This window comes from Mustela nigripes, chromosome 15 (genome assembly GCF_022355385.1).
Source record: "Mustela nigripes isolate SB6536 chromosome 15, MUSNIG.SB6536, whole genome shotgun sequence".
NCBI lineage: Eukaryota > Metazoa > Chordata > Mammalia > Carnivora > Mustelidae > Mustela > Mustela nigripes.
The window spans coordinates 20,566,130-20,691,025 of record NC_081571.1 but is presented as its reverse complement, the minus strand read 5'-3'; the positions used below and the strand labels follow the sequence as shown (position 1 = coordinate 20,691,025).

General features: G+C 36.6%; 2 protein-coding genes across 3 annotated transcripts in view; one reads left to right on the top strand and one right to left on the bottom strand.

The window, feature by feature from the left end:
* Positions 1–3,204: 3,204 nt before the first annotated feature.
* On the bottom strand, positions 3,205–83,591 carry COG6 (component of oligomeric golgi complex 6). 2 transcript variants are annotated; one of them, XM_059377442.1, is made up of 19 exons: positions 83,368–83,591; positions 80,444–80,587; positions 76,060–76,131; positions 72,094–72,152; positions 66,463–66,574; positions 65,476–65,558; positions 65,041–65,111; positions 61,441–61,534; positions 56,155–56,283; positions 55,985–56,076; positions 54,410–54,474; positions 49,985–50,076; positions 44,821–44,938; positions 26,961–27,092; positions 26,489–26,656; positions 23,669–23,776; positions 22,520–22,573; positions 21,157–21,236; positions 3,205–9,045 (listed from the first exon to the last, which is right to left on the bottom strand). In XM_059377442.1, exons 1-19 carry the CDS (start codon positions 83,518–83,520, stop codon positions 8,898–8,900), a joined length of 1,974 nt encoding a protein of 657 aa, XP_059233425.1. In that variant the 5' UTR covers positions 83,521–83,591; the 3' UTR covers positions 3,205–8,897. The 2 variants fall into 2 exon arrangements, with proteins under 2 accessions (XP_059233425.1, XP_059233426.1); XM_059377443.1 differs by having other exon boundaries at positions 80,444–80,537; positions 83,368–83,458.
* A 37,675-nt stretch (positions 83,592–121,266) lies between these two features.
* LHFPL6 (LHFPL tetraspan subfamily member 6) overlaps positions 121,267–124,896 on the top strand; it is a 235,958-nt gene continuing 232,328 nt past the window's right edge. The window contains exons 1-2 of the mRNA XM_059377806.1: positions 121,267–121,358; positions 122,876–123,441. Of these exons, the coding sequence (XP_059233789.1) occupies positions 123,057–123,441 (385 nt within the window). The 5' untranslated portion in view covers positions 121,267–121,358; positions 122,876–123,056. The remainder of the gene's footprint in view (positions 121,359–122,875; positions 123,442–124,896) is intronic.

The following is a 124,896-nucleotide window of genomic DNA, read 5'->3' as shown; positions in this document are numbered from 1 at the left end:
CTCTGAAAAACAATCTGAGGGGATTGTTTTTCAGAGTCCATAGTCTCTCATGGTTCACCTCCCCTTCCAATTTACTCCAACTCCCTTCTCCTCTCTAACACCCCTTGTCCTCCATGGTATTTGTTATGCTCCACAAATAGGTGAAACCATATGATAATTGACTCTCTCTGCTTGACTTATTTCAGTCAGCATAATCTCTTCCAGTCCCGTCCACATTGCTACAAAAGTTGGGTATTCACCCTTTCTGATGGAGGCATAATACTCCATAGTGTATATGGACCACATCTTCCTTATCCATTCGTCTGTTGAAGGGCATCTTGGTTCTTTCCATAGTTTGGCGACTGTGGCCATTGCTGCTATAAACATTGGGGTACAGATGGCCCTTCTTTTCACGACATCTGTATCCTTGGGGTAAATACCCAGGAGTGCAATTGCAGGGTCATAAGGAAGCTCTATTTTTAATTTCTTGAGGAATCGTGTGGAGATTCCTCAAGAAATTAAAAATAGAGCAAACGTAATTCTTAATGGTGAGATACTGGGAATGTCACCTTTAAAATCTGAATTATGAAACATGTGTATTATCATTGCTGCTGGCAGTCCTAGGTTATCATGTTAAGACAACAAAAGAAATGGAGGGCATATAGATTGCAAAGAAAGAAACAACACTGTCATCTAGTCTCAAGTAATATAAATGTCTATATAGAAAACTCAAAGCATAGAAATTACATTAGATACATTAAATGAGTTAAGTGCTTAGATCTAATATAATCAACATATAAAAATCAATTGTTTTTACATTCAGCAACAGATTTTAAAATGTAATTAAAAAACAGATACTATTTATACTCTGAACAAGAACTGTGTTAGGAATGAATAAAGCAAAGTTTTCTTAGATTCATATGAAAAAATATAAACTTTTTTTTTGAAGGACACTAAAACTACTCTCATTACATAGTGAAAATTTAACATGTTCATGATTTGGATTATTTAACATCATAAAGATATTAATTGTACCTAAATTGATATATAGATACAAAGTAATCCCAAACATATTCTTTTTTTTTTAAGATTTTATTTATTTATTTGACAGAGAGAGATCACAAGTAGGCAGAGAGGCAGGCAGAGAGAGGAGGAAGCAGGTTCCCTGCTGAGCAGAGAGCCCGATGCGGGACTCGATCCCAGGACCCTGAGATCATGACCTGAGCTGAAGGCAGAGGCTTAAACCACTGAGCCACCCAGGCGCCCCCATCCGAACCATATTCTTGACTGCTGCTTGAGAAATAGCTGATTTTAAAAGCGAAGTGGAAGAGAAAAATCCAAGAATGCCTGAGGCATTCTAGATGAAAAAGACAAAATGGACCATCCTACCACATGCTAAGATTATAAAGTTATAATATTAAAATATATGTTATTGGTGCAGGAATAAGGAAACCTATGATAAGAATGCAAACAAGATCCAGAAATGTGCCCACATATATAAAAATTCATGACAGAGAAAACTCTAGCCTCATCCCACTCTTACCACACACAAAGTAGGAAGCAATACGAATTCTGCATCAGCCCCTGATAACCTGTGGTTACCAAGAGCAACACCATGGCTAACGGTTTACCATGTGCAAGCGGAATCACAGGTTAACCACAGGAGTATATCTGCACATTTCTGGGTTTCTGCAAACTCTATTATAATTTATTATTGTATGATTCATTACATTAACCTGTTAATACTCAGTGGCTAAGTGATTTCCTCTTTGTAGGTAGGATTCAGAATAAAGGCAGGGTAACTTGACATGCTGTTTTTGTTTTCGTTGTTTTTAATGGCAGCAACGGCAACCTTCTGACTTCTGAATGCTTGCTTTGCTACATCTTTGTGAAAAGGAGCTAATACCGTTTTCAAGCAAGAAAAATTCCTGGTCTTCTATTAAGTGCATATTGCAAGGCTGTGGAATACTAACCAAATCTTTGATTTCCTTTTTAAGATTTGGCTTCTCAGGCAAATGCATTTTCAACCTCAGTGCTCTGCTCATTACCATTTTATACTCCATCTGAGGCCTGGATAGCAAACAGCAGTCAGCTCTTGTCTGAATTCTCCAAAGTAGGCTCATATATTTGATACCCCTTAGGAGGGCTCGTGGCATCTCAACACACGAGGCCTAACTTTTGCTGCTGGCTTGCGCAAGAAAAACAATTCTTGTTTCTTGTCATTTTGCTTTTAGTAGGCAAAAAATAATGCTCGCTCCAGTGAAATTTCAGATCTTGACATTGATGGAAATAAAGAGAATACTCAAGTAAATTAATATCCTGGTGGCAAAGCTATTAGCTTTGAAACTCCTAGATTGTCTGGGACTTTAACTGTTTAAAATATACAATGAGGGCGCCTGGGTGGCTCAGTGGGTTGGGGCCTTTGCCTTTGGCTTAGGTCATGGTCTCGGGGTCCTGGGATCAAGCCCCACATTGGCCTCTCTGCTCGGCGGGGAGCCTGCTTCCTCCTCTCTCTTTCTCTCTCTGCCTGCCTGTGATCTGTCTGTCAAATAAATAAATAAAATCTTTAAAAAAATAAAATAAAATATACAATGAAAAAACACTGTCAAATAATGATATATCTATCCTCTTGAAGCAAAGAAATATTTTATATGATATTTTTGGTCCTACCAACAATTTTCGCTTATTTTCATAAGCTTAGTACCATTTATTTTTACTTATTAAATTGTAAGTGCTAGGAAGGTTTTTAACATTAATGTTAGCTGGATTTGATAGATAAGCATGCTATTGTTAAATTATTTTTATATTCATTTCTTAGCCAACTTATAGTCATTTCTTATGTGGATGTGAAAATACATAATTACATCATCCATCTCCAAAAGCACATTCTAAAGGGAAATAAATACATATTTTCAAGATAAGTATGCTTAAGTACGATTATAGCCCTAAAGTAACCATATGTAGACCTAGTTGTTTATATTATAATCTAAACAATATATTTAACTAAATAGGAAAAATAAGCTGACCTCCAAGAACTCAACATTATTATGTGACTCTGCATAAAAATGTGTATAATATAAAAGGTGAAAACTTGTTGCCTAATACAAGGTCACAAAGATTTATACCTATGTTTCCTTCTAAGAGTTTTACAGTTTTTAACTTTTACATTGAGAACTTTGACCCATTCTGAGTTAATTTTTGTATATGTCACGAATATGCTCCAACTTCAATTTTTTTTAAGATTTTATTTTTAAGTAATCTCTGCACCCTCAACACCCAAAAAGCAAATAATCAAGTCCAAAAATGGGCAGTAGACATAAACAGACACTTCTCCAAAGAAGACATAGAAATGGCTAACACACATGAAAAAATGTTCATCATCATTAGCCATCAGAGAAATTCAAATCAAAACCACAGGGAGATACCACCTTACATCAGTTAGAATGGCAAAAATTAACAAGGCAAGAAACAAAAATGTTGGAGAAGTCGTGGAGAAGGGAATCCTCTTACACTGTTGGTGGGACTGCAAGTTCATACAGCTACTTTGGAAAACTGTGGAGAGACCTCAAAAATTTAAAATAGAGCTACCCCACGACTCAGCAATTGCAATACTGGGATATCTACCCCAAAGATACAGATGTACTGAAAAGAAGGGGCACGTGCACCCCAGTGTTCATAGCAGCATATCCACAACAGTCAAACTGTGGAAAGATCTGAGATGCCCTTCAGCAGATGAATGTATAAAGATGTGGTCCATATATACTACGGAATATTAATCAGCCATCAGAAAGGAGGAATACCCAACTTTTGCAACAACATGGACAGAACTGGAGGAGATTATGCTGAGTGAAATAAGTCAAGCAGAGAAAGTCAATTATCATATGGTTTCACTTATTTGTGGAACATAAGGAATAGCATGGAGGACATTAGGAGAAGGAAGGGAAAAATGAAGGAGGGGGGAATTGCGAGGGGGAGATGAACCATGAGACTATGGACTCCGAGAAACAAATTAAGGGTTTCAGAGGGGAGGAGAGGTGGGGTGATGGGTCAGCCTGGTATGGGTATTAAGGAGGGCACGTTATTACATGGAACACTGGGTGTTATACACAAAAATGAATCATGGAACACTACATCAAAAACTAACAAACTGTATAGTGACAACATAATAAAAAAAATATTACTGTAGATCAAATAAAACAAAGTAATCTCGGCAACCAACGTGGGGCTCCTGAGATCCACAGCCCTGAGATCAAGAGTTGCACACTCAACTGACTGAGCCAGCCAGGCGCCCCCAACTTCAATCTTATTCCTTGTGGATTTCAAGTTGTTGTGGTGTCTTTTGCTAAAAAGATTATTCTCTCCCCATTGACAGGACTTGGCAGCTTTGTAAAAAACTCACTTGACAATGGATGTATGAGTTGTCCAAGTCCTCTATTTCCTCACTATGAACATGAAATGTCTTTCCATCTACTAGGACCACCTTTAATTTCTTTCAACCATGTTTTGCAGTTTGCAGTGGATAAGTATATCACTTGCTTGGTTAAATCTATTCCTAAGTATTTTATTCTTTGTGATGCCACTGTAAATGGGGCTGTTTTCTTACTTTTTCAAATTGTTCATTACTAGTGTACAGCAATACTACAGATTTTTGCATACTGGTCTATATACTGCAATGTCGCTTCACTTGCTTATTGGTTCTAATACAGATATGACCATATAGATAGGTAGATAAACATAAATATATGATAGATATACATGCTCATACTATCTTCAAAAGGACATAGTTCTACTTCATCCTTTTCCATCTTTCTTTTATTTGTCTTATCTGATTTCTCTGGGTATAATTTCTAGTACAATGTGGAATAGACGTGGCAAGAGTATACAACCTTATCTCATTCATGATTTTAGGGGGAAAAGCTTTCAGACAATGTTAGATGTGGATTTTTCTAAGAGTCCTTTGTCGGTTCAGGGAAGTTCCCTTCTATTCCTAATCTGTTGAGTGTTTTTGTTTTATCAAAAGCTTTCCCTGCATCGAGGTAATCATGTTTATTATTTATTAATATGGTATAGTACATTGATTGATTTTCAGACATTAAACTGTTCTTGCATTCCTAGGACAAACTTACTGAGTCCTAGCATATAATCCTTTAATATGTTGTTGGATATTCTTAGTATTTTGTTGAGGATTTTGCATTCATAATCATAAGGGATACTGGACTATGATTTTCTGATGTTGCCTTTTCTGGCTTTATCATACCAATGAACATGTTATTTTTCACTTTTTGACATGTGTATTCAAGCACATCTCTACATGGATTACAGAATGGCTAGCACATCCATTCACTGAAATGCTATTTTTCTATTCTATATTATCTATATTCTGCCATAATCTTTATTTCCTTCTTCTTGCTTTCAGTTTAGTTTGCTTTATTTTTAGTTTTTTAAAGGCGGAAGTTTAGGTTAGTTTATTGCTTAATGTAGGCTATTTTCTTCTGAGCACTGTTTTTGTTGCATACCCTAAGTATTGGTATGCTGTTTTATACCAAACTTTCATTCATCTCAAAGTTTTCTCTAATTTCCTTTGTTATTTCTTTTTTAACCCACTGGTTATTTAAGAGTATATATATTGTTTATTTCCATATTTATTTTCCCTCCGTCATTGGTTTCTAATTTTGTGCCATTGTAGTTGGAAAAGTTACTTTGTATGATTTCAGTCTTTTTTAAATTAACCGAGACTTGAATTGTGGCCTAACATTCGGTCTGTCTTGGAGAATGCAGCACACTGACTTGAAAGGAACGTGTACTCTGCTGATGGGTGGTGTTCTGGAGATGTCTGTTAGGTCCAGCTGGTTTACAGTGTTGCCCAAGTCCCCTATTTCCTTGGTATTCTTTATTTCTGTGTCGATTCCAGTGATTGTCTAGTATCCTTTCATTTCAGCCACAACTACCTTCATTTTATTTTTTAAAAAGATTTTTATTTATTTATTTGTTGGGGGGAATAGTGTATGAGCAGGGGGAGGAGCAGAGGTAGAGGGAGAAGTAGGCTCCCCATGGAGCAGGGAGCCCAATGCGAGGCTCGATCCTGAAGGCAGATGCTTACCAACTGAGCCACCCAGGTGCCCCTCAGCCACAAGGACTACCTTTAACATTCCTTTAAGGCAGGTATGATAGTTTTCATGTATTCTGAACTGTCTCAATTTTGTCTATATTTTTCACAGGCAGTTTTGCTGGCTATAGAATTCTAAGTTAATGGTTTTGTTCTTCTAGCACTTTGAATATATCATCTAATGCTTTCTGGCCTCTCTGGTTTCTGATGAGAATCATGATTGTAAATCACATGTACACGATCAGTTATCTTCCCTGCTACTTTCAAGTTCCCCTCTTAGACTTTGGCTTTTGATAATTTGATTGTGATGTGTCTTGGTATGTATCTCTGCGTGGGCTTGGTTAACTTCCTAAATGTGTATATATTAAACTTTCCAACAAACTTGTAAAGTTTCCTACAAATAGTTCTTCAAATACTCTTTAGGCCCCCTTTTCCCTCTCTTTCCCTTCTGAAATGCCCACCGAGTGAATATTGCTAATAATATCCCACAGGTCTCTTAGGCCCTATTCATCTTCATCCTTTGTTTCTTTTTCTTTTCTTCCTCCATCCTTTTTTTCTCTCTGTTCCTCTGACTGGATAATCTCCACTGGCCTAACTTCAAATTTGCAGATTCTTTTTATCAACTGTTCAAATCTGTTCAATTCCTACAGTGAATTTTTAAAATTCAGTTACAATTTTCAACTCCAGAGAAGATACTTATAATTTTTATAAAATTATGACTTTAAATGATAATTTCTATGTTTGTAACTTCATAAAAAATCATTTTTGCAATTTCTATAGGAAAGATGGAGAAGATGTGTGCAGTATTTGAAGGTGGGGAAGTAAGGGAGATTAATCTAACAGCTTCTATTTTCTCTATAAATTATGAGGGTCATTAACTAAGAGTGAGGGCAGAAAAGTCTTCATGAAAAGTGGAAAGGTCAGTTTAACAAAGAGACAAAGTAAACTACAAAGCAGTACTGAGTGCCATTTGAAGACTGCGATCATGAATCTAAAAAGTCATTCAGTCCACTTATGTGATTTTTCTCAGGTAATATTCACCCGTTCAAGTTCAGGTGCAAAGAAAGAAAGAGAAGAATTTAATGAGAGGTTTTTGCGAGGCAAATACCTTTCTTTGAGAAAAGGCTCACATGTATTCTCTAGCTAAGGTTATATTTATGCCGCATCAAAACACAAACCAGGAAGTATCTATCAAATATAAGTGCTGTGTCCATGAATTAGCACTTAAACCTTTTATTTTGACGTAGTACTCAAGATAATATTCATAACACATTCTGCTCATCAGTCTTATACTGGTTATCTCAATTTGGTCCTAAACTGTACTTCCTTTTCTGTAGTACATTTTCTAAAATCACACTGATGAGATGTATCAAAATGTACTTCAATTATCACTGTTGTAGAAATAATTTTAATATTTTGAGAAAACTGTGTGTAAAAAGCCCAACACATTTTTTTCCTAGAAAACAAAGGGATTCATCAATAAGGTAGCAATCTTTTTTCATGGTAGAAATAAATTATATATAATTTAAGTTCTTGATTTATATCATACTTTATTTTCTATCTTTTATATACCACATATACTCATTGAAGGAAAAAGACTAAAAGCACAGATTTATACCAAAAGAAGTGATAAATAACTGCTCTTACTCCAAAAGAATCATATTAATATAAACAATTAAAATTTCAGATACATGAATAAGCCATGTTCTGTAAATAAGTGTTAAATATTATATGTCACATAAATATTAGTTTTACTAATTTGCAAAATATTTTCGCCTTGTCCATTTTTTCCCTATGCCTCAGTTTTCTCATAACTTAGGGACTCACCTCTTTTTATAGCTGTATCAGAAATTAAGATATTTTTGCTAATAAGAATCATCCTTGAAATCTTACCAACAGAGTAAAGTCAGATCAAACACATTGAGATCTATTTTTTTTAAAAACACAGTGATTCTGAATCTTACTCATAGGTAAAGTTCTAAAGTCAGAGCCCAAATCATTCTTGTGAGGGGCCACCAGGAGGATAGACACACTGTCAGTGAGCAGCTGCTACTCTGTATTTTTCCTCTGGTGTGAGAGTAGATCCTTATTCTTTGGTTTGAACATCAGATAAAATCTGTAGATGGCTGGATTTAGAGTTCAGACTATACAACAAATACCTATAATTAGACACTAGACTTACATGCAGCCCAGGGTGACTCCCTACCTAAAATCCTTTTGAAGTGCTGAACATCACCTTGAATTCAGGCCAGGTAAACACAGAGTGAAATCCACCTTGTTTAAATTACTTCTCTCTCTCTTTTCCCACTTTTTGCTAAGTGTATATTTCTGCTCCTTGGTTTAAATATGTCTCCTCACATGAATAACTAATAAGAAAGCCACTTAATCTTTAGGTAAGGAGATGTTCTGTCCCATCTTCATATTAATTCTTAAGTTTAGACAACTTTTTTTTTATGTATTATTCATTTGGAACTAATGTTGTAAAATAAAAATCCCTCATACCTTTCATACGACTTTCCCCCATACACATTTATATTCCAGAAAGTTACAGAGCTGGGGAGGTGGCTCACAGAGAACACACCATCTCTACAGAAGGAGCAGATACAGAGCAACCCTGACTCAGGTCAAGATTGTATTGCTTACTTCCATGGTACTGAGATCAAAGAAAAGAAATTATTGGGACCTACAATGTTATGATACAAAGAAAATCGTAACCATCCAATTTCGAAGAGGAGATTAACAGACTAAAGAACAAGAAAACCTTTAAAGTTTCAGGGATGCACCATTATGCTAACACATTCAAATAACATTATCAGGAGAGAAGCGTCTGCACTTGCTGTGGCGATCGGTGGAGGATGCTCTCTGGATCTTTGTATTCATTGACTGGATCCATGACGGCGGCATACACCTCACTGTAAGCTCTGCAGACTAATTCTGTAGACTGTTTTATGATCTGCTCTCTGTGGCGAAACAAACAATACGTGAACACATGATCCAAAAATAAAATACTAAGAATTACAAGAAGCTTCATATTTGAACAAATACATTTCATTTTCATAATTACCACGTATATACATAAAAAAATCATTGTACAACTACACAAGTTACTTACTTCGGTTTGGGGATCCAACATACTTTTTTATATTCATTATTTATTATTGCAGAAGGGAGGGACTCTGTTTTGTTCACAGCTGTATCTTTAGGGTTACTAGACAAGCAACAGAAACTGACCTGCCATCAATGTCCTGATTTTGCAAACGTGACTGGTAACACATTAACCTTAACGAAAGAGGCTTATCATCATTCATACTTATCAAATCTTCAAATCTCAGAATAACTTACAGTAAACTGTCCTTTCAGTTATAGCTCCTACACTAGTAACCACATTTTAGATTTCTCATCTGTTTATATTACCGGGTTAAAATAAAGTGACACTTGCCTCCAACAAGTCAGCATTTTCCACAAAAAGCATTTCTACATATGCACATAAGAGAATAAAAAGTTTTAAATGAACTAAAGCCAATTTTTAAAGATCTGGCTGGAAAAAAATAGCATGGGGTTCATAAAATCTGCATCAACTCTATGTTCTCATGACCTTTACTTCTTGCCATCCTCAACTACTTCTATTCATGTATCACTATGCCTAGTGACAAAAACACTATCTGTTCTATTTTTACAACTAAATTTAAATGCGTCTTTCAAGCTTTACTCCCAAACCTATTTTGTTGTTGTTTCTCATTTCTGTCAGTGGCATAACCATGCTGCATCACCTCAGTTCAGACCCTAACGAACTCTTGTAATGGAGTAGAGAAAAAAGCTCCCATCTGATCTTCTCTCTTCTAGTCTTTTCACATTCGATCTATTATAAGCACTGCTGTTAGGTTAATTCTTCTAAACCACACCTATTATCTTGTCTCTCCCTCACCCAGGGCCTTCCTTCAAGGAGTTTCTCTGGTTTCTGGGAAGTCGAAATCCCTCATCCTGTCCTTTAGAATCCTTTATAGCATCTTCCATATCACAACTCTGATCCTGAGGTCTGACACAATTTCTGTTCTCTCTCCCCTGCTTTTGTTCACCTAATTCCTCTGCTCTATTCCTTCATTTGCCCAGGATGCTTTTCTTTCTCTCTCACATTCAAATACTCTCTCATTCCCTGATCCTCAGAGCTAGAAATAATTATTCCATTTTGGAACGTGCAAGTGATATTTGGAAGACTATCTGTGTATCTGTGGTCTAAGAAAGAATAAAATTAATTGGACAGAATGAGAAGAAAAGTAAACTTATGATCTAGGGTCATCAGCACCCTGTTCTGACAGGGTCTCAAACTCTTGGTGAGGTGAATCGATTTGAAATTTCCCCCAAATTGCTAAAGCTTTCAGAATGAGGGTGGATAGAAGGAAGTTACACTGAGTAAATTCTCTGAAGAGACTGGAGTAATGCTACTGGCCATACCACCTTTTCACTGGAAGGGAGGATGGTAGAAACTGGTTTGGAAATCTGCTTAACCAGATGAGCCTTCGAGATATTTGTGATCTATTACTGATCAATCCTACAATTAACTGAGCATAAAAATAAATGCATCAGTATGACGCAAAATTATTTTCCATATAGGAAATAGATGAAAAATACTATAAACTAATATTCTAAAATTCTGTTAAGTACACATTTGATGCCCATTTTGCAACTAGTCAAATTATGAATTTTAGACACAGCGTTTTTTGTTCTTTACTCAAAGCAGTAAGACAGATTTGGGGGGAGGGTTATAAAGCATCCATTACTTACACCTATTATTCTAAGATCTATATTCAATCTAAATGTAGTGTGTTTTTATACTACATAAAGAATACAAAGAGACAAGGTTATTCTCTCCCACAAGAAGTTTAAAATCAGAATATGGTACAATAATGAATGTTAAATATAAGTTTAAAAAGTTCACAGTAACTGGTAAATGTAGAATGGAATCCTGAAAAATCTGAATAAATTTTAAATTTTATTCCCAAGAGTCAATGATCAAAAATTTTAATAACCCAGGGCACGTTTCTGTTTATAAGCTAAACTAGCTTGCAAATTTTTTTTTTTTAAGATTTTATTTATTTATTTGACAGACAGAGATCACAAGTAGGCAGAGAGGCAGGCAGAGAGAGAGAGAGTGGGGGAAGCAGGCTCTCTGCTGAGCAGAGAGCCCGATTCGGGGCTCGATCCCAAGACCCGGGATCATGACCTGAGCAGAAGGCAGAGGCTTAACCCACTGAGCCACCCAGGCGCCCCTAGCTTGCAAATGTTTACAACTCACAATGCAACAGAAAATTCATTATAAATCTACAATGGAGAAAATCAGAATAAAGCAATACTACTAAGACATAAATAAATACAACCAAGCCAATAAGACCAAATAGGAGTTTATAATTTATTTTCAATTTTGCTGTTCGATAGTACAGGGTTTCTCATTCTGTTCCTCAGTTTAGGAAGCTACCAAGATAGGGAAGGGATTAAAAAATGAACACAGTTGTGCAGAACAAGATAAGACATACCAAAGCTCATGGAGGAAAGAAGTCTCATGTAGTGGGGTGAATAAAGAAAGGCAAAACGACTGTTCCTCCTGGCCTGTCAGCTAGCTGCTAAAGCCAACCAGGACAGAAAGGCAATGGGAAGAGAGATTCTCCAAAGTGAATCAGAGTCAAATCCAAACTGTAAAGAGCAAGAACTGCGACTGATAATGATTTTCTACGTTTCTCTACAAATTTAAGAGTTCACTCTCACTACCTATCACTACCAAAGCCAGGTACAGGTCCACACACTCATATTCAGTAATTTTTTTCTAATGAACTATATGTAGTAGAGATCAAATGGAACAGTGAGTAACATCACTTTCAGAAGACCTTTACTCTAGTTGAAGCTCTGCCACTTAATTACTGTTGCCTTGAACAAGTTATTTAACCTTTCTAGGACTAACTTCACTACCATAAGGCAAAATATTGAGATTGATAATATATACAGGGTACTTCCAGCTCTTAAATTACTCCATTGGATTGAAAGTGTTTTAATGACCTGCTAATTAAAAAAAAACCCTCTATTTATACACATACATATGAATACATCACATATACACACATACACATATTTGTATACCTACATGTTATTTGGGGGAATTGGGTTCCTTATAATGATTTATAATGAGCATGCCAGTTATTTGTATATAAATATTTTTACATTTATATACAAATCTGAGATGTTAAAAGTTTTGCTCTTTTGCCATTTTACTATCTCCTCCTCTTTATTTATTGTGCTAATTACTATGCAATTAGTATGTAGCTTTTATCTTAAAAAATATGCGTGTATCTGTATATCTGCCTGCGTGCCTGGTGTCTCAGCCCAAATTATTCACTAGTATCATTTAAGAAATACAGAGTCTCGAATAATGATGAATCATTATAGTGACAAATAATGTTCAGAATGGAAGTTTCAGGTATTATCTAACTACATTTAAAATCACTAACAAATCATGTCAGTCATGTGCTTCTGAAAACCTGGAATGTGCTCATCCACGGATCAACTCGTGTGCAGACAGGGATGAAAGCAGTATTGTTTTCTAGTGGTCTATGCAGAGCATTGGAGCTAGCATGGGCATCCACCTCAGATCTACACTCTGTATTTTGATCAGCCACGGCCAAGTCCAGAGCTGCTGGATGGAGAGTACTTTTAAAATTATTATTTTTTTCCATTTGAATTCAATTAATTACCATACCATATATTATTAGTTTCAGAGATAGAGTTCAATGATTTACCAGTTGTATATAACACCCAGTGCTCGTTACATCACTCCATCCGACCCCCCGTCCCAGCAACCTTCAGTTTGTTTCCTAGAGTTAAGTCTCTTACGGTTTGTCTCCCTGATTTCCTCTTATCTTTTTTCCCTCCCTGCCCTTATGCTCCTCTATTTTGTTTCTTAAATTCCACATATGAGTGAAATCATATGAAAACTGTCTTTCTCTGATTGACTTATTTTGCTTAGCACAATACCCTCTAGTTCTATGTACAATGTTGCAAATGGTAATTTTTTTTCTTATGTACCACATCTTCTTTATCCATTCATCTATTGATGGACATCTGGGCTCTTTCCACAGTCTGGCTACTGTAGACATTGCTTAGAATTATTTCTGGAGGTTAAAGTCTAAAGATAGGTGTCCTGTTTTTCACATGACCAAAGAATATACAAAAAGGCCAGCTGAAAGGGAAAAAAATTTTGAAGTAAGCTATAGTATCTATAAAGTTAGACCATTAACTTTCTTGGTCTCTTTACTACCATGAAATCTCATAAGTAGTAATTTATTAGGTGGTGCTCTATTGGCCTCTGCACAGTTTAATAATAATCATCATAGTGCAAACAGAACTTTTAGAAAATAAAAACATGATTCATACAAAGAATGAAAGAATGTCAAAAATTTATAACTCTTTCATAGGAAACATAAGATGTAAAGATAGTTCACAGGACATTTTGAGGAACTGGTCATTTACAGGCATTTGGAAAGGAAGGTTAGAATAGAAACAGGTTAGACACAGAATGGGTTAATGTCCTATGGAGCAAAAAAAATACACAGGACATTAGGAAGCATGGGGCCTTTAATCAATAATAAGCAGAGCATCAAACTATGAAACATGCCCCCAAGTAATTACATAATTCTCGAGGGGTCTGTTAACAATGCTTCAGTGTGACACAGAAAGGACACACTGCTCTCCCAGACCAATTTACCCTATTTCCAAGTTTCAGAAAGTCTTTCTCACATTTAGAAAGGATTTTGCTATACCAGTGTATCATGTATCAAGAATAACGGTCATGTAGTTAATTAACTGCTGGAAAAAAGAAAAAAGAAATTGAAGGAGGAGAAGATGAGGATGTTATAAAATTGTACAGAAGGGCAATACTTTTCTTATTGATCAGAATACCATGCATTAAGAAATTCGATTTTTCCTGTTACAAACAATGTCCTAAAAATTTAGTATTATAAATCTCAAAAATACTAATAAAGACTAATATATAACTAAATGGAGATATCACCCATTTTAAAACATGTTCACGAAACATTTTAAATAATTATTTAAAGCATTTAGCTGTGATAAGAAATGAACTCCTTACTTACAGAATCAGTGAGCTTGTCATTAATCAGTACTTTAAGATTTTGGTTGCCATAACAACATGACACAACTTTCATCATTACCATAAACCCAGCATTTCTAAAAATAGCTTATTTCAACATTCAGGCTCTGTGATCACTAAAATTGAGCTTTATTACAGAACCATAACTAAGAGTGCAATCAAATGCACCACAGAAGAGAAGAAGTCATTAACAATTTAAGCCTGAAAATCTAAAAAGAAAAGATGGTAATATATTTATAAATAATAGATCGGTTAAAGAATTTTGATTTTTCTTTTAACATTAACACATCAAAAACATCACAATGGATCAAGTCAATTTTCCATCTCAGGTCAGTTTTCTGTCACACACTGTAAAGCTTATCTTAGGGGCACATGGTTGGCTCAGTTGGAAGAGCATGCAACTCCTGGTCTTGGGGTTGTGAGAGTCCAAGCCTCACAATGGGTGTAGAGATTACTTAAAAAAATAAAATCTTCAGGAGTGCCTGGGTGGCTCAGTGGGTTAAAGCCTCTGCCTTTGGCTCAGGTCATGATCTCAGGGTCCTGGGATCGAGCCCGGCATCAGGCTCTCTGCTGGACAGGGAGCCTGCTTCCCTTCCTCTCTCTCTGCCTGCATCTCTGCCTAATTGTGATCTCTGTCTGTCAAATATATAAATAAAATCTTAAAAAAAAAAAACTAACTAAAATAGAGGTTAGCTGCTTGGCCAGACTCAAAGTTACCATACAAAATTGAGTATGTTTCCTATATACCAGCAATATCTAATTAGAACAGGTAATGGAAAATAAAAGATCTTATCATAATTGTCACAATTATTTCCTAGGAATAAACATGATAATAGAGAAGATTATATGAGGAAATTACAAAACTGTATTGAAAATTCTATAACATCATATAATAAATGAGCATACCATGTTCACAGATGGAAATATTCACTAGTGGATTATATATTTTTAGTTTCTTTTTGCTCATTCTTAAATTAGCTTGGTGAGTGTTTCAAATGCAATCGAAAAGAATGTTACCTTCTATAGTTGTGTGTGGTATTCTATATCCTTCTATTAGGTTGAGCTGATTAGTGGCATTGTTCAGTTCTTCTACACCATACTCAGTTTTTGTCTACTTTTTCTACAACTACTAAGATAGCAGAGTTGAAATATCTACTTAACAATTGTCAGTGGATCTATTCTTCCTCAATTCTTTGAGCTTATACTGCTTGGTTTTTGAAGCTCTGCTATCAGTTGCACATACCTAAGGTGATTTTATCTTCTTCATAAACTGACTCTATTATTATTATAAAATGTACCTCATCTTTGGTATCTGTCCTGCAGTCTAATTTTTCTGATATTAATATAGTTATTTTAGCTTTATTCTGATTAGTATTTGCATGGTGTATCTGTTACTATCCTTTACTCTTAAAGTGTTTGTATCCTTACATATAAAGTGGATTTCTTACAGATAGCAGACAGTTGGGCCATGCTTCTTCATCTAATCTAGGAAGCTCTGCCTTTTATCTGGAGTGTGTAAGTCTTTTACATTTAATACAGTTATTTATAAGGCTGAATTTAAGTCTGTCATCCTGCTTTTTTTTTTTTTATGTTTGTCCTATCTGTTGTTTTTCCTTTTCTGCTTTGTTTTGATATGACTGTTTTTTAGCATTCTATCTTATTCATGGACATGTTAGATGATTTTTGTCCAAGAGCAGGCTGCAAGGTTCACAATGTACCTTCAAAAATATTATATAATAACCTTATAACATCATAAGTGTACATTTCTACTTTCCTCCCACTCCATCTTTTGTGCATTTGTTGTCATAAATTTTATTTCTATGTGTTAAAATCCAAAAATTCACTGTATTTTTGTTTTAAATGGTTAACTATCTTTTACATTTAGTATTTCCTGTACTCATTATTTTTCTGTGAGTTTTCTTCTGGTATTCTTTTCCTTCAGCCTGAAGGAATCACCTTTCTTACAGTGATAAATCCTCTCTGCTTTTTTTACCTCAAAATTTATTTATTGCTCTTTCAGGTTGAAAGATATTTTTGATGAATACACTATCAAAGGAGATATTTAAAGATGATATTCTATTGTCTTCTGATCTGTACTATCTATAACAAGAAGTCAGTAATATGCCTACCATTATTCCCTGCAAATAATATGTCTTTTTCTCTCTGGCCACTTTCAAGATTTTTTCTCTTTATTGCTGGTTTTCAGTAATTGGATTATGGTGTACCTAGGTATGGTCTTCACTGTTGGGTCATTTAACTTTTTGGGTCCGTGGGTTCATGTTTTCCATCACATTTGGAAAAAGCTGTTTTAGTTCTTCAGATTTTTTCTGACTCAATCTCACTATGACACTCCAGTTATACGTACTTGAGATTGCTTAATATTATCTCACAATTCACTAAGACTCTCCAACTTCTTCTAGTATTTAATTTTTTTCTATCTGTGCTTCAGTTTGGATGGTTTCTACCATACTCTTTCAGGCTGACCTTTCTCTCTAGGTGTCCAACTGACAGTTATGCCTACTCTGTTAATTTTTCATTTTAGATAGGATACTTTTTGGTATAGAATTCTCATTTTGTTAAACTCCTTATTTTTTCCTCTCAGTATAATAATGTTTTCCTTTAAGTCCCTGAACACACTGTAAACAGCTGTCTTGAAGACTTTACCTGCTAATTCTATAAACTGTCTTGTCAGTCTGTTCTTTACTGATAGAATTTTTTTTTTAGTTTTGGTTCATATTTTCCTACTACTTCACCTAAGTAATTTTTTATTGCATTATAAATGCTACACCGTTGATTGTATTTGTTGTCATCCTTAAGGGCGCTAAGTTTTGCTCTAGAAGGCACTTAATTTAGTTAAAGATCAGCATGACCTTTTAGAGTTTGTTTTTGAGCTTCTTTGAGTCTAAAGTAGTCTTTATTGTAGGACTAAAATAACCCTGCTTTTAAAACTTGGACTTTCTGAAGTCCGTAAAGTATTGTGCAAGCTCCAGTTATTTTTCAGCTCACAGGTTTCCAGTAGCTGTTCTTTCCCTAGCAGTCCTATTTTCCCCCCAAATGTACTTTATTTTTGTTGATACAGGTTCTGCTGATGGTTAATATGGGTGGCTTAAAAAGAGGCAGTTAAGAAAAGAGGAAAAAGAAAAATTATCCTGCCTACCTCTTTAAAAAAAATTTCCTTTAAAGGCATTATTTCTTAATCATTACATTATCTTCCTAGTATATATAATAGAGGAAGATTCCTGAACAAGGGTTCTCAAATCATATCCAATTTCTATTATGCTCACTTTAGGAAGCATCTATAATTTCCTTTATTTCTTAAACTCCTCATATACATAATTCTGAATCATCAAGAAAAGCCATTGAGAACAACTTATGTATTTTTAACTGTGGTTTCTGTAATCCAATCTCTGTATTTACACCACCGAAAGGTGAATATTGGAGTTTGGCCCTGAAAAAGGAACACACCCTTCTAATTCACCCCAAGGAAGAAAGTAAGGAAGAATTCCTTAAAACTAATTTCTTTCCCTTTTCTTCATTTTCTATACAACTTTGCTTCCTGGCTACTTAAATTTTTTCAATAGTTTATTTCAAGGCTGAGGCATTTAATCAAAATCTCTCTTGAAAAGCAGTCAAACTCTAAGACAAAGAGAAGGGAGACAAGAGTGATAGGTGTCCAAAAGGTACTGCAGCTATAGTAAAGTGCAGGAGAGCAGAATATTAATAAAATTTTAAAATAACTAAAAAGAGCATTTTACATTTGAAAGATCTACTTCAAAGAAACAATAAACATTTTAAATAAAATATGAATAGAAAAGAAATTGGTGACATAAAACCATGAAATAAATTTTGGTTAAAAGTGAATTAACATTTTGAAAAGGTTCAAAATTTAACTGAATAAAAGTTTTGTCCTATTGTCTCAAATGCTTCAGAAATAAGATCAAATAAATACTGTGCCTACACAGTAGCAGAAATAAGGATAAAAGTTAATTTTGAAAATAAGAAAAAGCCATCAATCAAAGAAAGGAGGAAAAGCAGTTAGAAAGTCTGCTTTCATGGTGAATCTAATTTCACTGTGTAAAATGTCCTATTTTCAAAGCAGCCCTGATTTTTAAAATAAGTAGCCAAATTGATACATTTTTTTCTTCTGAAAATGTATTCACAAGTTACACTTTAATTTTAGAATACTTTGCAAATAACATCTTAGAAATTTTCTGAATGAAAAAAGTGATAGTTATAGTAGTAACCAATTTCTCTTAGTTGTTCTATTATTACTTACATGCATTTCTCAATTCTTAAATGTAACTATATTAGAATTTGTAATGGGATGTTAGGTATATACTATAAAAACAAAATACTAATTAAAAATTTAGATTTTAAGACAATATTACAAAAACTATGTTCATTTATTTGGCTGTTAACAACAAAATTTATATTATTATTGTTAATCAATAAAACAATAAAATGGAAAACTGAGTAAATGGAAAACTGAAATCCTGAAAACTGAATAAAATGGAAAACTGAATAAATGGAAAACTGAAATCCTGCAGTAATAGAAGACAAAAATTTGATTTGAAATATCATTTAAACTTTAGAGAATCTGAGGAGTCCTCACAGATAAAGAATTCAGATACAGTCATAGAAAGTGCTTAATCCCACTGCTAGTTCTGTAACTTTAAACTATTATTTAAAGTTTATGAAAGGGGGGTAAAAATCTATTGAGAAGTATTCCTGAGTTTAAGGACATACGTTTTTAAAAAAAAATTTTTTTTTTAAAGATTTATTTATTTATTTGACAGAGAGAGAAATCACAAGTTAGGCAGAGAGGCAGGCAGAGAGAGAGGAGGAAGCAGGCTCCCTGCTGAGCAGAGAGCCCGATGTGGGACTCGATCCCAGGACTCTGAGATCATGACCTGAGCCGAAGGCAGCGGTTTAACCCACTGAGCCACCCAGGTGCCCCACGTTTTTAAAATTTTGATGAATGTTGTCAAATTACCCTCTAAAAGGATTGTACTAATTTATATTCTCATCAAGAGCATATGAAATAATCTCCATTTTCCCAGGCCCTTTCCATTAACACATAACAAACTTTTTATTGTCAGTAATCTAATAGGCAGAAATTCTCAATGCTGTTTATTTTGCATTTTTGATCACTAATATGTTCTCATATATTTACTCGCCATTTCCATTTCTTCTGTGAACTGTCCAAACATACAGTGCCTGTTTTTCTGTTTTGTCCTGATATGCAGGATTTTGTTCTATATTAAGGATAACGTATCAAGGATAACTTGTGTGTTACATAACTTGCAAATATTGTTCCACATTACTGTTTGTATTTTAACTCAGTTTATATTGTTGTTTTCTGTGGGAAAAAAAAAATCAAAAACTTCAAGTGTTTTATAGCCAAATATGTCCATTTTCTCCTTTTTGTCATCTGGCTACATGCCATCCTTTATAAAACACATTAAAAATTCCCCTCAACTGGCATATTATGAAAAGAATAACAGTATGTTTCATATTTATTGATGCCCCAAACAACTCAATACTCAAATACTAAGACTGAAACGTGTGGTTAAACCTAAAGGACCTATAGGTATTCATTTAAAAAAAAAAAAAATTCAAGAAACACACACAATTTGAGCCATGGCATAATAGAGTTCCTTTTATAATCTCTCCGGTCTTTAGAATTCCAGCTATGTAGGGGCACCTGTGTGGCTCAGTGGATTAAGCCTTCGGCTCAGGTCATGATCTCCGGGTCCTGGGATCTAGCTCCGCATCGGGCTCTCTGCTCAGCAAGCAGCCTGCTTCCCCCCTCTCTCTGCCTGCCTCTCTGCTTACTTGTGATCTCTCTCTCTCTCTGTCAAATAAATAAATAAAATCTTAAAAAAAAAAAAAAAGAATACCAGTTATGTAGATAGTATAAGATCTTTATACTATAAAGGATAATAAAATATGAAATAAAAAAAAATTAAAATCATTCACTCCTAACTACACCTAATATGGGAAAATTCCCTAACTTTATGCCTGAGAAAAAAATGGTCCATCCCATTTCCAGCCTATTCTATTTGAGACCAAATTTTTCTGTATGTTCAACCAAAAGCTGCCTCCTTGCTTTATTTACTGCTGTAGACCTACTCTCCAGAACAAGAGAAAACGAATGTACCACCCACCACTTTGTACCACTGCATCCTTGCAGATAACTGAAATATGTTCTTCAAGTTTGATTCTTTTCTTACTTTTTAATATAAATACCTGTTCACATGTCTAATTGATCCAACAGACTATAATCTCCATGCAGACAGGGCAAATGTCTTTTGAATCTTAGTCCTTGCCTGTTATATAGGAAGCATTTAATACACAACTGGGTGTCAATTTGTCAATATCTTCCTTATAATCAAGAAAGTCAGACAATATCAACTCTGTTTCTTCTAACCGTAACATTCTAAGATTTTAATGCACAGTTCTTTGTCTCGAACATATTCCTGATAAATACATGATACTGAACAATTAAAAATCTATCTCCAGATCCAAAATAATCTATAAAGTAGTTCATCTGCACTGCACAATTAATATATTATTCATCTTCCATAACATTTTAAATGTCATTTGGACATCTTTGTTAATACAAGGGAATTTTGTATTATGGCTATACACATCCCATTATATTCATATTCATTTTATAAACCATTCACTGAATAGAGACTTTGGAGCTGTATATATATAAGCAATAAGTATGAATAGGGTCAGGTCAGATCTCATAGGGGTGCTCAGACATAAAACAAGGTTGGTTACTATAGATCTTCAAAGGTAAATCTACTATTCAACGTAAATTTTTTCTAAAAAATGTGCTTGGTATTTTTAAAAATATATGAATCTTTACCAACTAGTTGAAACACACACACACACACAAAATACTTACTTCACTGTGGCACTTAGAAGAAAGTTCAGCTGTGGCATCAGCAAGCTGTCTGGGGCTGACAGGTAACGATCAAACTGAACCTACATGAAGTAGAGAAAGAGCAAAACATAAAGTGCATATATCTGCTAGTAGACATCTCAAACACAATCATCACTTCTAAGGGTTAAAACTTAGCAAACATACCATGGTACAAATAATGAGTTCTTTGTGATCAAAACGAGTTACTGCTTTAACATTCTAACTAAAATTCCCTAACAGTGTCAACTTCTTAATATAGTCAGTATCAGCAATATTTACTTTTAAAATTCTGAATCCAAGTCACTTGCCTTAATCTACTTCACTAAACTTTTGAATAACAGTATTAACAAGAAAAGTCATCAGAGTTCAAGTCTACCTTACTTTCTTAAATCCACTGTATTTGTTAATTGTTAATTTACCTAATCACTCAACTAATATTTATTGAGTACCTATTATTAGGAAGGTACTATATTAGGTAAAGTGTAAATAATGGTGAGCAAAAGAGGACAGTCCCTAGCTTCAAAGACCTTATGATCTACTGAGAAAGATCATGAACAGATAAAAATGGAAATAAATATAAAATTACAAATTGTGTTATGGATGCTATGAAGGAAAATACCAAAGCCCTATAAAAGTGTAAATCAGGAGGATGGATCTAGTTTCTGCATTTGGCAAAAGAATCTGAGGAAAGGATATCTGAAGTGAGATCTTAAGAGATGAACAGAGATTAAGTAAGAGTGTGTGTGTAGTGGGGGGTCAGAGAGATAGAATGGATGTGACAGCATGGATGAAGGCTTGAGGTGAGAAAGAGAATGGCTAACAGGGATCAGTTCATGCAGGTCTTCTACTATTCTTTAAAGGATTTTAATCCTTACTGGCAAAAGCATTAAGGAAACCACTGAAGTGGGGGGAAGAATCTGATTTAAGTTTTAAGAAGTTATGTCTGGCTACAGGAAGAAGGGAAGGTTATAATGGTAGATGCAAGGACACCAAATAGGTAGCTACTGATGCATCTTAGACTACAAGGACAATAACACGGTAGACAGAAGAGGAGATATTTGACAGAACAAGACGTAAAATTATCAGCATTTGGTTAGTGACAAGATGCAGGGGCTGACTCCCAGATCTGGATCTGTATAATTAAACTAACAGCATTACCATAATTCGTAATTGTCTACTTTTCACATTTATTTAGTTGTGTAAATAGCTATACTATAAATATACTATAGATATATGCAGTATATCAAGAGATAAAATTACCATCCAGGACAAAATTATCACACAGGAAAAAATTAATAATGTTTTATGAGGAAACCTACGTTGAAATGCTTTACTATTCACTTACCATTGCAGCCTTCAGTGCCACAGAATCTAGGTTGGGCAAATTAGCTAAAGAGCCCTAAAAAAAACCAAAACAAAACAGCAAAAATAAGATGTAAATAAAAGGCGCTATAGCGCTATAGTTCAATTATGAAATATAGTCTATTAATAGATACCCCAAATTTGGAAATTCATCCCCTTTCCAAAGAACTCAAGTGTCACCTCTTCAACCTCAACTAGAGCAGGGACTATGACTTGATCATTTCTGCATAATTAGCATGAAGGCACACCATCATATTTGTTGGAAGGAGTGACAAGCACAAGTTTATTAACAATGAGAACACCAGTATATTTCCGATTTACACACAAGCAAGGCAAAAATGCAAGGAAGCACTTAGAAAATGTCAGTAAATCATGGAGGCTTGAAGTTGCACTCTGACAGTTTTCAGTAGTATACAACAGCAGCAGAATTGATTTCTCTTTGATAGAAATTTACTTGCTGCTTTATCAGAATAAAAAATTTGGAACTGGTAATTTTTGAGAGCTTCATTTAGAAGTTCTTGGACTGTAAAATATTCTTCATGTTAATGCCATTTAAATGAGTTCTCTGCTTTTTAAAGAAAGATCCTTACTTAGTTTTCTCGGGTTCCCCCACTCCCTTCTCTACTTCCACTGGAGTCCTGTAACTTTACAAGATCTTATGCTGGCCTCAAAATATTTACCTTTCCAAAATAATAGACCAAGATTCGCCAAGTTAGAAAGGGGATGACTACATTTACACAGTAACCTATGCATTCAATTAACTGATAGTGATATAGGAAGTTAGAAAATTCACCAGTATGAATATCCTTTATACATTTTATTACTAAGCTTTTCCCCATATTTTTAACCAAAATTACCAAGGTAAAAATTAATATTTGGGGGCACTCTGCTACATCTCAGGTAGTCATCTAGGAATTGTACCTGTATTTTCTCACTTTATTTTCAGAATACTGTAATAGAAATACTATTATTATCCTAGTTCCACAGATGAAAGACACAGAGATAAGTCACTTTCCCAGTTTAAAACAAAGCAAACTATTAAGTGGCAGAGCTAAGATTCAAGCTACAGTTCAGCTCTAGAACCCATGCTCTAAATGGGCATTTCTCCAGTTAGGAACACCCATGTGCTTACCTGTTCAGGCTTATGTTGCTGTACGGTGTTATAGATAGAACTCAAGCCTGCTCTAGTTAAAACATAAGAAGCTTGCTCATTTATAAGTGTGTCCAAATGTGCTTCAATCTAAAATAAAACACAATAGAAAGAAAATACTTTAAAAGGGGAATAAGACTGATGAGAGTAGAAGTAGACCACTGTGGAGTCGGCTCTTCATCAGGGACCTGCTCCTTGCAGTGCCTATGAGGCCAGACCATGAGCCACATGGGCTGCTTCTGTGACAAAGCTTTTCCTTCCCCAAACAGGAAGTCCTCCTACAAAAGGGAGAGAAAGTCTCACTTTAAAAATAACTGAAGAGGACTCTAGGACTAGTCACTAGTCAAAAAATCTGAGTTGTTTGTCAGTTCTTTTAAAAGATCGCACTAAGCAAAACACAAACAAAAAACAATAAACAGTAAAAATAACAACAGTGTAAAATAAAATATTTAGAAAGACTTCTGGGAAGATGAAGGCCTGATGTTCCTGACCTCCACATTTCCCTTACCCTTCCAACTTCTTGGACCAACTCAACAAATCAAATGTGCCATCTGGAGAAGCAGGTTTGTTAGAATCAGGGGAGAATTGAGGACTGGCAGAAGGTTGGTCAAAGATTTAAGGTTAGGAACTGCTTAAGCTAGCAGATTTAAGTTGTATGTGCTCATCTGCTTCGTAATATCTTTGAGGAACCCATCTAATGCTAATGCTAATGGAGGCAGAATCCACACAAGTTAGACTATCCTGATGGACTGAAACAACCCTTAGTGGGAAGAAGTCTGCTGCTCCCTTACTTTTACCAGTACAGGCCCAAGAGTTTGGGGTCTTCCATCTTTTCTTGACCAGGGAGTTCCCTCTGTTTTACCAGTTTGTTTGTCCATGGCGCAGTTTAACACTAACGGTGCTATTAATATCTGGATGCTTGCCAATAGCTGAGCACCTCTCCCCTTAAAAAACTTACAACTAACTTAAGAGAGGTGAGTATATTCTAAGAGAAAACTCATCTGAATAATTAGAACAAATCTTTTCCGGAGGCAACTCTACTAAAAGACACAGAGTTCTTTAACTTTTTTTTTTATAAGTGAATGCCCAAGAAACTACAATTAGAGCCTTTAGTCATTAGACTTACTGGAAATCAAAGAAAAACAAGATGTGCAAATATAAACATTTGATGAAAAAGTTACTGCTAAGAACCAAATGAGTATCTGAAGAAGAACAGAAGAAAAGTAATACAGTAACATCAAAGAAAGATTAAATTAGAGTATAAAAAGAAATTCGAAGAGAGATTCTGGAGATAAAACCAACTAAGGGGCAAGAGCTTCAGAATATAAAAAGTAACAGATGGAAAAGTGATAATTAATTAGATAGTAAAAAACTTTATTGAGCAAAAGAAAGGGATGAATCTTCAGACTGAAATGGCTCTGCAAAATCCAAATGGAAATAACAGAAAAAGAGACATGCCAAAAAATATCCTGAGGAAATATCTCAACTCGAAGGAGAATCCTTACAAGCTTCCAGATGGACAGACTAAGTTACCACAAAGAAAGAATCAGACTAGTCTGAACTCCTTTCTTGAAACACTGGAAGAAGGCAAGTAAGAGTTGAAGGAAATTAATAGACAATTGATAGGAAAGCTCTGAAAATCAAGAATCCTTTACTCCACAAGGTGAACTTTCTTTGGAGGGCCTAAACACACCACATCTTCCCTATCTGCATCATTGTGCAATCCTCTCTACCACTGACTCTGGGGCTGAGCCATGCAACCATCGTTGGCCAACAGCCGATCAGCAAGCATGGAATAAACACAGGCTTCACACGTACTTACACACTGGGGCTTGTCCCCTTGGAATGCAAAACATGACCATGGAATAGTTAAGAAACACAGATAATTGGGGATAAAACAGATCCATGAATACCTGATATATCTGAACTTCTTACGACTGAGACAAATGGCAGAGTTTGGGGGTTGAGTTAGTGATAAATATAGTCAAAAGCAATGAAATTTTTTTTAAATAAAGAATTTTACTAATTCCACAAAAAAAGTAATATAAGAAAGAAAAATTAATCATACTTCATTATATTTCTTTCAAAAGGAATTAGAAATTAGAAAATATCAGAAGTTTATATGTACCAAAGCGTATTCCTTAGAAACCCCCAAAACTTTACAAATGAATTTTTACCATAGCCACTGCCAAATTACTTACATACTTGCAATAACACAGAACACTCAGAATTTTTTCTTAAAAACATTATATTTACCAAAACTCACTATTTTAAAATCAGAAGCCAAGTATCGGGTAAATTTTACAAAATGCTTTGTTTTAGCCATTTTACAAACTCTTAAGTGATACCATTTGGCTTATAGGACTAGAGTCACTGGTATAACAAACTGTAATGTTTTGCCTAACACTGGTTTACACATAGATAAAAATATATCTGTCCTCTGTAACACCTTCTGCACTAGCTAGAAAGCTTGAAAAATATAGCATATTATTCACAGTTCAGAAACTGAAATCTGCATACAGAATAACTGTTCCAATCAATAAGAAAAGCTTCATTCCATCATCACAAACTATGGTTTGAATAAAATATCATATTTATTATATATTCTAGCTTCCCCCAAACAAATCCAAAATACCAAGAGTGTGTGTTTGTTTATGTATGTGTGTGTATGTGGACTTCTATCAGACTAAACCAAAGGATTTATAAAAAGTAGGTCACTAAAACTGGATTAAGGCCAGTAACGAGATCATATACAGAAAAAAGGCCCCATCACAGTGAGCTGTCATCTTACGGTAAAATTACCTGAAACTGCAGCATTTCTAGACGTCTGTCAGTGAACTCAAACAGAGCTAGTGTTGTCTTCATCATATATAGTGAATTGACCATGAAAGTGGCCATGTCAGCTGTGCCTAAATTGCTGGCAGATACAGTACACATTTGGAGGAGAGGATCCAAGACACATGATAAAACCTATAAATGCAAACACAATGAAGTTTATTTTTTATTCCCCAGTCAGTGAAACTCAAATTGGAAGGGGGCCAACTTACAGAAGTACATTTTTAAAAAGATTAAAGGTTACAGTAATCATAATGTTTTTTACAACGAGCTTCACTGAATAAAATACTCTTCAAAAATAAAGAGACCTGGTTCAATATTTGAAGGAAGAATCAATGAGAACGACTGTTAAAATGTATGGGTTATAAAATGCCAGAATTTCAACAGAATGTGTAATAGACAAGCAATAAGTAATTATTAAAAATGACTTATAACATACTTGCACAAAGTCAGCTTGACGGGCATCTAATGGTACAACTGAAGAATCGTGAGAGGCCAAAACTTCACGCAACAATGTGAGTGTCTGATTTAATGCCAAACTTGGTCCAAGATCAGGTGGTGGGAGTTCAACCTAAAATAAAGGGTAGTTCATCCACTGCTTATATTTTTCCGCTGAAATTTAATGCATGAATAAATGCAACTCATAGTTAAATAATACATATAAAAGATGTAAAGCTTTGACATATTACAAAATCTTTAATTAGAAAACTTAGTGGTCTTTGAACTGTAGAATTATATTTTTATACAAACTTGAAATGGCCTACTGTTTTGTTTTTTTAGCCCAAGTCATAAGAAAAAGGCAATCCAGAAACCAGCACTCCCCCAACAGTAACATAACTGAGAATCATCACCCACCCTTGGCCCAAATCTCAGAGATTTTGGTTCAGTATGCACAGGTTTGTGGCCGAGGAATCTTCCTTTCAATAAGCACCATGGGGAATTTTTCAGGGCATTGGCCAATGGGCTACACACTTCACAAAAACACAGTACACACTGTATTCTATAGAGTGTAACACTGCCACCAAAATCTTAAGTACACAAGTTAAAGATTAGTTTTATATTTTAGATTACCATTTACTAGTTGTGTGGTCCTGGGTAAGGACACAGAGCGTCAGAGAGATTCTGTAAGGACTAAGTAGGATTGTTGCATCTAAAATACTGGTAGAGAACCAGGTACTTAGTGAAAGGTATGCCAAGTTCACTACCTCTACTTGCCAGCATCACGATATCCAAGAAGACCTCTCTCTGAATTTTTTGAAACACATTTTTCTGAGTACTTACAATACTAATATAGACAGATATTTTAAAAAGATTTTATTTATTTATTTGACAGAGAGAGAGAGAGAGGGATTATAAGTATGTAGAGAGGGAGAGGGGAGCAGAGTCCCAAACCTGTTCCACAAGAAATATGGGAAATCCTTCAGGCTAAAGCATGGGACACTAGACAGTAACTTAAACTCTTATGAAGAAATAAAGAACAGCAGTAAAGGTTCTGACATAGGTGAATACAAGACAATATTAATGTACTTTGCATTTATAATTATATTTTCCCTGATTTAAAAGAATAAATAAATAAATAAATGAAGCAATAATTATAATTCCATGTTACTGAGCACACAATGTTAAAAGATGTAATTTGTACAAATAACAGTGTAAAGGAAGAGGAAAACTGGGCTATGTAGGAGTAAAGCTTTAACATGCTATTGAAAGTAAGTTGGTATTAACCTGAGCTGCTACAACTTAAGATGTTAATTATAATTCCCAGGGCACCACTAAGAAACTAACTAACTACACTCACAAACTCTCACACACGTTTACTTAAATAAATAGTAATTATTTAAATTCCTAGAGGGAATTAAAGTAGCATACCAGAAAGTATTAACACAAAAAAAGGCAGTTACAGAGGAACAGAGGAACAAAAACAGTTAAGACATACAAGAATAGCAAAATGGCACTACCTTATCAGCAATTAAGTTAAATGTAAATTTATTAAACATGCCATCCAAAAAGCAGACTGGCAATGGATTTTTTTTTAAAAAGAATGATCCAACCATCTATATATTGTCTTCAAGAAACACTTTGATTTAAAGACACAAAAAGGTTGAAAATCAAAGGACGGGAAATGATAAACCTTGCATACAAAAACCAAGAGAGAGCTACAGTAGCTATACTAATTTCAGATAAAATAAAGTCTTCAAACAAAAACTGCTACTAGAAACAAAGAAGGGTATTATATGTTTATTATTAAGAAGACATGACAATTAGAAACCTATGCATATAACAGAGCCCTGAAATACATGAAGCCAAGGCTGAAGCCAAAATTGAAGAAAAAGTATCTCCCATGGAAAATATTTATTTCAAGTTTCACACCTCTTTCAGTTGTTTCCTTTTTTGTATTAAATTCAAATTCAAATTGAAAGACTCTAGAATATGAAGTCATCTTTATAAAAGTATTCTCTATGCATTCACCCAATTAAAAAAGATATCTAAAATGTTGTTAAATGGATGGCAATGAGGGGCATCTGGGTGGCTCAATTTGTTAAGCATCTGCCTTCAGCTCAGGTCATGATCCCACGGTGCTGGATAGAGCCCCACATCCGCCTGCCTGCTCAGTGGGGAGCCTGCTTCTCCCTCTACCAGTACCCCTCCATGTGCTCTCTCTCTGTCAAATAAATAAATAAAATCTTAAAAAATAAAAAAACTGATGGTAATGATGGTTACTTAATATTATTTCTAAATGAAGAAATTTTTAAAAACTTTCATCTTTGTGTTTTTCTGCACGGTCTGAATCCTTATAATGAGTTTATGCATATCAATTTTACAAAAATAACAAATCCATCTATCACCCAAACTGAATGAAACATGTCAACCCATTAACAACAATTAATTCAGGATAACAGGGATTGATGACTGTTATTTTGTTTTTTGTATTTCCAATGTTTTAAAATATTTAATAAAATAAGTGTGCTTATAATTTTAGAAATTAAATTAGAATATACAGGTATTTTATATACATGTATGCATATACATAAGTAATACAAAATGCACAGAAGCTAGTCATATTAAAAAATGACTTAGGGGAATCTTTAGATAAGTATAAATCAGTAAGATATGCCAGCACTCTAACAGCTTTAATACAGAAATAGGGGGCTCCTGGGTGGTTCAGTGGGTTAAAGCCTTCTTCTGCCTTCAGCTCAGGCAATGATCCCAGGGTCCTGGGATCGAGCCCCACATCGGGCTCTCTGCTCAGCGGGAAGGCTGCTTCCTCCTCTCTCTCTGCCTATCTCTCTGCCTGTTTGTGATCTATCTCTGTCAAATAAATAAAATAAAATCTTAAAAAAAAATACAGAAATAGGCAACTATATAAACCAGAGGAAATGTGTGTGTGTGTGTGTGTGTGTGTGTGTATCTCAGTTTCCCAAAACCTTCCACAAAAAATAATAATAATAATAATAATAATAATCAAGAATTTAACAAATCCTCCAGGGATGCTTCAATATAGCAATATATACTATATGATTAAGACTCTAATTTTTCATGTGCAATTTCTTCTTCTAGGTTATAAACTACAGTATAGTATCATTTGGAAATAACAACAAAAAAACCTTACAAAGTATCTTTCAAAAATTGAGTTTGTCAGTTGCCAATCAAAACAGAAGGCCAATGACAAAAATCTTATGCACCAGTAAGAGCTGATGAGAAAACTTCTTTTTACCCTCTTGAATTAAGGTCTTTAAAAGCTGTGCAAATTTGAAACAAAAGTCATGCCTCTGTTAGCAGAGTCAATGATAAATGATACAAGTGCTACTTGTACTCACTTCATTCAATAAACTGACATTCTATGAAGCACTTTTACACACATCTATCAGATTAGCAATAGCTCAGAATCACACTTCAAAGGCAAAGTGAAAATTATGGCAGTTGTATAAACACGACTTACAATTTTACTAATAATGTAGTAAAAAATAATGGTTAGAAAATTGAAAGAAGAAAAATATCTAATTAATACCCTCCTTTCACTTCAATTTAATTTCATTTAAGTGAAATGTATTTCTAATGGTTAACCTTTATACAAGATAGTGTGGTATTGGTGCAAGGACAGACAAACCAATGGGAGTAGAATAAACATTTATAAAACAAATCCACACATATATGGTCTTGTGATTTCTGACAATGTTTCCACTGCAATTCAGTGGGAAAGGATTGACTTTATGATAAATAGTGCCTGATCTACTAGATATTCAAATGGGAAAGATTTTAACCTTGACCCCTACCTTACAGCATACTCAAAAATTAACTTGAGATGGACCAAAGACCTAAATGTAGAAGCTAAAGCACCAAGCTTCTTAGAAAATACATGTAAGGATAACTTAATGACCTAGGGGCAGGAAAAGATTAAATGAATAAAAGTTAGGATATAGGACAAAATTAAAATGAAGATCTTATGGTCATCAAAACATACCATCAAGACAGTGAAAAGACAGGTCAAAATTGGGAGAAAATATTTGTAATGCTGATTTGAATCCAGAATACATTTTTTAACCGCCCCCCAAATCAGTAAGAAAAATACAGATAATCCAATAGAAAAATTGGTAACAGACTTCAAAAGACACTTCACAAAAGGGCAATACAGCAACCAATAAATATATGAAAAACGGCTCAACATCACTGGTCTTCAGAAAAGTACAAATCACAAATGACCACCACACAATTTCCATAATGGCTAAGATTAAAAAGATTAGCCATATCGAGTACTGGACAGGATGTGGAACAACTGAAACCCTCACACATTTCTGGTGGAGTAAATTGATGCAAGCACTTTAAAAAAATGAGTGGCAGTACCTACTAAAGCTATCAATCCCAACACCCAGAGAGTCCATTCCTGTATATACACACAAGAAAAATGAAAATTTATATCCATCAAAAGACATGGACAACAATATTCATAGGATCCTTATTGACAATACCTATGAACTGGAAACAATCCAAGTATCTATCAATATACCGTGGTGTATTTATACAATTGAATTATTACATAATAATTTAAAAATGAACTACTGTAGACAACATGGATAAATTTTACAGATACGTTAAATGAAAGCAGTCAGATCCAAAAAAGTTCAACTGTATCAACCTATTTATGTGAATTTCAATAGCACACAAAAACAGGAAATAGAAGTCAGTACTGAGAAAAGGCATAAAGAAGCCTTCTGAGGTGCTGGACATACGTTTTATATCTTGATCTGGGTGGAGATTAATGAGCATATACAAATAAAAAATTCAACTAACTGTACACTTAAGATTTGTGTACTGTCAGTTACATCTCCACTTCAAAAGTTTATTTGATGTTTTTGTTTATATTATGTAAACCCTGAGAATCAACAATGTCTTATAAAAATATCCAAAATTCATAAATAAAGTTACCATTAATACTTATTAATGTACAAAAGTGCTTTAGGAAGTACACATTCATAACTTTATGTACATTTTCCAACTGATAAAGCTGAACTATAAAAAATTCACATTTAAAAACATTTAGTCTGAAAATTCACATTCCATATGTTAGAACCTCCCTTTTTAAAAAATATACAGCGCTATAAACTAAACAGTTATTCTTCCTGTGACTGTTCACCATGACACTTTTCATCCTTTGTATAAACAGGTGCTCTGTTTTAGAAGAAAATGAAAAGGCTGCACCATAAAAAATTCCAAAAGCTGTTAGGACATCATTCCCATTCCACTGTGAACTTTAGTTCTATTCTTTCAAATACTTTCCATTTAAGGTCTAATTTTCTGTTCTGTAGTTTTTACTCATCCATCCTCTTTCAAAAATAGAAACAAAACTAGCAAATCAAAAAAAAAAAAACTATTTTTCTTCTTCATCTTATATATAGACTCCTTTTGTCCTATCTATGTACATGTATGTTCTAGCAACTGACAATAAACAGAACTGTTTTTTAAATCACTTTATTGAGGTATGATGACATAACAAACAGGTGTACTTATTTAATGTATATAATTTGATGAGCTTGGAGATCCGTATACCATGAAACCATCACCAAATTCTATGCCATAAAACAGATCCATCACCTCCAAACACTTCCTCCTGTTTTATGTTTTTACTTATGGAATTAAAGTTTTTAAGTCGATAAAAATATCCACAATGAATCCTAAAATGCAAACTAACATTTGTTTGAAATAACTTCAAATAATGACAACATTTTATTTCACATAACTTTATTTAAAATTTAAAAAGCATTTTAGCTGAAAATATTGTTTTTGTTTTTCCCAATGGAACATTCTGTAAGAAATAACGTAAAACCCAAACTATTCATCTAGAACAGCATTTCTCATACTTTAACATGCATATGAATGAGCAGGGAATCTTGTTAAAATGCATATTCTGATTCAGTAGATCTAGCATGCCTAAGATTTCTGAATGTCTAAGAACAGTGATTTCTAACCTGCTGGTCCATATACTACACTTTGAACAGTGAAAGAAGATTCCAAACACTAACTAAATACTAAAATTTAAGTAAGAATTTATTTAAAGGACCACTTCGTTCCCAACCCCTCCATAGGTCTAGGTAAATTAACCCTATTAATTTGGGTTTCTTTTTTTTTTTTTTTAAAGGTTTATTTATTTGAGAGAGAAAGAGAGAGGGTGCCTGGGCACACACCAATGAGTGCAGGGAGGGGCAGCCCAGGAGGGAGAGGGGAAAGCCGACTCCAGCTGAGCCAGGAGTTAGGCTAGATCCAGGACCCTGAGATAATGACCTGACCCAAAACCAACAGCTGGATACTTAACTGGCGGAGTCACCCAGATGCCTCTGACTTGGGTTTCATTTATGACATCTCATATACTTTTAAAACAGAATTGTCATATCACTATAGGGAATATAGCAAACTAGTGAATATAACAAATGTCTGTCTAGCTTAAATTGATATGGCATTGTGTATTTTGCAGCATAGATAGATACAGGCAGTTCCTGACTAATGATGGTTCAACTTAGAATTTTTTGACCTTGCAATGGGGTAAAAGCAATGCACATTTGGCAGAAACTGCACTCCAAATTTTGAATTTTGTTTTTTTTCCCCCCCAGGCTAGCAAGACGGAGTGCAATACTGTCCCCTGATGCTGGGCAGGAGCTGCAAGCTGCAGCTCCCAGGCAGCCACACAACCACAAGGGGAAACAACTGATAACCATTCTGTACCCTTATAACCCTTCTGTTTTTCACTTTCAGTACAACAGTCAATAAAGTGCATGAGATATTTCACACTTTCATTATGAAATAGGTTTTGTGTTGGATGATTCTGCCCAACTGCCGGCCAATACAGATGTTCTACACATGTTTAAGACAGGTTAGGCTAAGCTATGATGTTCTGTAGGTTAGATGTATTAAATGCATTTTCAACTTATAATACTTTGGGGACATAAACCTATCATAAGCCAAGGAAGACTATATTACCGTTAGATATTTCTAGGTTTGCAGTTACAAAAGTTTCAAGAGAGCCCAATAAGAAAGGGAATATACATACTTGAATACTTAAGTGCTTCAAACTGCTTTGTTAGAGAAAAGGTACAACTGTCAATAAAATGATGCCCTTGAATTTTCTTCTTTTTCTTGGTGAATAAAGTTAGTTCCCAGATATGTCTTTTTAAAAGCACAGACGGAATCATGTAAAGAGCTCATTTCTGGCTATGCCTTCATTTTGAAGGCCATCTTCCCAACAATTTTACTATCTACTTAAAATTTTATTAACAAAAATTTCTACTTGGGTGCTTTGCTAATGAAGACCATTCTGAGTAAGCAGTGTTTTCTTTATAAGGCTAAAATCTTTTTAGAAGAATTCAGTGATTTACAAGATGCGGAATAAGAGAAATATAAAATATGGAACATTAAAATTTAATGAAAGAAAGACAATTCTTGAAAGAAACCTGAAATGGCTGCAGAAGTAAGCAGCATGCAAGCTGTACACAGTATCATATCCCAATCTCAACTTAACATTAAAATATCCCTAAGTATAGCCTAATTTATATCTGAGAAAAACATTTCAGGGCACAATTAGTGATAATGGCAACAAAAACCAGTAACAGTCTATAATAAACTATAATAAACTCACATAACTTGTACTTAAAATATTCAAATTACAATTACTTTCTTTCCCTGTTTATCTCCTATCCTGTTCTAGGTTTTAATTTACAGATGCCTTGTCATCCATTTTATTTTTCTATTTTATTATCCATTTTATTTTCCTATTTTCTTGCAACTCTCATTTTAACTTTATAAGAGAAATAAAACAGAACAACTTGGGTTTTTTTGAGTAAAAATAAAATACAATAAATGGGTAACCATTAAAAAAAAAAAATAAGTAAGATCTTTCCTCCCCAGCATGGACAAAAATCAACTTCAGGTAGATTAAAAATTTGATGTAAAAATGAAACCACAAAACATCTAAGAACATGAATCTAAAAATTTTATTAAGTAATCTAATATTTTCCCATTGTCAGATGCTAACTTTATCATATATTAAATTCTAAGTGTATTTTCTGATTGTCCAGAGTTTTTAAGTATCACATACTCCCAAAAAACCATACATTAAAAATAATTGACACTTTACTACGTAAAAATTAAAAGTAAATTTGTTAGAAAATACTACAGGTAAATTAAAAGGCAAATGATAACTTGGAGAAAATATTTGTAATAAAAATGACAGTTAGTATTCTTTACATATAAAATATAGGAAATAGTAAGACCAAACCTAGTAGAAAAACTGCAGAGGACATGAACAAGCAATTCGCAAACATTCAATAAACATATTTTAAATATTCATTTTCAGGAGAATCACTGAAATCCAAATAAAAAACAATGACAGCACTTTTTGCTCATACTGGCAAAGATATTTTAAACAGCTATTATCCAATGTCAACAAGTGCTGGGAGTGAAGTACGAGGAAGTATGGCAGATTTGAGGAAACAGGTAAAAGAAAGGTAAATAGGAATGGCTGCTTAAGGACATGTAGGACTGCCATTATGGCAGATTTCAATGATGCTGGAAATGGTTAATTTTAGTGAATCCAGTCTACGTGGTTACATGACTTTCTTCAGCAGTGCTCAGCAGTCAGGGTATACAAAAGAGAAATTGAAAAGCTGACCGGGTGTTTTTGCAAAGGAAGCATGGTAAATGAAAAGGGTGCAAGAGATCACAGACTAGCAGAAAATGAAGGGAAGGAGTCATTCTTGTAACTAGTATTTATTAAGTTCCATATGATCTGGCATACAGAAAAATTATTTTTTCCTTCTTTCTTTCTTTCCCTATGTAACCATCTTAACCACTTGTGTTTATGTCTGTGTGTCCAATATTAAGTGCTCACTAAATGTTGGCTATTATTTGTAAAAGGCATCATTCTGATTAGTCAGCCATTTGTTACCTGAAGTATAATAAACTTTTCCCCCATTTTATTGAAATATAATTAACATATATCATGATTATTCATTTTATGTGTATAGCATTAAGATCTGACTTACATATTTTGTGAAATGATTATAATAAAATTAGTTAACATCTACCAACTCATTTAGATTCAATAAGACATGAAAAAAAATTCTTGTAATGAGAACTCACGGGATTTACTCATAACAACTTTCCACATATCCTACAGCAGTGGTAACTACAGTCATCATGTTGTACATTACATCCCTAGTACTTATTTTTCTTAAAACTGCAACTTTGTACCTTTTGACCATCTTTCTCTAATTCCTGCTCCCTGCAATCCCTGCCTCTATAACCACAAGTCAGATCTCTTTTTCTGAGTTTGGTTTCTCTTTTGCTTTTTGGATCCCACATTTAAGATCATATACAGTATTTGTTGTTCCCTGTTTGACATACTTCATTTAGCATAATGCCCTCAAGATCCATCCATACTGTCACAAATGGCAGAATTTCCTTATTTATGGCTGAATAATATTACTCTGTGTGTGTGTATACACACAGACATACACATACCACTTCTTTATCTGTTGATGAACACTTGTTTCCACGTCTTGGCTATTGTAAATAACGCTGCTACGAAGGGGGTGATTTCTGAGTTAGTGTTTTCATTTCCTTTGGATATATTCCCAGAAGTGGAATTGCTGAACATATGGTAGTTCTAGTTTTAATTTTTTTTGCAGATCCTCTATACTGTTTTCCATAGCAGCTGTACCAATTTATGATCCCACCAACAAGAACATAAGTATTCCCATTTCTCTACATCCTCACCAGCATTTGTTATTTCTTGTCTTTTTGATGGTGGCCGTTTTAATAGGTCTAAGGTAACATCTCATTGTGGTCTGAGTTGCATTTCCCCATGACTAGTGATGTTGAGCATCTTTTCATGTACCTACTGGCCTTGCATATATCTTTTTTTGGAAAAATACATATTCATGTTCTTTGACCATTTGCTAATTACATTGATTGCTTTTTTCTATTGAGTTGTAGGAGTTTTTTAAATACATTTTAAATAATAAGCCCTCATTAGGTATATGGTTTGCAAATACTTTTTACCATTCGGTAGATTGTCTTTTCGCCTTTTGATCATTTCTTTAGCTGTGCAGAACTTTTTAGTTTGATGTAATCCCACTTGTTCAATTTTGATTTTATGGCTTGTGCTTTATCCAAAAAAGTCACTGCTGAGACCCACATCAAGGAACTTTTCTCCTATATCTTCTTCTAAGAGTTTCATGGTTTCAGGTTTCACAAAAGTCTTTAAATTCCACATTAAGTTAAATTTTTGTGAGTGGTGTAAGATTGAGGTGAAGTTTCATTCCTTTAAACATGAGTATTCAATTTTCCCAGCACCATTTATTTAAGATACTCTTTTCTCTTAATTGAGTAGTATTAGCTCCCTTGTTAAAAATTAATTGAACATATATACTTGGGTTTATTTCTGGGATCTTGATTCTGTTTCATTGCTTTATTTCTCTGGTTTCATGCCAGTATCATAATGCTTTAATTATTGTTACTTCATACTATAGCTTGAAATCAGGAGGTGTGAAGTCTCCTGCTTTGTTCTTCTTTCTCAGGATAACTTTGGCTTTTGGAGGTCTTCTGTGACTTTATACAAATTTTAGGATTTTTTTTTTAAACTACAGTAAAAAATGTCTTCGGAATCTTGTTAGGGATTGTGTTGAGTCCATAGATGGCTTTTGTTGGTATTTACATTTTAACAATATTAATTCTTCCAGGCCATGAACACAAAGTACCTTTATATTTATTTCTGCCTTCTTCAATTTCTCTCACTGAAGTCTTAAAGTTTTCAGAGATCATTTCCCTTCTTAGTTCCTTTCTTGGTTCTTATACAATTCACAGGACATGTCCTCACCACAGCACAAGTCCTCTCCAATGTCCATCACTCAGCCACTCCATCACTCCCACTCCCCCTCCCCTCCAGCAACCCTCAGTTTGTTTCCTGAGATTAAGATTTCTCTTATGGTTTGTCTCTCTCTCTGGTTTCATCTTGTTTTATTTTTCCTTCCCTTCCCCCATGATCCTCTGTCTTGTTTCTCAAATTCATCATCAGTGAGATAATATGGTAATTGTCTTTCTCTCTTTGACTTATTTCACTTAGCATAACACCCTCTAGTTCCATCCATGTCATTACAAATGGCAAAATTTTAAGTTTTTTGATGGCTGCATAGTATTCCATTGTATATATACCACATCTTCTTTATCCATTCATCTGTTGAGGGCCACTATTGTGGACATGGCTGCTATAAACATTCGGGTGCACCTGCCTCCTCTGAATCACTACATTTGTATCCTTAGGTAATACCCAGTAGTGCAATTGCTGGGTCATAGGGTAGCTATATTTTCAACTTTTTGAGGAACCTGTATACTGTTTTCCGGAGTGATTGCATAACTGATATTTTTAAAGATTTTATTTATTTATTAGAGAGAAAGAGAGAGAGAGAGAGAGAGCAACCTTGAGCAGGAGGAGGGGCAGATGGGAAGAATTCCAAGCAGCCTTTGCACTGAGCTCAGAGACCAACCTGGGGCTCAACCTCATGACCCTGAGACCATGACCTGAGCCAGAAACAAAAACTGGACGCCTAACTGACTGAGCCACCTAGGCACCCCAGAAAAATACTGATTTTTATTTGTTGCTTTTGTATCCTGAAACTTTACTGAATTTATTGATTAGATGTTTTTAGTTTAGTCTTTTCTATACATAAAATCATGTCATCTGAAAATAAAGACAAATTTTACTTTTTCCTTTCCAATTCTTTTTTTCTTTAAAGTTAGGTCTACACCTAACGTGGGGCTTGAACTTACAACCCCAAGATCAAGAGCCACATGCTCCACTGACTGAGCCAGTCAGGCACTCCCCTCTTCCTTTCCAATTCTGATACCTTTTATTTATTTTTCCTGCCTTTTTTTTCCTGGCTAAGACTTCCAGTACTATACTAAATAGATGTGGTAAGGGTGGACAGTCCTGTGTTCTTCCTGATTTTAGAAGAAAAGCTTCATCTGTTGAGTATGGTGTTAGTGGTGGGCTCATAATTTATGGACTTTATTGTTGACATATATTACTTCTATACTTAATTCAAAGTTTTTTTTTAAATCACAAATATGTTGAATTTTGTCAAATGTTCTTTCTCCATTTATTGAAATGATCGTGTTTCTCTTCTTTCATTCTATTTGTGATGTATTAGATAGATTTGGATATGTCGAACCATCCTTGCCTCCCAGAGATAAATGCTACTTCATCACGGTGAATGATCCTTTTAATTTCATCTATATTCATGAGGAATATTGGCCTGTAGTTTTCATTTCTATTAGTGTTATGTTCTGGCTTTCATATCAGTGTACAGCTGGTACCACAAAGGGAGTTTGGAAGCATTTCCTCCTCTTCAGTTTTTTAGAAGAGTTTGAGAAGGACTGGTGTGAATTCTTTAACTGTTTGGTAAAATATACCAGCGAAATCATCTAGTCTTGGGCCTTTCTTTATTGAAAGATTTTTGATTACTGACTCAATTTCTTTACTAGTAACTGGTCTATTCAGATTTTTCTATTTCTTTCTAATTTATACATTGCATTCCTTTTAGGCTGTTCAGTTTGTTGGTATACAGTTGTACATAGTAGTATCTTTTGATCCTTTGTATTTCTGTGATATCAGTTATAATGTTTCCTTTTTCATTTATAATTTTATAGATTTCGGTCTTCTTTTTCACTTGGTCAGTCCAGCAAATGGTTTGTCAATTTTATCTTTACAAAGAACCAACTTTTATTTTGGTTAATCTTTTCTATTGTTTCCTATTCTGTATTTCATTAATTTCTGCTCTAATTTCCTTCCTTCTACTAATTTGGGGCTCAGTCCGCTCTTTTTATAGTTCCTTATGATACAGAGTTAGGCTGTTTGAGATTTTTCTTGTTTCTTAATGTAGGTGTTCATTGCTATGAACTTCCCTCTTAAAACTGGTTTTGATGAATCCCATAAGCTCTGGTATATTGTATTTCCACTTTCATTTGTTGCAAACTTTTTAATTTCCCCTTTAACTTCTTCTTTGATCCTTTGGTTGATCAGGAGTGTGTTATTTAATTTCCATGTTGAATTTTCTAAGTTTTTCTTTTGTTATTGATTTCAGTTTCATATCATTGTGGTCAGAGAAGATAGCTGGTATGATTACAGTCTTCTTGAATTTGCTAAGATTTGTTTTGTACCCTTATTTCTATCCTAGAAATTGTTCCTTGTGTACTTGAGAAGAACTTGTATACTGTTTTGAGACAGAATGTTCTGCATCTATTTATTAAGTCCTTTTGGGTATAGTGTTCAAATCTACTGTTTACTTATGGATTCTTTGCCGGATGTATCCATTGTTGACAATGGGGTATTAAAGTCCCCAACTATTACTGTATTGCTATTTACATTTTCTTTTAGCTCTGTCAGTATTTGCTTTAATTTTGGTGCTCCAATGTTGGGCACATACGTATTTACAATTGTTATCTCTTCTTGAGGGGTTGACTTCTTTATCATTATATAGTAACTTTTGTCTCTTTTTACAGTTTTTAGTTTAAAATCTACTTTGTCTGAAATAAGTATATGTGCCCCAGCTTTTTTGTTTTGTTTTGATTACCACTTATTCAGAAAGTAATCTTCCATCCCTTCACTTTCAGTCTATTTATGTCTTTAAGGCTAAAGTGGCTCTCTTGTGAGTCTTGTTATCATTGGTTCTTTTTCCTGTTTTACCCATGCAGCCATTCTCTGTCTTTTGACTGGAAAATTTCATCCGTTTACATTTAAAGTAATTATTGTGACAGTTATTTTCTTTTGATATTTTGAATACTGGTAACCCTATTCTTTCCTGGCCTGCAAATTTTCTGTTGAGAATTCTGTTCATAATCTTAGAGAAGTTCCCTTGTATGTTACATTTCTTTTTCTCTTGCTACTTCTATTCACTGTCTTTGACTTTTCAATTATGTGACTTGGTATAGTCCTATTTGGGGTCTGGCTATTTGGGTTCCTTAAGGCCTCATGCATCTGGATATCTATTTCTAGTCCCTGATTTGGGAAGTTTTCAGCCATTACTGTTCTAAATATACTTTCTATGCCTTTCTCTTTTCTTCCTGAAACTCCTATGATATGAATATTGTTTCTTTTCATTGTGTTCCATAAGTCCTTAGGTTGTCTTTTTTCTTTTCTTTCTCTCCCTTTCTTTCTTTCCTTTCTTCTTCTCTGACTGAACAATGTCAAGTGTTCTATTTTCCAGGTCATTAATCCTTCCTTTATTGAACTCTTCCATTCAGTCATTGTGTTTTTCAACTCTAGGATTTGTTTTTAAGAAATCTATTTCTTTAAACTTCTCATTTTGTTCATGCATTGTTTTCCTAATTTAGTTGTCTATGTGTTCTTATTCACTACACTTCTTCACATGGGTTATGCTCAATTCTTTGTCTGACAGCAGAGTTACATTACTTTAGGTGCAGTTACTGAAGCTTTATTAATTTCCTTTGGTGGTGTTATATTTACCTGATTTTTTTTTTTTTTTTTTTTTTTTTTTTTGTGATCGTTGATTCCTTGCATTGATGTATGTGCGTATGAGTAAGTAGGCTTCTTTTCCCAACTTTGCAGATTTGCTTTGGCAGAGATAGTTCTTCACCAGTCAGCTTGGTTTGGGGTTTCTGGGCATGTCTGCTAATAAAGACCATCCTTGAGCAGGTGGGACTTCCTTTTAGAGTTTACTTTTAGACAAGGCAACTGCTTGAGCTCTGAGGATAGGGATGTGAGGGTATGCCACTGGCTGAGAACAGGGGGACATGATTGCTGGCTTGATTCTCAGCCCAAGTGAGACTGAAGGAGGAGCTCCATTGTTGTCTGGGTTCCCTCATCAAGTTTATTAGACAGCCATGGTTGGGTACTATGCCTAGCAGTAGGTAAGACTATGGATTAGTTACCCTGACCTGTCAGGGCAGCAAGACAAAACCCAGGGCCTCTACTGCTCTTTGTTTGGGTATCAAAATCAGGCAAGAGTACATACTGAACTCCCTGGTTAGGTGAGGCCACAAGACTTGCTCTACAGTTAGCAGAAGCCATGAGCTCTGCTTTCTTCAACTGCCATTGTACAAATGGCTAGTGGATGGGCTACACAGCTTCCCACATGCTTAGCTTCCCTGGTGGAGCAGGCTGAAGGTTACATTCTGCAATGAACAGGGATACAAACTAATTTCCCTGGCCATGAGCAGAAGGAAAGCAGCTCTAAAGCTAGTAAAACTTTTTTGTGGTCTTAACTCAAGCCAACCTATACCCCAAGTTCCCTGGCCAAACAGGGCCACTGGCTTTGTTCTGCAGACTATCAGCTTTCCAGCTTGTCTCTTGGCTCTGAATGGGCTATACTTTCCTCTTTCTTTGTATACCTTGTAATTTTTTTGTTGAAAACTGAACATTTCGAAGTAAAAATTTGCCAACTCTGAAAAGCAGGTTCTCCCCATTTCTCAGGGTGTCCCATTATGTTATTGTTTTTGGTTTCATAAAACTCTTATCAGTGTACCAAGGATCAGCCTGAGATGTAACCTTAATCTTCTCAGTTTTCTTCTGAGCTGCTCCATTCCCTGGACATGTGTGGTTACTTTCTAATTATCCTTGTGTATGGAGTTGCTTTTGAATGCCTACTCTTTAATGTCTAGCTCAAAAAGGGGAGAAAAAAAAAAAAAAAAAAGAAAGAAAGAAAAACTAAGGGGGTGGGAAAAATTGAAATTCCCAGGAAGTCATTCTAGGCTCAGGAGGTGTTTGCAACAATGGGGGAAGTGTAAAAACAATGGCCCTCCTCTTTGCACCTGTGTGATCAAGGCACAGATCCCCTTGAGGTTTGGAGGAAAGTCTCTTTTTTGCCAGCCCTGGCTCAATAAGCTGTGTGGCAAGGTGGTCCAGGAACAAGCACACAGCTGCCTGCTGCATGGCACCAGAGGGTGGAAGGTAGGTAATTGTTACTGTGCTAAGTCGAAATTGACCAAAATTGATCACAATTTACTGACCAAGCCTTCCCCTAAACATTGCAAGTTTCCATTAGACACCAGAGTTCAAAAATAATGATATTAGCCAAATTCTGCCAGGGCAATTTTTGTCTAGGTGGGGAGATAGATTACTGGTGTTTTCAACTTTGTCACTTTCCCTGAAAATTTATTTTCATACATTGACCTTGTCACCAAATAACTTTCTAAATCCATTTACTTGTTTTACAACTTCTCAATTAATTCTCTGTGGTTTCTAGAGTAGACAATCATAGCATCCATAAATAATGTTTCCTTTGAAATACTTATAGCTCTCATTTCTTTAATCTGGTATTTCTATTATTTAAAAATGTTACTGGCAAACATTCTTGTCTCATTCTTTCTTGACTTAAAGAGAACATATTGGTAGTATGTCTGTATTAATTATGATGTGGGCTTTAATTTTATTTACCTTTATATGATTAAGGAAGTATTTTTACTTTCTTATTTACTAAGATTCCTCCCCCCCCCAACAATTTAATGTAACACTTTTGTACTTAACACTGAAACATTTAATGTATTTCTAACACTGAAACATTCTTGCATTTCTGAGAATAACCCATACTTGGTTTTAATAAAATGCTGAATTCAACTTGACAGGTATTTTAACTATATATGTATTTTTTTAACGTCAAGTGACTGATTTGTGATTTTTCACTTCTGAACTGTATTTAAAAGACTTTTACATCAGCATTAAAACACCTAAAATGAACTGGGAAGTATTCTACATTCTCCTACATTCTGGAGAACTATCTGTTTGTAGATGTGAATAAAGCTATTTGTATAACCTGAACTAGGCCTAGCAGTATGTTTTTTAATAGTTTTTCTTCCCTTGCAAGGTGTATTCAACTTTTCCACTTCTTTTTCATTCTTTTTGTCAATATATATTGTCTTGAAATCAGTCTTTCAATTCAGATTTTGATTATTTTAGGATAAAACTGCTGTATTTTAATATAGTATTTCCTAATAAATGTTAATTCTAATCTCTGATTATTTCTGATATTCTAATTTTTTATTTTTTCTTCAGTTAAAAAATTGCTAAAAGGTTGTCAATTTGTTGATCTCTCAAAAAGTCAATTTTTTTCCTGTCTTCTAATGGATCACAGAAATTTAAGTTCATCTTTCCTTTTACCATTGTGCTTTGTTCTCTTTCAAATTTCATAATATGAATGCCTACTATATTATATTTTCAGTCTTTAGTACAAATGTTTTCCGACTGGTAAAGTTTTGTGTAACATGCACATGCATGTACTTTCCCACATACTGCACTTTGGCTCCTGTCTTCACCAAACAGCTAAAATCGTTCTCGTTAAGTCATGGATCATCTATATGTTGTTCAGGATAACAAATCTGCTATCCTTGTTCTACTAGAACTCTTTGTACAGTATCTGTCATTAACAATGCCCTCCTTCTTAAAATTCTATTCTTTTGGCTCTTCTGGTAAACTCTTTCCCTTTTCTCTTGCCTCCGTCAACCTCCCTCAGCATTTTACCATGGGTGGGCTTCTTTTCTTCTCTTAAATGTTAGGGTTTCCCAAGACTGTGTGTCCTGTGAACTCTACTTTTATTAAACATGACTTCTAGTGACCTCATCTAGTGACCTAGACCCAGTAAAGCCATCTCAAAATAAATTTTGTCATTCAAAAGAAGAACTCAAGAGAACATTGTATGGAATGGGAAAAAATTGTCACCAAAGTAAAAACTGTAAAAACATTTTTTTAAATGTGAAAGATTCACCTCACATAGTATAAGAATCAAATTTTTCAAACATACCTTGTCCATTAATTTACTTGCATGAAGACTCAAGCTATTGAAGAATATTTTTTTGCTTAGCAAATGCATTTCTTCAATGGTAGTCAATAATGTAGTTGCACTATTTCCAACAATGCCACTAAAAGCAAAGAATATTTCAGGTTGCAAAACAGCAGCTAAAACAATTCTTTAACTGAATACAATTCCTTTAAAAGATCTAGATTTAGGGGCAATTGAGTAGTTCAGTCAGTTAAGCAACCGAGTCCTGATTTCAGCTCAGGTCCTGATCTCAGGATTGTGAGAATGAGCCCCACGTCAGGCTCTGTGCTGGGCATGGAGCCTGCTTGAGATTCTCTCTCCCTCTCTGCCCCTTCTGCACCCCCCACCCATGCTCTCTTGCTCTAAAAACAAAACACAAAACAAAAAAATTAAATAAATAAAAAATCTAGATATAAGTAAAAGTGTGTATATAGAATATAAACTGTGAATTAACAACAACTACTCTAGCTTCATAAAGTTTTGTGTTTTTTTTGAGTTAGGTGATGAACAAATGGTTTCAATGTTGCACAATCTCTTTTAGAAAAACAGACACTCAATACACAAATCCAACTCTCTATCCTTCTCTCTCTATGACAGTAAATTCATCTCTTGATTATCCAAGACTTAATTTTAATTTGAAGGAAGCCATTCTATCAGTAGCTCTATTCATAAAATATTTAAATTTTATTAACAGAGTTATTCTTTCAATTAAAACTTACACCATATCCAATTTATAGTTTCTCAATTTTTATACAGCTGCCTAAATAGCAGTGTATTTAGACTAATTATGAAAAATCTGGCAGTATTTTAAAATATTTAATTATTAGCACATTCTGTACGCCTTAATTTTCTATGAAATTTCTTAGACCTATCCAAAGAGTTTCTCATTTTTGCCAAAATGTAAGACAAGCATGTATATAAAACAATTCCCAATTTTATTCTCCAAATTCATGTTCTGACAGTCACTTAAAAATGTGATGTTAGGGGATACAGTTTTTGTTAATGTGAAAGATGTCTCAAAATAAATATAATGGCACTGACAAATACCAGATGATACTAAGCAAAAAGAAAATCAGCAAATTTAGAGAAAACTGATATGCTACATATATTATAAAAGCAAATACTAAATCTACATATTTCAATACATTCTGAAACTGAAACAAACCGGAATGAATTCTTATATATTTAATGCAGACAAAGCAAATTAATAGTTAAAATATATACATAGAAAGCAAATAGCAAAGTAAAACAAATTCCTAAAGAGGCAGCCATAATTCCTTCCTCTTAAAAAAAAAAGCATTTTGGTTAAAAGTATTATAAGCAAAACACCAAACTAAATTGAAAGAAATTCTCATACACGCCTACACATAAAATAAAAGTAAGTATGCCTCTGAATAAAAGTATACCATCCCAAGCAACGGGGGAAAACAATAAATGGATACATACAGAAACTGATCTTTTATTTATTTTTATTTTTTGTATTTTTTAAAGATTTTATTTATTTTGAGAGGAGAGGAGTGAGAGTGAAAGCAGAAAGATGGGCAGAGGAAGAAAGAAAATCTCAAGCACACTCTCCCCTGAGCATGTAGCCCAACCAGGACTCGATCTTACAACCCTAATATCATGACCTGAGCTGAAACCAAGAGTTGGACACTTAACTGACTGAGCCACCCAGGCACTGCAGAATCTGGCATTTTAATGAAAATTAAGATACACATATCTTCTATGTGTATCTGGTATTTTAATGAAAATTAAGATACACATATCTTCTATGTGTACATTCATTTTTTTAAAAAATTGAGTTATCAGTCATATTTGGCAATTAGTCAGATCTAGAATTTACTAGTGTTTACTAAGTACTCACTAGGTATCAGTCACTGGGCTAGATACTTGTAGATCCTTTTTGTATTTCACTCCATATTTCTACCCAATGTGCTTATCCTCCCATTACATCTTTCAATTTTAGGTATTATATAGAAAAGCCCCGCTACAGATGATGAGAGTTAAATTCTCTTACATAATTCTCATCCCCCACGACAACATACCCAAGCTTCATCTTTCCCAGGCTCCCTAATGGTTATGTAATCGGGTTCTGGTGAATAAATACTCAATCTTTACATTATTACAAGCACGTAAATACTATTCAGAACTGTCCAAGGCATCAGGGATTTCAACATAAGGAGTGAACAGGCTGATAAAAAAGACAAAACCCTGTGTCAGTCTTGTACTAGGCTTAAAGAGCAACCAATTCAGACTGAAGGAAGAGAAAGGGGTCTCCAAGATGAATGTGAGAAGGGGAGAAGAGAGAGAAGTTGGGAAGGACTGGTTGATGTGCTTGACTCTATGGTGAGAAAATGTAGTCTGCTTACAAGTTTGGTTCTGAAATAGTGATAAAGACACAGGAAAGTAAACAAGTACAAAAACAAAGCGATTATTAACTATAGAGAGAAAAAGTTTTACAGGAAAGGAAATGTAATCAAAGTATGCTGGATTCCTTGTTTTTATGGATTCTACATATTCCTTTTCTTGGTTTACTATGGCCTTCTGATAGAATCCATCCATTTGGAGTTTTAGTGTATAGGATGGAAAACATTTTTGAAAATTGTGTCACCCACTTTTCCTCAACATCATTGGCTATTCCTTTTCAATTTTCTTTGTGGGTTTCTTTTCTTCTAACCTCTAAATATTAGAGTTTCCCAAGACTCAGTCCTAGGCCTCTTCTTTATCTACACTCACGTTAAGTGATCTTACCTAGTCTAAATGCTTCAAATACCATCTATGTACTGCAAACTACGAGATTTATAGGTTCAGTCCTGATTTCCCTAATATCTGCTCACTCAACATCTCCCACTGAATGTTCATAGGGATGCTATACCCAACACAGTCAAAAGTGGGCTGGACTCTTCATTACCCATCCACTCCCATCAAACTGTACTCTCTAGAACCCTCCCTCCCTCTCAGCAAATGACAATACCACTCATCTAACTTCAAATCAAAAGCCAAGAATTCATCCCTGACTCCTCACATCTTACCCTTTCTAGTCCATTATAATCTTTTATCTCTGGAGACAACTACTTTTCACCCCCTCCAAGACTATCACCCTCCTCTGATTCAACTGTCTCTGCTCAGAACACAGCTTCCTAAATACCATCCTTTTTCCCCTTTACTCCTCTATACTACATTATCCATACATGCCCAGAGTCACCTTATATCACCAATCAGCTCAAGTCACTGAAACACTCATCCCCCCCACACACATCTTCTTTGACTACTCAGTATAAAACCTAAATCCTCACCATAGCCTATAAAGTCCTACATGAACTGGCCTCTGCCTACCTTTCTGATTTCATCCATCCCTACTCCTTCCATTCACTCTACTCCAACCACTGGCCTTCCTTCTGGTCCTCTAAAATGGAAGCTTTTTCTGGCCTCAGGGCCAGACCATACCCTGTAAAGGACACTTTTCTATAAGATCTTTACATGCCCAACTCTTCACGCTCTTTAGATCTATACTCAAACATCACCTCCACCAAAAGGCCTTTGAAACAGCTACATGCGCATACACCTGCCCAACATATGTGGTCACTCTCTATGCTTTATTTACTTTCTCCTGCTTTATTTCTCTTCAATACCCTTATCATGTTAAATTATTCTATACTTCTTCCCCCATTAGAGTATATGTTTAAGCTATTCTGTTCACTGCTATTTCTTTAGCATCTAGAAGAGTGACATTTATAATCTGTTTTTTAATTAACTAAAGGAAGAAATATGTAAACAAGTAAAAAAAAGTACTTAGAAAAAAAATGTATCAAAAGATCCAAATGTCATCCTCAAAATCATCATCTTCAAAGACAGAAAAATTATAATTCTCAGAGGCTAAGCAACCTATTATCTTCAGAATCCAAATGATTTTTTTCTTAGCATTATTTGCCTTAGAAACTGAGTTATCATTAACTTCAAATAATAAATTTCATGCAGTACCATCATGGGTATTACTACATAATGTAAAAATAATTTTTTTCCTAATACAGCATTAGTTACAGTGCTCACTACTTTTAGCTGCTCTTTTGTTTCCTCAGTATGGACCATTCTCTTATTTTAGGAAGCCTCTAACATCACAACTGAAACTAATTTATTGCTTTTGAGTCATAGAAAGTGGTGGCAATAAATTTGTATCTCAAATGTTGGAAGACTACCCAAATCCTATCTCTGATTCGTTTTATAACCTGTGGTTTGTTGCTTTTGCTTAAAAATGTGAAACTCATCTCTTAGCTGTGAAGTTTTGGGTGGCTAACCTCAGCTATTAGAAGGTAGGTAACATCACTGCCATAGTCTTTTGGTGCTTCTTGAACTAGTGATCCCTGTACCTCTCCTGGATATATCAGTTAGGATAACCCCTCTTGGATTTTAACAATTGGATTTCTGTTCTTGATTCTAGTATACTAGAAAAGTAACTGTTAAATCATTTTTAATGGACTAATATGGAAACTACCCAACACATAGCTTGAAAGGACAGTGTTTTAACACAACTATGCATGGAATAAGGTATTACAGTGACATAATAAAGCTCAAGTGTATACCACCACCCTTTAGAGTCAAAGATTGTATTATAGAGAAAACAAATGGTTCCTAATAAAATAAAGTAGCTTTTATTTAAAGAAGATAGAAAGAAAGTAGCTTTATTTAAAGAAAGTAGCTTTTATTTAAAGCTAAATGATAAAGAATTTACATTATGTACATTGGGGATAGGACACGTCACTTATTGTGCCCTATTTTGAATATAACATATAGTTACATTAGGTGCCATGTATGTCTTTTACTAAAGCAAGAGGTTTAAAAATATACTTACCCTATAAACTTACACGGTTATAAGCTATATGTGTGCATGTCCATGTGTGTGAGGGTGTGTACATTTATGTTTAGAGAGGAAAAGGAAATAACAGACCTCAAAATATACCACAAATAATATATATATATAAAATGATTCATAGGGTATGGAGGTTCTTCTAGTTATATTTAGTTGTTGTACAAATGGTGAAAACAAAACAAAACAAAAAACCAGAAAACAAAAACCCTTATACTATGCTTTAACTGAAATGATGTATCACATAGGATTCAATAAAGCACATTTAACCATTTCCCTTACCTGATTGTATGATGGTAAAATTTGAGGAGGTTAGAAATTTTATATAATAAAACTGCCCCAGGTTCAGCAACTATCACTTGCTCAATTCGAACCTATTAAAACATGTAAAAAAAATAAAAATTTCTTAAAGGCATAACTTTCCTTCAATAATCAGAGGTGGTATAAACAGCATTTAAAAAGATAAAATTTAATTATTGTAGAAATCACAAAATTCCCTCTAAGTAATTTCTGAATATTAAATTATAGGGGATAGTAAAATAACAAACATTTTAACACAGATATACTCTACAAAGCAAAAAAAAAAAAAACAAAAAAACAAACAAACAAAAAAAAACAACCCAAACAAACAAACAAACAAACAATAAACGACAAAACCTAGATCCACTACCTACAGAATTTGGCTTAAGGCAGTTGCTACCAGAAATAATACAATGATGAGGTCACTTTAAGGTTCTTCACCAATTTATAATGGAATTTAGCTCAGCACTATTTGCAAAGCAGCTGTTACATCCCTGAAAAACAGGTTATCACTGCAAATGCTGCTCTACCACCAAATACACAGGAAGAAAAAAATAATGAAAGAATTCTTATCTTCAAACTATTACACCAAATTTCCTTTTTTATTAGACAATAACAGACAAAGCTTAAATGAGCACCAACATATATGTTTAATTATGGTTACCAGGGCAATAATGAGATCTACTTCCAAGTTAACTTGATCTCTCTTAAGATTAACTACTAGGAATCTTAATTAAATTCCATTCCTTACTGATCTTGCCCTTACTTTTCCCTAATTAATGGATACCATCTAAATCACACTGATAATGCGCTTATTTACGTATTATATCTGTTCTGAGCTGCTGCTTACATTGTGTCATCTTGTTTCCTAATGAGATTCTAAACAGAGACATTGTGTTTTCTGCTTCTTTTACATCTCTACAGCATCTGGTAGAATAGTACATACACAACAGATGCTTAATACACCCTTTTTAAAACTGAAGTTTCTCTATACTTAGATTTTGGAATATGTCATAATGCCAACATATGTGATTTGCTAAGACAGATTTTATAAATGTATGTATATGAGCATATAAAACCCTCTTAGACTACAGAAATTAAATAATCCTTACATGAATATGTTTATGAAATTCATACATCTTTTGGCATAAAGTACTAGTGAGCTAACTGACATATGTTATTAATCATGAAAAGCCATGATTTTACATATTACAATTTCTTTCTAGGTCCAAGGCCTGGATCAATAGTGATTTAAATTATATATTAAATAATAAAAGTGATCCCTTCTGAATTTTAATGTATTTATTAGGACAAAATATAAAAGATATTAATTGGAGACAGCTCTTCTCTAATACAATTATAACAGCAGAGAACCCATCATAATTTATGAGGCTCAGAGCTACAGTACACTGAGTTTTTATTAAAAGAGATAAAATTCAAATGTTAGCTGGTAATCTATCTGCAATCCAGAACATTCACATAAAAGAAATATCATTTTACCACCTATGGACTTGAAATACAAAGATTTAACACATTGATTCTGGTTAAGTCCAGCTACAACTCTGAAATGAAGATACCTGTAAAGTAACAGGCTTCACACTGATGCTCCACAGCACCTTCTCCAAAGCATATGCAATTTTAAGCTTAAACACAAATTTTTAAAACTGGAAGTAATAACTTATGCATACATTTACAAATATATAGATTACTACCTAGGAAGTTCTGCTTTAGTAACTCACACAGTAAAGGATAAATACAGGGTAGAGTAAACCAAATCCACAGTTTTGCAAGTGTATCCCTCATTATCATTACAACCTTTTCCTAGGCTTCTAAAAATCACTATCTCCCCTTTTTTAAAAAGGATTCACTCTTACAAAGAAACAAGACCAAATGAGAGATACTTAACCAAAAGATCCAATAGCATATATGCCATTATGAAAAGTTCAATGGCTTATCAGGACAAAAAAAATTTCTATTAATGGAATGTAATTAATGGAATGTAAAAATTTTTATATTACTAGAATATAAAATGTCACTAAATTTCAGATTGTAATTGCAAACGAAAATGTTAAAGTAAGTTTTCGTTTGTTTTCTCAGCTGACAACTACAGTATATCAACTGAGTATTGGATACCCAAATGAGGTTATATAGGAAGAAAATTCTGAAAATAATGTAAATTGTCATAAGTATATAAAGGAAGAGAAGAATTGTTGGATCATATAATATATCAAGCTATTTTGACACATAACTTCTATAAATATCTGTTACATATTCTCTGGAGTAGGCATTTAATTTACTATCATATGAAAAGATCTAAGGTTTCTGTCACTTCAGATACTAAAAGGATTTTTTTTTTAATTTTACAGTAGAAATATTTTTGCTTGCTTACTAGTTTTTTCTTCACCTTTTGATATCTGATATTAAAATTTCACAGGCATTCACAATAATGACCTACAATTGTTATAAACATCTTTTGGGACATAAACTTTTAGGAAGATGAAATGAAGTACATTTTAAAACAAAGGCATAAATTTCTTTATATAAGCAAGGTTATTAATTTAATATTTTTAATAACATAATAACATTTCTTACTCAGACCAGAACAAGAAACACTAAAGTCCATTCCAACCCTCAGATTCTAGAATTATATTGTGTACAATCACTTTAACAACAACAAAAAAAGTTATCAGCAATAAAAGGAACATAATATCCTAACTAAGGAAGGGGGTAGAGGGAAATAAGGGAGATAAAATCTAATTTATTCACCAATGCAATTTATTCATTGTTATGACTCCAAGTTCCCTCTAACTCTATGTAGTTAGGAAAAAAATATGCAAAGTGTAGAAAGAGAAATATTTTTATTTTCTCCTTTCTTTTTTTAATCTTTTCAATAACTGCTAGTATACAAAACAAGCGACATTTACGTAAGTATAAATGTCTGAAAATCAAACTATGGCAAATATTTCATTTGAGAGAACTAAGTAAAATAATTTCAAATATTTTGCTATTTATTTACTGAATATGCAACTGAATCCTAAAATGATCAAATTACAGTAACAATTAAATCTGTAAATCAATTATTACAAAGGTGTGCAGTCTGATATTTTCTTGCCTACAATAAACAATAAGATACCAAAGAAAATCTTAGAAACAAACAAAAAAATCAGTTTTAAAATTAGTTATTGGTAAAAATAAATGATAAACCTTCTGGATTTCAATTTCTGCATACTAAACTGAAGTAAATCAACAAGGAAAGTAAACCAACAACTACAAAGTATTCCATATATACTAATAGAGAAAAATAGCATCTGCTGCAGGCCTAGTAGATGTCAGGAACTATGTACTTCATCTGCACAGTTTTCTCATTTCATCTTCACAACCACCCTTAATGGTAGCTTTCTCTCTCTCTCTCTCTCTCTTTTTTTTTTTTTTATTTGAGAAAGAAAAAAAGAGAGCAGGAGCAGGGCAGTGAGGGGCAGAAGGAGAGGGAGAAGTAGGCTCCCTGCTAATCAGGGAGCCCAATGCAACAAGAGGCTGGATTCCAGGACCCTGAGATCATGACCTGAGCCAAAGGCAGATGCTTAACAGACTGAACCAGCCAGGTGCCACATGGTAGGTTTTTATATACAGGTTCAACAGAAGAGGCAACTCGAATAAGTGAACACAATTAAGTGGCAAAGTGGAAATTCTAACCCAAGTTTGACTTCAAATTCTGTTCCTTGTACTACAAATAGTATTGATAAGAAAACCTATATATGTTATTTTATCCTTATATTTATCATAATTTATTGCTATAATAGACAAAAAATGTACAATACTTGAAACATAGCAAATGGAACAATTTCGTAGAAAATTTCTGTTAAAAAAAAAAAGAAAAGAACTGTTAAAAGTTCATATATTTGGGGTGCCTGGGTGGTTCACTGGGTTAAGCCTCTGACTTCGGCTCAGGTCATGATCTCAGGGTCCTGGGATCGAGCCCCACATCGGGCTCTCTGCTTGGCAGGGAGCCTTCTTCCCCCTCTCTCTCTGCCTGCCTCTGTGCCTACTTGTGACCTCTCTCTCTGTGTCAAAAAAATAAATAAAATCTTAAAAAAAAGAGAGAGAGTTCATAGATTAGTTATTTCAAGAGACTTTTTTCTCAATTTATTAACATAAATTACCATGGAAAACATAATATGGTAAGAAAAATAAGTGAATATATGCAAACTAAGAATATTTCAAATTTTCTTCCTTAGAAAGAAAATTGACAATGATTATTTTAAAATGTATTTTATTATCTTACACTAATGTATTAACTTGAGAAAACTATAGCTTGACTTCAAGCTGTTAAAAGGTTTTTTTTTTTTTAAACTCATAGAAATATTTAGCCAGATGCCATATAACATATATAAAAAACAAAATATTTACCTTTAGAGGCCTACACACACCCTCAGTAATGTGCCCAACAACCTCCTGGATATTTTCTTCAACACCTACAATTAATTACAACATAACTGAAAATTTTTTTTCCATATTACACATACGTTCAAAAAACTAAGAAACAATAATGCATATGATTAATGGCACTAATTACAAACATTTAAAATAACAACATTATTTTATTAAGTTCAGTATCTGTTAGGACATTATTACGTTAATATCTGGGTCTAGAGCCTTGTTAATTTATTGCGCTGCTGACTAATAAAATGAACATTACTTCTTTGTGAAAAAGAGTAATTGTATGAGTCACAGGAAAAAATGACTAGGAAACATATTAACTGAAGGAAGTGATGCGAAGATGTGTTAGTATTTGTTCTACAAACGTCTTAATCTGGGCAGGAGTGCTGAACACAGAAGCTGAGCTTATAAAGATGGAAAGCACACATTGTAATCTAACAGAAAAACTGGCATTAACTAAATACTATTTACCAAGCTCCTGTCTACTTGGCATTTACTGCCTGCAACCGCCTTCTTTTTTACACATAGAGAAGCTGAGGCTTGGAAGAATGAAGCCATTCCCAAAGAATAACCCATTTTATCCACCTCTGATCTATAATCTTCCGACCTCTCCACACTGCCTCTCATCTGTACTTCACTAGAACATCTTTTAAGAAATTCATTCTTTTAAACTAGGTTAATTAGGTTAACAGAAAAAGTTCAGACCTTGTGCCAATCAAACATACCCGCTGAATCTAATTTGTGTATCAAAGAGTGAAAAAAATGAGGAAGGGTGAGTAAGGATCTTCCCCATCTATACACTAGCCTCTCCTGGAGATCACGTTGTGAACCTGAAGGACATGGGGCTGGGCAATGCAACACAGTCAAGCGATACCAGTCACAATATTTCCCTTTAATTCCTATCAAAAATAGAGTATCTTCATTTTCCATTTACCCCTCAGTATTGTAGTCACAATACTAAGAAGATCTGAAATTCTATAAGTAACAGACAAAGTGACTCAAAAATCATCCATTTTTGTCTTCCTTAAAGCAAGACCAAAACTTTTAGTACAATTAGTACTACATGAGTAGTTATTCAAAAACTTTAAAACAGTCACATAAGAATGAATAAAATGGTTGGGTAGTAGAAAAGAAGCAGTATAGCTTAATAACCTCAAACTCAGTCTGATTACTCATAGTTAAGAGGAAGATAATACCGTAATACCACCTCTCGCCTTTAAAGTGGGGCATGGAAGACCTGAGACAGTGGATGCTACATGCTCCAGAAGTGCCTTCAAAGTGAGGCAGGGGAGTCTAGGCCTGCTATGGGAAGGCTACAAGGGACCAGTACACGAGTGTGAACGGCTGTGTGACAGGAAAGTGATGCTGAGAGAAGCCTATTAGCAGAAAAGGGAAATCAGAGAGGAAAATTAAGTAGGGTGCTTAATGTGACACCTAGGTGTGAAGAGTTTATCTCTGTGAAGCTGACAGCAGTAAAAATAGAAACAGAGAAGCCCTGGGTTATTTTCTATACTTAGACGTTAGGAATAACAACAGAGGACCCACCTTGTATAGTTATATGCTTTAAGAGAGCTTCAAGGTGTTCTTTTTCAGAAGCAGTAGCTTGATGGAGCCAAGCCAACATATCTCCTACATATCTAGTGCAAAACCTAAATGTTAGTGAAGAGTTCCTTCGGAAAAACATCAAATATTCCAACACTGTCTGATTACTATACCTCAAAGGGTCATGGGAGTGCATTTCAATGGGTCTTGGTGTGCCTCCTGGGCCCCCTCTTGTAAGAGCATCAATAAATCCACGAACAACAGTGCTTCTTCTGGCTGTTCCAAATTCATCTAAGGTATACCTAGAAGAAACAAGTTATTTGAAAAACAGATGTGTTTCTTTTTAATGGGTATATCCAATTATTCATGCAATTTCTGGGATAAGCAAGACATTTACAGCTTCTTTACACAACTCTCTTAAGCAATTCTGTTTTTAAACAACAAAAAATATTTATGAAATAAATTTCTCATAATGAAAAGTCAGTCTAAAGTTCCCTATTTTTACTACTCCTCAGAAAGAACATTGGAATTTGGGATTGATAACAGGGGCAATGGCAATAAGGGACAGAGCAGTGGGTCTGGTAAAAGTAAAAATCAAGGAAAGGTGAAAATCCGTGATTCTTTAGGTTTTGGTAACCTTGGAGCCCAAAACATGATGTTCTAGTGTTCACAAAGGCCATTATATCTAGTTCTCAGAAAACTGCTTACAGTTAGAACTCTGCAATCCAAAGAACAACATTTTTTTTTTCACCACCATCAAAACTTTCCTGAACATATTATTCATACCTAAAAGCTTATTTTGACTCTAATACTAGACACATGTTCTTTAAATTTACTGACCAATGAGGCATACAGAGTAAAAACTTTTTAATGTATATTTAGAAGTGATCAATTGTGGTTGAAAGAAAAAAAAAAAAAAGACTTCCTAAAGTGATGGAGTTTACACGAAAGAGAACTTTAAACTAGGAGATCAATTCAGGGTGAAATCACAGGATGGCCTGGAATTGCCAAGAGTGCACATTTCTCTGACTAGAATCACCCTTGGTTTCCCACTATTACCACAATTCCTTACACCCACCACCATTCAAAGTTCTTGCCATTTTAAAAGTACACAGGAAAAAAAGAAATTTTTATCGCAATCCAATGTCAGTGGATTCCAGACCCATGAACTTTTAAATCTCTAGAGTTTCTGACAACACACTTCACAATAAGAATTATTTGTAAGAATTACCTTACATATGTAACATATGTTACATATATATGTAAACATATATAATAAGAATTATATGTAAGAATTACCTTACATATAAACCAAATTACCAAAATTTGGGATTTGGGTTTCCAAAAGAATTAATTTCTTCCACTACTGTAAAAGCTATAATGCTTTCTTTAACATGCTACTGATTGAACAAAAAAATCCACATTTTTTTCAGGGATGCCTGGGTGGCTCAGTCAGGTAAGTAACCGACTCTTGATTTCAGCGCAGGTCATGATCTGAGTCATGAGACTAAGCCCTATGTTGGTTCCATGCTCAGCAGGGAGTCTGCGTGAGATTCTCTTGCTCCCTCTGCCCCTTTCCCTGCTCACATGCACACTCTCTCTCTCAATAAATAAAATAATTAAACTTTTTAAAAAAATCTTTAAAAATAAAAAATAAAATCCACATTTTTTAAACATAAGAAAGTTGGAAGAGGGAATATTTTTAAATAAAAGGGAAAGTATAGTGAAGTGGTCAATATCTACAAATTTGTAGGAATCTGAACCTTTTTAAGGGCTGTTCAGTAGAAACCAGATCATGTTTTTTTGTGCTTGGCTTCAATTAAAAGGAAACAGCTCTGAAATTCTGTGTAGTGACATACTAGCCATATGTCAAGATGAAATGCACTATCCCGCCAAGCTCTAAGCACGCAGTGACCTTGTAAGCACTTTCTATGTTTTAAAACAAATTAGAACCAAAATGCTTTGCTTTTTTTTTTTCCCCTCGTGCTCTTAAATTTGTATGTTTAGTGTAAAGGATGCATTCCTTTAAATGATCACCAACTCTATGCAATCATTTCTAATCAGATGATTACTTACAGTATAAAATTCACAACTTTTAACTTCTCAAATACATAAAACTCATTCTCAAAACCCACAATAAACAGAAGCAATGTAAATTCTGTTTCTAGGTCTATTTACTATGACCACAAGCTGTGTTAGAAACCGGTGAATTCACTGGCATTTTAAATGGGGGTAGGGGTGAATTATCAAGCCTGACAAACACTGGACTCTGATCTTATAATTATATGAAATAAACATATACGTTAATATGAATGTTAATCTCCCTGCAACAATAGATATAATTCGAAGCAAAACCAGCAAGCACTATAATGAATCTTCAATGACATCCATATATGTGAAACACTTTTTCCCAGAGAAAGAATACTTCGACTAAAAAGAGATTATTTCCCAACAAAGGTCAAAAATTCAAAATGAGCTTTATGAAGGTATTACAATTATATAAATATTCTAAAATGTCTCCAGCTAAAACTAAAAATTAAACTCCTCATTTTTAATGTCTATAGCAAAAAAAGAAAAAATCTGGTCAAAAAGCAAATTAAAATATGAAAAATATTGGTCAAAACCAAATTAACGAATAGTGTAAAAGCCTCCAAGAAATGTAACGAAAACATAAAGAATGAAGAAATCAGCAAATTACTACATTCTTTAATACTTTATATTCTGAAGGTGGACCAAAGGAAGGAAGATATCAATCTACTTATAATAAATTTATTTATTTAAAAAAGATATTTCTTTTTTTCTTCTTTTGAAAATTTTTTAAAAAATTTATTCACTTGACAGGGGTGGAAGGTTGGGGGAACCAGGTGGTAGGTACTAAAGAGGGCACGGATTGCATGGAGCACTGGGTGTGGTGCAAAAACAATGAACACTGTTACGCTGAAAAAAATAAATAAATTTAAAAAAATTTTAAAAAAATTATTCACTTGAGAGAGAGAACATGGGCAGCGGGGAGAGGCAGAGTGAGAGGAAGAAGCAGAATCCCTAATGAGTTAGGAGCCTGAGGTGGGCTCAATCCCAGGACCCAGGGATCCCAGGACCCAGAGATCATGACCTGACCTGAGCTGAAGGCAGCCACTTAACCATCTGAGCCACCCAGGTGCCCCTATGAAGAAGTTTCTATACTTGATTTATTAAAAATTAATAATTCATTAGCACTTCACAGTTACATACTGCCTAATAAAAACTGGGTGGAAACTCCTCTCAAGGACTTCAATAATTACCATTTTGCTTGCACAGGATACCTACCCTTTTGAGAAAGACTAAGGTCAGTGAAGCTTTTATACATTACTTAAATAAAGTTCATATAGTGCCATCTGGTGGTTAACATGATACATTGTTAAATTTTTCCTAAATTTAAAGAAACTACTACTTTGGAGATAAATGATTACTTAATGAAAGGCCAATTTTCTTTTTTAACATTCATCTTATGAGAATCAATTGGTCTTAAAAATCCTCCTCCTTTGCAAGTTAACTTTCAAATGCCTCTTACAATCTTCCCAACTGCACCGCTGCCTTCCCTATTCCCTGGCATGTATCCCTTCAATAATAAATCTTTTTTGCCCATTATAGTTCTATTCCATGTCTTTCAAGCTTTTCCTGGCGGTCGTAACAGACTTTAAATATCCCTCTGTGGTTGACAACTTTCCAGTTTATCTCCTTCCAAAATAAAAATAATAGCTAATATTTAGTGGTGAGCAAAGCATTATGCTAAACACCTGATGTGAACAATTTAATATTCACAAAGATCCTGTAAGATAGGCACTATTTTTATCCTCATTTAAGGAAACTGGGGTTTATGAAAGTAGAGGGGCTTGCCAAAAAATCTAATTCAGAGCTCACCTTCTAAACTATTATGCAATATTGCTCCTTTCCAAGTGTTTATTGAGAATCAAAATTTAGTAAAAATATATTTATATGGTAGGAGTCAGTTGACCAAAACACAAAGGCATTTTTTTAAACAAAGACTAACCCTGTGAACAAATATGAATCTGTGGACAATGTAACACTTGACTAAAATCAAAACCAAATTTCAAAACCAAATATTTTCAGCACTAAAAGACTCTCATAATTAAACACCAATACCTGAAAGTAAAAAGGCTGGGAAAGAAATTCCAAGGTAGATAAAATCTGCTGAGCTGGTGAGCCATGGTGAACAAGGTTTATCACATATCCATGCACCACGTTCAGAGCTATCACGATGCAGCTCTTGCTGCCAATACAGCAGCCAATGTAAGCTTTTATAATCAATTTCACGGAAATACATGTTGTTTCACAATCCACATCTCTGCACCTGCTATTCCCTCAACTTGGGATGTTCTCAATTCCCTTCTCTTCCTGACAAATGCCTATTCAACCTTGAGAACTCACGTGAAACCTATTTCCCAGAGGAAACCTTCCCTAATGTTCATTCCTTTCCCCTAGCACAGAACACTTGAGCCACACAGCACCAGATACAGGGACTCTAAAATAGCAATCACTGTAGTCATTAAAATGGATGTGCAAGTTGAGGGCAGAGTTTAATTGATGTTATGTCTCTAGCACACAGAACTGTGCTTAACATAGAGTAAGTACTCAGTAAGTACTCATGGAATGTTATTATTTTACACAGCTGTCCCAGCATTTGTGTTCTGAAAACTTATAGGCTAAGCAATGTTCCAATCAGAAAGAATAATGGGGAGATACTCTAAAACTATTACAAGCCTCTGAAAGACATGACTCGGAGCAAGACTGAACTGAATGCCTATGTGGAGTCCCCTAGTTTTCTGTTTCCAGTATTGTAACTCCCCAATTGATCTCCCTATTTCCATACTACTGCAGAAATTAAAAATAAAAATTTACTTCTATTTTATATAAAGAATAAAATTAAAATATAGAATAAAAATATGTGAACAATTAATAATGCATGTAGTTCTTATACAAATCACCATCATACATCTCTTGGCCGGCATAAATTACTGAATCAAACACCTGAACTCCTTCTTTTCTTGAATCTTATTAATGGAATCCTGATTTTAAATTTTCTTTTTTTCATTTCTGGGAAATTATATCTCTCAGTCCCCTATCTGACCTCCTTCTCTCTAGGGAAGGATTGATAAAGGAGTTTTAGTTTCATGCAATTCTAAGGTAGTAATGAGCTGACAGACTGAGAAAAAGCCCCTTAACCTCTACATAAATAAAGGGTAGTCTAGATATAGGGACATCCTGCTTTTCCCCTCCATATGGCATTCTATAATACACAATGAGCAAATAAGCTGATGCTCCAATGATACACATATGAAAATATCACTGTAAATTATATTACTCAAACTAATGTATATAAATTTAATACTGAAAGCTAGCATAACTTATCAAAGAAAAAACAGATTTATTTTTTTTTTAATTAGGAAAAAGTCACCAACTTATATAAGACAGGTCTATCCTGCAGGGCTTCCATAGCCTGAGTTAATACTGGAGATATGTCACATGATTCTTGGGTCAATGTTCTGCATTCACCTGAAAAACAGTTAACATATAATTATAGCCCTTGTTAAATTAAAATTAGGTCGTACACTCTAAAGTCTTAACAAATATTACAAGAAAAAATGCTCAGAAGAACTTAGAGAATATGCCGATCAAAAACTATTTTATGCTGTCAACGACACTAAAAATGTAAGCTTAAGTATTTGTGTAACTTTCTATGACCACACATGCTATCCAGTGCACCCCAAACCTCTATTTTATTATTATTTAGAGACTACAGTTCCAAAGAAACCAATCAATGAACAAATATTCACTGAGTAACTGCTACACACATGGCAATGTTCAAGGGGGAAGAGGCAGAATATAAAAAATATATTACCAATCCCTTCCCTTGGGAGCAAATTTAAGCAGTTTGCTAAAAATGTTCACATAAATAATATATGGTAATAAGATAGTAATTTCAAAATAGTTTAGATCCTAAACTTTTAAAAATCTCTATACCAATATCTTCTTTACTATTCCAATTTTATCCATAAAATGCTAACTAAATGTCTACTATGTTCAAAAAACTCAGAACTTGTTCAGAAATTCCCAAATATCTGGTATATGTGGACCTCACATTAGCATTATATTTTCTAGCAAGCACTGAGAATGCATGTTTTAGAAATGAAAAAAATGAAATCTTTTTTTTTTTTTAAGAAGACTATTGACTATATTCCCTATGCTGTACCTTTCACCTGCATGACTTATTTTATAACTGGAAGTTTGTATCTCTTAATCCCCTACACCTAGTTTGCCCACCCCTCCCCCACCATCATCTACCACTCCTCTGGCAACAGCCAGTTTGTTCTCTATATTTAAGAGTCTGTTTGTTTGTTTGTTTGTTTGTTTTTAGATTCCCATATAAATGAAATCATATAATTTTTGTCTTTCTCTTTCTGACTTAATTTACTTAGCATAATAATTCCTTCTAGGTCTATCAGTGTTTCAAAAATGGTAACTTCCAGTTGCTTTTATGGCTGAGTAATAGCTGATTGTATCTATATACACCACATCTTCTTTATCCATTCAGTTGACCTTGAGTTGGTTCCATATCTTGGCTATTGTAAATAATACTGCAATAAACATAAGGGTGTATATATCTTCTTGAATTACTGTTTTCATTTTCTTTGGGTAAGTATCTAGTAGTAGAATCACTGGATTATATGATATTTGCTTATAATTTTCTGAGGAACCTCCATACTGTTTTCCACAATGGTTGCACCAACTTACATTCCCATGCATACTGTACGAGGGCTTCTTTTCCTCCACATCCTTACCAACATCTGCTATTTCTTGTCTTTATGATATTAGTCATTCTGAGTGGTGTGATGATAGCTCACTGTGATTTTGATTTGCATTATGATTAGTGATGTTGAGTATCTTTTCATGTGCTTGTTGGTCATCTATAGGTTTTCTTTGGAAAAATGTCTGTTTAGTTCCTCTGTCCACTTTTTAATCAAATTGTCTTTCTGGTGTTGAGTTGCATGAATTCTTCATATATTTTGGATATCAATCCCTTATCAGTTATATCATTTGCAAATATCTTATCCTATTCAGCAGGCTGTTTTTTGTTTTATTGATGGTTTCCTTTGCAGGAATTAGGTATCTTAAGATGACTCCAAAGTCCTTAGGAGTCAGAAGGCCATAGTTTAGAACCACTATGTTAGGTATTGTGGAAGCACAAAAAAAATGTGAGGTAATATCCTTGTCTTTGAGAAAGTAGAAATCTAACTGGAGAGGCTAACATATAAATATATTAAAAGTTAAGTAGTAATGTACCGAATGTCAAATATTTCCAACAATTAGTGTTTAGAGATGCAAAAAGTCACTGTAATTTAATGTAGTCATGGAGAGTTCCAGAAAGATGCAGAACCCAAGTTCAGCTTTGAATACTGAAGTAGGAATTGAATTGAAAGACAGAAAGCCAGACAACATTCCAAATAGGAACAAACAGTGCAAACAAGAGAGGTAGAAAAAGAAATGGGTTTTGGACATAAAGAGTAAAATGATCAAGCAGATAATTAAATTTTCCATCTAATACAGATATTATTAGTTTACTGCTTGTATGCCTAACTCCTTCCAACAGTCAGTTGGTAACACCTATTAAAACATCAGATAACTTCTATCCTATCCTTCTTTTTTTTTTTTTTTTAAAGATTTTATTTATTTGACAGAGAGAGATCACAAGTAGGCAGAGAAGCAGGCAGAGAGAGAGGAGGAAGCAGGCTCCCCGCTGAGCAGAGAGCCTGATGCGGGGCTCGATCCCAGGACCCCGGGATCACAACCTGAGCCGAAAGCAGAGGCTTTAACCCACTGAGCCACTCAGGCGCCCCATCCTATCCTTCTGTCTTCACTGTCTTCTTGGTTTTGACAGGCAATTTTGTGAACAGATTACTGAAACATTTTAAAACAAAACTAAAATAAATAAACCACTTGTGGCAGCAAAATAATGGCCCTCCAAGGATCACTAATTCCTGGAACATGTGAATATGTTATAATACATAGCAAAAGGGACTTTACAGACAAAATTAAGGTAACGGATCTTAAAATAGGGACATGTTCCTGGATTATTCAAGAAAATCCAATGATACAGGTCTTAAAAGTAGAAGAGGCTGGCAAGAGTCAATCAGAGATATGATATGGACGAAGAGGCAGGAGAGATTCAAAGTGAGTGTCTCAATCCATTATTGCTGACTCTAAAGACAGAGGAAGAGGCCATAAGCCAAAGAATGTTGGAAGCCTCTAGAAGTGGGAAAAGCTCTGAGTGACAGCCAGTGGAAACTCACACCTCAGTCTGCCCTACAGACTCAAGTTATTAAATTATGCCAACAAACTCAATAAGCAAGGAAACAGATTCTTCATAGAGCCTCCAGAAATGAATGCAGCCCTACCAACACTATTAGTGTGGTGACACCCTGTCTGATTTCTGACCTACAGAACCATAAGATAACAAATTTGTGTTGTTTGAGGTCATTATTTGCGGTGATTTGCTACAGCAGCAAGAGAAAAATCAATTCACCATGTATAAAACAGTTACTTAAATAATAAAAAATGCCTAATCAACTCTAAGATAAAGTAGGGCAGAAATATTGACTTTATTTTTTTATTCTAATCCTTAATCATACATAGAGCTTCAATGATAGAAGATACTCATGAGGGGCGCCTGGGTGGCTCAGTAGGTTAAAGCCTCTGCCTTCGGCTCCGGTCACAATCCCAGGGTCCTGGGATCGAGCCACTCATCGGGCTCTCTGCTCAGTGGGGAGCCTGCTTCCCTTCTCTCTTTCTGCCTGCCTCTGCCTACTTGTGATCTCTGTCAAATAAATAAATAAAAATCTTAAAAAAAAAAAAAAAAGATGCTCATGATAAACAGTATGTTCAAAAGTAAAGTTCATTTTTCTTTTTAAAAAACTAAGATCAAAATATGGCATTAAAGGTCAGGTAAAATAACCATACTGAAAATATTCATGAATCTAGATTGTATGAAAGAAATCACTTACTTTGAGCCCACCGATAAAGCCTTTCATAAGCTGTTTCTTGAAGCAAGGCCATCTGTTCCATAATTTCTAAACTAAGGAAATTAAAGATTTATTTTAAAGTTTTAGACAATAGCCACACCAAAGAATTTGTTTTGTTTAATTACAGAGTGATCTGGTTATAGCATTAACATTTTATCCTTTATGGAATGATTTTGCAATAACTTTTCTATGACTAAATAAATGCTGTCAAATTTTAATACTATCACTTAGATAGGGAAGTGTTGTTTTGCTCTGTAAGTATCAGGGTATAACCAACTCCCTCCTTATCCAAAGACACATAAAGATTAAATTCCTATTCACACAATGTCATATTTCAAAAAGAACCTAGGACACTTTTAAAATTTTACAAATATAAGATTAGTAACGCAATTATGAATTGAAAAGGTTACTGCTCACCCTGCCGTTTGCTGGTTTGTACGCAAGAGAACTTTGACATCGTTATGAATCCGTTTTACTCTTCCCAATGCCTTGAAAAAATCCTTTAAAAGTAAGAATGCAACTTTAAAATGTCCATATTTCCAGGTGAAATTACATTACTCTAAATTGAAATATCACTACAAGGGGGAAAAAAATCCTTACACTTACTCTAAAGAAACCTTCCTGTAAATGACCTCGACTTTCTCTAAAGTTTTATACAAAGTATAACATATCTATTTAAATTTTAAAAAATACATTAATTCAATGTCTGCTAGCACCAAGTAGTATGCTAGTTGCTGGGAACACAAAATTTATAAAGACAAAAATCCCTGCCCTCAAGAAATACATAGTCTAGTGAGAGAGAATACAAACCTAAAGATTACTATATAAAGAAAAACATGCTATGTATTATACACCTTATTACTTAACCATAGCTTTATCACTGAAGATGATGTTTTATGTATCTTTACATACCTGTTCTTGCCCCCTAATCCAAGAGTAGAATGTGAAGTTGGAGGCATAGAGGCCGCTCATAAATATACAGGAACTGACTGACTGTGAACTCCAAGATTTTTTTTTTCGTTTAGAAAAAGGTAACATAGATAACCAAAGCCTTTTTTTTTTTTTTTTAAATCAACAGATCCAGGATACAGAATTTAGAAAAGAAGCAATTAACAACACTGAAAATGGTTGAAAAAGGACTTAGAGATGAGGAGTAGGTTTTCTTTATAAACTTGATACTCTTTGATTTCTTAAAAAAAAAAAGAAGAAGCTTAGATAATGCTTTGAATAAACAACAAACAAAAAAGCCAGATTAAGGTAATTTAAAATGCATCTTAGTTTCTACTCTTAAAAAAAATTTTTAATCAACTTTTAAGATGATAAAATAAAGCCTTAAAAAAAAGTGATTTCTCTATAAATCAATATCTGCTATGCTTTAAATCATTGTAACAGAGAGCAAGATACCTCAGTAATAGGTCCTTCTCGAGTACCCCGGAGGAGACCCATTTCATCAGAAGTCAGCTGGAACTTGGATAAGAAGGCATCTGCAACTTGCGCTCTTATTTCTAATCTTTGACTATAATTTTAAAAAAGCAATAAAAAAAAAAAATCAAGCATGCTGTGAATTTGCATCACCTAAAACAAGTTACATCTCTGACATAACTTCTTAAAACATGTTGAAAGATTCTCAATGTCTTTGAAAGCCTCATTTCTGCCTCAAACATTAGAAGCTCAGTAGGCATGTAGGTAATAAAATTAGCTGAACTTCTTCTACCTCAGATACCTGAAGACAATAAAAGGAATTAATCATTACGCAAAAGAGAAGAAATAAGTTCACAAATGATCCTTGCACAGCAAATTCTCAGTCACTCACATGTACTTGAATTATTCATCTTGTAATAAACAAGGTTATCCTACAGAAGAGAAATAGACCAATCTGCAACTGATTTTCTTCTTAGTGAAAAGTCCTTTGCTTCTGAGGTGTGCACATGAAGTGCTGTGTAGCAACCAAAAAGTCAGGTCTGTTATTTTTTAACTTTAGGTTAGAAACAGAAGCTAAGAACTCATTTACCGATTCTTTATAAATTCATAAAAGCACTTCACTTTTGTCTTCCCTTTTTCTGCATGATAAAAAGCCTTTTAAATTACATTATCTGGAGGCAACCTGTCTAGACTAGGTGGATAATTAAGAAAAGGCATGCTCTCATCTGGAATCTTGTCTGCAAGGACCTGAAGGACTGAGCCGAGTCACCATCTAAAAGCAAGTTGAGAGTACAAACTACCTGAATGAATTTCAACATTCCTGGCTTCTCTATCTTAGATTTAAAGATTAATAAAATTGTCTTTCACTAGCAGTATTCACAAGTCAGAAATATTCCACAATTTAATAATATTCAAATGATAGTGAATAAAATAAACATGAACGTTTTATGTTTAGAGAGTACAATGCATCTGCCATCTTAGTTTTGTTAGTATGGTCGGGTTGTGAGGTATTAAATTCACTCAAATGCTCTGAAATAGTGCAGCAAGTTAGAAAGTAAAAGTCCTCTAGGTGGCAGTAACATTCTGTTTATCTCAAATAATAATGTAAATCACCCAATGAAATCTACATTAGATAAATGGCCTATGTCCTTAATCATCTTATTATGGATATCAAAAAGTTATCTCAACAGGTTTTGTTTTACACTCTTAAAGCTCCAATCGTTATCATACAGGATTAAGGTAATTACAAGAATTCATAAAATTCCTGGAAATTATACAGCTTTTGCCTAAAAGCTTTTTGATGCTTCTTTTGGATGTATGTTTTGGGTCAATTTATCAGACACAAAGGAAATAAATTTCTTTAGTTTATAATTTACTTTTTTTAAAATCAAAGCTAGTATCACCCATCTTGATATTACTTCTTAATCATTAAATTTCACTGCAAATAATATTGTTGACTATTCTTAAAAAAAAAAAAAAAAAAAAAAAACCATGAAATAAAGATTTTGGACCAGAGCCTGATCTGTATCAACAAAACATTGGTCCAAAAATATGTTGAACAATGGCCATACTGCTAAAACAAGGGTTTGGTATCTCAAGATGAGAACTTTTTTTAAAGTAGTGATGAAATAAATTCTAATATATTTTTTAAATCATATTACTCTTTAGTTATCATATATATATTCTTCCCAGTAAGACTGCACAATCATTCTGACAGAAAGTTACTGTAAGATAACCCAATCATTTGGTTTGGCAGCTTCTGTGCAATCTAATAACATTAATGTAGGGCTGTGTAAGAGCCCTAAGTCAGGGTCTGGTGTGACAAAAGATACATATGATACAGACTTCTCTCTCATCTTATATCATAACTGAAATACAGTATATTTTGGAGAGTTTTTAATATCTAAATAAAATCATATGAAATCAATGTTCATATAAAGCATATAAATGGCTATGATAAATTAGAACTTCTTTGATGTGTTCATGTAATCACTGCATATTATATATAATATATAAATAAAAATAGCAAATACATACTGTGAAATAACATGCAGCAGATAAATATGATAAAAATCTGTATGTATTAACATGAAATGATCTACAAGACATTTTACAGATACAAAAAACAGGTCCCCAAAAATATATAAACAAACTTTTTTTTTTTTAAGATTTTACTTATTTATTTGTCAGAGAGAGAGAGAGAGAGAGAGAGAGACTGAGCACAGGCAGACAGAGTGGCAGGCAGAGGCAGAGGCAGAGGGAAAAGCAGGCTCCCTGCCGAGCAAGGAGCCTGATGTGGGACTCCATCCCAGGACGCAAGGATCATGACCCGAGCAGAAGGCAGCTGCTTAACCAACTAAGCCACCCAGGCATCCCTATAAACAAACTTTTTAAAAATACATATAATACACCCATAAATGAATTTTCAGAACATGTATTCATATACTAAGTATTTAAAATAAACTGTCTAATTAATCCTTATAATGATTCTTTCAAGCATTCCCAAAACATGATTTATGAATCTTATGGTGTTTCTTTTTTTTCCCTGAAAATATGCCTCTGTCATCTTTTAACTCCACCTTTTAACACCCCTAATTTCAAAATAATAAGAAAAAGAATTTAAAATTGGGCAAAACATATAAAAGAAAACAAAATAATTAGGAAATATAAGTGGCATGACAAAATGAAAAAAATACTGATTCATCAACATTCAATAAAACGTAAATTAGAATTATGTTATTGTTCATCTATAAAATTGGCAAAATTTTTAATGACAATACCTAGTACTGACAAAGGAAACATTCTCATAGATTGCTGATAGAAGTGTAAATTGGTATAACCTTTTTAGAGAGGAATTTAGGTAATATACAGGATATTTTAAGAAGTTTCTACCATTTGGGGCTCCTGGGTGGCTCAGCTGATTAAGCATCTGACTCCTGATTTCTGCTTAAGCCATGATCTCAGGGTCCTGGGATTGAGCCCCACAAGATGAGGCTCGGAGCTCCCAGGAAGTCTGCTTGGGATTCTCTCTCTCCCTCTCCCTCTGCCCCTCCTTGTGCATGCTCATAAGCACTCTCTCTCTCAAATAAATACAAAAATATTTTAAAAAATTAAAAGAAAATAAAAAGTTTCTAACATTTGATTCATGAATTACAATTCTAAGAGTATTTCCCAAGGAAATAATCTGAAATGCCCATAATGATTTAAAAACGTCTGTCAAGTCATTATTTTTAGTAATGGAAATAATATCCAATAATTTAAGAATGCTTAAATATATGTTGGTTCATTCACAAGACGAAATAAAATGTCACCATTAAAATACATGTTTTTTTCTAAATAAAAGACAGAAAAATGAACATAAAATATTAAGTGAACAAAGTAAAATGAACTATACACATATATTCATGCTGGGAAGAAATACACCAAAATGTTACTAGTAGTATGTCTGTGCAGTGAAGTTATAGCTGACTTTAATTTTCTTTCTTTAAATTTTATATATGTAAATGATAGGAAGAAGAAAAAAGGTCTACTCTCTTGCCTGAACAGATATGATTCTGGAATATATTTTTCTATGTATGTTTGTGCAAAACAGTTTTATATTTTTTTACAAACTTCAAAACCTGAATTAGTTTATAACAAATAACAAAATTACAACTATTAAACATTAAAATAGTAAGAAAGGATAAAAAAGTAAGTAACAGCTGAGGAAAGCCAATGTAGAGAGAAGATGTGCTGACAGGTTTATCTAATAGCTTTGGAGGAGGATGGAAGGGTAATGTTCCTTGATGGACGTCAAGCAGTGTGTTCAGCACCTATGTATATCATTGAATCAGCATGACAACCCTGTGACACAGATGCTAGTCCCTTTTTTCAGATGTGAAAACTGAGGCTGAAGGTTAAGGAGGAACTTCTACAAAATCAAAAATCTAATGAACTCTTACCCAAAATTTAGATTAAAATTCAGTTTTTTTGTCTTCAAAGCTTACATTCTTTCCACTTTAACAAACTACACCTCAAAAAGAAATCTATATTCATCAAAGATTATTTTTCTGAGTTCAGAAAGAAATCTAGCTGCTGGGCCTTCACAAGAGACAATAAAATGTATAATGAATAGGGACTTCAATAGTATTAAAAAAAAAAAGTTTAATTATGTGGATATCACTTCCTATCACTGAAATCCACCTTCTATCAACTAAATATCATAAAGAAATGTTAGTTGCAGTTCTGTGAAGACAATTTTACATGCAGCTTTATTAGAGCATCACCTATCACAATGACTGAACTTCTTCTGACCCAGTTGGGAAAATATTCATATCCTTTATGTATCTGTCTCAATAAGAACGTCACATTATCTAAATAAGCCTACAGAATTTCTCTTTCTAAAGCTAATCACTTAACAAGGCTTCTTGCTAAAAGAAAAGGTAATATTTAAAAATGGAAAAACAACTCTAGGCCAGCTCCCAGGAATCTGTTATAATTTCTGGTATGTAATTTTCCTAAAATACTTTCCGCAAATGTTCACTTGGCACATCATATCTATAGCTGCTGGAATACTAGAATGTCAGAAATTTCACTCCCAAAAGCATACCAGGCCAAAACACTTCCATCAATTTACTAAAATAATAAACATGAATAATCCTTAGTTTTGAGAATATACAGACAGAAACACAACGTTCTAATGTTGCCTCCTGTAGACATTAATTAGGGTCCCATATATGCAACAAGCTCCAATATAAAGCTTCTTTTTCAGTTTTTATTTTTTATTTACTCAAAAATTATTATTTTTTTTAAAGATTTTTTTTATTTATTAATTTGACAGAGAGAAATCACAAGTAGATGGAGAGGCAGCCAGAGAGAGGGGGCGGGGGGAAAGCAGGCTCTCCGCTGAGCAGAGAGCCCGATGTGGGACTCGATCCCAGGACTCTGAGATCATGACCTGAGCCGAAGGCAGCGGCTTAACCCACTGAGCCACCCAGGCGCCCTACTCAAAAATTATTTATTGAATCTACAACATATTAGGCACTGGAGACACAAAAAGAGAGTAAGAAATTGTCATCATTCTCAATGAGCCCACAGTTTCATAGGAAAAGAGACAATCGAACCAAAAACTAATTATGAAAGACTGTAATACACACTAAAATACTTGAATCCATATTTTACTCACTTTCATTCACCCATTTATTCAGTGAACAAATATTAACATACCTATCTGTAGACTACCACAAGAAAAATGTATACAGTGAACTCTTAGTTGTACCAGAGGATTAATCATAGCTAAAAAAATAAGAGATAATGAGTGTTGAAAAAGATAAATTACTAAAACTCCAAAATGATCTACATTTTAAAAAGCAATCTTTTTTAATTCCACAGCAAACAATAAACAAAACACTGCCACCTCCACGAATGAACAATCCCTCAAACCCCAACATAAGTTTGATATTCCTAAATTATTATTTTATGTTTATTTTCCTCTTGGGTAATAGCTCAGAATCTTTCATGTTACATGAATTTTGAATTATTTTTTTATTATTTTAAGTCTGTTTTAGAGTTACCTATAATTTTCTTTCTACTTAATCTCCAAGTTAATGAAGAGGTAGTTAAAGTAAAACTTACCTTTCAGCTTGAAGCTTAGTGGTTTTTACTATTAAATCTTGCGTCTGTTCTTTTGCTGCCTAAAATTACAAATACATCTAAATTCAGTATTTTATAACTTCAATAAATATATCTTTAATATTTTTATACTTCAGAAAACTAATAGTACCACTTACTGAAGTTCAAGCTCACAGCGTGAGAGATCCAGAACTCAGAAGTGTAAAAAAGGCCAAGAAATAATAAAATACAAATAAATAAAAATTTAAAAGGCCAAGTAATTGACACAGATGTTTCAAGGCTCATATATTACCTTTACTAAGAAGAACCCATGCAGAGCTCTCAATAGACACATAATGCTAAGGCTTACAAGGAAAAAGGTTATCAGGGCACTAAGGGATTTAACTGTTCATGATGTTTTTAGCAAAGCAGAAGTACTGGAAATGCAGGCTAAGAATGAAAAACGTGATTTCTGTTATGCACATGTGACTTGAGACACCGTAAGACCTCTAAATGGAGTTGTAAGGTAAGTCACTAAAATGCTAGTGTGGAACTTAACAGAAATGGCAAGATGGAGATAAGCATTGGAAAGTCAGAACATACAAATTACCTGTTATATAGGGTTTAGGAAAGATCAGAGACAGCTCTAACTAAAGGTCAAGTTCCTGACCAAGTTTTATATTAAGTAATATTTCCTCCCCCAAGCCAGAGCTAAAAGGATCAGGAATGAAAACCTGATGAAAAGCTACTCTATCCTAAGATTAGGCTATTTTAAAATGGATTGAAACAAAAGACAAATGTAGCTACTCAGATTCTCAAAGAACTAAACATAAGGCAGTTAGAGAGGAGAAACAAATGGGTGTACGGCAGCTAGAGACATGGGGTCCATGTCCTGAAGGGGCACAGAGTGAGCCAGAATTATGTATAAATAAAGCCACTAGTAAATGGAAATTACAGTTGAAATATTTTAACTATGTGGGTCTACTTACATAAGAACTACAGTTCTATAAATAGAACTACAGTTCTATAAATTTCTTTTCTCTTCCTTAATGATTTTCTTAATAACATTTTCTTGTCTCTAGCTTACTTTATTGTTAGAATATAGTATATAATACAAATAACATATAAAATATGCATTAAATGGCTGTTCATGTTAACAGCTTCTAGTCAAGAGCAGGCTAGTAGTTAAATATTGGGGAGAAAAAGTTAATATGCAGATTTTTGCCTCTGTGTGAGTCAATGCCCCTAACCTCTGGCATTGTTCAAGGGTCAATGGTATAAAGTAGACCACACATACTGTGGAGGATCAGTTGTTAATGATAAGATACCAGAGCAAATATGTCATTTTCGTGCTGGAACACTACCATAAAGAGCAACTTCTGGGTTCTTAGAAGCCTAATCCTCCTACAGTCTTTCCAATTGTCAATGAAATTTTCTGCCTCATTGCTTCAAATGGGCATCTAGTCCCACCCCTTCTCCAGTTGAGTCTGTGATCCTTGCAACCAAATTATGTACCTAGCAAATAGTAATTAAAAAAAAAATAGATTTGAACCTATGTAATTCAGCAGATCAATAACTTTTAAGGAATGGAGTTGAACACAATGGCTCCCATGGTACTATTCTAAAATTATTACTCTTTAAACCCACTAATTTATTCAAATTCTTCTTCATCTTTCCTAATGTTGCTTTGCTTTCAAGATCACTGTCACCTTATTCTTGACTAATAAAATTGTTTAAATGTAGTATTCTCTCAATTCTAAAATATATTTACATTTTAGTATTTGTGAAAAAAGAATGCTTCATAAAATCAATTATCAAAAATGTTTACTAGCTTTTTTGTTTAGTCTGAGTCATCATTAAATTAAAGGTAGATCTTACGAAAAACATCATCTATTAATCACTTAACTATGATACTTGCTTATAATGGCATATAATAAGAATTACGCATATATCCTGACTTTTCATTTATAAATTACAGTAATGATTCAAAAATTAAGTTTAATAATAGCAGTAAAGATCATTATCTTAAAGCAATTTCCAATTTATCTTAAATGTTAAGAATGATTGTTTCTCATTAAATAATAAACATATGCCTCTAAGCAAGTCCACAAAGGGATAAACCATGGTATATAAACAATTATTGACTGCATTTCTATAAGTATTTTGTAATAATAATTTCTAAAATGTCCTAAATCTAAAGTACTTTGAAAAATGAGCTAATTTAATTAGTCCTGTGTATAACATCCTAAAATGAAAAATAATACTTTTTTCTATAAATGAATTAAAAACATTACTCTAGATTTGACAGTCTGAGTGGGTACTACCAAGATTCCAAAAACACTATATGCAATAAATCAGTGCCAATGGATGAACAAAACTTACAAAATCACAGATCTAATCCCTACTAATCTGAGATTCAAAACTGAACGTAAACAATAAGTAATATAAAATATTTTTAAATATTCAGTTTAAAAAGCTATGAAAGAATCTTCTGCAAGTGATGAAAATGTGCATCTTCATTATGGTAGCTGTTTCATGGGTACAGAATTGTCAAAATGCATTGTTTTGTATACATCAAGTGGATGCAGTTTATTATTGTACATCATTTTTGCCCAATAAAACTGATTAAAAAAAAGAAAGAAGGGCTCATGCCATTATATGGAAAAAACAGGATTGGGGGGGTGCAAAAAAATACAAAGGACAAAAGTAAAGAGGATACTTTGTGATTTAAAATACTTATAATCTGATTTGAAAACAGCATGAAGAATAAAAATACTTTGATCTTTTTACATCTACAAATGGCTATGATAAAAGGATAAAAATACAATTAAAGATAAAAATTTAAAAACAAGAGATACTATCCCCCAAAAGAAGAACTTAAATAATCCCATAAACCAAATTATAAAAATAATACTACAAAATAAATGTAGAGTATATAATACAGAAAACCTTACACAGTGTAATTTGAGAAAAGGTATAAAAATCACGGAAGCCAGAAAATGAGAAAAGGAAGTAAAGAAAAAAAGGAACAGAACAGTCAAAAATTAGAAGACCTAATTAGAAGAAGAAACAGAACAAAATTACTAAGTAACAAAAGTAATATTGCAAAATATATAAAATGACAATAATTAGCAAAGATTTTATGACTATTTAAATACTATGTAATTCATAAAGACCTAAGGTTGAACAACAGATATGCCAATAGTATCTGATACATTAATTAGTAAGAGTACTCAAATATAGTTAAGAGTAGGAGAGCTAAAATTTTAGAGAAACGGGAAACTGGTTCTAGAGACAGGTCATGGAAGTAGCTTAGGACTGATTTGTGGAATATGCAAAGATTAAGGAATCTTCCTAGAATCACTGTAGCTCACTATAGTTCCAGGAGAATCTTAAAGGTTTAAGTTTGAAATAAATGTGACGGTAGTAAACATAATAATGACTGACTCTTAGGAGGAATCCTATTCTCTTCACTATTCCAAAATTACATAAATGAGGATAATTAGGCTGAATCTTAACTCTGCAACCAAACTAGAAGTTTTAAACTGCTTTAATAAACCGATATAGAATTATAGATATTTTCCTGAGATTATTTCTTTTCTTTTGTGGGGAGGTTGAGCATAAAACACTATTAAGGTTGGTCAGTATTAGGCATAGCTTTAGCGTGGACTTATTCCTAAGACTTTCTACTAAGGCAATCATTTTTGCTGGATTTATGGGATATTATGGGATTGAAAGGTTTATCAGAATTCTATGCAGTTAGCTTTACAATGACAAGATCAAAATATAAAGGCATATGGAGTTAACTGAACAGTATCAGTAAACCATCACCCCAAAATACTTATTTTTAGTTAAAAAAAAAACAAGCATCATATTTACATTGGAACTTCCTACAGGACATGATACTTTAGATATCCATACATCTTATAGATCTAGGTCATAATTTTTGAAAGCTTACTTTGAACCAGGAACTACAGTAAAATCCAGTACCTGTAGGCGACTTGTCATGTCTTGACAACAACTGCTCATTGCTTGAACATCTTCATTTATGCTTTCAAGTTCCTGAAAAGGGAAAAAGTAACAGCAAACATTACCTATGTTGTTACAGAAATTCTCTTCTCTTAGCCAAATACTATTTTCATCTCATGAATTTTTTTTGTCAAAGCATGACAAAAGATACTATATTTACAATTGGAAATAATTAAAAAGAATAACATCTAGTGTTAGAAAATACGTAAAGAAATTAGTATAAGCTCTTTAAAGGGGGTGACAATAGGAAATGGCATATGCCTAATATTAATACCTCTTCATTCAGGTGTACTAACACAGAGATTTATCCTACGGAATTAATCAGATAAGTGTGCAACAATATATGTAAGAAGATGATCAACACAGAGTTGCCCAAAACAAAAGGAAAATGTGAAACATTTTCTATACAATGAACTCTGTGTGTATATTAACAATGACTATATATGTGTGTATATGCATGCACATGTGCAATCGTGTGTGTGTGTATACATGGATAGAAAGACGTCTATATAAGATTTTTTAAAAGGCATTATAAAACTATATATATATATATATATATATGTATGTGTATACATATAAATACAGAGAAGTACACAGGAAAAGCCAGACAATACTGACAAAAGTTATTTCTGGGTGATAGGATTGATTACAAGCAACTGTTTTGACTTCTGATTTTATCTAACTCTTCTGTAATGAATTATTTGTTAACTTTTAATTAATAAAAATAAGCAAATATGAAAACCCAATAAATTAAAAATCGTGCCTTCTCTACCTTGTGGAAGGTCATCACATTGTACATCATGCCACAAAGCTGGCAATTTTCTCAGTAACATTCTCTCCCCATGTACTTCCTCCTCTAGCTTTCTCCAGGTACATGGGAATGTAACTGGTCCTTAAGATCTATCATTTATACCCTTACTGTATGTATCTTACCCATTTCTTTTTTACTACTCTAATAGCTACTACTTCAGTTCACAACAATTAATATTTCTTATGTGAAGTGATTTAAAAAAAAAGTTTTCCAACAGGTCTCCCAGGCTCTACACTTTTCATGAAACCATTCTTTAGTCCTTACTGAATCAATGAAAAATATTATATGAGAAAATGATATCACAAAATCACATCTAGCTTCATACTGCACTACTATCTTCTTTTTCTCAATTTAATTTCAATTTGGTGTCACACAATTTGGTGTCACACAACAGAAAGATACACAAAGAAGTTTCAGTGGTAGACAATGGACAATCCCTTTCAACACAACACCCAGACCTTCAAATAGAAACATGACAGTCTTATGAAGGGATGGGCCAAACAGAGGGTAAGAGATAAGAAAGCTGACCAGTGAGGCTATAAACAAAATGTGAAGATAAACCAGTTGGAAATCACTTATCAGAATATGAACATAAATCTAAGTTCTAGATGCAAGACTTTATCCCTTCTTTCTATAAAGTACTTTGAATTATAAGTATCATAGCACCCAGTATTTTCAATTATTACTTTCTATACTTTATTACAAATAGCATATACACCAAATCATTAAAGGAAGTGCTAAATTGTTTTCAGGTGAACAGTAAAAAAAAAAAAAAAAAGCACAATTTCAAAATATCAATTAATATTAGCAATAGCAGAAGCCTGAGTAAACTAATCTCACTATTCCCTTAAATCTCATTGTGTAACCTAATATGAATAGCACTATGATATTATCAGTCAGCTAGGTCAGCTAGGTCTCCTAATACTTTAGCCACCATAATATACCAAATGGACCTCATTTGTCAAATAATAAAAACTACATCTCTGAATATATGAATTCAATGCAGAGTTTTGATGACTGTAATTCAATGGCCTGTATGTTACTTTAAAAGTCTCTATTTGAACTTAGGACAAAGTATCTCTCCCCGCCCCCCAAATAAAATTATAGGCTGGGAAGTACAACTAGTATATGATAAACTTTTTAAAAACTTTTATTATGGAATATTTTCAAAAATATTCTAAAGTTACAAGAATATGAATGCCCACGTACCTATCACCTGGCTTCGACCACTCTTGTTTCATCTATTTCTCTACCCACTTTCTACCTCTCCTCCATCCCTTCCTCCCTCCTCCACAAACTGAATTATTTTATATTCATAACATTTTATTATTTCATTCATAAACATCACTATATGCTTCTAAGAAGACTCAAAAAACATAATGCCATTTTCACATCTAAATATTTAACAATAATTTCTTAATATCAAGTAGCTAGTCAGTGTTCCAATCTCCCCAGCTGTTTCAATCTTTAACTAATTACTACAAGTCAGGAACCAACTAAGGTTCATAAATAGCAACCAGTTGCTATTTTTTAATCTATACAGTCTCACTTCTCCCTATTTTTCTTTTTCTTTTCTTACAATTTATTTGTTGAAGAAACGAGCTCAGGGGCACCTGGGTGGCTCAGTGGGTTAAAGCCTCTGACTTCGGCTCAGGTCATGATCCCGGGGTCCTGGGATTGAGCCCCGCATCCGGCTCTCTGCTCAGCAAGCAGCCTGTTTCCTCCTCTCTGCCTGCCTCTCTGCCTACTTGTGATCGCTGTCAAATAAATAAGTAAAATCTTAAAAAAAAAAAAAAGAAAGAAAGACCACCCCATTTGTCTCTACAGTTCCCCACATTCTATATTTGCTGACTGCATATTTGTGGTGTTAACATAGTCCTCTGACCCCAGTAATTCCTATAAACAGGCAGTTAGATCTAGAAGCTTGATTATATCTTGGTTCAGTTTTCTGGCAAGAATTTTTCACAGGTTGTGTTATATACCTTTATTAGGAGTGACAGATCCGAGGTTAAACTGCTTTTTGTGAGGTTAGCTGCTAGTGACGACCAATGGCTACATCGATGGTGATCAACTAGGCAATTCTGTCCCCCAATGGGGCATTCGGCAGTGTTTGTAGACATTTTGGGGAGGAATGACTAAAGGAAAAGTGGTACTACTGGCATTTAGCAGCTGGAAGCCAGGGATGCTGCTCAACAACCCAAACAGCAGAGGGCAGTCCCCACTTGTCTGATCCAAAATGTAAAATACTGCCAAGCTGAGAAGTCTTGAGCTAGATCCATAAATTTAACAGTAGTGGCAAAAATCTTCTCATCTTCTGTCACTCTTCCTTCATTTACTAGAATAAAGCTATAAAGAGAAGCCTCCCCTCAACAACCGCATGTAGTTGGAACAAAAGACAGGATAAAGGCTTGACTCCTTCCTTTTATTTAGCACTTTTCAAAAGAAGCTGGTTCCCTTATATCCATCAAATATAACCAATGAGGGTTCTGTTTGGCTCTTAGATCTGTATGAATTTGTGGTTTTAAACATGTTTAATGAGTTTTGTCCACTGAGTTATTCTTACTGAGGCTCTAATCATCCTATCCCTGGGCCAACAGAAGCCTCATCAAATTAGCTCTAGAGTTCTTCTGCCACTTTCCCAAAGGTCTCAGGTAGCTTCACTGTTTTCTGATATTTGTAAGATTTCCTCCTTTCAGAGGGAAACTGTATTCAGAGACCACAATCTGCATGGGCTCCTGGAGACCCTTTCTATTCTTACGAATACTACAAACTGTCCTTCCAACCTTCCAGATTTTTAGCCTGTCAATGAAATCTTCCTAAACATTTAAACATCCCCTGTTTATTAGTCACTGAAACTCTATATACACTTTCATACAACACATACAGAATATGTGATATTAATAAAATTAACAAAATATTGCATAAGTAAAATATAACAACATAATAAATAAAATTCATTTTTACCCTATGGTGAGTAGTCTGCTCACTCAAGTATGATAAAAATATTACTTATGCTGAAAGTAACTGATCTTAATGAATCTGAAAATTTCATAATTTATGGTGCACTAAAGTAACTCAATTCTAATTAATTTTCAATGGAGAAGTAGTTATCCAAAGGAAGTTTATTCAGTAAGGAAAAATTTCTACTGGAAAACATTTAAAGAATTGTTTTTTCTTATTGTTAAAAAAAAAAAAAATTTCTAAGAGAATACCCTAGAAAAAAATGTTTGAACGTTCTAAGAAGCAGCATTAGTGAAGGTCACAGATTCAGAAATCCCACTAACTGAAGGATCTGGATGCTTCTGGCATAAGTAGTTACATTTCTCTCTCTGTCAAATAAATAAATAAAATCTTTAAAAAAAAAAACAAAAAAAAAAAAACAAAAACAAAAAAAAAAACATGAGTAGTTACATTTTCTATTTGAACATGATATGTGAACAGCAAACATATCAACCTAATTCATAAAAATACTTAGAACAGAGTTAGGCATACAGTAAGTCCTCAATAAATGTTAAAGGAAAAGAATTTACGTACTTCCTTCACCTCCTTGAAAATGCTGACAAATTCTTCATTGATGGCTAAACTTCTGCGTTCAATATCTCCACGTAAATTTCTTCGAGTCCGCAAACTGTTTTCAACAAAAAAGGTTGAAAGTGCCTTGAGAGCTTCCAACATCTCCTACACAATTGATGATAACAGACAATTACTGGGACCGATTTTCACATGTTTTCCTAATCTTAAGTCAAATTTTAATGAAATCATTTTCAAATGTTTCCATTAAATAATCAAAAAATACCAGGCCACCTTCACGTTACTGAATATTAAACTTATTTCCAAAATACTAGAAGCTACTTACTTGTACATTGCAGCATGTATACAAGACCACTCACTGCAGAATAGTTTGGAATTGTAAAGATTAGAAATACCCTTAATGTCCACCTAAAGCGGATTGGTTAAAGAAATTATGACATAACGATTTTAACAAAGATGAAAATTCTTTATGTACTTACATAATACAAATTTCAAGACACAGCAAGTGAAATAGCAACGTATAGAAACAGTTATAATACCAACTGTTAAAAAAGAAATAGGACTATCTATATACATACATACTTACTGGTGAATGTATAAACTATCTCTAGAAGGATATATATAAGAAGTACATAACACCTGTAGCCTCCAGACTAGGAACTGAGTAACTGGGAGCAGAACTGAGAGGAAGGCCTCTCTGAGGTGACTTCTGAAATGAGGCCTTAAGTAATAGGAAAGGCATCCATGGGGATAAAGCCGTTCACAGGCAAAAAAAAAAAAAAAAGCCTTTGAGTACAAAAACCTGAAAGCAGCAGAAACGCCTTATGACTGAAGCTGTGGGACACTACTAAAGGCTTTAGGGAAAGGAGTAATGTAATGTGTTCTATAAGTTCAAAAGTTTATTCTAACTTTGTGAGGAAAGCAGATGGGGGGGGGGCAAGAAAGGAAGAAAATAGGTAGAAACTAAAATAATCCAAGCAAAGATTTGATAGTGACTTAGAACAAGCAGCAGTGCAGATGAAAAGGAGATATTCCAAAACTATTTTTTTCAAGGTAAAGCCTATAGAATTTGTTAACGAATTCAATGCAGGAAGTGAAAAGAAAATCACAAGAATCAAAAATTATGTGTATTTTTTGCTTGTCTGGGTAAGTGATGTTCTTTCCTAACAGGAGAATGTAGAACCAGTTTGGAGAAAAACCAAGAGTCTGGCGATGTTAAGTTTTTATGATGTTGATCAGGTATTGACATTGGAAGTGTCATATAAGCAATGGACTAGATGCTTCTGGAGCTCAGTAGAGATGTCAAGAACAGGGTTATAAATCTGAGAATCATCAGCCTTTTTGTTATTTAAAACATGAAAGTGAGAGAGTTTTCCTACAGAGAAAATATGCATTAGAGGAGGGAAGGAAGAAGACCAAGCCCAGGATATCTAACTCCAAATACAAAATTCCTACACCTGAACTAACATATATTCTAAAAGCCTTACTCTTCTGCTTCAGTTAAAATGTTATTTTGCGATATTGGCTGGATTGACAAAAATACTAATGCTATTTAAATTCAATTTAATATTTAAGAAAACACTACAAAGATTTATGTACCAAAAAAAAAAAAAAAAAAGAAAGAAAGAAAGAAAGAAAGAAACCAAAAAATGAAGCCATTTCTTTTGACTATAACCTTGAAATGTCCTAGGCCTGGCTCAAAGAAGTAATCCCTAAAGGATGAATGAAAAATCACATAGACAGGTGCAAATTACAGCTCCAGCAGTTATCAGTTATATGATTTAGCCTTGCTACACTCTCTCGATACCTTACTTTTCTCTTGGGTAAAAAGGAGATAATGTTACCTATACCACAGCTGTATTAAGTGAGATAATAAATGTCAGTATTAGTCACATTAAACAATAAGCTGTATGATAAAATTAACATTTAATAAGAAATGGTAAGTGTAGGGCACTGTGCTGAGCACTTCAGATTCTCTTGTTGAATCCTCACAACCCTGAGGTAAAAGTTACCAGCAGTATTCTCAACTTAGAAGTGATGAAAAATAAGCTTAGAGAAATTAAGGGGCTTACTCAAATCATAATACTTCAGTTTGATGTTATATCTGATAAGTGGTGGCCCCAGAGCCGCGTCTTACACACAAATTCTTACTGACAGCTTATTTTCAGTTACCTACAAATCTATCTGTAAACTTCTCTCACTTCTACTTATATTTTTTCTTTACGGCATGACCAATTTACCCCAAGACTCAATGATACAGAAGAGATAACCAGCATACAGCTACAACAGACGCTGGAAGGAGGCGTTTCGGGAAGTACTTGGGTGAGGATGTGGACGGCTTTATCTGGTGAAGAAATAACAGCAGGAGCCCACAGGTCACAGGCGGAGCTTAGCTAACAGCAACAAAAACTAGGGGCACCCAGTACCTCATCTGAGCCCCGGGCAAGCAGTTCTTTCCCGCTGCACATGATTTCAGTTGTTCTCACCCGTCAGTGGAAATGCTCAATTATGCCTCCCCCGGTTCTCCAGCTCCTCCTAACCCCGATTCACGTTGCCCAGTCTTGTAATGGACTCTTGCATGGTTTCTAATCCTGCCCCGGGCTGTCCTCTCCCCCTGTTCGGACCCACGAACACCTCCCCGGTAGGAGCCTCCACCGTTTGCCTCCCGGAGCCAGAGCCTTCCAGGAACAGGTTTTCCCAATAGCGGGTGACACCCAAGACACCTCTTCGCTTTTCCAGGGGCTCCTCGGCCTCCCCCTTCTTACCCGTCCCACTTCGGATCCCGCAGGTTTGCAGTTTCCCTCCACGGAGGGAAGCAGAGACGGAGGGACAGAGGGATGAGGGAGTGGGTGCCGAACAGACACCGCCCCCGGCCAGGCTCAGCCCGCGGGCAGCGCGGGACCCCAGGCCCGGCCAGTTCCGGTTACCTTGTCGTTGTCCAGCCGCGTCTCCAGGATCTTATTCAACTTCCGCGACAGAGGGTTGCTGGTCTGCGCCGGGACCCCGCTTGCTTCATTGCTGAGGCCGTTGGCAGCCCCGGACGTGGGTACCGCCACTACTTCCCCGCTGCCCTCGGCCATAGTGTCGCAGGCCCCGCCCCCAGCTCCGTGGCGGTCCCCCTCAGCCTTAGGCTGGGACTCACGCCACCTGCGCGAATACTGCGCATGTGCGCAGCATGCCGCACATGCGCCCCGGGTCCCGGAAGGCTCTGCCCGGACAGCCCAGCTCAGCCAGGTTGCTGAGAGGGGCGGAGAACTAAACAAGTTAGGGGTAAGTGGGTGGATCCTTCTGGTGGGAAGGAGAGACTGGTGGGAGATTTCGCGAAAAGGTCTGAAATTTTAAATCATATTTAAAACTTGGGGATTAAGATTTAAGGGATTAAAAGGATTTCAGAATCCCGAATCTATCAAAGTCTAACCTTAGCATGAGTAACATACACTGACACCTGTTCCTGGCAAATACATTCAGTAAAAGTTAATTCTACAGTAATTAAATTCACTTTACCTGAATTCTTTTTTTTTTTTCTTCAAATATTTATTGAAGCATATTACATGCTAGGTACTTAGGTGGGGATTGGGGGATCTACAATATACGTCTGGGACAAAGGAGTTAAATGTTAAAAGACTGTGATGAGCAGTCTGAAGGTGCTTAAATGCAGTGAAAGAGAGTAGTGGAGGGAGGGTCCTCCTTTACCCAGGAAAGTCTGGTAAGGAGTTGACATTTAAACTGAGATTTGAGGGGAAATCTGAAACATGGGGGTGAAATTATTCTGAGGTAGAAGAAAGTGTAAATGCAAAGGTCCAAAAAGACAAGAAGAAACTTGGGCTTTTCCAAGAATTGGCCAAAGCCAGTGTAGCTGTAGCGTAACGGAGGACGAAGTGAATAGTAAAATGAAAAATGAAATCTCAGGAGAATCTAGATAACAAATATCATGATTTTTAAAATTTCTCACTTTTAAAAATCTGGATCAGAGTAAAATTTCCAAACTTTTTGTTTAGTATTTTTCTGAAACACTAACCATTTAGCTTTTGTCCTTAACTCGCCTTTTGCCATATTGTATATATAGATATAGATATATATAGATATCTGACAAAATCACTTATCCCAATTCTGGCAAGTAAAGAAGAAATGGCTCAAATAGCAAAAAAGAAAACATGCAAAAGACCCTGTGAATTCAGTAAATATATAGGTCCCGATGAAGGAAACTTTAAAGTGCTACTGGGGGAAAATAAAGAAGAGGGAGGGAGCTAGAGAAAGAGAAACTGGAAACAATCAGTGTCCATCAGTAAAGTACTGAACAAATAAATTATGGTCCGTTCACTCAGTACAGTGCTATGCAATTTATCTGCTGTGAAGGAGATTTAAATGCTAATGTGGAAAGAATTCCAAATTACAGTATGTGAAAAAAATGGGGTACATTATAGTGCATATAGTGTGGTCCCTTATAGATACATGTAAATTAAAGCTTTTTCATTTTTTCAGGATTGCATTCCTAGGGAAGGGAGGCTTTCACTTTTTATTTGTACCTTTCCAAATGGGTTGACAATTTCTAATCTTACCCATCTGCTGCTGAATCTATTAACAGATTATCAAAGTAGGGCAATTATGGCCTCCTCTTCTTTGCTCACTTGTTTTTCTCTGAATTTGCAGTTGTAGAAACAAGAAACAAAATTATTTGAAAATTAGAATAACATGTGGTAATATGAAGATGAAAATTATTGTACAATTTAAACATTTAAATCCATTTGTATGGGGAACCTGGGTGGCTCAGTGGGTTAAAGCCTCTGCCTTCGGCTCAGGTCATGATCTCAGGGTCCTGGGATCAAGCCCTGCATGGGGCTCTCTGCTCAGCGGGAAGCCTGCTTCCCCCTCTCTCTCTGCCTGCCTCTCTGCCTGCTTGTGATCTCTGTCTGATAAATAAATAAAATGTTAAAAATAAATAAATAAATCCATTTGTTTGTTTTTAATGTTTCCTTAATTATCATATGTTCTATAAGACTAACTATAAATTATAAGTTAAGTGCTTAAAATCAATGTTTTTCAAAAGTTAAAGTAAATATTAGGGTGAACCTCATCAGAAACCTATGTTATATATGTATGTGTGTGTGTGTGTGTATATAAATATATAATTAAAGGTTTTCTTTTCATGAAAATGTAAAAGATAATTTCATATACTGAGCTCCTTAATATACTACAGCACTAAAATAATGAAAAGACAGGCTCTGATTTAAATATTCTAATTTCTTGGGAAAATAAATACATACATAGGGAAGACTGAAGCATTCTTATGTACCTACAGAGGAACCATGATGTAGAGTAAAACATGGAGATTCTTACCTTCCAAGTAATGGTTGAAAGGAGGGCCTCCCCAAAATCCCCCTCTTCTCCTTTGGATTGTTATTTAAGCTTTCTTGCTCCTTGGCTTCTGAAATAAGTGGAAATAACAGTGGTCATTGTGGTTTCATCAAAATATAATATGATTTATTAAGCCATGTCTGGTGAGTCATAAAATAGAATTTTCAACCCTCTCTATTTGTACTGCATTAATAGCAATAGCTCCCATTCCTTAACATTCAAATTTATTGATATTCAGGCTCAATGCTAGATCTTTTTAATATGCTCTTCTTATCCTGATAACTACCCTGCAGCATAAGGATCATTACCATGTTATCATGTAACTAGTAATTGATGGATTGTGATTGATGAGTAATCCAAGACTAAGAAAACCTTTCTAAGGATATATGGCTAACTTTAGATCACATCGCTAGTTCCAGCTATATTGGCAGTTAGTCATCAAATTCTACTAATGCATCCTCTGTTTTGGTTTCGAGTTGTATATATTTCCCACTTGGAATGTAGGCAAAAACTTTTGTAGCTAAACATTCAAATGTGTTCTTTGCTGGTATTGGCTTGATATGGTTCTTTAATGCCTCCACACTGACACTAACATTATTTTTCTAAAACAGATTGGGTCTGTCATTATTTGCTTTAAAAACCATGTTGGTAATTATTGAAGAAGAGAACTGTTTAGTATGATACACACAGGCCTTCATAATCACATCTTACAGTGTCACTCTGGTCTTTTTCTAGTCATTTGCCTATGATTGCCACATGCTAGTGTTTTCTGGGTGACAAACACATCACAAACTATATTTTGGCTCATACAACCCACTCTTCCAGGAGTGTCTCCTCCTGTGAAGCTGGTAAAATCCTCTTTGTCCTTCCAGCTCACAAAGCTCCCCACTTCTCTTTGGGCAGAACTAGTTCATTCCTTAAGCAGATTCCATAGAATTTAATATACAACACCTATTATAACTTGTTATATGATTATTTTTAAAATGATTTATGTATGTGTTGTTTTTCCACTAGACATCTCAGTACGTGGATGATGGGGACTGTGTCACTCATTTTTGCCTCACTCGTTTCTGCCACGAGGCCTTGGACTTACTGGCTTGCTTACTGAAGGCTTTACTGAATGAAAAGTATTGAAATGAAGATTTATGGCTTTATGAGTTAGAGCTCTTAATTGCAATTCATAGGAGCTGACTATGGGTGACTTAAAGAGGGATTCATTTAACAAAAGGATACTGGATAAGTCTCAGAATTGATAGGCAGGATAAGGAACCACGCTCAGAACAAAAGGAGATAGGCCACATGTAACACTTGCCAAAATCACTCCACACAGCAGCTCATCATGGACCCCGTCATCATTACTGCTGGATGCTGGGGTTCACAGGTCACCACACCCACACTCCTGACCCAACACGTAAGGTTCCTCCACGGCACAACTGCCGGTGTCATTTCTGGAGACCATGTTGCTTAAAACTTTACCATTCCTGAAGAATTATCCACTGTCTCTGCTTTCTGTGCAGCTTTCTCTTGTTTCAGAGTCTAGGACAGGTGCTTTTCATTGGCAGAGCTGAGGGAAAAGATTTGTGCCCATTGTCAGGGGAACTGAGAAAGTTATTCACCAATAGAAAGAATATTCACAGACTGTGTCACCCCCTGTTGCACACATACACACCTACATATGTGGCAAATGTGTAAATTAACCACAAAGACCCATCTTTTAAAAAGTGTTATTCAAAGAATATGACATAATAGAAAACAGGGTTAAATGTCAGTTTTTACTTCTGCAACTGTCACAAACCTGTACCAGCATATATGATTTCTATTCTTTCCATGATCCTTTGTCTTCGACCAACACATCCCCTGACCAAAGTTCTTTACCCATTGAGGGACCCAAAGTGCTTCTGAAAAAAGCAGGACATCTGATGGATCTGGCTTTATTAAGTTACTGTACTTTCCTTATAATTTTGCCCCAGGACATGGGGTCCTAGGAAGTACTCAGAGAATTCTTGAAGTTCAGTCCCTATTTCTTTCTAGCTGTATTATATAGCCAAACCCAACCTCCCCTGTATGGTCAGGATTGGTTACTCTGCACAACCATATGGTTGTTCACCCAGTGCCCCTGGGATTCCCATCATCCACTTCAACTGGGACAACTCTTACTACCCCTGATATGTGTAAGATCTCTTGGGCCCTGACACTTTGAATCACAAGATCTAAGCTCTGCAATAATGTGCCTCTATTCTCATACTTTCAGAAGCCAATAGATGTTCAAGCAACACAGAATCACAGAATCCCAGAGTCAGTATCAGCAGCAGTGCCAGGCTTGGAGACAAAGAATAATATTTTTTGCGAGTGGGTAATAAATGTAATACGAGATGCCATTCCTACCTACCTCCTTTATCCTTCATCATCTATTCTGGGTATGGGAGAAACAGGACAAATACTGACCTCCAGGTTAGAGGAGAGCATGTACCCTAAACTTACAAGATGTTGTCTTCTGGCTGTTGTGGTAATAAATCCTTAATAGCTTTTATCACTATTTTGTAGTTGCTTCTTTACAATGGAATATATCATAAGACTAATGAATTTCATAGGCATTACATTATTTCTTTCACTATAACGCAATTTCCTAGGTGAGAAACAATGTTGCATATGAAATCATGGTGGTAAATAAGGCATTAGGTAAGTCAATGGATGGTAGAAAAAGGAGGCAAATTGTAGTTCAGTAGAACAGAATATTTCTCCCTACATGAGGGAAGGAATCTAATTACACAAAGATGGCTAGTTCTTCTAGGGTATGTTAATATCCCAGATACTCAGATTTGGTTGCAGCTGGCAAATTTGGGCACTCAGCAAAAGTGATGTGCAGGTGAAAGGAAATTCACATTGTTGCAACTGCTATTGTCACCATTTTTCTTTGTTCATGGGCCCAAGTGAACAAACATGTGGGTGGTTAGGAAGGAGGATGACTGACATCCATAGAGTTGGCCATTTTGTTCACCTGATCATGAAGAACTTCCTTTGCAGCGGAGGACACATGGTCCTTCAAAACCTTGCCATTAATAGGCATATTATTCCAGAGTGACCACAGGTGATGATTAACTTAGTCATTGCTTACCATAGGCTCCCCAAATTCCATCCCTTAATATTAGCCAGTTTTTTTTTTTCTAGAATTAATTACACCAGGTAGAAAATACTAGATTTCCCCATCTTTTCCTTAAGGATTAGTTACTGTTGGACGAATCAAAGAATCCTCATGAAAACTTGAGAATCAAGCTCAGAAAATAGGCAGAAACAGAGGGGAGCCATGTAGCCAGACGTATGGTTGAAATTACTCCAAGACCAATTCATTGAAATTGTCACTAGCCCCCAATCTGCACCCTAGATTCTTTGGTTGATTCCATACATCTCGCCTACCACTGGCCACTGGCCACTGGCCACATTGGCTCTGCTGCCATTAGAAACAGCTGTGCCACCTCTGGGAAGAATTTTCCACAGTGCCAGTACCTTTGTATCCTGGGATTGTGTTTCTATGTTTGTGTGTCTGATTAGTTGAACCTAAAGCATGTGCCCATGCTCTAGTTTATGGAAAAGCTAAGAAATCAAGTATGAGAGGTTTAGTTTTCATTTTTAGTTAAATCAGTTTCTCTGTGGAAGTCCTACTCCTAACATGTTCTGTCATTGCTGCATATTTTTCTTAGGGACTTTGAAGTAATAATCACATATTTCCTACACATCTTTAATAAGGACTTCCTGGTCCCTTTTTCATATCTCTTAATTATTTTTTAAGATTTTATTTATTTATTTGAGACAGAGAGGATGAGAGAGAAAGAGAGAGAAGATACGAATGGCGAATGATGGGGGTGGTGCAGAGGAAGAGGGAGACACAGACTCCCCGCTGAGCAGGGAGCCCAATTCACTGCTCAATCCCAGGACCCTGAGATCATGACCTGAGTTGAAGGCAGACATTTAACCAACTTAGTCACCCAGGCACCCATTCATACCTCTTATTATTTGACCTTATTGCTCAGTCCTCAATTTTTAGGCATGGAGTCTTCTCACATTGAAATATATCCTGATTTCTCTATCCTCTTTGATGCACCATGAATTTTGAAAGCTGCCTCAAGTTTCTCATTTTCTGTTTTATTCAAGCATATGTCCTTTAGTACTTGTTATCCTTCAGTTTGTCCTTAAAATTCTCCGGACCTTAGCAGTCATGGGTGTAATAATCTCACACCTTGGTAACAATACAGTGATTTAAGACCTTCTTCAAATGAAATTGACAGGACGGATAACAGTGTGGCTGATCTGACTAAGGCATGGGTCAGGACTCCTGCCCTTTCTCCTTAGCCCCTTAGAAGGGGCTAAGTACAGCCCCTTCTTCATCAGTACAGCATCCTCTAGGCTGCCTGGGTCACTTGGAGTTTGGGGTTGCAAAATAACTGACGGGGTAACTTATTGGGAGGATCTGAAGTCTCAAAGGACTGAAGGGAAGGCTGGAGACTCAACTGGCAACCAGTAGCAATAGATCTCAGTGTTTGGAACCACTTCTTGTTTAGGGAGCTCCTGCTAGTTCTGGTGTGTGTGTGTGTGTGTGTGTGTGTGTTCATTTTTTTTGTTGTTTTTAATTTGCCTTTGCTCAACATTAAAAGTCCTGAAGCAAGTCCACTTTGGCCACATGCCCATCCACTGGTCAGAACATCATGATTTACGATCCCAACCCAATACCACACAACACCAGAAAGGCAATTCTGGCCAACCGAACAGCAATAAATCTGTGGTCTGGGCAACAGATAAGGAAGCAATCTATATAAGAAAGGTGCAAAATCAACTAGGTAGTAAAGATATTAGTTATAACCATAGCACAGGTGAGAGGTGGGCACTGTCCTGAAGATTTCATTAACTTTGAGCTGACAATAGAGGTTAATTGCAACTGGGTGGTGTAAGGCTTATAATTAGTAAGATTTGTGTCAGAGTCTGGTAAAAATAAAATGGCTTCAAATGGCCAGATGAAACCATTTGTGAAAAAATGCGAGGATTTGAAAAGCCTCTTTTCTATATGAACAGGTTGGGTATATTAACAGGCAGCTCAGGTAGTTATCCTGGAAATTACCAGTAGGTTCCAGGTCCCTGTCCAGAATCTCTGATCATCACCTTAAGTTTTTTGAGTAAAGAGATGATAAAAGACTTAGTAACACCAGAAAGATGTAAAAATAACCAGAGAAAAAAGAATGATAAAATCAAATCCTTGGAATCAGTATATCTATAGCAAATTTAGAACATTAAGGGGAAATCCAGGTGACCACAGCTGCAGAAAATAAATAAAAAAGAAAATGGAAAATTTGAGCAGTATATAATCATCTGAAAAATGTGTGTTGCCTTCTTTTTAAATCTATTAAATCTGGCATATTAAACTTATAATTTTAATTTAAAGGGTTTTTTATGATTTTTAAATTTAATAGGTATAATATTTGATAAATTTTTACCAGTTTAAATAAATCTGAATCATCAAATCTTATTATTAGATTTCTAAGATTTATTTAAGTACTTAAGAAAATGTTGTGTATTAGATTTATAATTCCACTTATCTGTTTAAAGTACTTTAGAAAACCAGATATATTAAATATTTGAAGTTGAAAAGTTTCAGATAATTAAAGCAATCACGTTTACAAAGACCTTAAATTATTTAGGACAACATACAATTTACATGACTTTAATGTGAAATGTTTAACATAATATATGACTTAAATTTGTAAGCTGTACTTAAGAGCTTGGGGAAATTTAAAATCTTACATTAAAAAATGAACTGAAAGGGGCGCCTGGGTGGCTCAGTGGGTTAAAGCCTCTGCCTTCAGCTTCGGTCATGATTCCAGGGTCCTGGGATGGAGCCCCGCATCAGGCTCTCTGCTCAGCGGGGAGCCTGCTTCCTCCTCTCTCTCTGCCTGCCTCTCTGCCTACTTGTGATCTCTGTCAAATAAATAAATAAAATCTTTAAAAAAAAATGAACCGAGTACTAATTAGCAACCACTAGGTTTATAAGTGGATTTACTTTATAAGCTGTATCGACAATTTAAAAAATTTTTTGTGTTGACTATTAATGAAAATGAATGCAGATGTGAGAATTTCTTTCTGCATACAAAAGCTATCCATACACATTTAAGCAAAAAAAAAAAAAAAAAAAAAAAAGGAAAAAGAAAGAAGGAAAGAAAAGAAAAAAACCCTCAATTATCAAAAGATGATTCTCCAAAACAATTGATGGAAGGGGGAATGGTGCTTGATGGCCCACAAGTTACAGAAGTCTGCCACACTGCCCCTGACACCGAAATGGGACCTCCATGGAGCCCATTCGAAAACCGCTAGTGAGGTGGTAGGTGCTTGGTCTGGGCAGCAGAAAACCCAATCTGAGTCTCACCTTGCCGCGGCAAGACATCGGGCAGCCCACCTTTTGCCTGCAAGTCTTAGTCTCACCTGCAAACTTTGGCAGCACCACCCGACTGAACAAGTAGGGGGGATGTGAGGACATAAAATATGTGCAGGGTATCGCACATCATCCGTGAAGTGACACTTACTCGCCACGTTTATTCTGAGCGATCTCACACCACCATCGGCGGAACTAAACAATAATCTTTCCATTTTGCCCATCTCACACAACAGTTTCACATTTTCAGGCAGAGCATGTATAGTTTCGCATATCTCCTATCCTCTCAGCCTCAAGTTTCATCTGGCACATATGTAAATACACGCTTTAATAGTACGCCGCAAGCATCCATGTACTTTCTGGAGCTCTGGTTGTGCCCTCTTTCCCTATATGGATGCCGTGCGTTCTCCAGAAACAAGCTTCTAATTGTGTTTGTCTGTTCCCGTGGGCCTCATCTGCAGGGGTGCCTGCTAGCCTCCCTCATTTAACACTGACCACATTTAATAACTGGATGGTAATGTCTCCAATTTCAATAGCCGCAGTTAAAATTTTCATCATTCACCTTCTATGCTGCAGCTTTAGGATAGAAACCATATCTTTTTCCTTCATTTTAGGTTTTCATTCTGCATAGACCTGATAGCCTTCCACTTTTCATTGATTGCTATTGATTTTCTTTTCAGAATAGATGAGCCCATGACCTCTTAGCAGAATTAAGCAGTCCACCTGTCACAGGGAATCTGATTTCTGTTGAACTCCTGCTTGAGTGTCTCACATACCTGCACCATGCCTTGGCCACTCTGTCCCCTCTGCCTAGCTACCAGCACGTAGTCATTCTTTTATTTTTCTCCAGAGCCTCATCTTCCAAAAATTTTCCCAGCCAGGCCAGGTGGCCCTTCCCTGTGCTTGCAAACCCCTGTACAGATGGTTCTGTAATTGCACGTCTCCCATTATATATCATTATCGATACATTTTTATTATTCCCACTAATCTGTGAGCTCCCTGAGGCTAAACAATCTCATTTATCTTTGGATACTTGACTCTTTATGCAGTTTCTGAAATATATGGGAGTTGATTAAGTGTTTTTGGAGGAAATTAAAAATTAATATGAATAAATGGATAGATGGATTTATTTAAATAAACTGTGACCCAAATTGGAGAAAATCTATTGTCTTCTAAACCAGACTGAAAGCATAGTATTTCTATTTTTGTCGGAAGGTCCTCATTCTGCATTCAGTTATCTGAAGGAGAAACTTACGGCTACCTTTGGTTTTCCTCTGTGACTCCTCTCCCTTTCTCTAGTAACAAATCACTTACTGGAATCCTGCAGATCTTACCTCCACAGTACCTGTGGCCTTTAGCTTCTCCTTCCAGTTTCCACTGCTTTCTCCTTTATTCAAGCTCTGAATTATCTCAACAAATTTATCAGTCACCTCCCTTCTTTCTCCTTGACAGTTCATTATCAAATCGTCTCTTTTTTTAGCACATCGGTACCATTTTTTCTCCTACAGTTCTTGATATTTCTCAATGTACTGATGTATCACTTCCTGGATCAAAACCTCTAATGAATCCCTCATCCAAAATGTAGAGTGGTGGTTTCTCAAAATTTAAAAAACTACCACCCCCCTCTCAGGTATAACATTTTGAGAATGTGCTTTGTGCATACACGCATGTATTTATAAGTGTATATTGAAGTTATGACTGTTCAAAAATATTAGATATGTTCTTAAACAGACATAAAAATGTAAAAAGTCGAGTTAAGAGATAATAAAAAATATTTGAATAATTACTTTATTAATGGTTCAGAGAACATTCTAGCTCTCTAAATTTTTATCATTAATATGATTATTTAGATAGCATATAATGTATCATTTATGCTTAACTGTTTTGTATGAGTAGATTTTATGTATTTATTCATATTTATGGCATATACATTTTATGTACATTTTTTCATATTTATGGCATATACATGACTCATTATTTCTGAAATTTTGGCTAATACTTCATGGTACAGTAACAGAGGTTGCTGTTCCTGTTCCAAGTTCATTTTAGTTAAATACCTACTTTAAGGGCTGCCCTGGCAAAAAGAAAAAAATAATGCCTCAAGATTTCACAAAGGCATCAAGTATCTCATACCATTTGTGGAAGGGTTCATTGTAAATAAAATCAGATCTATACTCATATGTCAAGTATAGTTTTTTGGAACAGTTATTTCTTGTGGGATCTGTGTTTTATAACGTGGCTGCTGAACACCTTGCCCTTAGTGTAAAAGAAACACTGCTTTTTATTTATCTGTGATTGTGTCATTAGTCTTGTCTTCAATCTGTAGGTTCTTGGAAGGAATTCTTTAAAATTGTGTGCCATTTTGTGAGCACACATTTAGTTAAAATTAGATACCATAGTCTATAAATCCACCTGGGACCCCAAATCTGCAAACTCCCTGAAGGGCAGATAACGTATGTCTCAGTGAGCAACTCACCAAAAACTAGCAAACTGCTTAGCATTCTGGGACACTCACTCTTCCCAAGAGAGTAAATTTTAGTAATGCTTTTTTTTTCAGTTTTTAAGATTAAAAATGAAAACTCGCTGGAATTTCGATGTCTCTTCACACCCTAGTGCATTCCCAGGTACCTCACAGAGCTGACGCCCCACCTTGGAGAACGCTGGTGTAGAAGATCAAGTCCATACGGCTATTTCTGGCTCCCAGGTACTCTGTGATTGGATCCCAAGCCTTTTATTTCACTCACATCTTTATTTTATGCTGCATCCCAGGTTTCTACTCCTTATTTCTAAACATACCCAATATTTTTGTCCTCACGATGCACACGCCCTCCCTTCTGCCTCGAATGTTCTCCCCACTTGACCTCAGTATCTCCACCTATCAGGCTTCTTCTCCATGCAACTTCTTTCCATTTGGGTATAGTTCTTTTTTAACCTCATCTGCACATAAGTTCGTAGAACTTGAAGATTCTCTTTGGCACATGAATTAGAAATAAATATGCGCATGTACTATTTCTTCTATGAGCAGGTGATAAACACCTTAAGTGAAGGCACTGGGTGTTTCTGTTCCTAAGAATTATTCTACAAATTTCTTGGCACGCAGTATGCATGCTTTAGGAGGCATTGTGATACCAGAGAACAATGTGAAACTGGAAATCACACAGAACTGACTCACAGAAGAATTGGCATTTCTGTGAAAAATTGGAAAAAAAATTTCCTTCCATCATTTAGCACTGCCCAATAAGAGAATGGTTATACATAAATTCATTCTCACTGGGAGTGGTAAAGCAGGAGCCAGCTGACAATCCCTCGGGGAGATGCAGAAGAGACTTCCCATTTGGTGGAACATCAAATTGAAGTACCCTTCCGTGGCCTGACTCTATGATTTGGAGGAGAAAGAGATACCAAATCTCTAAAGGCCATTTCCAAGGAACATGCTGTGCTGTTTTGAAGTCATCTGGCATATCTCAGTTACGTTGATCATTTCCATTCTTATTTATTGACTAACATTTATAGAAGATACTGTTTTAAAAACAAAAAGGGATGTCGATTTTGATAGGTAGGTTTGGCCCTATGACTTATTAACTAGTTTTTCATATTAACCAGTTCAGTAATTGATTACATACAAGCTGATTTTAGAGGACTGGCTGTCTTGTTGATAACGAGAATTATTAAGTTGATTAATTCAGTGTGATGTCATCTAGCCATGGTCTGTTGACACAGACAATGAAGGCAATTTAGGTAATGGAAGTTACATCATTTTTTTGCAGGGCTGACTTTGTCATCTTCCACACTAAGTTTTGACTATGTAGCAATCAGAAGAACTAGTTGCAAATATGGTTTTAAGACTAAGACTGTTACTAACCTACCAGGATAAAAGTCTAAAATACACACACACACACACACACACACACACACACACACACACCCCTTTGGTGCTTGAAATACATCAGAGTCTTTTCCTAGAGATAATGTAGCAGTGTACTTTTTAATTAAAGCTGAGGCTGGGGCACCTGGGTGGCTCAGTCAGTTAAGCATCTGCCTTAGGCTCAGGTCATGATCCCAGGGTCCTGAGATTGAATTCCATGTCACATCAGGCTCCTTGCTCAGCAGGGAGCCTGCTTCTTCCTCTGCTTGCCGCTCCCTTGCCTGTGCTCTCTCTCTCTCTCTCTCTCTCTCTCTGAATCTGACAAATAAATAAATAGTCTTTAAAAAAAGAAAATTGGAAAATATTTGCTAATAACTAACATACTATAAAAAATACATTACATGTTATTCCTGAGATATGATGGATTTTGAATATGCTAAGACCAAAAATCAAACACAGATGGTCAAGAGCAATTTTTTTCATGATCATAGATTTATGGCCCAGTTAATCAATATTTGAATTACATGTGTGTAGCTCCGTTGTTAAACCGTTTCCCTACAAACTGCAAATTAATATTAATGAGAAATCCAATAGCATTCAGCAGCAGCATTCTGTCATTGTGCTAGAGTAATCATCGATTTTAATTTTAAATATTAATGCAATGCAATTTTTTTGTCAGCTTAAAACATTAAATGCACAGAAACAGCAAGACCTAAATCAGGTGAGATTCTAGTTTGGGAGATTTGATAGCAAAGCTGTCAACAGTACCTGGTTAGCAGAATTTGAATTGTGCTCTCCAGCAATTGACATATGATTATGAATGATTACATCCCTCGTATTGAATAGCTGACCCCTGGGGTTATTCAGTTGGCAGTTTACAGCCCTTCTGTTTAAAGAGCTGCCTGGTGGCAGGGCTGGAGTGCTTCCTTCTCAACAAGAAATTTGATCATGAGACTAAGGAACGAAGCGACCCAAAGAGCTGGTGCTTAGTACCTGGAGAGAGAAGTGCACAGCAAAGACGGGAGGAGTGACTACCGTAAACAGCGACGTTTGTGAAGTCCCAGCATCATAGTGAGAGAGGCCTGATAAAATATGGACCCCATAATATTGAGCCCAGCCATATTCCTTGTGTCTGAAAGAGGAAAAACAGTGTGTTCTAATAATCTCAGGTAAGAGAAAACAGCTATCTCTTTCATCAGGATGAGATGATTCCAAATCCTGAATAACAAATTATAGAACAGGGGCTCCTGGGTGGTTCAGTGTGTTAAAGCCTCTGCCTTTGGCTCAGGTCATGATCTCAGGGTCCTGGGATAGAGCCCCGCATCGGGCTTTCGGCTTGGCGGGGAGTCTGCTTCCTCCTCTCTCTCTGCCTGCCTCTCTGCCTACTTGTGATCTGTCTTTGCCAAAGAAATAAATAAAATCTTTAAAAAAAAAAAAACAAATTATAGAACAAAAAGCAAACAGATCCTGTCACCCCAGGCAGGGGCCCCAAGCCTGACCCATCTCTCTTTGGGACCTCAGCCCTAGAAAACATTATTGGATGGTTGGTGATACACAAAGAGAAATCCCCTGTTTCTCCTGTGTAACTCTAGGCTGGCTCTTCAGAGTCCTGTTTCTAAAGTCCATCTCCTTTCTATTTTTTAGGATAAAGTATAGGCAATATCATTATTCCTGTTACTAACAATGAAAAGCTTATAAATCCCTAGCCTCTGATAGGAAATTGATGTCAAGACAAAAACTAACTCATGAAGTATATGTCTATATATTTTCCATACTTGACACAGATTTATGATGGAATTTTAAACTGAGAATATCTCTTAAACTTACTGAATTGATGTTCATCTCCATTTAACTTTCCGAAGCAACCTAAAAATTTTGTAAACTCCCATGAAGTTAATATTAGCCTTTTAAATTTTTTTATTTTTATTTATTTTTATTAACATATAATGTATTATTAGCCCCAGGGGTACAGGTTGGTGAATCACCAGGTTTATACACTTCACACCACTCACCATAGCACATGAGTTTGTTTTAATTCCACATGTTAATTAGCCCTTATTTCTAAAGAAATACATATCAATTCACAGGATAATTTTCTTGAAAAATAGAAACTAACCTTATTTTTGAAATTATATCTTTCAAAAGGTACGAGATAATTTAAATTAAGTATTACGAAAGAACGTCTTGGTAGCTACCTGTAACTCCTTAGCAATAACATTAATGATTTAATAAGGAAGCTCTTCCCCACCAGAGAGAGGAGAACAAAATACAGATATTGGACAGAAAAATTAATGTATATTATTGAGCCTAATCGTTCCATTTGTTAGCAGTAGGAGGCAAACGGTATACTTTGATAAAGACTTGTGTTTAATTGAAAGAAAGTACTTTTTCCCAATTCCTCATATTATATTTGAATTGTGATGAGAAATAAACCTACCCACACTATTTCTACCTTTAAAATGCTATAATGGGGGGGGGGCGCCTGGGTGGCTCAGTTGGTTAAAGCCTCTGCCTTCTGCTCAGGTCATGATCTCAGAGTCCTGGGATCGAGCTCCAAATCAGGCTCTCCGCTCAGCGGGGATCCTGCTTCCTCCTCCTCTCTTTGCCTACTTGTGATCTCTGTCTGTCAAATAAATAAATAAATCTTAACAAAAAATAAAATGCTATAATGGTTAGGTGCATTTATATATTTTGAACTTTGGTCTACTATATGGAGCTTTGATTATTCAGTGAGTGAATGGTTCATTAAATGTTTTTTGGGAAGAGATAGAGTAGAAATATTAAATATAAGTTATAAATTATTAAAATATTAATGGGAACATACTTTATATATTATATATATTTTTTTGTTTGCCATACATAAATGATTATATATATACATTATGTATTTATAAATGATAATATAAGCAGGGGGAAAAATAGCAGGTTGTTTGAGAAGTGGGAGAGATCGTGTGGGGAAAGGGGGAATGCATAGAAAAAAGAAGTCTTCATTAAAAATAAACACCAGTGTATCTTCTTATTTCTGTAAAACTATGAATGTGTTGGTGGACAAATTAGAGATAAAAGTTCCAGCTATAGCTATCAACTTACAGGAAATCCCATGACAAACTACCAAATAAAAATCAGATTTTAAAGTTGATAGAGTGTGTCACATAACAGTAAACACAAATAATGAAACAAAAGAGAGAAGCCAGAGATATGTATGTATAAATGCCTGTTTAAATAGGAGAAAATAGGAAAGGGTGCCTACTGTTCTATTAAAAATGGATCCCCCTGGAGACTAGGAAGATGGGAAAGTTATTAGTGTTTCCTATAAACATCGGTGTATTATTTTACTTATACACCATATATATATCTCACGTTTTTTTCACCTGTAAATCTTCTGCTAAAATACAACTGAGGAAATGGCTCATGTCTTAAGTATTCATCCCAACGAATTATGACAAAGTGGATGCAACCACATAACCACCACCCAGATTGGGGGAAAAAAAGAAATAAAAATTGGTATCTCAGAAGCCTTCCTCGTGCTCCTACCAGTCACTACCACCAGGAGCGCTCTCTCTTTCATCCTTCTTCTATCTATGTCTGGTTCTGTCTGCTTTTCAATTTTATATAAATGAAACAGTACACTATATATATGGTCTGTATGTGCAAGTGGTCATTTCACCTTATGTTTGTAAGATTCAGTAAGATTTTATTTTTTATTAAGATTTATGTACCAGGAGTTCATTCCTTTTCATTCAGGCAGGAATAAAGGAATAAAGGAATAATTCACTTTGATTCCATACTGTGATACTCACTTTGATTCACTGACTTCTCTAGTGATGGACACTGAAGTGGCTTACAATCTTGAGGTGTCGGAGGCAGGCCCCTGGCCAGGGCGGCCTCCGCCATTAAAAGATGGCGCCTGGCTAGTTGCCAGGTTAGGATCCCCTCGTGAGACTAAGCGGAACGCCCAAGGAGGAAGTAAACAGCATTGGTTGCTAGCGAAGTTGTTCTTCGTTTAGGTGCACAGCCTGATTCGCTCCCTCCTGTACCCTGCTCGCTGATTGGTCATGTAAGCGTATATAAGTGTGTAGACTTGCGGAAATAAAGAGAGAGAAGATGCATCCGAACCAGGGTTCTTATCGTCCTTGCGGAGCGAGGGCGATATTGAGGTAGTAGGAATAATATGAATACTGCCACAAAAAGTCTGGTACATTTTAATAGATACACACTCTATCCCTTCTATCCCTTTGTATATTCCCAGGTTCCGTTGGCAGCGAGCAAGCCTCAGGGATGAGGTAATGTTCTGGGCAAAAATCAGTCTTGCTTAAGGTTTGCCATGTAACAGCAGGTACCCCAAGTTCAGTGTTGCCCTCTGTATCACCATCCACTGTGCAGGTGCCGTCTAGACTCTCTGTGTTGCCCCCATGGGACTTGGGGGGAAAGGGGAGCAGACACAAATGATGTTGGTGCTGCTTCCTGTGCTGTGAGTAGCAGATTACTTTGTCTCTGACCCAGAGATCTTATGTCTTCTGTCAGCATCAGTGAAATAGCAACAAGCTAACCTGTTAGCTTGTAGTAAAGAAACATCAAATCCCAAATAGATACCCACCACACCAAATATTCCAGGGTATATTTCCCACAAACATAACCACAATAAAAACATCAGAATCAGGAAAATGACATTAAAAATTGACTGGCTGTGTATATTTGCTGAGTGTGTTCTCGCCATCCCAGCACCACATCCTGGTGGAGAATATCTGCTGGTGCAGGGAGCAGATGAAGTGGCTGAAGAATTTGGAGGACTTGCCCAAGTGCTGATAGGGAATAAGGGTGGCCTGGCTGTGGGCACCACGGTACAGTGTTCCCTACATAGAGACTTAGGTATGCCAGGACAGCCCCTCTGGCTCCAGCTCTGTCTCCAACTCCACGACATTCTGGGATCCTCAGGACAGGTATGACCCAGTAACCCCCAGAGCTGTCACCGAGGACCACACACCTTCTACTCACCAGGTATGAGAGTGGGCGAGCTGAGCCTGTCCGTCTGAGCAGTGGCAGTGACTCCTCTCCTGAGGTTGTGCTGGCCTTCTGCAGTCCTGCTGGACCTTCATGTCCCACCCAACCTGGGCTGACGGGGGCCAGATGCAGCGAGGAGGCACAGATGGAGGAAGAAGGAGGGTAGGAAAGGAAGGAAATGCATTGGAGTCGGGCCAGCCCAGGGACTGCGGACAGAGGTGACCACAGACCCTTCAACGGATGCCTTGCTCAGGCTGTTACAAATTGTCCCAGATGCCACCAGCCCTCCAAGTCAGTTACTCTCTCTCAGCCCTCTCCTAGCCCTTCAAGCATAGGCTAAATCTCAGTACATTATCCGATAGGCTTGAAAAAAGATCCTCAGATCCCACTCAAGTTTCACTGAAGATGTAGTTCAGAATGGCATGATGTCTTTATTTCTCAAGTCTCTTTATTCTCCTCCAGTCTGGAATAGTTTCTCCACTTTTTCTAACTTTTATGTCTTTGACATTTTTGAAGCGTATAGGCCATTTATTTTATAGAATGTCCCTCAGTTTCACTGTCTCTGTTTCCCCCTTCAGTATGCATTAGTGGTAGGGCTATCACTATAGTTGAAGCCACAGAATTTTAATTTGTCCAATTTACTGATGCTGTACATCTTGATCATTTGATTAATGTGTTGTCAGGCAGTATTCTTCACTGTAATAGTATGCTTTTCCCGTTTCTATTTAATAAATGTTTCATGGGAAGTAATTTGAAACTATGTAAATATAGCATTTTCCACCAAACTTTAAATTTATTTGTATAGGACTTAGAGGATTTTTTATTTTATTCAATGAGTCCTAATCCATTGCTATTATTATTTATTTTTATGCTCAAATGGTCTCAGCCTTGGACAGTGGGGGGGCATTCAAATTGGTTTCTGTGTCTTTTGGATACTATACATCTGAGTTTTTGCTTGCTTCCTGTCATAATAATATATTCCAGACTCATCTCCTACTTTCCCTGCCAATATCGATATCTACATATCCATTTACCTATGTTGAAAACCGTGAGCTCACATCAGTCATTCTATTTTCATCAACACCACAGGGATCATTCTAGATTTCTACCTTTCTGTGATTATAACTCCCTCCTCAAACAGTAAGAAACTTGGCATCTATAATCCCTAATATCACTTATTTATTCAATCTGTCCTATGTAACCTAACAGAAACTGGGCAAAGGGCTTAGGCAATTCACAGAAGAGAATATCTACTTACCAAGAAGCATTAAAAAAAAAAAAAAGGGCACTCAACATCACTATTAACTAGAAAATGCAAATTCAAATCACAGTGAAATTTCATTACACACCCAACTGGGTGAGGATGGAGAGCATAATATCACTTTACGCTAGTCAGGTATATTTTTTATTTTATTTTCTTTAAGTAGGGTCCACATACCCAGTATGGAGCCTGACATGGGCCTTGAACTTATGACCTTGAGATGAAGGTCTGAGCTGAGTTTGAGAGCTAGAAGCTTAACTGACTGAGCCACCCAGGTGTCCATATGCTAGTCAAGTATAAATTAGCACACCAATTTTGGAAAAGATTTTGGAATTCATTATAAAGCTTGATAGAACAATTCCACTATTAAAGTACATTCAAAGAGTAATGGATCTTCGTAATGAATCAAACTGAAACTACCTGAAAGTCCATCGACATCTGAATCCATGAATAAATCATGGTATATTCATACAAAGAAACATTATACAGTGATAAAAAGGAACAAACCCCAAGAGATGTCCAACAATACAGACTTGAGCAAACATTGAGCAAAAGAAGGATGACCTTAAATCATGGTATCATATGAGGTTTTACAGAACCCGACAGAACCGAATGTCGACAGAGGTGGTAGAAGACAGTTTGAATAGTGCTTGCTTGCAGAGCTGAAGGTAAGAACTATATTCAAGGAAGGGAGGAGGGCATTTCTGGAATGCCAGAATGTTCTATTTCTTGCAATTTCCTATAGACATATTACATTTTATAGTTTAAAGATGTTCAAATTGACTGGCCCTTCCTCAATGTAAATAATTTATATAAGGTCTTATTGTGTAATATACCAAATTCAAACTGTCAGTCAGGCTTTTAAGCCCTCTTAAATCAGACCTAAGTTATTCACCCAGTGTCAGCCCTTAGTTCACTATGATACGTATTCTATAAACAACCAAATATCTGCCAAAGAAAAATTGGGAAAAAGTCAAGAAAAGGCAATTCACAAAGATGAAGTAAGATAAACACCACTTTTAAAAAATCAGTCTCATTGTTAATAAAGATGCAAATGCTCAACACATATTCCTTACTTATCAGATTGGCAAAATGATGATAATATCCAGTGTGGTAAATAGGAATTCCCATTTAAATCTAGATAAGAAGAATAATTAAAGGAAAACTGAATATAATGGGATGATCAAGAAATCAGCTGAGGGGCACCTGGGTGGTTCATTTGGTTAGGCCTCTGCCTTCAGCTTCTGTCATGATCCCAGGGTCCTGGGATTGGGCCCTGCATTAGATTCCCTGGTCAGTGGAGAGCCTGCTTTCTCCCTCTGCCTGCTGTTCCCCCTGTGTGTGCTCTCTCTCTCTCTCTGTCAAATAAATGAATACATTTTTTTTTTCAATCAGCTGAAAGCAATGAAGTGATGTTGGTTGAAAAATACACCTAAAACACAAAGGGGAGAAACCAAATTCAGTCAATACTGAAAAAAAAAATCACTTGAGAGAAATACCCAGATCATGAAATCCGAACTATATATAAATGTCTATTTTTTTTCCCTAACGTCATCATCCTTTTCCCAAAGTGCTTTGACAATGGTCCGTTCCCTCCTTGTCTGTCTCTAAAATTCTTTACCAGGGGACAGGGATTCCATAAAAGAAATTCAGAACAGAAAAATGTTCTGATCATGAAGTTAATCCTTGAATAACTTGAGCTGAAATTATAGATGACCCTCCTGAAAGATGCAAATATTGCCTTGATTATTTCTTAAATTAACAAGTAGAAGCAACTAGAGAGCCATTCAAGCTCTGAGATGTCCAGAGAAGCAGCTAGGTAGGAGTAGGTGGGGAACAGAGGAGGAGACCTCCAGAGAAGGAAATAACACTGTAGTATCTATTCACAAAACTAAATACAGGCAAAATAATGACAAAGATTGTACTTTCTAGCCTTTTCAATTTCCAATGTCTAGTCTAGAGCTCCCTTCTTCTTAAAAGTTAAAAAAATTAAATAAGTAAGTTAATATAAATAAATAAGTTCCATTTTTGAACTTCATCTACAAGTAATCCTTGCCTCTTCCTCAACATCTTGACATCTGGGAACTAGAAACTAATCAAGGAGAAGAATATTCCATCAAAGTGAGACAGTCTCCATCTTTTTGTCTCAAGATTTAGGAAAAGAATAATGATTACCCACGTGAAGTATCATTAGATGTCACAGTCAAGGGCTGCTCAAAATCAAGTCATGAGCCAGAAGCTTTAATTTCAGAACCCAACACAACTTTTGGTTCATTCTTATCCCAGATTAGTTCCTCTAATCTGATATGCTCTACTCAGTTTTTTCCTATCCTCGCAACTTACCTACCCAACAGTTTCAAAGGATCCAGTGTTAGGGTGCCTGGGTGGCTCAGTCAGTTAAGCAGGTGGCTCAGTTGGTTAGGCATCTGCCTTCAGCTTGGTCATGATCTCAGACCCAAGAGATCGGGCTCTTGGATTGAGCTCGATCTCGGATCGAGCCCCACATTGGGCTCCCTGCTCATCAGTGAGCCTGCTTCTTCCTCTGCCTGCCACTGCTCCCCCTGCTGTGTGTGTCCTCTCTGTCAAATAAATAAATAAATAAAACCTTTTTTAGAAAAAGGATCCAATGTGCTCACTTCGGCAGCACATATACTAAAATTAGAAAAAGGATCCAATGTTATAATTTACATTAAGTTTACTCGCTAATGATAACCTAGTGTGTTACTTCCTAAGAGATATTTGCATTTTTGATAGAGAGAACTTTTTTTAATTCGGAAGAGGAAGGTTCAGCACTGGAATTGCTGAGATCAGCTCCATATTGGAGGACAAGCGTCTCTTCTCAAAAATTCTCAAAGTAGGCTTATTTTTATATTAGTCTTGACATTATTGAAGTCAGAGGCTGTGAAGGGGCACACTGGGCCAAATATGGGCCACATACATCTTACGTAGCCAGCATAGAATTTGAACTAAATCTAAGCCAAAACCTAAAGCCTAAAAATTTAAAGGAATTTCCATCTCTCTCTTGAAGAGGAGGAGGAGAAGGAGGAGGAGGGGGGAGAGGAGGAGAAGAGAAGAAGAAAAAAGGATGTTGGTAAAAACGGACATTAAATTTCCACAAAACAACAGTTATTTGGAACAAAATAAATCTGCCCCTTTAAAGGGGCCTTTCCAGCTTGCTGCAATTCACATCACACCCTTGTTCCCATGACAATGCTGAGGTCAAATGTCATCAAGCACCATTTTGTTTACAGTAGAAAAACATCAGTTTCTTTGGGAAAGTAGAAAGTAGAAAAATAAGAGACAGTGAGGGCCTCTTGACTTTTCCTTTGCTCAGGCCTACTTTAGCCCTTTATATTCATTTGCTGGTCTCTATAGATATTTGAGATTGAGATTTTTTTAACTGACGTATTTTAACATGTCTATCCACATTGAGCCATTCAACCAAGGGGAAAAAAAAATAAAGTTTGAGGATTAAACAGATTGGATAGAAAAATTAGTAAGAAAACAAGAGGTGGGAGAGTCACTTTATATATAGCAAAAATATGTATGTATAGTTCTAATATTTATTCCCCCCCAAAAAAAAGAAAAGAAAAAAACAGCATGAAAAGTGCTAAGAAAGCGCAGAGGTGGAGGAATGTGGTCCCTCGATGCAGAGGGGAGACTGGAGGAAGGACTGACAACGTAACTCTTAAGCCAAGCCTTAAAGGATGAGAGAGATTTTTCTTGGCAGAGAGAATTTTATTACTTCATGATGAAGTCTGGGAGTAAATGTTGGAACTTTGACTTATTCTTTCCCATTTCCATTTTTTTTCTTCTTGTGGCATCCATTACAATTTTCCACACTTAAATCCTCATACAGAGGGGACAGCATCACGTGGATATGTGGAATCCAGCAATATTGGGTCAATCAGTCAGGCCCAGTAGAATCATTTCCATTAGAATTTAAAGCTGACGAACTTGTGGGTATAGAAAGAGCCCTGTGGTTGGGCTGTGGCACGGCTTCCTCCTCCCTTTGCTGACTTTGAGTGGGATAAAACTTCTCGGAGTCTCAGCTTCCTCTTCTGTATGTTGTAGATGGAAAAAGTTCATCTCTCGTGTCTGGCAAAGCTGCTAGGGGAGTTTAAAGGAAAAGTATATGAAAATCCATTTTCGTCTTTGACATGTTTTTCAAATATGAGGTGTGGTCCTGAAAAGCGTCCAGCATAGAAACGGACACACAGAAGGTCCTTGAGTGTTTTTTTAAAAATACATTTTTTGTTTGCTTCAGAATACTTGGAATTTTACAGAAAACTTGCAAAGAGAGTTCAGAGTATTCCCCTATACCCCTCATCCAATATCAGTTTTCTGCTAATGTTTTCATCTTACGTACCGTGGTACATTTGTCAAACTAAGAAATCAACATTGGCACCTTAGCATTAACTAAACCTGAGATTTATTTGGATTTCTGCTAATATGCCTTTTCTGTTCAGGATCCCTTCCAGGAGACCATATTGACTTAGTCACATGTCTCCTTTGTCTTCTCTGGTCTTTGACAATTACTCAGTCTTCCTCATTTTTTTTTTTTTTTTTTTTTTTTTTTTTTGTTTTATAACCTTGGCAGTTTTGAGGAGCATTAATCAGCTATTTTGTAGAATTTTCCCCAATCTGAGTTGGTCTGTGGTGTATTTGGGGGAAGACTATACAGAGGTGAAGTGCCCTCTCCTCACATCATATCAGGAGTATCTGGTATCCACTCGTCACTGGCGATGTTCACCGTGGTCACCTGAATAAAGTGATGTAGGCCGGCCCTCTCCCACTGCAAATTTTTTTTTTTTTTCCCATCCCATACACTATTGGAGTCACTGAATCTAGCCTGCCCTCAAAGGAGTGAGAGAAGGGATAAATTCCACATCTCGGATAGGGGTGGGAGTGTATCGATGTATATGATTTGGAGTTCTTGAGGAAACTTCCTATTTTTTGAATCATCAAATAATAGAAACAATGTGAGATTAATTTTTTATTCCTTTTATTCTTGCTACTGAACCTCTGATACGAACGCTAAGATTAGACTTTTAGCCAATCGGCAGACACTGGGTGAGGGAACGAAGAGGCACTAAAGACCTACAAAATTTACAAACGAGAAAATAAGCCTCTTTATGCCTGAGCATTAACTATAATTCCAGCCACTTCAGTGCCAAGGACCCAAGCTTCCTAGTGTGGCAAAAGCCTTACTCCTGGGTCACCAGCAGATGGCACCATTGAGTAAGAGCCAGGAGGGTTCCCTTGCTACCGTGCCTTTGCCTCAACAGTCAAGTCCCTGTAGACCAAAGAAGCGGTGCGCTTGCTAAACCCATTATTTTAATTTTGCCCCGGAAGGATTTTAATTTTATTAATTAAATTTTAATAACAAAAATAGCATTATTTGGTTTCTGAAAACTTATCCAGATAAAATGGTATCTGTGGTTTCTACAGCTATTCTAAAGTCTCAAGTCTATTTTCGTGGTAACAATCTCTTCATGTGTTTGTAGTCAGATGTCAGGCTCTATTCTCACAGCAGTCAACAATGTGAAGAATGAGAAGGTCATAGACGTTTTTGCAGACTCGTATGCTTTGTATTTTATCCATTAATTCTAATTAATTCTAATTAATGGATAAAATATTAGGTCATTAATTGTTATTAGCTAGGGCTTACATAAATCAGGAAGCACTATACCACTTAGAAGCTGATGCTATTTAATAAGGATTTGGAGATGTTATTGACATGCCTTCCCTATAGAACCCAGATATATATGTCCCCACTAAGCCAGATTGTCATGATAGACTCAGAGGTGGGGGAGGAAAAAGGAAAGAGAGAAGGAGGGCGTGGTGTAGAATCGGACTTGCTTAGAGGTAAGAAAATAGACACACAGAATCTAGCTTTGGGGGGCTTCAGCCTCAGATTTCCTGAGTTGAGAGAAAATCTGTATTTCTACAACATCCCCAGTGTTCAATTTTCATTAATTTAATGTTAAAGTACCAAAGATTATTTCCATTGGAAAACTTTGGAGGGCTGCCATTTTGTGCTATTTTATATCCCACACTGGTTGAATTTTATAGAGTATCAAAGTCGGGATACATTTTGACAAGTTTATTTATATGAAAAACTTGGTCAAAATCTGTCTTCTCTTTTGAAAGAAAGCCTGGAAAACATAACAGATTGTGTATTGAAAATCCTATTTAAAAAGAAATTTCACTGTAGTTTTTATATAGCAATCCATGTTAAAAAGGCAGACCTTTTTTTTGTAGGTTCGAATGTGTTGGGTTATTTGTTACTGAGAGAATTCTAAGAGTAGAAAAGAAGTCTCACTAAAATAATAGCTTTGATCACTTCTATTTATTGAGCAGGGACTATGTGCTTGGCACTGTGGTCAGTACTTTACATATATTATCTCATTTAGTCTTTAGAGTAACACTATGGGAAGGTATTATTATTTCCATTTTACAGATGAGCAAATTGAGTTTTAGATGGATTAAATAACCTACTTATCCAAGAGAAGAGACCAGTAGTAGCTGAGCCCAGAATCTGCCTGTTCTAAACTGTACACAGGCCTTCCTCCCCATAGGAGGTTTTTCTTTTCTTTTCTTCTCTTTTCTTTTTTTAAGATTTTATTTATCTGAGAGAGAGAGAGAGAGCACCAGAAAAAGGGTAGAGGGAAAGGGACAGAATCTCAAGCAGACTCCCTGCCGAGTGTAGAGCCCAATGCAGGGCTTGATCTCATGACCCTGAGATGATGACCTGAGCCAAAATCAGGAGTCTGACACTTAACTGACTGAGCCGCCAGGCGCCCCCCTTTAAAGGACATATTTCTATGGCTAAATCAAATTCAGATCAGTCCTGCCTTGGTGGCAGCAAGTCATTATGCTATACTTTATGTTTCTATTTACCTTTATTATACATCAACATTTAATCCAAGACACTCTGGAAAACATCTAGACCAAAATCAATACCAAAACAAAAACAAAAACCATTTTCTCTTTACTATAAAAGAAGAAAGGCAGTTGGATTTAGGTCCATTGTCCTTTGTTATGACCTCTAAAAAGGGTCCTGTCCTGGTCTTTGCATGCTCCTTTGCAAACGCACGTACCCTGAAATTCATCATAAAGGGGTAGGTCAGACTTTTATTGTAGGTTTGAACAGGTTGGATTTTTTTTGTTGTTGTTACTTAATGAATTCTAAGATGGCAGAAGGGAAATTTTACAGAATCTGTCTAGGGAAGGAAATGATTCAAAACTGATGGCTTAGATTGACTGACCACATTGGAAAGCTTGACATCAGGTTGTTCTGACATTACCCAGGCCTGGTGAGTGCAACTGAATGGCTATCAAGACTTCAGGGTGTTATATTTAAATGTATATTTAAGTGTATACAAGTAAGTGTAGGATCAAGAATGAGGAAAAAGCTAATCCCTGGCAGAGCGGTGCCAACTTTTCACCTATACAGCTGCGGGGTTTGGTGAATCCTTGAGAAGTTTACTTCATATAGTTCCGGCTAACAAGTTACAGCAGAACATTTCCAGATACTGGCCTGATAGACTACTGAAAGTCCTGTTCTCGGTCTCATTCCAAAACTGTAACGATGTGGTTGGTTTTTTTTTTTTTTCCCTGAGGAGAAAACAACAGATGATCAGCTCTCCCATTTTACACTGTGTAAGTTCCTCAAGATCAAGGGCCAATTCAGCAGCTAAACCGAACCCAGAACTGTGTGTTCCTGACTTCAACCCCTGTGTTTAGATCTCCTGCTGGAGTCTATGCCTCTCCCTTTTCTGCCTCTTCACAGACCAAAATGAAGGTGATAAGCATCCATCAAAACCCAGATGTTTATTCTCTGTCTCTTCTGTTTAACGTAAAGTCTCCTCTGAATCCAGGAAGCCCCATCTTTCCTTTCTTCACTGCACCGTGATTGTTTCCTAAGCAACACTCAGGGTCAAACAAGGCTGTTGGATCAAAAGAAGGTGGTAAGTGAAGACTTAAAGTTTAGCAAGTATGTACATTATACATAATTTCTTTTCTTTTAAGATTTACTTATTCATTAGAGAGAGAGAGAGTATGAGAAGGGGGTTGGGAGCCCTATGCGGGACTTGATCTCAGGACTCCAGGATCATGACTTGAGCCAAAGGCAGTCACTTAACCAACTCGGCCACCCAGGTGCCCCCATTATACATAATTCCAGATTAGACATGATGGCCAGGAAAGAAACCATGGCTATGTATTAAAAAAACCAAAGAAGAAAAAGAATTGCCTCGTCGGGAAGTTGACAGCCAAGAGAGAATCTGGACTACTCCTGGCTTAATGCCATTTTCAGTATACCTATAACCAAACCCTGTCTGCTCCCACGTTAATGTGTGAGGAGTGGAGACACTGGGATGCTAATCCATTTCTAGCAGAAAAGTCATACACACTTGGGGGACAATCTAATTCACCCATACGTATCCTAGAAGAAAAACTGCTGAAGATCCAATCTCTGGTTTGCTGTCTTTCTGCCACTAGGAGGCCTCTGGTATAAAGAAATAAAACCTAACATTCAGGAAAATCACATTCTAACACAGGCATGACCATTAATTCAAGATCTACCCCTGACTAAAATGAGTAAGTTAATTGATTCATTTCACCTCAGGCAAGTGGTTAAAGGACAGAGAAGGGGCTGATGAGGCAAAGCCATGGCCTTGGTAAATGGGCCATGACAGAGCTGACATCTGAGACCTAGTCACTCAAGATCCAGACTATGAATTTGAACCCAGGTCTTTGGCTCCTTATGGAGTGCTCTTTACACAGCTGGACACTCTGGGTTTTGATTTTGATAGAAGCTGGCTCTGATTCTTCTTGGAAAAGATACATTTTTTTTTTTAAAGGCAACAGTGTGGTGTATCCTATATATTCTTCCTGAAACCACTCATGTGGGCTTTTAATTTTAATATTTTGGCTCAAAGTGTCTTTAAGAAGATATGGAGCTCATGGTAAATCGATGAAAAGTTGTTTTTAAAACAATGTCTTTTGGAACATGGTCTAATAATACACTTTAAATAAGCTTGTCTTATTTTTTAAAAAGCAGACTGAGGGGCACCTGGGTGGCTCAGTGTGTTAAGCCTCTTCTTTGGGCTTAGGTCATGATCCCGGGGTCCTGGGATCGAGCCCCACATCAGGCTCACGTGCTCAGTGGAGAGTCTGCTTCTCCTTCTCCCTCTGCCTGCCAGCTCTGCCTACTTGTGCTATTTCTCTGTCAAATAAATAAATAAATAATATCTATTTTTTAAAAGCAGACCGAGGTTTGAACCAGTGAACACCAGAGGAAGGTGCAAATCTAAGTCCCTGAGCAAGAGAATTTTTTTTAATTGGGTCCCAAGGAGGGGGGATTATCACAGTGCCTCTGGCCATGATCTCCCCCAGAGAATGAACACCAGTAGGACAATGGAGAAAGCCGAAATACTCAAACAATAAAGAGAAGAGACTTAAGTTTCCAAGGGCAAGCTGAAAAAGAGGAGCTATGGGGTTCAGAAAAAGTTTGGGGAGCAGGAAGGGGCAAATGAAGGGGGTGTCCAGGAAGAGGGACCCAACTATCTACAGCCAAGATGGCTGTAACCCCTGGGAAGCTTCCCACTGCAGGGGGCTTTGGGATTAGGAGGCCCAATATTTCATTTGTTTGCCGGGCTAAAATGAAACCCCATCCCTGGTTGTCCCAGAGCCTTTAAAAACACTGTCACCTAATGGAGATAAAGACGTAGAGGTCTTTCACCACTTGGGGCTACATACACTTGGGGTGAGACAGGTGTTTGACCCACCGCTTAGCAAGAAAAAACAAGAGGGTCCCCAAGCAATCTGCAGAAATAGGTAGAGCCTTCACCACATATGGCTTTCAGCTATTACAGAAGGGTTCGAGAAAAGGTTGGCCCCAGGACACTGAAAGGGAATAGAAAAGAATCTAGTAAAACTTCAGAGCCGATCTGGAGTATTTTCTACAACATTCCTGACTCATGGATATGCTCTTTGAGTGGACACCTATTATGTTGCAGTTCTCGAGGTTTTGAAATGCATGTTCCCTTCAGGGACAACTCTGACCCTTCCCTACTCTGATCTGAAATACGCTTCTCCATAAGCTTTTCTGTCCAATGGGTTGGATTTAGTCATTCTGTGTTTCAGAGACTTCATTCGATTGATAACTGCCTTCTGCTTCTATTAAGCATTTTAATTCTGGAAGTGATCTGGGTTATTTGAGGCAGATCAGGAGTACACAGATAAGCCCAATGAAAAGAGTCTCTCAGTCATACCATAAATAATTGCTTATCTGTGACAACAGTAAAACCTTTACCAATAAAGGAGTGGCTGATGTGGTTAATATGCTCGTAGATATTGAAGGATTTCACATTCTGAAATTTCGGTTGTTGTAGAATGGAAATGTTTCCAAAGCACATCCTAAAATTTAGTACCTTTAAAAAAAACCAAAGATATATAATGTAGTCTTCTTTAAAAGATTTATTCATTTGAGAGAGAGAGAGAGAGCACGAGTGGGAAGGGCAAAGGGAGAGCGAGAGAGAGAATCTCAAGCAGACTCCGTGCTGAGCAGGAAGCCTGATGTGCAACCTGATCCCACGACCCCTGAGGTCATGACCTGAGCAGAAACCAAGAGTCAGATGCTTAACCGACTGAGCCACCCAGGCGCCCCTATCGTCTTTTTTGATGATATGATGGTATCCTATCAATCATGGTATCAGGTATGTTTTTTATCAAGTGTTTATTCAGCACTTTCTGATCATTTCATTGATGAGTAGGGTCCCTCACCCTAAGTAGCATGAGATGATGAAAACCTGACACCTGGCACCGGCTGGACGAGATGGCAGAAGTTTATTGGTCAATCAACACACAGGCTGGGGGAGGAGGATCCTACCAGGTGGGGTGCGGGCCACACTGGGCTGTACCTGGGAGCAGACTGAACCAGCAGGGGCAGTGGGAGGCAAGGCTTGGAGTAAGGAGAGGGGGGAGTGCCCTGGGTTCCCGCAGGAGGATGCGATTAACTTGTTTGAATAATTCTGTGGGCTGGGAGGGAGCTGAGAGCCCTTAGGTTGAGGACCCCATGAGGTGCAGCTGGTTTGGCTAACAGAGAAGCTGGTCAGGAGAGCAACTTCTCCTTCTGGGTGTGAGGCACATCTGTCAAGAGTACAGGACTCACAGGGGCGCCTGGGTGGCTCAGTGGGTTAAAACCTCTGCCTTCAGCTCAGGTCATGATCCCAGGGTCCTGACATTGAACCCGGCATCGGGCTCTCTGCTCAGCGGGGAGCCTGCTTCTTCCTCTCGCTCTCTCTGCCTGCCTCTCTGACTTGTGATCTGTCGGTCAAATAAATAAATACAATCTTAAAAAAAAAAAAAAAAAAAAAAGGAGTACAGGACTCACAGCCAGGTCTTTGGGGCCTACCGAGGCTCCAAGATATCAACGCATCCCATGAAATTTTGGGCCCGACACTGTAAGCACCTGCTATGTGCTTGAAAGGCTGAGGAAGACAGGCCTTGAGGAGCTCACGATCGGGCCTGGGGTACGCATTCACAACCAAATAATGATAATGCATTGCTGTCAGCTCTGTAGTAGAAGAGGTATACATTGGTCGGAAGCATGGAGGAAGGCCTGGCTGATTGTCTGGGCACTTGGAAAAGGCATCATATCAAACATCAGTTATGATAGCGGGTTGTTACTGCAGGAGCTGACCGAGGGCTGGGACACACAGCTCTCCTTTCCCTGCACGGAGCGAAGGCCCTCTGACTGCGAGTGCTTCCTAGTTGACCTGTCCTTTTCCTGGCACACAACTCCTCCCGGAGTAATGATTGAGCCGTCGGGTCTCTATTTTCCCAGCCCTGGGTGTGAGGCACATGGCAACCAGACATGGCAAGAACGCTGTGCCTGTGCCTTCACGGTAGAGGACACAGAAGTCCTATTCACCCCTCTCTCCCCAGAAACGAAGCAAGACAAATAAAACCCAAACAGAGCGGTTGTCTTCTATTTCTCTCCGCCTCTCCCTGCCTCTGTTGCTCTCCTTCCCACTCCCTCTCGTGCCCTCTTCCTCCCTCCCCACTGCTATTGGTACCCCCACCAACACTTCTAACGTCTGTCTGCCGAAATGGTTGATGCTGTAGACGGCTCTTAATTCTATTTTTATTCTTGGGTCTTCTGCTGCTTGTCACCTCGCCCATGTTCTTCAGCTTTTAACCCCCAGGGACATTGATCTTTGGAAGGCGTAAGTAGCCAAACAGCATTCTCCCTGCATCCACACGTGTACAAGTACTCGAGCTGGCAAGTCAACCAGACACCATCGTTGACGGTTCAGCTCACGGCGGACTGCTGAAGTCAGCTCCTGTCTTTTCTCCGGACCCCGTCAGTACAGACCCGGTGTTGCTGCCGTTATTGGTCACAGAATAGTCATATTTCATTAGTATTTCAACATGCTTAGGTTCAGTTTGTGATGTTCCTATTAGGATCTCTGACAGGGGCCAATAAAGAGTGCATCTCTTCCCCGATGCAATCTGGACAAATGAAGGGGGAAAAGTGGCAGATGGAGACCAAAAGGTCATGGCTATTACTAATGGAGGTTAGAGTGAAGGATGCAGCTTAGTGAAGGGCAAACGGGCCTGCTAAGTGGGCCCCAGAGCTCAGCAGATTTGCCAGCTCTCCCAGGCTCTGCCTTTCTCTCTCTTGCCCTATGTGGGACATTCACCCACTAGAGAAGGGCGGCCATAACCGAGCACACAAAGAGGGTTCCCCACCCCCCACCCCCGGGCCTCCAATTACCCCAGCTGCTTGGATGAGTGGAGAGAGACCAGGTGCATTTAAGAAAAATTTCTCCTTTTTTTTCCTGAGGAAAAAAAAAACTAGAAAAATGGGGGAAAAGCATGTCTCCTCTACCATTTCACAATGGCTGTAATGTGAAATTATGTACTTCAGGAAAACCAGAGTTTGTTAACTTCTCTGTGTTATAATACTAAGTTAACTATTTAAGTTTTGGTTTTCTTCTCTTAGATCACTCTATTAGTATATTTAATACTCCCAATGCATCTTATTTTGATGAAGGGAGGATTTACAAATTTAAAATGCTGCAGAAACACATCTTTGTGAATTTTCTCAGAAGGTATCAGTGATTGGCAGCAAATATTATCACAGAAAAAATTCTTATCTCTTTCTATAGAACTCATTATACTCCTCTTTCTACATGTTCTGGGAAAATTTTAAAAACCCATAAGACATAGTCATAACACTGAAAAAGCCCGAGATAATTTTTGATACAAAAAGAAAAAAAGAAGAATTTAAAAGTAGCAAACGCATGACATTGATTCAATATTAAACATAATCATGTACTACTTGAAATTGCTTACTGGGTCATTTAGCAAAACATATATATAATGTATTATGGACATTTTCCATTTTGATGGCTTCATGTGAAATATTTGCTATGTAAAGTGCGATTTAACACTTCACATTTTTTGCTTCTTATGAATAAGTTATTGATTTAAAATTTGTATGCTGCTTTAATTCATAAAAGAATAATATAGAGAAATTATATGACACTTTAGATTGCCAAAGTAGTTTGCAAACTTTAAATGAATAATGCAGACAGCACTCCTGGGAGCAGACCATGGACTCTATGTACCTTATTTCCATGAGAGTTCTTGAGGAATACAGTCATACAAATCACTATGTTTAGAAATCGTACATAACAAGACACAATTTCTACAGAAGACAGGCCTTGAGTCTATCAAACACATGACAGAAAGCTCATAGAAAATGAAATAGGCAACCTCCTTTAATAGGATGTTAGGGCAGCTATGGTAAATGTATGCATAACCATGTACGCGAGAGAAAGAGTATTCTAAAAGCAATCCATGATCTCACTCCGAGACTACTTGAAATGGAGACCAGGAAACCTGAGAGTTCACTTGTCTTGTGAGATTTTTTTCCCCCCTCTATACAAGATGGACACAATGCAGTAAAATACCATAGCAATACTCATTTAAATTTGTCTTGAGAAGAGATTCATGGGGCATTGGGTGGCTTAGCTGGTAAAGTCTGTCTTTGCCTCAGGTCATGATCCTGGGGCCCTGGGATGGAGCCCCGCCTTGGGCTTCCTGCTCAGCGGGGAGTCTGCTTCTCCCTCTGCCCCTCCAACCCTTATGCGTGTGTGTGCACATGCACTCTCTCTCTAATAAAGAAACAAACTCTTCGAAAAGAGAGAGAAAGATTCATGAGGGGCAAGGGTAGTTCAGGAATGTACAGAGGAAAGAAGCAGCCAAAAGAATGAACTTACCATGCTCTCCAATTGTTTACTTTACATCCTCTGTCCTGAGCACCGTGATGAGTTTTCAGCTAGTGGAGCCTCTCTTCAGTGCCTCTGTGGAGGAACAAATGACGTATTCTGATACAGAACTGATCAGCTCTAGGCCGGGAGCCGTTGAAGAAATCTCTCTTCCCGGGCTCTATTTAGTATTTAGAGCCTGGCTTTTGTTATGCCCTAATTCTCTTTTACACACTATACCTTCCCGCATCTCTCTCTTGCTGGCCTGTATTCAGAGGTCCTTCTCGTGGCAGGTCATTTGATAATGCTGAGAATTTCGGTCTTTCTTAAATTTCTCAAGGTTAGGACTTTAAGGGGAGCTATTTTGTAAACTGTGTTCATGGCTATTCCTGTTTCTCTCACCAGACTTTAAGAAGGGTCCAATACATGCCATAGACAATGCATGCCCACTGTAGCCACCGTTTGCCAGAGAAAGAATGGTGCCCCGGCACTCTTTGTTTCTTCTGCTTCATGGCCCCTCACCCTGTGTCTAATCCACCTTCCCATGGTGCCGGTTTCTGGACTGCAAGAGAACAGGTCATTTCAGTAGTCTAGTGGGCACTTGTTTGTTGCCAGTAACAGAGGCTTAAACAGGTAAGGGTGTCTGGGGATAACAGAGCAGCCTAGTGAAAAGACCAAGCATCCAGACTCTTGGCGCCATTTTACTCCATCATTCTTAGTGTGTTGGCTTTTGTCATCATCCTTCTCACCTCATAGCTGAAGAATGGCTTCTGTGCTTCTAGGTGCCATCACATCTGTTTTCAAGGCTGGAAGAAAGAGGAAGAGGATGGGGTGGCAGGGAGCGGGGGTGGGTGGGGTGGGGTGCGGCACCACTCCACTTTCATCGATGGCCAGCACTGTCAACATGGCCACTCAGACATCAAGCGAGGCTGGGGAATGGAGATTTTAGCTTTCACTGCTTCTGTTGCGGAGAAAGTGATAGCAGAAGAGGGTTGGAAATGGGCATTGTATGAGCCGAACTGTAGCTTTTATCACAAACATCAATTGAAGAGGTCCCTTTCCAACCTCTCCCCTAGAGTCAGAAGTGATTGATTCCATGGCGTTTCCTCTATCCCGCTATCCTACTTCCTCCCTAATTTTACATAGCACACCCTATTTGTTTAAAAATTAAAGACGGGCTCTGTAGGCTGCACAGGAACAAGGATCATAATCACAATGATATTGATTTGTTCATTAATTCTTCCAGTTAATGTTCAATTATTGAGTATTTATCTTTAACTGCGAAGCTCTCAGGTACCATGCTGGGTTTCCTGTCATTGAGCATATGTCTTATCTGGATGGTACTTCATTGATTAGGAATGCTTTCAGCTACTACAAGCAGAAGATTCAAATAACAGTGATTTAAACCATATTAACAATCTATAATTTACTTTTAAAAATTTCAAAAGGAGGTGTGTAGCTCCACCTGGGATTCTGTCTCTGATTCTCCTCATGGTTGTCAGAAGGCTGCCACAGCTTCAAACACCTCATCCTTCAAGAAGGTGTCTGAAGACAGCTGTTTTTTATCAGAGAATGCAATCTTCCCTGAGGCTTCCTCAGTAGACTCATTAGCTAAAGAGATCACGTGATTGCCACTAGCTTTAAGGATGTTGGAAGGGAGGTATTTACCTAGGGAACAAGGACAAGGAGTTGGGACTTAATCTTGGATAGCCAACCAAGGGCATTGTCAGATGCTTTACAGCCTCCTCATCTCATCTTGTGACTCAACAAGACCACTCTCCAAATGTACTAGAAACTCAAACCTGGAGTAAGAGGTACATACCACCTCTACTATGTGGGAACTTCTGGCTGGGAGATAATTTAAAGATCCTTTGAAGGTGCAAATTTAATACAAGGGTTTTAAAGATATTACAATGCATTTTGCCTATAAAATATACACACAAGAACCCAAGGTGTAATTCGGAAGATTTTATAGTTTGGGAACATAATTACATGGTGGAATGAGAAGGGAAATCAGGATACATGGATTCTAGGCTCAGCTTTGGTTAGCACACCAGAAGGATTCTGAGCCCCCGCTTCCTCATCTGTTAAATGTACTTAAGCAAAATCAGATGACTCCCAGACTCCTTCTCAAATATATGAATACTTCTATGATCATGATGCTAGAAGTCATGAGCTAGGACAATGTTAAAAACCATCTATTACAGGTGCGCCTAGGTGGCTCAGTCAGCTGAGCATTGCTCAGCACAGAGTCTGCTTGAAAGTCTCTCTCTCCCTCTCCCTCTGCCCTTCCCCTGCCCCCTCCTTCACTAAATTAAAATTTATAAAACCGCCCATTACAGGCTCTTTTTACAAATGAGAGAACTCAGGCTCGGAAAGGTCACCATTTGTCCAAACGCATTCATCTAATTTAGAAATTTGAGTCCTACTGCATAATGTACTATGCTTTCACAAATAATTGACATATACATCCTAATAAATCTTTTATTATTTATTATTATATTATTATTATTTATTATTATTATATAAATAAATTATATAATAAATAATAAAAGATTTATTAATTATTAATAAATCTTTTAAAAATTCAACCTCTTCCTCTATCTTCTTTTTCATTTTAAGCAGAATCTCTCCAGTAGCATTTTGACCTATTTAATAGGATGCAAATAATGAGTTGTTTTGTTTTATTTTATTTTAAAGATTTTATGTATTTATTTGACAGAGAGAGTACAAGCAGGGGGAGTGGCAGGCAGAGGGAGGAGAAGCAGGCTCCCTGCTGAGCAGGGGGAGCTTGATGTGGGATTCAAATCCAGGACCCCAGGACCACAACTGGAGCCAAAGGTAGTTGCTCAACCAACTGAGCCACCCAGGCGCCCATGAGTTATTTTAAAGCCCGCATTTTAGCTGTAACCTCTCGGACAAATCTCATGACTGTAATTTTGTCTTTATATGGTTCTATCTTCTGCCTTCACATTATATATCTGAAGGCTCTGGGTAATAGCTACGGGCGTGGCACTAACTGGAAGTCAGACCCATCATTTGAGCCATCCCAGAACTAAGTAACCAGTGATTTGTATGAGACAATTTAAATCACTTGAATCAGGGATTCTGAACCTGGGATTTCAGGGATGAGCTACAGGGGAACAGGGAACCACCTGACATTTCACTGAAACAGGTTTTCTTAACCTTAGCACTATTTACTTTTTGGGTTGAGTAATTCTGAGAGGTTGTCCTGTGCATTGCAAGGTGTTTAGCGGCACCCCTGGCCTCTAACCACTAGATGCTAGTAGAGCCCCCCTCCTCATGATAATCAAAACCCAAGAGATTACTCAAGTCTTTTCAATATGATAATGAGAGAACGTATATCTCCAGCTGTAGTTGCAGGAAGAATGTCCACCATTATGGCTAACTGAAATGACGCAGTTTGAAAATTTACTATGAAATATTATATATACCTACCCATTTATTACTTCTAACTCCTTTGAAAAAGCACTTCACAGACTATCCCGGGAAGTATCTGCTTTACATACTGCTATTCCTACACGGCGGGGTTCTTCAAATATGGTCTTCAACAGAGACGCCCACAGTCCTCTACTGAATGTAGCTCTCAACTTCCAAAGAGGTGAGTGAGAAGGGCAAGCTAAGACAGAAATCTAATGGTTCTGATTCCAAGAGTGATTGGTTGGAGAGATGGAGGGGAAGGGCGGGAGGGGAGGAGGGCGGAGAGGGAGAGGGAAAGAGAGGCAGAAAGAGAAAGAGAAAAAAGAAAAGAGAAAGGGAGGGAGAGATAAAGAGGGAGAGAATACAATGGCTTGAAAGAGGTTCCCAGAAAGGGTATCTCTGGGGAGAGGCTTGCTCGCTGGAAGTCTCCCCCTGCCTTCTCCCTGGCCTGTCTGGAAAGAAGCTTGCCAGACAGAATCCTTGAGCTTAGGCTTCCCGTTCTTATCTCTCAGTCCACACTGGCTTTTCTAACTCCTTCCAAAGTGACTCCAACCCAAGGACCTCCTCAAAGCTCCAAAGGGTCACTTTGCCCAGTGTTGAGGCGCTCCTTTTCATCTGCATCTCCGGTAGGAAACGGGCGCTTAAGTCGCAAACCCCAGCCCCAGAAATGCAACCAGGGAACTTGTCTGGTCTTCGCAGCCCCTCGGGAGCCCGGAGAAGACCGGCAACTTTCTCCCCTACTTCTGGGTCTGCGTGCCTCCCCGCCCTCCCCTCTTGGCAGGAGCCTAGAGGGGAGGGCGGCGGGGGGGTTCGGCTGCGGGAGCAGCCAGAGCTGCGCCCCCCCCCACCCCCACCCCGGGACGAGGACGGGGGACTCCCGGGTCCCGGTCGGCCGCGCCGCGTCCGCGTTCCGCCGGCCGTGGGGTCCCCGGGCGCGAGGGGAGGGGACAAGAGAAAGAGGAGGGCCGGGCCGCCGAGGGGAGGAGGCGGTGCGTGCCTCGCCTGCCAAAGGGAGCTCTGTTCCTCTGCGTGAGAGCCCGGGCGCCCCGCGCGTGGCCACCGCGCTCCGTCCGAGCCACCGCCGGAGAGCGCGGGCAGCGGGGGCTCCGCGGGTGGCGGCGCAGCCCGGCCTTCGCGAGACCCTCCGCCTCCGGCCGGACGCCGCTCTCCGCCCCGGGGTGGCCGCGGCTGTGAGGGACAGCGGCGAGGAGGAAGGACGCGCTGGGCGCCGTGGATGTTCCGCCCGCGGAAGACAGCAAGTTGAGCGCGCGCCCCGGCCGCCGCCCGCCAGCCGGGTGAGTGAGGAGAGCGCTGGCTGCCCGGCGCCGCGGACTCCGCTCTCTCCCCGCGCCCCCCGGCCCCCCGCCGCCGGAGTCGGGCTGCTCCCGGCTCCGCACTTCCTGAGCCCCGCGGCGCGGTCGGCTCTCCCGGCCGCCGCGTCCGCTGTCGGCGGCTGCCTCCGGGGGGTGCTGCCTTCCCGTGCTTTCCCCTCCCTGCGCGCGGGACGGCCGGAAAATGCCCCTCTCCCCGCTCGGGGCTCCGGGAGCACAGGGTGTCGTCCGGGGTGGGGCCATTGCGAGGGGCCCACGGTGGGCTGGCCCGCCCCTCGGAGCGCCAAACCCTGGCTGCAGATGAGGGCCTTCCAACCCCCAGACCGCCCCCCGCAACCTCCCCCAGCCTCATGGCCCAGGCAGACCAAGTTCAGCGGCTAACGCTGACGCTGACTGCAGTTGACATGATTTAAAAAAAAAAAAAAAAAAAAAGTAGTTGAAGCTCCCCCGCAGTGACACACTGGGCTGGAACTGGGGCGGCGGGTGGAGAGGAAACGGTAGGGGTGAGGGCTGGGTACGGGGGAGGCCAGGGAGAGGGAATTTGCTGTGGACACTGAAAAACTGGAGTTATAGGTTCTGGGAATGGAACCGTGGGGGTGCATGGGCTGCTTCTGTATTCCTTTCTGTATGGAAAGTGTGGGAAATGGTTCAAGAACTCCTTTTGAGAGGAAGGGAGGGCTGGAAGTCAAGGCGCATTGAACTCTTTGAATGACTGGGGTTCCATGCGGAGTACTAGAATGTGCGGATTACTTTTCAGATTAGACGCTGACAATCGTTCCGCGGGAGAGAGAGTCCTACCAATCTTTACTGGAACCCATGAATCAGAAGGAAGCCCTACACAGCCTTTCTTTCATTTGCACTAGGAGAAAGGGGGTTAAGACTGAAGGAATTCACAAATACTACTGAAGGAGTACAGGGAGTGCCTAATAGTTCCATCCATTCTATGTGCCTAGACAGGCTATAGTACTTGTTGAATTTATGGTGCTCTGCCGCTGTGAAAATTATCCCAATTATTTTGTTTGGGCTCGTGCAGAGTTAATGCACCTAAAGGGACACGGAAAAGTTGCTACAAATTATCAGCATGAACTTGCAAGCCAAATAAACAAACCATGGTATGATTCACTTTATTTTAATATTTGGAATCATGTTTACTGCTAGTAAAAATGCTACATTACTTTTCCTTGTGAGCATGTGAAATGGATTCACTGACTTGGCAAATAGAAGCCATGCATTTCTTTAAGTAAATAGCTGTCAGAGTTAATTTGGGAGCATTTACAGGAGATAAAGACATGAAAAAGCTATGAGCTAGTTTGACAAAACTTGAATGGTAGAGAAGTTTCTAGAGAGAATGAGTTCTTCCCACTTTTGAAGTGTTGAGGCAAGTTTGAATGTTTATTCATTAAGAGTTGCAGCCCAACTATACCGGTGTTATCGCTGCTCTAAAAACATTTCACTTTTAACATTTATTATTGTTTTGCCAGGGACCATCGTCCTTACTACAGAGAATGGGAAGTTGATGGTCAGGAAGACTGAAGATCCATTCTGTTACTAGACACCCCCCATTACAGAAGTGTGGACTGCCCCCCCTTGCCTGGTGGTTTCACACCTTCCCTGGCCCCTGAAGTCCTAAACAGTTACTGCGCGTCCCCGTTGCCCTGAAAGATGGCATCCAGCCTGACTTGTACTGGGGTGATCTGGGCTTTGCTCTCCTTTCTTTGTGCTGCCACCTCCTGTGTGGGGTTCTTCATGCCTTACTGGCTCTGGGGATCACAGCTGGGCAAGTCTGTGTCCTTCGGTACTTTCCGGAGGTGCTCCTATCCTGTCCACGATGAGAGCCGGCAGATGATGGTGATGGTGGAGGAGTGTGGGCGCTACGCCTCCTTCCAGGGCATCCCCAGTGCAGAATGGAGGATCTGTACCATTGTCACAGGCCTGGGCTGTGGCCTCCTCCTCCTGGTGGCCCTCACCGCCCTCATGGGTTGCTGTGTGTCGGAGCTCATCTCCAGGACAGTGGGAAGAGTGGCTGGAGGAATTCAGTTTCTGGGGGGTAAGTAACTTGTTCACTTTGACTTATTTACTGGAATCCCAAAGCAGTATTGAAAATTATGTTCCTTTTGTCTGCCAAAATCCTTATAACTGGCACTTGGAATGCTCTGGAGAAATAGACATGGGGTGGCTTTAGTGATAGACTGCCAAAGTCAAAGTTTGTTTGTTTGTTTTAAATCGGAATTGCTTTATAACTTGAAGAGATCTTAATTTCTGTACATCTTTAGGTATATATATATATCATTGGCCTGCCAAGTACAACCTGAATGAGGTGGCAACCTGGCGATTGTTTATAATTTAGTAGGGGAGATAGTTTAGATTTTCTAACTTCCTGCTCTCCTTGTTCAACAGTAAGCAATTCGATTATCTATGTCTTACTGGCATCTTTAGGTCTTTAGAGATGAAAAGTTGAAAAGCTTTTTGAATCAACATTGCTGTCATAAGCCTTTAATACTCTTTGGCAGGCATAAAATTGACCCTTGACGAATCTTAAACTATATTTCTAAATAAATGATTATGGTTTTAAATGAGAGATCAGTTTTACATGAACAACTATGGATTACATTCCGCTGCAAATACGGCCATAGACTTAATTATCTTGTTAGGATTTAACTTCCCTGGATGCTCTTGCTGTGAAGAAAAAAAGAAAAAGCAAATAACTGAGTGCTTGTCCCAAATGGACTGGAGAGTCTCACTAACACCAGAAATGGTTTGATTTTTACTTGGGTTTCCTCCAACAAGTATTACTTCAGTATATCTGGTCATATGGTTTTAATTATACTTTATATATTTTCCACTGTGCTTTTCACCTCCGTTCTTCAAACTGACAGGCTGAACTTGCCTGATTTATAGTCCATCCTGGTAAAATATGACAACCTGTAGATAGCACAGAATGAAGGGAAATAGGAAGCCAGGAAAATGTATAAAATGTATTTGTAACTTCATTACAAAGTAAAAGTCTATTCTTCTTCCATGTGGGGTTTTCTTATAGTCTTTTGTGAAGAATTCAGAAGAATCCAGAAGAAGAAAAAAAAATTAAAATGGATAGTTCTCAGATAGACCCTTTTGGAGAAATCCTAACAGATGATTGCGGGTTATTTAATAGAACACTTTCAAGTAACATTTTGGATAAGAAAATCCTTGGGCTAAGAAGACAAGAGGCAAAAAAGATTTGTGTTTTAAAACAAATAACAATGTTGCTTGCAGGTCTTTATTCCTCTACTGGATTAATATTGTTCTCATCTGTGTTTTTCCCTGAAGGTTTGCATTGCACTCTGCCCTGGGAGGCGGTCTGGGGGACTTAGCTGTCCTTTCTTTGGTGTTTCAGTGTTCAACATTGAGCTGAAGTCATGTGTATGAGATACATATATATATGTGTGTTTGTGTATATGTGAAAATATATATATATATACATATATATTTATATTCATATAGAAATGTAGTGAAACGATTAGAG

What these genes read in the sequence shown, in the direction of transcription:
- COG6 (XM_059377442.1), bottom strand. Translation starts at nt 83,520, where the DNA reads ATGGCCGAGGGCAGCGGGGAAGTAGTGGCGGTACCCACGTCCGGGGCT. An exon ending in CAAGTAAATTAATGGACAAG is followed by an intron (nt 27,093 to 44,820) that starts GTATGTTTGAAA and finishes CCTTTATTTTAG; the next exon opens with GTTGAACTCCCACCACCTGA. An exon ending in TAGAAATGCTGCAGTTTCAG is followed by an intron (nt 23,777 to 26,488) that starts GTAATTTTACCG and finishes GTTTTATTTTAG; the next exon opens with ATTGAAGCACATTTGGACAC.